Raw genomic sequence first — 144,179 nt, 5'->3', positions numbered from 1 at the left:
GGACCTAAATTTCTCCAAAGAAGACATACAGATGGCCAACGGGCACATGAAAAGATGCTCAACATCACTAATTAGAGAAATGCAAATCAAAACTACAATGAGGTACCACTTCACACTGGTCAGAATGGCCATCATTAAAAAGTCCACAAATAACAAATGCTGAAGAGGGTATGGAGAAAAGGGTACACTCCTACACTGTTGGTGGGAATGTAAATTGGTGCAGCCACTATGGAAAACAGTATTGAGGTTCCCCCTAAAACTAAAAATAGAGTTGCAATATGATCTTGCAATCCCACTCTTGGGCATATATCCAGAGAAAACTATAATTTGAAAAGATACACACACTCCAATGTTCATAGCAGCACTATTTACAATAGCCAAGACATGGAAGCAACCTAAATGTCCATCAACAGATGAATGGATAAAGAAGATGTAGTACATATATATCAATACAATGGAATAATACTCAGCCATAGAAAAGAATGAAATAATGTCATTTGTAGCAATATGGATGGACCTAGAGATTATCATACTAAGTGAAGTAAGTCAGACAGAGAAAGACAAATACCATATGATATCACTTATATGCGGACCCTAAAATATGACACAAATGAACTTATCTACAAAACAGAAACAAACTCATATACATAGAGAAGAGACTTGTGGTCACCAAGGGGGAGGGGGGTGGAGGAGGGCTGAAGTGGAAGTTTGGGATTATCAGATGCAAACTACCATAAATAGAATGGATAAACAACAAGATCCTACTGTATAGCACAGGGAACTATATTCTATATCCTATAATAAACCATAATGGAAAAGAATATGAAAAAGAATGTATATATATAACTGAATCACTTTGCTATACAGTAGAAATTAACACAACATTGTAAATCAACTATACTTCAATAAAATAAATTTAAAAAAACAAAAACCAAAAACAGTTATCCCTCAGTATCTGCAGGGGGAATTGGTTCCGTTCCAGGATCCCCTGCATTTGCTCAAGTCCCTTATATAAAATGACATAGCACAGTTGGCCCTCTGAAACTGTGAACGGACATCTAGACACTTGCCACTTCTCACTGCCTCCCCTACCCCTACCCTGGTACCAGTCTGGATGGCTGGCAGCAGAGGTGGTGCCAAAGGCATCTCTGATCCATCTTCCAAGATGAATAGAGGACAAAACAAAGAGAAACAGTAATACCATCGAACATATACAATTGCTAGGCACTGTTTTACATGCGTTAATCCTTACAAAAGCCAAATGAGGTAAGTACTTTCATAATCCTATTTTACAGATGAGAAAACAAGCACAGGGAATAGGAAGCTTGCTCAAGATCACATATCTAGACTCTGACAAAGCTGTGATTCAGTCCTGGAGAGTCAGGATTTGAGTTCATGATATTAACTACCATGAGAGACTCTTCCCTTCATATGAAAGTTGAAACTGATGGATTAGAAAAAACAAAGTTGAACAAATAAAACCCAAAACTGGCTCTTTGAAAAGAGCAGTAAAGTATAAAACTCCCTGGCAAGATTGATTCAGATATTCAGTAAAAATATGATTGAGAATGAGAAAGGCAACATACCTCACAACATAATTAGAAGAGATGAGATGTATACATGAGAATATTAGGTATAACTCTGTGGCAATAAACTTGAAAGCCTAGAGGAATTTTGCTTAGTGTCCAAAATTGACTCCATGTATTCGGCAGGACAGTCATGTTATATTGTGGTAACAACCTTCAAATTTCAGTGGCTTACCACCATAAATGTTTCTCTCTCAAACCAAACCACCCATCACAAGATGGCTGAGGACTCCAGACTTTGGACCATCATTCTCTGGGACCAGGTAGATGGAGTAGCCATGGGGTGCTGGCAATGTGACAAAGGGAGAGATGCATAAATTGCACACTGGCTCTCAAAACTCCTGCCAAGGAATGACACACATCACTTCTACTAACATGTTACTGGCCAAACAAGTCACATGTTCACACTCAACTCCCAGGGCGGGGTGTGGGTGGAGAGAGCAAACCTACTGTGTGCCCCAGGGGAAAAGCAGAAATAAAGGCATATGCTACAGAATGTTCTCCAAGTCTTCTGGTTTTTAATACCCAAATCCTTATGGAATATTTGTCTCTCTTAATATAATGGGGTTTTTTGGCAGTTCTTTGGGGGAAAACTTATGTTTACATTAAAAAAATATAGTGCAACATTTTTAACAATCCGGAAAGAGCTTGAATAGTATTCCACATACAACTGGTAGAACTCCAGGATCATCAACAAAAGTGATATGCATCTCATATTCTAAGAAAAGCATCACAGGCTTAGGTGAACACAAGGCAACCCTGTTAGTTTTTGGTGATGAAATAGCAACGTTTTAAGCCTTTTATTCCCGACATTACAGTTTACTGTTTATTTCATATAAGCACTTAATGTGTCTTACCTGGATTTTAGGTAACTGTTGGGAAGTTCTGGGTTCTGTGTAACACACTACAATTTTTTCTACTTAAAATTCCAAGTGTTGGTTAGGATATGGAGGAACCGGAACTCTCATATACTGCTGATGAAAATGTAAAATGGTATGACCACTCTAGAAAAATATGTCAGCTTCTTACAAAACGTAAACATACACCTACCCTATGACCCAACCATTCCACTCCTAGGTATAACCCAAGAGAAATGTAAACATATGTCCATAAAGGGATTTGTAAATGAATGTTCATAGTAGTTACTTGTAATAGCCAAGAACTAGGAAACAACCCAAATGTCCATCAGCTGATGAATGGGTAAACAAATTGTGGTACATCCATCCAACAGAGTGTTATTCAGCAATAAAAAAGAACAGACTATTAATAAACACAATGTAAATGAATCTCAAAATAATTATGCCAAGTGAAAGTAGAACAAAAAAGTACATACTGATGACTGCATTTATATAAATCTCTAGAAGACACAAACTCTAGAGACAGAAAGTGGACCGGTGGTTGCTGGGGGGCTTGGGTGGCACCGTGGGAGGAAAGGATTACAACGGGACAGAGAAAACTTTTGAGGACGATGGGGATATTCACTATCCTGACTGTGGTGGATGGTTTCATGGGAACATCTGTGTAAAAACATCAAATTTTGTACTTTAAATATGTGCAGTTGTCATATATAGGCTGTCAACTATACCTCAAGAAAGCTATTATTAAAAATAGGAAATAACTTTCCAGTTAGCATTTTCACACAGAACCTCTGATTTCATGAAACTGATTTTCATTTCTGATGTTAAGTGGGAAATGCCTATATTTGGAGGACAAAACTAATGACTTCCCCACACTGTCCTCACTCGCAGGCCTCAGAGAGGAGGCTGGAAGGCTATTGTGGGTGGGTGCTTCCTTAGCTCCTAAAGGCATTGGGATCGCTGGGTAAACGAAGACTCCAAATTCACTCGCTTCCAGTGCGATGCTAGTTCCCCACCAGGCCCTGGTTCTGAGGGGGGGGCCTTAGAACATACCTAGGGAGGCCCTGGGCTCTGATAGGCAAAACTTCTGGTTCCCAAACACTTCTGGGGGTTACCTCTAACCCGCAGGCAGCAGAGAACAACCAAACACCCACCCGCTGTAGGTTCTGCCAACACAGGGCCCCTGCAGGCCCTAATTCTAAGCTCTGCAACTCCTGCGTTGAGAGGTCTAGGGGATTCTAGACACCCAGGTTCTAAAAAGATTCTGTACCAGCCTCATACCTCCCTGTCAACCCACAGCCCTCTTGGGTGGCCTTCCCCTCCATGCTCCGCATCGACTTAGTTTCTCCGGCTCGCAGAGAGTCCGAGGGACCTCAGCATGAGCCGCTGGCCCCAGGCTTTCCGGAAGAGGCCTCCCAAAGTGGCGCGTGGCCTCTTCACTGCGGACCCTGCCCAGGCCCTAGGACACCGGGCTCTTTCAGAGCAGCGCGCAGGCGGCGGCGGCTGCGATGCGTGCAATCGGCCACCAGGCGGCGCCAGGCCTCCTGCAAATGTCCTCGGGGCGTCGCGCCAGACTCCTCGCCTCTGCCCACCCCAGGGGCCCGCCGCTGGCTGCATCTCTCCAAGCTGCGTGGAGACAAGCGTGAACCATCGGCTTTCGGGAGGCCACCTGTGAGGGGAGCTAAGCCATTCTCTGGGGGTCCTCTGGGCACCGGGAGAATCCGAAGGGGCCAATCTGCAATTTCCTTTCCTATTGTTTACCTCCTGGCCGGCAGGCCTGCATCTGCAGAGCATTGAAGTCTCCGCGGCTCCAGTTCTAGAATTCTAGTTTAGAGATACGTGGTGGAACCAACTCATTCCATCCTTACAGAAGCACTTTTTCAGCTTTGGCTGCACCTTTGAATCACCTGGGGACTTTAAAAAAAAATCTTGATGCCGGGGACATACGGAACTTCCGCTCACTTTCACTGATTAAAGCAAGGCACAAGGCCAGATCTAATTTCCATGTGCCTAGAAGAAACATAAATCTTTGGTGGACGACACAAATATCACAGCCCTAGAGGAATAGAAAACTAGAAGAAACCAGTTACCAAAGATGATGGCCCAATGGTTTTACAGATACATTTTTTGTAATTTAATGATAGTCCCTAAAGAACAAATCCCCCCAAAGCTATTTGAATCATTTTCAGGTGGAAAACTCCCTTATATATTTTATGAAGTTAGCATTATCGTAAAATCGAAATCTGATAAGAATCATTCAATAAAAATACACTATGGATGAATCTCAATTATGGAGATAGATACAAAAATTACAATTATTAGCAAACTGAATCAAGAAATGTATTAAAAGAATAATAACAGCCAACACATTAGATAGTACTTACTGTGTGTCCGGCCCTATTCCAAATGCTTTGCAATATTAACTAATTTAATCTTCACAATAATCTATTATTTAGATACTATGATGATTATTATTCCCCTTTTACAGATAGGGAAGACATAAGTGGATTTGTATTATATTCCTTGCTTTAGAGCTGAGATGAAAAAGTACAGTGAAGGAGTATTGCAAGCAGCAGCTCAGTGGTGGGGAGAAGCTTTCTACATATTTTTTCCTGGCCTTAAAGGAATGTGGAGATGTGGACATAGCTGTCAGTTTGCGGAAGAGGTATAGCAATATATGGATAATACAAGATGATCACTAATGTAGTAATTTCTTTGTTTTTGTTGAGCTGAGACTCATTTATCTACAAGAGTCTGAGTCAAATTAGTGAAACTGATTTGAGGGAACGTAAAACAGTAAAGCACAGGCAAAGGCTGTCTCCTGAGCCTCCCACACACAGTCCCTCCTCTTCTTCTGAACCCTGCAAATCTGCTCTTCCATTTTTATCTGTATATACAGAGACCTCTAGTGCCTTCAGCCCACCCAGGCTCAACTCAGAAGACTGGGTCACATTCCAGAAACATCCATCTCCCTCCATCTGGACAAGTCTTGTACCTACCATGTCAGTAACTTCTTGAATCTCAGCTTTTTTCAAGACCCCCAGGAGGCTGGACAGAAATGGAATGGGAGTAGCACGATGGCCGGGTTGTAGGAGGCGGGGAAGAAGGGTCATGGATTCCCTGCTCTTCTCTCAGAGGTTGACTGCTAAACCTGCTCTTCTTGTGTGTGTGTGTGTGTGTGTGTGTGTGTGTGTGTGTGTGTGTGTGTGTGACAACTAGGCCCCGTTCCCAGAGCCCAGTGTTTTATGAAGAGATTTTCTGAAGCAATCTCCTTAGAGTTCCCATGTCTCCAATTTCACCAATGGGAAAAATGTTACAGGCCCCACATTCTTTGGTGTGAGCTGAGACACACTTGGGAAAATATTAGGACAAGAAAAGGGAGAAAGAGGATGGGTTCTCTAATCCTTCCCATGTAGGTCAGGAAGGCCACTTAGTGAGGCAACAAACATGGCGTGCCTGTGTCACGCTAAGTGCTGTTTCAGCTGTTGGATACTGCAGTGAATAAAAGAAACTCCTTGACTTTGTTGCATTTACATTCTAGAGGGAGTGGTTACAGGAGTGGGTTTAGGCAATAAACAAAGAAATATGAGAGGCCAGTCAGGAAAGGTGGGGAAAGAGTGCTACTTATACTGGGCTTTGGAGGAGTCCTCTGTGTGAGGCGACACAGAGGGGCCAGGAGGCCGTGAGGCAGCAGGTCATTCAGGTATCTGGGGGATGAGTATTTCATACAAAGGAAGCAGGAAGGACCGGGGTCCAGAGATAGGTTTGCTTGTGGGGTGTTTGAGGAAAACTGTGTGCAGAACTAGTTCGGGTTTAACGGAAACACGGGGAAAGGAAGGTAGTTGAGTTAGGTTGTGGGAACGCTGGCAGCTGGATAATCCGCGTCAGCACTGCTGACCAGACCTTGTTTCCGGGGCCAGGCTCTCCTGAACAACCCGGCACTCCATCCTCTGTCTTTCTTTACCAAGTGGTTAGCCAGTGATTGTCTACTATTACCAAAATAGATCCATCATACATATTTGAAACCAACAAAACAATGTTTCTGAAATGCCAAATTTAAAGAGCAATAGCTAGCATCCTGATGGGGCTGCCCCCAGGAGCGGACAATTTCAACTAAATGTCTGTCCTGGGACACGAGAACCGAGCGACAAAGTCCCCTAAGGCAAGAATAGAGAGTTGGAGTCTTCATCATTGTCTCTGAAACCCCCAGAGAACCTCAGGGTGTCCTAGTTTGATATTTACTCTGGAAGTTTATTTGACATTTATCTAAATTCCCTCCATTCAGGTTTAAGTTATTCATAATATTTAAAGGGGAACGGTAACAGAACAACTTAAAAATATCTCCTTAATCCACAACCCTATAATTTCATGCCCATTTAATTGAAGGCATTCTGAGGGGTTCAATTTGATGAACTTGTTTATCTGGGAGAAAATGTAGTACAAATAACTATCATAAATAACAGTCAGGGGAAAGAGCAGGATGTAGAAAAGGGAATCAGCACACTTTTTCTCTAAAGGCCAGAGAGTAAATATTTTAGGCTTTGCATGCCAAGAGGCAGAATTGAAGATATTATGTAGATACTAATAGAGTAATAGAGAAAACACATTTCCAAATTTTCTGATAAAATTCAAAATATAATATTGAGGACAATTAAAGAAAAACACAGGCCTATTAATGAGAAGAATACAATTCTGTTTTAGAATAACATTTTGCTTAATTGGGGTTAAAAATTAGTGTTTCTAATCTCACATCAATTGCAAATGTTCTTGCCTCAGGGTCTATACACAAATAGGCAGGGAGCTGAATTTGGCCTGTGGGCCATAGTTTGCAACCCCTGTTATAGAAAATATGTTTCAATAGTTAACGTATTCCTGGAGGTTCTGGCTGAAGTTATAAGAAGAGAGGAAAAAAAAGAGAAGTGTAAGGATTGGAAGAGATACACTGACATTACTTGCAGATAATATGATCATATATAGGTACCTATAAAGCCAACAGAATCCACAAAGTATTAGGACTCATTTTATTATAACTAATGAAAAATTTCATCAAGGTTGCTAGAGAGATCAACTTACAAAGCTCAATAACATTTCTCTATACCAGCAAAAACTCATGATAATAACTAATAGTCAAAAAAACAAAAAATTAGGGCTTCCCTGGTGGCGCAGTGGTTGAGAGTCCTCCTGCCGATGCAGGGGATACAGGTTCGTGCCCCGGTCTGGGAGGATCCCACATGCCACGGAGCAGCTGGGCCCGTGAGCCATGGCCGCTGAGCCTGCGCATCCGAAGCCTGTGCTCCACAACGGGAGACCACAACAGTGAGAGGCCTGCGTACCACAAAAAACAAAACAACAACAAAAAATAAACAACAAAAAACCTATGAAAGTATATAGGAATTAACAACTGAGAATACACCAGAAGATCACCAAGGAGAGAACTTTAAAACTCTAAGAAAAGACATAGAAGATGATCTGAATACATTTATAGACACTGGGCTCGCTTGGTTTTGGTCCAGGGAGCCCTGTGTCAGATTTCTGACCTCCAAAACTGTAATACAATAAACTTGTGCTGTTTGAAGCCATCAAATTTGTGGTTATTTGTTGCAGGAGAAACTAATATAGGACCCATTTCTCCTGTCCAGCCAGATGCCAAGAATAGAGCTTCCTAACTGTATCTTTGATACAGCGGCAGTTTCCTAACATACATTTTTAACTCTTGGAAGGGAGTGTAGCACATATGATCTTCTGTGCAATCCTAACTCACACTTGCCTGCATTTGGAATAATATTTTGTGGTGCTCTTTGAAGTAGACTTATTTCCCTTCCTTTAATTGACTCCATTTGTTTTCAGGCCCTAAGAATGTGTTCATGGGCAGTGAGGGGGTAGTAGGGTGATAAGGAACTAATAAAAACACAATTTAGGATTTCAATATCATGATGGAAAAATCCCCTATGGCTGCGGCCCCCAACCTTTTTGGTAACAGGGACTGGTTTCGTGGAAGGCAATTTTTCCACGGACAGGGCAGGGGGGATGGTTCAGGCGGTAATGGGAGCGATGGGGAGCGGCAGATGAAGCTTCGCTCACTCGCCTGCCGCTCACCTCCTGCTGTGCAGCCTGGCTCCTAACAGGCCGAGGACTGGTACCAGTCTACGGCCTGGCCAGGGGGTTGAGGACCCCTGCCCTATGGGACTTGGCTGTGAGCTTGGCCCTCTATCCCTAAGCAAAGTGGACAAGGAAGCCGTAGAGCTCCCAATGATGGCTGATTCCAAGATGGGCTGGGACCTGGCACCCTTTGCTGCAGTGCTTGCACCTGGACAAACGTCTCCTCCCACAACAGAATACAAAGAAACGATAAGGGGCTGAAAATAGCTGCACACATGCACAGTCAGGGTAATTATGAACAATAAGATACAAAAAGCCATTTCTGACGTGCTAAGAGCAAAAGCAGGGTACTGCACGTGATCCCTGCACACAGCACCACCACAGGGGTGGGCGGACCACCTAAGCCGCCTCTCCTGCTCAACCTGCAGACCCGCCCCCGTTGTTATCCTATTTAAGGAACGAGCTCGTGCCCTCTCCAGGAGAAAACAGGGCCACCTGTCTCTTGTTTTCACTCCCTCATGCTGCAGCAAGCACGAGACCCAGTAAAGCCATGCTTGAATTCCTCGCCTGGCTTCTTACCAATTTCTATTGATTAAAGAGTCCGAGGACCCAAATCAGTAACAATTCCACCGTAATTTTCATTTGATCCCTGATTTCTGTAGATATTCTAGAAAAATAAAAAAGTTTTGAAAACTCAATGTCTTTCTGTCTTTTGGGTAAAATGATAACTGATTTGGTTTGACATTAGCAAGATGGTGGAATAGGAGATGCCAGCCCTCATAACCCCACAGACACACCTATTTTAACAACCACTCATGGACATGAATACCTTCATGAGTGTCCAGAAGTACAACAGAGAGGTTCTAGCACCCAGATAGAGCAAAATAATTGAAGAAAGTAAGAACAGTTTCACTTTACCTGCATCTCCCCTCTCCCAAGGCGGCATAGCACTGGCATCTCTAGGAGCTTGTTAGGTGGAATTTCAGGCCCCTCCCCAGACCTGCTAAATCAGAGCCTGTTGTTCAACAAGTTCCCCAGGTGATTTGTATGCACATTATAGGAAGCGCTGTGTTATCTTACATATAATAGAAATCCATAAAGAATGTATTGCATTGTTCTGTGTGTTATTTTAAAGTTATATATGGGACTTCCCTGGTGGCACAGTGGTTAAGAATCCGCCTGCCAGTGCAGGGAACACCAGTTTGAGCCCTGGTCCGGGAAGATCCCACATGCTGCGGAGCAACTAAGCCCGTGGGGCACAACTACTGAGCCTGCGCTCTAGAGCCCGCGAGCCACAACTACTGAGCCCACGTGCCGCAACTACTGAAGCCCGAGTGCCTAGACCCCGGGCTCCACAACAAGAGAAGCCACCGCAATGAGAAGCCCATGTACCGCAACAAAGAGTAGCCCCTGCTCTCCGCAACTAGAGAAGGCCCGCGTGCAGCAACAAAGAGCCAATGCAACCAAAAATAAAATAAGTAAATAAATTTTCTAAAATAAGTTATATAAATGGTGTCATACTGCACATATCATTCAACAACTGGCTTTTTTCATCTTACAATTTGTTTTTTAGATCTAACAATGTTAATATAGATCTAGTACATTTCCTTTTAACTTGCTGAAGAAAATTCACATTTATGTTACTGATAATGAATCTATTATTAAGTTTTGAAATTAATTCTATCTTCACCAACCCATACTAAATTATGGTTGGGTCTCTCTTTTTTTTTTTTTTTTTTTTGCGGTACGCGGGCCTCTCACTGCTGTGGCCTCTCCCGTTGCGGAGCACAGGCTCTGGACGCGCAGGCTCAGCGGCCATGGCTCACGGGCCTAGCCGCTCCGCGCCATGTGGGATCTTCCCGGACCGGGGCATGAACCCGTGTCCCCTGCATCAGCAGTCGGACTCTCAACCACTGCACCACCAGGGAAGCCCGGGTCTCTTTTTTTTAATAGTAGCCTAGCTAGATAAACAAATTAAATGTCTGAAACAGAGATTTTTTTATCCTTCCCCACTAAACTGGCTCCTCTAGGTAACTGGAGTAAATGGCAATTCCATCCTTCCAATTGCTCAGGCCAAAAGCCTTGGGGGCATCCTATGTGCTACTTAAGTGCACAGCATTAAACCAGGCCTTGCATTTGTGATTTAGCTTGGTGCTTCCCAGAATTCCGGGCGGCACATGCATGAAGTGGGCCTGGGTTCAAGTCCTAAAAATGTTAATACTCTTCAGCCAAAGACCACCAGGAACATACAAGTAATTGAAAAATTGGGTTTATTACTGCAGCTAGGAAGAACGCTCACCATGGGGAACCATAGGTGTCTCAGTACGAGCATGTTAGGAAGGACCTACTGCGGGTTTGGGGGAGGATCTAAGGAAGCTCTAGATTGGGTGCTGTCAGAAAGCAGGGGCAAGTCTATGAATGCATATCTCAGTAAATCTTATCTATAGGAAGAGAAGCCCAGCAGGAGGATAAAGCTGTAATTAGTAGAAAAGTAGTAGTGACTCATTTTAGCCAAGAGGGGGGCGTGTTTCTGGATTGCACAATGATTTTGTTTAATGATCTCTGAGTGACCTTGTCTGTGTTGATGTTTCAGGAGATTGTTTATGTCCAACAGAATAACTTGGCCTAGCTGTGAGCATCAGGCCAGCTGGTGATAACCTTGAAGCCTCATGATGCGAGTCAGGCCGATTCCAGGAGAGCAGGGACTGCTCTTTTCTTTCTCAAATGAAAGAAAGAGGTGATGGTGCCTCCTTTGCAGTCAGCTTCTCTCTGTGACTCCAGGTGAGGGAGAGGAACTGTCCTAAATTCATTCAGGCTCAGCCCCTGCTTCTCAGAGGTCCACATCTTCAGTCTGCAGCCCCTCATGATTGGCCCCAACCCAGAGGACGATGCTGCTCTGGCCTGTTTATCCACATCATTCCTGTCTGTTTTTTTTCTTTTTGTTCCTCCTGAAAAGAACTGCTCTGTTTCTGATCCACAGAGATCTTCACTCCTTGCTTTTGAGTGTCCTTAACATTTCATGCCTCATTTGCATTAAAATGTTCGGGGTTGAGGTGTAGGTTTCAGTGTGAGCTCATCTGCCAACTTGATCTGGGAACCCCTGAGGGTCTTTTTGTGCCTCCCGATTGGCTGTAGTTTCCTGACACGTGGCACTCTCCAGCCATTTCCCATCATCAACGTGGCCCTCTTGTGCATTGATTACTATTGTTGTGAATGCTCTAAGCATTCTCAAGGATATGCTAGGCCATGCCCTTCTGGGTATCAGCTGCTCTGTCCCTTAAATGCAAACTTTAAAAAATGGGTGATCCTAGCATGACTGGTTGACTTTCTACATAGCCTTTTGTCAAATTTCAGCAAACCAGACTGAGCACTTAAGTCAGGAGCAATAAGTCTGAACTTAACTTACTCTTCTGACCTGTAGGCAGAGTAAGATGTGCGGAGAGTCAGATGCCTAGAAAGCCTTCTCTTGTTAACATAAGCCTTATGTCCATAATGAATGAGTCATTCTTTCTGCATGACAACCCCTACCCACGTCTTGCTCTGCCCCAACAACCATGTGTAACTCTTACACTGTTTTTATTATCAGCTGATGTTGGGAAAGGATTATAACTGGAAGAGGATCTTTAATTTCCCTTTCTCCAAAGCCTGTAAGCTCCCCAAAGAAGAGGTTAATAACACTTAGCCTCCTTGATGCCTCCTGAATGTACCACATATAGATTGCTGCAGATAAGTATCGCTCACATTTCATGGAATCTCATTTAACACGTTCACAGTAGATAAAAGCAGTGGTTGAAGGAAGTTTTCCAAGAGTATGAAAAAACACTGACCAAGAGAAAGATAAATACCATATGATATCACTTATATGTGCAATCCAAAATATGACACAGGGACTTCCCTGGTGGTCCAGGGGTAAGACTCCACGCTCCCCATGCAGGGGGCCGGGGTTCAATCCCTGATCGGGGAACTAGATCCCACATGCATGCCGCAACTAATAAGTCCACATGCCGCAACTAAAGATCCCGCATGCTGCAACGAAGATCCCGCGTGCCTCAATGAAGACCTGGAGCAGATAAAATAAATATTAAATAAATAAATAAATATGACACAAATGAACCTATCTATGAAACGGAAACAGAATCACAGACATAGAGAACAGACCTGTGGTTGCCAAGGGGGATGGGGGCTGGGGGAGGGATGGAATGGGAGTTTGGGATTAGCAGATGTAAGCTGTTACATATAGAATGGATAAACAACAAGGTCCTGCTGTATGGCACAGGGAACTATATTCTATATCCTGTAATAAACCATAATGGAAAAGAATACGAAAAAGAATGTGTATGTGTAAAACTGAATCACTTTGCTGTACAGCAGAAATCAAAACTGTAAATCAACTATACTTCAATAAAATTTTAAAAATGAAGATTTTCAGAAACTAACAGCATCTTATCATGGTAATTTTCAACTTAGATACCATAGATGTGCTTCTACAAAATAAAAGCATTTGCCGTACCAAAAAAAAAAAGAAAAGAAAAGAAAAGAAAGAAAGAAAGAAGGGACACTGACCATCTCATAGGACGGATGGGTTAGAGAAGCTGGGGTATAAGGGCATATTCTGAAACATATCGAGCTGGTATCAGCCCCAGCAGCATCTATCTCTCAGTATCCCCACTGAAAAAGAGAATTCTAGGATGGAGCAATTTATAGCGCAAGTCTTATAGTTTGTCTTACCAGGTCACTAAGAAATGGGCAAATCAAAAGGCAGGTAGCACTCATGGGGACAGAGAATTACTGCAGACAAGGGAGAATCCTGAAACTCAGGGAAGATTCTGAGAAGCTAGAGGAAGATTATGGACACAGGGCCAAGGAAGTCCCCTCATTTGCTTCCTGTCAACCCCACATCTCTTTAACATACACAAAGACAAATCACATGACTGGAAGGTGAATCATTTATTGACCAGGTAGAGGAAGGTCTTATTCATGGTACTGTTGTGCTGAATATGGCAAAGAGAGTTAGAAATTTGCAGGAAACTTTGCTTTGTGGTGAGCTGATGAGTCTTCCTAGATAATTAGGGGAGATCCTGAAGATGCAGAGCTGATGCCTTCACGTGCGATAGTGATGGAAATCGGGTCACAGAACTTGTCGCAAGATGATGTGGGGACCATGGAAGAGAAGATCCTGGAGCCCAAGTGAGGTGGCACTCACCCAGTGCTAAGTAAGCTGACGAGAACAAGAACAACGAGACTCATTAGGTGCTTCTCGGATTGAACTGAGGACAAAGAGAATTTCTATTACAAAAAAAAATGTTGAAGAAATAGTTATCAACCTGCATTCTAACCCATGTTATTTGCCAGATTAGGGGTAGGGAGGGTGTTAAGTAAATGACTTTTTTTTTTTTTCTATTGCTGATCCCATCTTAACCTTCCCCCACTTGAGTCTATGAAAAGAAAAGAAGCAATGAAGGATCTTAGCAATGCCATCCTCAGCATTGGAAGTTTTAAAGAATTTTTGACAAATTGAGGAATCATGGCGAAAGCCATAGCAATCTTTCACTAAGTGCTTCCTTCATGGAAGCCATAGTTGCTAATGAAGCCCCACAATAAATCTGAGGCAGGAGACAGATGAGGAAACTCAAGAGTCCATTTTCCAGGTTGGAAGACAACTGGAAGGTCAGACAACTCTATTCCCAGATTAGAAGTTAAGGATGTGCAGGAAGAAAGGAAGAGATTGAAGGAAGAAAATTTTTCTATAAATTGGAGGGTGAGATGGTCCTCTGGGCTTGGAAGATGGACCACAAACACAGAGATGTATTTGAGTTTCACACTCACACCCTTTTCCCATTTAAAACTTTAAGTCATGATTTTTAGCACATTATCAATTACTGAGCCCTTTTCTCCAGCATTATATCCACACAGTAACTCTATAAGGTAGACATCATTGTTTCCCTTTTAACTGCTACATCATTTGCTCAAAAAGCTCATAGCAGGAGTGGATCCTGAATGCAGGTCCTCCAACTCCAAATTTCAAGCTCTCCCAAAAAGCTTCCTTACCAAATTATTTTTATTGTAATCTTTGGACATAAAACCCTAATGCTTTTGGGAGGCACTGATCCCTGAGCCAGCCCCTCTCCAGCAGAGCTCACCAACCTGGAGGCCTGGGCCACTCCACTCCCTCGGGCCTGGAGACAGTGATCTACAGAGGCAGAGAAGAGCACATTCAAATACCAACCCTGGTTTATTTCCCAGAATGAAACCAGATGATTCTCCAGGTTAGGGCAAAGGGGACTGACTGGGGTATTAACTTCTCTTGGATTTTTTCCTTCAGGAACATTCCCATTCAGTAAAATGGGAATTTAGGCAGAGAAAGCCAGAGAGATCTCAACTTAACGACTTTGGTAATATGGAAACATGTGGAAATATGTTTTCCTTAACAATCCCATATTTTTGGTAAATTTTCACAAACTTTTTCATGATTTTGGGCTCCCGTCTGGTTCTTGGGCATGGGAAGAGTGACAGTAACTGCTTTGTCTTGTTTATTGGTCACTGAGTCTCATCAGAGGGGCGGGGCTCCAGCCAGACGGGAAAATGAATGGTACTGACTGGCTGCTTAGGCAGAAGTCTTGGGGATGAAAAAATAACCTGTCTTGAATTTTTTTTTTTAATGTAATCTCTCTTTATTTTTTACATCTTTATTGGAGTATAATTGCTTTACGATGGTGTGTTAGTTTCTGCTTTATAACAAACTGAATCAGTTATACATATGTTCCCACAACCCGTCTTGAATTTGACATCTTTAGGATATCTTTCTGGCATGATGAGAGATTCTTCATGTTCCCAACACTGAGCCTGAGAAATTTTACCAAAGGTGAGCATCTATCTTCAGAGGAGGAGAGATGTCATCCCAGGATAAGATTGGGAAGACCACTCTGTCTCCAGGCTTCCTTCCTTCCCCAGTCTCCCCACCCCACGATGAGTGTCAGCATGAAAATACTCTACCGTAGAGCTCCAGCAGTTGGAATGATTCATTGTTGTTGACATTCATGAGATAAAAAATAATATATTCAGTATAGTTTGTTTGAAGTATGCGAAATTTATTGTCTTCATCATCTGTGGAGGAAACAGAACACAGCTCAGAACTCCTCTGGTCCATGGGAAGGAAGTGAAACCCTTTCACTTCCTATTCTCTCCCACAAAACAAATTCAAGTGCATATCCTGGAAGAAATAGAGAGTGATATCTACTGCCTTCCATTTGCATCTCTCTGGGATTCATGAGGCAACTTCAAAGGAACGCTGGTAGACTGACCACTAGGGGTAGAAAAATTCATCCACAGCAGCAGCTTTCCCTCTATCATGCTCCCTGAAACTCACCTACCCTCCCTCAGCCGTCTCTGCCAACTGTGTGTCTCTGTCTTCTCTATAAGCCCCATTGCATTATATACCCAGGGCTGCGTCCCGAATAATGTGCTGTGGCAATGGCCCTCAGACATTATCAGAAAGCGGGCAAGGAATGAGAAGCTGTCCTGCCAATTTACTTTTTTTTTTTTCTGCCAATTTTCTTTTGTTGCAGGAGGTACCTGTGACCAAACTGCCTTCTATACCTGATGGTACTGTGTGCCAGGCACTGGCTTTTACACACACATTTCTCCCAAATTCAGGATATCGGCTATTAGATGGCCCCATTGTATTACCTAAACAAGCATATCAGGAACTGACCAAGGTCCTGAAGATACTGGGGGTTAGCAAATTCCTTGCAGTTGGAAGTAGAATTTAGACAGACCTTTCTTTTTTGCACACTTACAGGTAACACTATGTACACCATCCTCTCCTGCTTTGTCAGAAAGCAAAGCCATTTCAGGACATGCTCCACTTACCCTGTAAAACAGAATGAGCCGATGCCCAAGAGATACTGATAGCGCTGGCTCCTTCACACTCTACCTGTAACTTGAGTTTACGATTCCACTGATTAACTGTTGAACATTTTTGGGTATAGTTTCCAAAGAACTTTTATTTACATTATTCACTTTATTTGCTGCTTTGAGAATGAGTCAACTACTTCTATCACTATTACTCTACCACTGCTTCCCACTATTACTATTACGATAGCTACTTGTCCAGAGAATTAGCTGGGTTCTTACCATGTGCCAGCCTCTTAGATATGTGCCTTACGAACATAACCGCACTTGGTCCTCACAAAAAACCATGAGAGACAATTATTATCATCTTCTTTTACTCTAGGGAAAATTGGGGAAGAAACAGATGAATTTTCTTGGTCACACATATAGATTCAAGAACGAGATAGGCTGTTGATTCTGAATCCTGTGCTCTTAACCTATGCTGTCTTGCCACACTACTTATGATTCTGATACCCCTCTACCCCTTACCTCCTCTACTCCCGTTTAAATTCATGCCTGTCACCAATTCTTATCTCTGAATCTAGAAAAGCCACAGTTCACCAAACCCGCAATCAGTACAGGCCCAGAATGTATGTATACGTGTATGTGTGTATGTGTGTGTGTGTGTGTGTGTGTGTGTGTGTGTGTGTGTGTGTGTGTTTAGAGGTCCAAGACCGTATTCAGGCTTCTGTTTTTTCTTTCCCAAGCAAAAAACCCACTTACTTTGTATGAAATTTAAAGAACAAAGAAAATTTTTCCAAGGCATGGACGTGCTCCACAAAAACTCTCATGCTACCATTTTCTTCTATTTTTCTTCTATCTTTTCTTTGGCGTCTGAGGCCAAGAGAATGGAATCTCACTCCCCTGAAATCTGCAATAAATCAATAAAATGATTGGGTGAGAAAAGAGGAAAGAGATACAACATGAACACTTGTCTCCTTGAACTCTGGCCTGTGGGCCAGGACTCATCACAGTGACGTGAAGATGAAATTAGAGCTCAGGTCAATTGGCACCACACACCTAGGACTCTTTCAACTGTCCCTCCAGTGAGAATGGAGGTGCCCAAGTGCTGTCATCTTTTAACATGGCACAACTGCCCTTAGTCTAAGGTCTGAAATCACCCCTTTTGCCTAATATGTCAAGGAACTGCTGCCCTCCAGGAGGGTCACCTTGACTCAGAACCCTCCAAACCACCCCCCAAAATCCAAAGTCACTATTCTCCACTGCCCCTACCTTTGAAATATTGAAGTTGCTTCTCACAACATCAGGGTTTCCTTCCTTGTGGGCACAGACTAGAGTCAGCCCCAGACACAGCAACAGCAGCTTCATCTCGGCAGGGGACAGCGCTGTCTTCTCTGCAGTCACTGGGAGTGAGTCTTTCCCTGACAGCGGCTCCTCTCCCCAGGGCCTCTGTTTTTATGTCTGTTCTGGGTCCAGTTTTTTGTCCACAAGGCACCACCTTTCCTCCAGGAAGTGGGAGAACCCATATCTGAACCCAAGACTATCTGATCCCAGAGCCGCTATAATTATTGACTCCATGACACAGGTTGAGGCTTGATGTCTTTGGCATGAAGGACAGATGGAAGAGGAATAAGTACTGCTTTAGACCCTCAGGTGTGTCTGGCTGGTAGTTATTACTGAAGAAGCTGCATGTAGATTTCCCTAAAATGTGACGCTAAGGATGTAGCTGTGAGTCTGATCAAGGGAAGGGCAAGTAGCAACTCTCTCTTGGTCCAAAAATATTTGATGAATGAATGGATAATCTGAGGAGTATTGCTCTTCTAATAAGGAATTAGGAGATGCTTCCATACCAAAACAGCAAAAACTATGCCCTCCCATTTGTGGCCGCAAGTTAAGTAGCTGGTCACCAACCACATTAAGACTTCCTTGCCCCAAACCAAAATACTGCACAGAGCATTTTATAAGTGACCCACGGGAAGGGTGACAGTCTGCCAGGAGGCTGAGAAACAACTAGCCTAAGTCATGACTCAGCATGGGTCAAGGGTTTATGGAGTCCATATATGACCAGATAACAATCCATTTATAACAGGTACCTTGATTGAAACTAACAGCTGACTGGAAACGGACTTAGTGACCTTGTCTTTAGTCACACTCTTAATTAATTGAACAAATCACTCATTGAGAAAGCCAGTAGGAACCTTCAAGCCATCTTATATAATAGCAGGACATAGTCAGTGCCAAGAAGAATACCAAGGAATAGAGCTTATTTGATTCATGTGCCACAGTGGAAGTACTCCTTGGTCCCTGGCACCCGGGGTGATTATATTCTGCTGGTATTGGCTCAAATCCAGTTCTAAAATATCCATTCTCTTCACTGATGAAAGGTTGCTTGGAGCTAACAGCATCCCATCTGTGTCATCTGGGTCCTTCGGAAAACAGATCCTGAGACAGATTTAGGAGTATAAAAGGCTTACTGGGAGTAACACTTGTGAAAGGAAAAAGGAGGAAATGGGATTAGGGAAGGGGAGTTGCCAGACCATGACATAGATCTGACAGTCGCTGTCAGCCCAGCAGGGATCTCTGAGCGTGTGAGAAGAGTCCTGTGTTAGGCAGAAATGGATGGGACCTTGTACCACAGTCTTGCACAGTCATTGGATGGGGCCACCCCAAGAAGACCACTACCTCAGCTCAGGAGTTGAGGCCGATCTGAACCAGTTAACAGTGGTGGCTGTGAGCCAACCACACTCCTCAAGGCTGCTCAATGAGCCCTTTCATGAAGAGGGGATCTGAGCAATACATGTCTATGTCTGGCACACCATCCTAATATCCAGAAAGAGGCAGTCCTGTCAAAAGGGATCCAGAGTTCTCTTCCCACATGGGTTAGGGGTGGAAGCAGAAACCCTTTCCTTCTTTTCTAGTTTGAAATTTCTACCACAACATGAGGGTTCCCTGTAGGTAAGAAACACAAGGATAACAGTGACTGTCACCTCCAGACTCACTCATCAAAATTGAGCAAATACTTGCATACACATGGGCCCAGGTTACCCAGAGGTCCATCTGGGACTCTCCCGGTAGCACATCAGTTGCTGGTCAGTAGTAGGACCAGTTTATTCCAATGGTACTGACACCACCGGGCTTGGGGAGGCTGGAAGAGAGTTTGGACAGTGGGAAGAATAATCATAAGTCTTGGATTCTGTGCCCTTTGGGAAAGGGTTAAGGAGCCCCAAAGATAAAAATAATTCATGTAACCATTTTGCCATAGGCTGGACCTAATTTGAAAAATAAGAAAATCTGCTTCATATCATCAATGTAAGTGTCTCATGGAATTATTTATGTAAAGAGCTTGGCATATGGACAGCTACATGTAAAAGAATGAAATTAGAACATTCTCTAACACCATACACAAAACTAAACTCAAAATGGATTAAAGACCTAAATGTAAGACCAGACACTGTAAAACTCTTAGAGGAAGACATGGGCAAAATACTCTCTGACATAAACCACAGCAGTATCTTTTTGGATCCACCTCCTAGAGTAATGAAAATAAAAACAAAAATAAACAAATGGGACCAAATTAAACTTAAAAGCTTTTGCACAGCAAAGGAAACCATAACCAAAATGAAAAGACAACTTACAGAATGGGAGAAAATATTTGCAAACTATGCGACCAACAAGGGATTAATCTCCAAAATATACAAACAGCTCATGCAGCTCAATATCAAAAAAAACAAACAACCCAATCAAAAAATGGGCAGAAGATCTAAGTAGACATTTCTCCAAAGAAGACATACAGATGGCCCAAAAGCACATGAAAAGATGTTCAACATCACTAATTATTAGAGAAATGCAAAGCAAAACAGCAATAAGGTATCACCTCACACCAGTCAGAATGGTCATCATCAAAAAGTCTACAAATAAATGGTGGAGGAAATGGAATCCTCCTGCACTGTTGGTGGGAATGTAAATTGGTACAATCACTATGGAGAACAGTGTGAAGGTTCCTTAAAAAACTACATATAGAACTACCATATGACCCAGCAATCCCACTCCTGGGCATATATCTGAAGAAAACCATAATTCAAAAAGATACATGCACCCCAATGTTCACTGTAGCACTATTTACAATAGCCAGGACATGGAAGCAACCTAAATGTCCATCGACAGATAAATGGATAAAGAAGATGTGGTATATTTATACAATGGAATATTACTCAGCCATAAAAAAGAATGAAATAATGCCATTTCCAGCATCATGGATGGACCTAGAGATTATCATACTATGAAGAAGGTCAGACAGAGAAAGACAAATACCATATGATATCACTTATATATGGAATCTAAAAAAATGATACAAATGAACTTATTTACAAAACAGAAGCAGACTCACAGACATTGAAAACAAACTTATGGTTACCAGAGGGGAAAGGTGGGGCAAGGGAGGGATAAATTAGGAGGTTGGGATTAACATAGACACACTACTATATATGAAATAGATAATCAACAAGGACCTACTCTATAGCACAGGGAACTCTACTTAATATTCTGTAATAACCTATATGGGAAAAGAATCTGAAAAAGAATAGATACATGTGTATGTATAACTGAATCACTTTGCTGTACACCTGAAACTAACACAAAATTGTAAATCGACTCTACTCCAATATAAAATAAAAACTTTTTCAAAAGAGCTTAGCATAGTGTCTGGCACATAGTAAGTGGTCAGTTAATGGAAGCTAATCATATTCTTTACTTTTGATCACGTTAGTTATTCAACAAGCAGTCATCGTTGGCTTACTATGTCCAAGCTCTGAGAGTAAACTGTTGACAAAAATAGCTCAAATTCCTGCCCTTACTGAGCTTCTACAGTGGTCCATTTTCTTTTTAATCTTCACATTCTGGATCCTATAAGGTCAGGAGCATGACCTGAGGAAAAAGACCAAACTAGGTGCCTCTCCTTTAATTGTAGCGTCTACAAAAACCCCTGACTTCTTTCTTCTTTTCCTCATGCTGCAACCCCTTCTGGAAAGCCCTCCCTTCTCTGCCTGTTCAAATTTTACCCTTCCTCCAAGGCCCCGCTCAAGAATTCCTTTGACTCCCCAGGGCTCACTCTTCTCATCCTTTGTATGAGCACCTAGAGTTTCACGCTTACTTTATAGCAGTCCGTCACTTATTGGATTGTGCTACTGTCAAAACGTAATTCTCAAAGAGTTAAAGAACATAACTCTCATACAGCTATATAGCGAGCCTGTGTCAAAGATTTAATGTTAAATCTTTTTTTTTTTTTGGCGGTACACGGGCCTCTCAGTGCCGCGGCCTCTCCCGTTGCGGAGCACAGGCTCCGGACGTGCAGGCCCAGCGGCCATGGCTCAGGAGCCCAGCCGCTCCGTGGCATGTGGGATCTTTCCTAGACCGGGGCACGAACCCGTGTCCCCCGCATCGGCAGGTGGACTCCCAACCACTACGCCACCAAGGAAGTCCATGCTAAATCATTTTTGAAGGACCCAAAAGAATGACAGCTGATTCAAAGGAGGATATGAGAAGCTGATGTATGTATAAGTCAGCGAAAGAAAAAACTGCTGGGATAAAATTGCTAAGTTAGACACACGTGGTTAATGTCCTACAGGGCAATAAATGCACAACCTTTGTGGTTATTGTCTCCACTGGACAGAAAGCATTTACATATTTACCAGACAAAAATAATTTGCACCTTCTCAGTTTTTTATCAATTAATCTCTAACTTCACAGAGCCTGGCCCCTAAACAACAGTAAATGGTAAGTTAAACACAGTCACATTTGCCAAGAGTGTGGTGTGCTCCAAGGACAAAGAACAAGATAAACTCAAAGGGCCAACGTCACCGGAACAGAGGCTTACCAGACCCTTATCACTCTGTCACACAGCAACCACTCAACATTTCTGAGCTTTCCCAAGCAGCACACCTTGCCCCTTTCCCATCCCATATACAGAAAGGTATTCATCCCACTGGAAACATGCAGACCCTACCCAAGCAGCAGGCAACTCAGAAGTCCCTTTGTTCCCTGGCTATAAAAACAGACAAGCCGTGCTCATGGTTGACTTTCCCTGGCTACTGGGAAGTCGGCCCGCTGTCCTTGCAGCGAAAACTCTGTCTTCCTTACATTCTGCCTTGTATCTGGAAATTCTTTTCCAACCCACGCTCGGACCACAACAAAGAGAGCCAGGTAGAACGGCTTATTAGGTAGCACTCTTGTATGACTCTGAAAGGAGACATGGTTATCTTTTACCTTTTCTCCATTTGGGGATAACTTTTTAAAACACTGGTTTCTGTGTTTACACACACACTGGAAAGGTAATTGTGAAAAGACAAGCTCTGGAGTCAGAAAAGCCTGAGTTCAAATTCTGCTTCCACACCTAATCTCTGTGCGACTCAAGTTTCCTCAGCATCGTTGCAAAGATAATGTGAAAAGGTTTAGAAAGGGCTAGAATGCAATAGGTCCCCAATAAATAGTAGTTCTTTCACTCTCTCCCCCTCCTCTTTGAGAACACAGGTCACGTTTTGTATTTGCTGTGCCCCCTCCGCCTGTAAGTCTCCCTGTGTAATAGACTTTCAATAAATCTTCTCTGGCTGTTTGCTAAGTGTCTTGTCTGTGACTTAGGCAAGTTCCTTCCCTTCTCTGGGCCTCAGTTGATAAAATGAGAAGATTCAGTGGTTCTTAACTACGGCCAACACTAGTCCAGGGAGAGATTTTGGAAATGGGGGTGGTGGATGTGGCATTTTTGGTTTTTACAGTAACTGGAGAGGATTACCGACATTTGGTGCCCAGGACCCAGGGATGAGAACCTTTGGCAGTGCTTAGGCCAGTCCCCTACTAAGTGGAACTGTTTCATCCAACACACCAGTAGCATCCCCACTGGGAAATACTGAACCATATCTACAGGGCTTTGCAAATGTACACCTTCTGACAACAAATTAATGCTTCTCTGGTGTGTGTGTGTGTGTGTGTGTGTGTGTGTGTGTGTGTGTTTTCAAAGGATGGAGGACGCGTACACTACACAGTCCTGTTTTGCTAAACAAAAAAGTATGTTTCATTTCCAAACATTTTAGCAATTCCCCAGATTATTCCGTGCCTGAAACACAGCCTCATTTTGTCGATGGATCTTGTCTGAAGAATAGGTCTTTGCTTTTTGCGGCTGCCAGCCACAGTGAGCTCATCTATTTTCTGGAGAAAGAGATTGTCCCAGGGCACCCTTATTGGGAACCAACTAGTCTTTGCTGAGTGTCCAGGCCCAGCGCAAATAATAGTAGGGAAGTTGAAGACAAGGAGCTTTCCTACCATCAGGAGGGAAAAAAATAAGCTTATAACATAGGCAATCCCAGCGTTCCAGGAGAAAGCTTGGGGCATCCTAGCTGCATTCTGAGTGAATCCCTTTCAAAAACGCTGCTCTTCTTTTCATTCTTTTGCTTATGGCCTTGCATCAGGCAACTGTCTTGATCTCTTCCCCACCAGAGACTGACTTGAGCTCCAAAGGGAAATAACTGGTCCCCGTTCTTCTGTTTCCTCCTGGGCTTAGTACACAACAGGCACTAAATTTATACTTTTTACACCAAATCTAGTTTGCCTACCAATTCTCCTTTTTGCCTGGCATCTTGAAGAGAAGCAAGTCCTTTAAGCCAAGGAACCAAATACTTTTCTTTTGGAAAAACAAAGTCTTCATAAGACCATTGAGAGTCTTTTATTAAAAACTGGCAAAGCAGGAAAATGAAGTGGCCACAAGGTGGCAGAAGAGGAGAGATTTTATTTTCCTCCAGGAGAAAGAACTAATGAGAAAATAAAGTGTCTTAGCTGTTTTCACTTAGAAAGTTGCTTGTTTGTGATGTATTGATAAGAATCATGATAACACAGGTGAACAGTTAAGATCTGCTTATAAGTTTAAACGTCTTTTTTAAAGGAAATAATTTTTCAATTTTAATTAATTCAATGTGAAGTGGGACAATTTTGTTTGTTGTTAGTTTCTCCAGCTTACTCAGAAACCTATACCAAACTCATTGGATCATATTCAGGGGACAACTGCAGAAAACATGACATGTATCGAGTTGAACCATAAAAATTTTTCTTTTATAGGTGAAAAGACAGTTGATAATTGGCAGTCTCTTATGGTTCAACTGAATAGTAGTGATACTACTGTTGACATTAATGGTTTTCTTTTCCTGACATGTAATTATTATTCTTAAATTATAGGATTTTATCAGAAAGATACATGCACCCCTATGTTCATAGCAGCACTATTTACAATAGCCAAGACATGGAAACAACCTAAATGTTCATCCACAGATGAATGGATAAAGAAGATGTGGTATATATATATAATGGAATACTATGCAGTCATAAAAAGAATGAAATAATGCCATTTGCAGCAACATGGATGGACCTAGAGATCATCATACTTAAGTGAGGTAAGTCAAAGAGAGAAAGACAAATACCATATGATATCACTTATATGTGTAATCTAAAATATGACACAAATGAACTTATCTATGAAACGGAAACAGACTCACAGATATAGGGAACAGACTTGTGGTTGCCAAGGGGGAGGGGGCTGGGGAGGGATGGAGTGGGAGTTTGGTATTAGCAGATGCAAACTATTATATATAGAATGGATAAACAACAAGGTCCTACTGTATAACACAGGGAACTATATTCAATATCCTGTGATAAACCATAATGGAAAAGAATATTAAAAAGAATGTATATATGTGTATACCTGAATCACTTTGCTATACAGTAGAAATTAACACAACATTGTAAATCAACTATACTTCAATATAAAACATAGAATTTTAAAATATATTTTTGTCATTAATGTGAGAAACTTTTAAAAATGCTTAAAGAAATCCTTAAAACTGGACTATTAAGTGTGCCAAGATGAATTTGGAAATGAGTGGTATTTCCTGATTTTTGCCTTACTTAATTCACTTAATAGACATTAATTCAGAACTTGCAGTCTGAGTTTGAGAGTCAATTTTCTGGGATGACCATAGTTTTGATGTTGGCATTTAGGTTTTATTTAGAATGTAAACAATGAAAAAGTTTTTGAATAGTACATATGGAACAGATTTTTTTAAATATATGCTTTAAAAATCTACCAGTTTCTTCAAATACATTATTTACAAGTCTAGTAACATACACTTTGTTTATTATAAAGCAGGTATATAAACAGCTTTGTACAGTGAGAACTGCCAAGTTTTAAAAGAATTTTTATTGGGGTATAATTGATTTACAATGATGTGTTAGCTTCAGGTGTACAGCAAAGTGAATCTGTTAAACAAATGCATATATCCATTCTTTTTTAGATTCTGTAGAAGTGCCGATTTGTGTGATTTTCCATGTTAAACGACTGTAGCGTTCAGTCTAACTGCATGTGATGTAGTCCATCCAATCATGTGTTTTGGAGAGGGTTCTTTATTCAATAAAGTTTTAATTTAGTATATAGAAAAATGAAGGAGGGAAGGGGCAGGTCAAATGCTGTTGAAAAGCCAAGTAAAATGAGGACTGAAAAAAGGTCTGTGTAATTTAGTATTCTGAAGATAACAGGTGGCCTTAGAAAGACCTGTTACTATGAAGCTAGAGGGGCAGCAGCCTCTCCAAGATCTCTGCAACTGTCCATGCTTGGATCTGGCCCAGATCATCCAGAGATGAAAGGGAAAGAATTCATAACCACATTTTCCATCAGCAGCTTGGGACACAGCTGAAGCTGGTTGAAGTCAGAAGAGGAAGACAGCTCAGAGCGGAGCAGAGGCGGAAAGTGCGGCAAGGTGTAGGATTGCCCCCTAGTGGCCAGCCGGAGGGATGACCTGCTCCCCACAGCCACACTGGCTGTTCCTGGGCCCGCAGGCGCAGCCTCTTACGGCTTCCTCTCCTCCTCTGTGCATTGTGAGGTTTCTGAGGTCAGGAGTACTGAATGCTTATTTTTGTCATATACACACATGTAAATATAATTTGCACCTATTAGCTGAAGAGTCTCAGCAGAGTACAGAAGCGTTACCCATTATGGCGACCTTTAAAAACTGGAAAGTCTGGGGGATTCCCTGGTGATGCAGTGGTTGAGAGTCCGCCTGCCAATGCAGGGGACATGGGTTCGAGCTCTGCTCCGGGAAGATCCCACATGCTGCGGAGAAACGAAGCCCATGGGCCACAGCTACTGAGCCTGCGCGCCACAACTACTAAAGCCCATGTGCCTAGAGCCTGTGCTCCACAACAGGAGAAGCCACCGCAGTGAGAAGCCCGTGCACCACAATGAAGAGTAGCCCCCGCTCGCCACAACTAGAGGTAGCCCGCGCACAGCAACAAAGACCCAACGCAGCCATAAATAAATAAATTTATATTTTAAAAATTGGAATGTCTGCTATTTTAACAAATTTGAGAACCACAGCAATGGCTATTGGCTCGAATCTTCATCTGGTTGATTTTCATTCACAAGTGTAACCTATTTTCTACACAATTTCCAGAGAAAACTTATAAAAATGGAAATGAGATCACTTTACTGCTGAAAATCTCGATCTTTCCATCACTCCTAGAAAAACCATCCAAACTGCTTCCAGTGTTGACCTCTCCAAGCCCACCCTCATGTCCTGGCTGGCTCCCTCCTTCACTGGGCTTTTTGCTGTTCCCTGAACATGTCGAGCTTGTTTCCATCCCATGACCTTTGCAATTGCTATTTCCTCTAAAACACATTTCTCCTACCCGGTGGCAAGGCTTTTTCTTCCCAAAGTCACTGCGTAGCCTGCTTAGTACCTCCATAGCACATCGTCCCTGCAATTTTATTATACATTTGTTTCATTTGTTTGCTTATTGTCTGTCTCTCTGAATAGAATATAAACTCCCCAAGTACAGAGATTTTGTTTGCTTGTTCCCTGATGTGTCCTTAATGCCCAAAACAGCACCTGGCACAGAGCAGGAGCTAAATGAACACATGGCAAATAAAGAATAAAGGAATAGTAAGACACTGGCTATGTGGCACTTCAAAAATCCTGCTTGGTATGTTTCGTGCAAAAGTTGGTCTTTTTGTTTGTTTTTTGTTGCATCCTCTCAACTGAACATTTTTCAACTTTTCTGAAAAGAGAAAAACAGCCAATCAAAGACCTCGGAAAATTGCATCTCAGAAATAATCCATAAAAATTATTAATTTACTCTCCCTCAGATAGTTCAAATTGGATAATTTGTGGGTATCCAGTCTTTTTTCTCCTCCCAGGTGCAAATCATCACAGCCATTTTGCCCAATGTGTGTTGGGGGCCAAGAAGCATAACAGGCAGGAAGCCTCTGAATTATCTCATTTCCCTGTTTTACTGGCTGCACTGACGAGCTTTCACAAGCCTCAGCTTCTCGGTGCCCATGTGGGGTGGGATCCCTGAATCACGTCCCTTGCCTTTGCTGCGGGTGGGCCTGAGGCTGTCAGCAGGGCCAGGAGTCGGAAAAAAGAGCCAGACACAGTGGGGCGAGTGTAGGGAGAAAGACTACCAGCTGGAATCTGCTGAGCACCTCTGCATCCATCTGTCCATCACCACATCTGACTACCATGACCTTCAGAGAGCAATAAGCCCTGGGCTGAGCCCTGAGGTTGAGAATGTGCCACAACCACAGGAAGAATCCAGGCAAGAGCTTTCAGACAGAGGGAACAGTATGTGTAAAGGCTTAGCGTACGTGAAGAACAGAAAACAGACCAGGGCAGCTGGATCATAAGAAGCAGGGGAAGAATGGTATGAAACAGAGTTAAGCTATAGCCAGGGAATGGTCAGATTATTGTGGGATTTATAAAGTAACGAGTTTGGACTTTATCCAAAGTGCAAGTAATTGAAGGGTTTTAAGCCGGGAGGGGAACACGGTCAGATCTGAGTTTTCCAAAGATCACACTGGCTGCTGTGAGCTAAGATGCAGGCTTGGTGGGACAAGAGAGGAAGCACTGGTACACATCCTCACACATGTATCTGTGTGCGTGTACTTCTGTAATCTGGATTCCTCGAAGTGGGAGTTCTTGGTCACGAGGTAAGCACCTTTGACCTTTAGATACGTATCCAAATTTGCTTAAACATCACCTCTCTGAAGAGCTTTCTATGACCCTGCCATCTAGGTATGCCGACCCCTGTGCCTGACTTTGTGGCACCCTATTTGTTTTCTTCTTAGCATTGATAATGATATATAAGATCTTGTATTTAATTACTTTTTTATCATTTGTCTCACCCATGAAGGCAGGACTTGTCTTATTCCCCATTATACTCATCGCCTAGGACAGTACTTCACGTAGTAGACAGACAGTAAGTGAGGATTTGTTGAATAGATAATTGCCCTCCAAAGAGCCTGCACAAATTTAAACTTTCAGCAATAATGTGATAAATATCAAAATGTCATTTATGTTTGCTCCCACCGAAGAAAAAAGAGTAGTAATATCGTTTTTGGTTAAGTAATTTGGAGACCAAATTGATATTTTATTGTTTATTTACATTCTTTAATTAAAACTACAATGTGATATTGCTATGTGCTAACCAGAATGGCAAAAAAAAAAAAAAAAAAAAGGCAAAACCCAAAACCTGACATCACATACTGGAGGAATGTGGAACAACCCGGATTCTCATACATTGCTGGTGGAAGGTAAAATGATACAACGACCGATTTACATGCCGATGAATGAAAAAAATCTAAAAGCCAGGACCATCCCACTTAAATTTGAGAAAAACAAAAGAACCTAAGGGTTACAAAGAAAAAAATAAGTCACATACAAAATCAGGATGGCGTTCTGCACAGGACCACTGGAAGTAAGAAAATGGTGGAGAAATGTCTTCAAAATTCTGAGAGAAGATGATTTTTCAACCTAGAGTTCTACATCCAGCCAAGCTATCCATCAAGGGTAAGAGGAGAATAAAGACAGTTTCACAGATGAAGAGTGAATATTTTTACTTCCTTGTATCCTCTATCAGGAAGTTTCTGGAGGAAGATATTCACGAAATGAGGAAGGAAACAAAGAAAAAGAAAGATATGGGAAATGGGATGATACACAAGAGAGAAGCAAGAGGAACTCTTAGGATAATGGGAAAGGATCATCCCAAGACCAAAGCAGCAAAGTTGGCACAAGCGCAAATACCTGACTGGAGAGGGTGAAAAGCTCCAGGAGTCTGTCTCCAGGTTTAAAAGAAGAAGGAGGAGGGGCAGAAGGAAAAAACCGAGAAAGAGGAAGAAGAAAAGAAATAATTAAAAGGCAATTTACACTTCTGCCAGCTACTCGAATAAGGGAAATGTACATGAAGAAACTAAACCTATAAAGAAATAACAACTCCAAGGAAAATGTAAGTTTTTAGAAGAAAATATAATGTAATATTACACTATGACGTTCCAGTGTAAATCGTATTTAAAGGGACCAAATAATGTAGAGTCTGGGTTCAAGCCACCTGTCTTGGCAGCCTGCGTGCCCAGCCTACATTCACGTTCTTCATGTACATGGGTGCGGGGGTCGTAGCCCTGGGCGAGCTGTCGGTTCCGGGGTCCAGCCTCCTGTGAGTGCCCACTGGTGGTGCACAGCCCAAGGTCCCACACTGCACATGGAATTAATTTCTTTATTTTCTCCCATTCTAATTGACATGCCCTCGAGTCTAAATTCTGACTTCCGCATTCACCACCAGGCCAGAAGAAATCTCCATACTGGTCTCAGGTTCCATACTAAAATGAGGCCAAAACTCCTTTATTCATCGGAAGAATCAGCAGTTGCCGGCAGGCAAGGCCCTGGGAAGTTGTAGTTGAGGCTAGTGGCCGCTAGGCAGCAACAAAGGTCTCAGAGTGAGGCCACTTCTGGCGCCACTGGATGCCTGGTCTAATGCCCGCTCCGCCAGACTTCCGCAGCGAGATCAGCCACCCACTCGCTCTTTTCCATCCCCCTCTCCCCACAGGGCCCTCACCAAGCCATGGCAACAGGTCAAGGAGGCCGGTCAAGAAAGCTCTGCAGGAATATTACTCAGCCATAGAAAAGAATGAAATAATGCCTTTTGCAGCAACATGGATGGACCTAGAGATTATCATACGAAGTAAGTCAAAGAAAAAAAACAGATATCATATGATATCAATTATATGTGGAATCTAAAAAATTGATACAAATGAACTTCCGTACGAAACAGAAGCAAACCTACAGACATAGAAGACAAACTCATGGTTATCAAAGGGGAAAGCGGGGAAGGAGGGATAAATTAGATACACACTACTGAATATAAAACAGATAAACAACGAGAACCTACTGTATAGCACAGGGAACTATATCCAATATCTTGTAATAACCTATAATGGAAAAGAACCTGAATTATATATATATATATAGCTGAATCACTTTGCTATACACCTGAAACATTGTAAATCAACTATACTTAAATTTAAAATAAAAAAAAGAAAGAAACCTCAGCAGGTGATGAGAAAAAAATGGAGACCATGAAAAGAAAGTGAAGGGGCAACTGTGCCCAACCAAAGGGAGAGGAAAGGACAAATCTGACTCAAACCTGAGCCGGAGAGCAGATGGCACTGCAGAGGGCCCAGGCCCCACACTTGGCATTTGGAGCATGGTGGTGCAGGGTGTGTGTGTGTGTGTGTGTGTGTGTGTGTGTGTGTGTGTGTGCACGCGCGAGTTGCCTCTAAGGCCAAGTGCACAGGGGCAGGATCACAGGAAGGTGAGATTGGCTTGAATACCTAACGGGCTGAGATGAAGGCATCCAGGGCTTGGCCCAGAAGCCCACTGGAGCTGGGAATGGGCAGCTAGGGCCTGGGCCAAAGAAGAGATCACAAGAAAATTAGAAAATACTTGGGTCAGTTAAATGACAATGAAGATGTGATATATCAAAATTTGTGGGCTGCAGCTAGTGCAGTGTTTAGAAGAAAATTTGTGCTTTTAAATACTTCCTTTTTATGAAAAAAGAAAAGTCTAAAAATCAATGACCCAACGTTTCACTCCATAAGGCTTGTAGAAGGAAAGCAAAGCAAACTGAAAATAGAGGAGGTGGGCACCTCCAGCATGACCTCCACTGCTCCGCTCCTTGGGTCCCCTGGTGCCCCTCCGTGCCAGGGTCCCAGACCTGGCAGATCCTCCCTCTAGGCAGAGGGCACGTGGTGCTTTGACAGCCTCTGTCTGTGTGCAGGCCCGAAGCAGCTAATGGTTAGAGGTGGGAGGTCTGGGTGTGCTGCGGTAGTTCATTTAAAGCCCGAGTCCCACAGGCTGGTGCTTTCTACCAATATGAATCTTCTCATCCGGGACCATTTTCACTCTGAAAAGAGGAGTAAGATGGAGGAAGCACCCACAGCAGGCCCTGAACTCTCCTAGTCTGGCCTTTCTGCACCACTTTCTCTTGCTGCTGTCAAACACTTAGATGATACAGACAAACTTTATTAAACACTTCATGAAGTGGCCAGTCTCTTTTCAGAGAACTGCAAAACGGGGCAGAAAGCATGAAGCTTTTATAGGATAAAGAATAAAGAACAACAGAGAGACAAATCGAAAATATCTAACCGGTTGGGGTCACACAGTTTACCCACCAATATCTCCTTTCTGTACCAGCTGATCTACTGACATGAGGGCCCTAAAGACCAGTGGTAGGTCACAGTTTCACGTTCAGTGGACCTCCTGCCCCGGAAAACAGGACCTCCACTCCAGCACAGCCTAAGTTTGTGGGAAAGGAAGGATAAGTGGGACTCTGGGAGTGATGGTGACAGGAGCTGGTCCTACTTTAACCCTTCGTTCCTGGGCCTGTGTCTAACAGCCACTGGGGGCTGTGAGATAACAGAAAATGTGTATTAGTCTCTGTCTCCGGTCTTGGCACAGAGGTCCCAAAACCCTTGTAATTTCCCAAGTGATAAGTGCACTAAGAGCATCTCTTGTTTTAATGCTTGTCTTTGACCCCATCCCTGACACAGAGCTCCTGAAACTCTCATAAATTCCTAGGTGATAAGAGCACGAAGCGTATCTGTTGTTCTAATGAGGCGACTCTGATTGGCCTCCTGGAGGGTGGCTGGTCACCAGAAAGACCAAGCCATGATTAGAAGCTTGGAATTTTCAGCCCCACCCCAATTTCTCCAGAGAGGGGAGAGGGGCTAGAAATGGAATTAATAATTGATCATGCCTGTGTGAGGAAGCTTCTATAAAGTCCTAATAGTACTGGGTTCAGAGAGCTTCTGGGTCGGTGAACCCATCCACATCGGGAGGGTGACTCACCCCAACTCCACAGGGACAGAAGCCCCTGAGCTCGGGACCCTCCCAGGCCTCACCGTATGTATCTCTTCATCCGGCTGCTCCTCTGTATCCTTTATCATCTCCTTTAATACACTAGTAGACGTAAATAAGTGTTTCCCTGAGTTCCGTGAGCCACTCTAGCAAATTAATTGAAACTGAGGAGGAGGCCGTGTGAACCTCTGATTTGTAGCCAAACCAGACAGAAGTTGTGGGTAACTCAGGGACCTACTACTTGTGACTGGCGTCCGATGAAGGTGGGAGCAGTCTCATGGGACCGAGCCCTCAGCCTGCGGGATCTGATGCCATTGCCAAGTAGATAGTGTTAGAGTTGAGTTAAAGTACAGGACACCAGCTAGTGCTGTGCAGAACTGCTTGTTGTGAGGCAACAAACCCACACATTTGGTGACCAGAAGTGAAGGGTTCTGTGTGAGCGTGGCAGTGGTGTGAACATAAAAGAGTCACCCGGGAGGTGAGGGACTGGGTTTTCCCTACTCAGGAGGGAAAGAACTGAGCTTTTCTGGCTCAGGGATGGAGGACAACTTGGGGGGCACAGCTTCAATGTATGTGCCACAACTTGGACAACAGCACTTGAACTCTGAAGAGTGTCATTCCTAAACTGGTGGCTTAGCTGAGTCTTGAAGAGGCCAGCTGAAAATTCTACTAGAATGGCAGCTGGTAGGTCATACGGCATACGGGAGGACCAGTGGATTCCTTGACCATACACCCATTTTCACACAGCCTTCACCAAAAATGGGTACACTGGTTTAAAGACCTAAATGTAAGACAAGATACGATAAAACTCCTAGAGGAAAACATAGGCAGAGCACTCTTTGACATAAATTGCAGCAATATTTTTTGGGGATCCATCTCCTAAAGTAAAGGAAATAAAAGCAAAAATAAACAAATGGGACCTAATTAGACTTAAAAGTTTTTGCACAGCAAATGAAACTATGGACAAACAAAAAGACAACATACTGAATGGGAGACAGTATTTGCAAATGATATGACCAAAAAGGGATTAATATCCAACATATATAAAAAGCTCATACAACTCAACATCAAAAAACCAAACACCTCGATTAAAAAATGGGCAGAAGAACTTGTGAAATAAAATTTATATTCTATGGCAAGACAAGAAATATTTAAACATAAATTTTTTTCTGCCCTTTAACCTCCTCTCTCACCACACTGTGCATTGTGTATCTGCATTATGCATCAACCACACATCCCCCACTGGCAATAATACTTCCTCAACCATAAAAAGCAACATTCTCCTAGCATCAACAAGACAACTCCTTAAAAGATAACATTCCTTCTTGATCCTGTGAGGGTACACATGACCCACCATAATGACGCTTAGATCTGGATTATGTAAACTGTCAATAATATGTCATTTGATGTACAGCGCTCTGTCTCAAGAGGCTCATATGACTCTGCCTTGATTTCTAACCAGTGGAATAGTTCTAAGAACTTTCTGAGATGCTCTTCCCCGGTTATAACCCTCAGATTTGGCTCAAATAAAATTTTCCATTTATTTCTTAGATTGACTGATTAATTTTTCATCGACAAACTAAATAGACATTTTTCCAAAGAGGAGATGCAGATGGCCAACAGGCACACAAAAAGATACTCCACATTGCTAATCATCAGGAAAATGCAAATCAAAACCACCATGAGATATCACCTCATACCTGTCAGAACGGCTATGATGAAAAAGAACACAAATAACAATGTTGGTTGGTGAGGATGTAAAGAAAAGTGAACACTTGTACACTGTTTGTGGGAATGTAAATTGATGCAGCCACTGTGGAAAACAGTATGGAAGTTTCTCAAAAAATTAAAAATAGAATTATCATATGACCGAGCATTTCCACTCCTGGGTATATATCTGAAACAAACAAACAAACAAGTACAGTAATTCAAAAAGATACATGCACCCCAATGTTCACAGCAGCATTATTTATAATTGCTAAGATATGGAAGCAATCTAAGTGTCCATCAACAGATGAATGGATAAAGAAGATGTGATATATATACATACATATATATATATACATATACACATTTATATACATACAACGGAATACTACTCAGCCATAAAAAAGAACAAAATTTTGCCATTTGCAGCAACCTGGATGGACTTAGAGGGCATTATGCTAAGTGAAATAAGTCAGACAAAGACAAATACTATTGATATATGGTATCACTTATATGTGGAATCTAAAAAAATACAACCAACAAGTGAATATAAGCAAAAAGAAGCAGACTCACAGATAGAGAACAAATTAGTGGTTACCAGTTGAGGCAGGGGGCAACATGGGGAGGTACAGACTACTGGCTATAAGATGGGTTACAAGGATGTATTGTACAACATGGGGAATATAGCTAATATTTTGTAATAACTGTAAATGGAGTGTAACCTTTAAAATTGTATAAAATTTTGGGGGGACTTCCCTGGTGGTGCAGTGGTTAAGAATCCACCTGCCAATGCAGGGGACACGGGTTCAAGCCCTGCTACGGGAAGATTCCACATGCCGTGGAGCAACTAAGCCCATGCACCACAACTACTGAGCCTGTGCTCTGGAGCCCGCAAGCCACAGCTACTGAGCCCAAGTGCCACAACTACTAAAGCCCACGCGCCTAGAGCCCATGCTCCGCAACAGGAGAAGCCACTGCAATGAGAAGCCCACACACCGCAATGAAGAGCAGCCCCCACTCGACGCAACTAGAGAAAGGCCACGTGCAGCAACGAAGACCCAACGCAGCCAAAAATAAATTTAATTAATTTTTAAAAAACTTAAAATAAAATAAAATTGTATAAATTTTTAAAAATAAATTTAAAAAATGGGTACATTGGTCTTAGGCAATGATTTGGAGGATCCCACATCCATAACTTAGGCATTCAGTAAGCTCTCAATTATGCAGCCAGAGTCACTGCACACAGCAAAGGCAAACCCACACCCAGGTTAGTTGTCAACTCCATTAAGAACAAATCACCACCTCTTCCAGGATGGAATGTGCCCATTGTAATCAACTTGCCACCAAGTGGCTGGCTGATCTCTTTAGAGATGTTACCACAGAGGCTTAGAGTCAGTCTCTGCTGCTGAACTTTCAGGTATTCAACAGCAACATTAGCTAGATCAGCTTTGGTGAGAAGGAGACCATACTGTTGAGTCTTTTATGTAACACTTCCATCTCTGCAGTCATGGTTTCTCAATTCATGAGCCCACTGCACAAGCACTGTGGTGGAAAAACACAGAGCCTGGCTGACATTCGCTAGTACATCCAGTTGTTGAGTGCCTCTTCTGTAGGGGGTTGTTTCTGAGACACAAAAGTCTACAGCTGGTGCACAACCCCATGCACATGCCTCTTGCCCAGACTTCCTTGTCCACAATATCCCAATCTTAATCCTTTCAGGCCTCTTGCCAACCAACCAAGCCACTTGCCACTAGTCGGGAATCCTTGTAGGCCCTTATCTCAGACCACCTGTCACTTCCTGTCAAGTGGATGACCAAATATAGTGCCGCAGACCTTTACTACTACCTTTACTACTGTTGTTCAAAGATGCTTTCCTTTCCAGCTAAAAACACTTAGGGATGAAGGTTGAAAACAGGTGAAAATAATTGTTTGTTTAATTACATAAAGAAGGCTGTTTGGGGAATCCCGTGGCAGTCCAGTGGTTAGGACGCCGAGCTTCCATTGCAGTGGACCGGGGGCACAGATTTGATCCCTGGTCAGGGAGCTAAGATCCCGCAAGCTGTGCAGCGTGGCCAACAAAACAAAACAAAACCCCAAACAAACAGAAAAAGGAAGGCTGTTTTCAGCATTAATATTTTTATGTTCTTTTTGTCTTCTCAAGGGACCCTCCCTCAAGAGCGATACACTCTTTGGCAACAGTTGGGGTAATTTTTTAAAAAAGTGAAGTTCTTAAAAATTTAGTTACTCCTCCTCCTACTTCTACTATAATCTCATGTTAGAAATCCTAACATTGGCCAAAGTACATCATTTCTAATCCCATAGTTCACCCTTGACAGAAGGAAGCCATAAGGCTTTATGGTGTCTTCATTTATCACCAGAAAGTGATAACCATTTTGTCTGGTATGCATTAGTGAAGTGTGGGATGAGTGAGGAGTATACTTTTCTTATGTAAACCTAGAGAAGAGTTGTTGTGAATACAGATTTGCTTTCAGATAATAAACTTTAGGAAAGAGAATATGGAAATTTATTATCTCCAAACCATACCTACATGTATTTCCATGTACCTCCAGGAATTCCTGTTTGAAAATCATTGCCCTGGTCTAATTTTACATGCATGTGCTAATTTATAGACAAACACAGTCAGGATTTTTTACCTCAATATCTGCCCCACCTCTTATCCTAAAACTCAGAATGGCTTCATCTGTTTGCTTTCTGCTTCGATTATGATTCATATTTGTCCTCCAGTTTCATGTACTGTTGTGGGTTGAATTGTGGTCCCCCAAAATATATGTCTATGTTCAAACCCCTGAAACCTGAGAATATTACTTTATTTGGAAAAAAGGTCTTTGCAGATACAAGTTAGGGTCTTGGGGTGAAATCACCCTGGACTACCCAGGTGGGCCCTAAATCCAAATGCCCTGATAAGAGACAGAAGAGGAGAAGACAAACACAGAAGAGAAGAGGCAGAAGATAGTCACATGGAGATAGAGGCAGAGATTGGAATGATGCAGCCAAAAGGAATGCTGACAGCCACCAGAAGTTGGAAAGGTGAGGAAGGATTCTCCTGTAGAGGCTCCAAAAGGAATGTGGCCCTGCTGACATCTTGATTTAAGACTTCTGGCCTGCAGAACTGAGAGACAATAAATTTCTGTTGTTTTAAGCCATGCAGTTTCTGGTAATTTGTTACATCAGTCCTAGAAAATGAAAATGCATATCTTTGGCTTCCTATGTCCGTATTCTGCCCAATAATGGGCTCTACCCTATGGCATAGGCCCTTGTGTATGGTGTCATCGCAAAATTCATACAACGTTTGTCATCAGAGCCCTACAGATTTATTTTTGTCTACCTTTTTATTGTGAAAGTTTTTGCATAATTTTAGATGTATTTGTTTTGTAATCCTGGTCCTGCCCTTAAAAGCTGGGTAACCATGGATGAGTTAGATAACCTTAGCACCTTAATTTCTACACTATTTAATTTAGCAACCAACAAATGTTAGTTTTCCTTCCTGTAAATCTAACCTAAAAGCTGCAACTTTTAAAAGGGATCTTCACTGATAAAATGGTTATACCCAATATTACTTGTTCCTTTGTTTTAGGTTTATTCCTTTTCTAGTGTTTTTCCAATTTTTGCAGTGATTTGAAGAGACATGCCATTATAATTCTATCAGTAGTTATAATAAAACTTTTCCAAAACTCTAAAATTTGTGTTTATCCAATAGTGGTTATGATCTTGGATGGCCTCAGACTGCAGCCGCTTGAAGCAGGGCTTCAGTTCCTGGCTAGAGATTGGGCAGCGGCACTGAGAGCACTGAATCCTAGCCACTAGGCCAGTGGCCAGTGACAAGGCCCTGGCTCTTCAGCTCTGCAGGATAGAATTCCCACAAAGATGAAAAGCAATGAAAGGAGTAAAGGGTTATTAGGAGGAAAAGGAATACGGGTGGACAGAAAAACGAGTGGGCTTAGGGAAAGAGTTGCACCCTTGTGATAGTTTGAATCACTTTTATGGGGCATTTCTTCCTGGTTTCCTTTGGCCAGTCATCTTGCTTTGCCTGGTATGAGTCCATATTTGGTATATCTCAGGGTCCTCCCACGTGTGCACACACATCTCTTAGGCAAGATGGATTCTAGCAAAGAGGCCTATGGGTAGGTTGACATCACCTACTATGCTATGGCGCTCACCCCCCTTTTTGACCTTCAAGGAGCCTTTCTGCTCATGTGTAGTCAGGAAGGTCTACTTGACCTTGAGAATGAGAAATATTTTGTCTCTTATCTGGGCAGGGCTTAGCTTCTCCTTCCTTCTGCTATTTTGGAGTATCTGTCCACGGTGGGGGCGAACTCCAAGCTGCTCAGCCTGGGGCCCATCTATCTCCTGCCTCAGTTACGGAAGGATCTGAAGAAAACCTCAGATTTGTGTGCCCAGTTCCTGTCTTCTGGAAAACTACCACAAGACCACATTCAATTATTCCCTTCTGGAATTTAATTTTGTGTATGTTATGAGGTATTTTTCCAAATAAACAGCCAGTTATCCCAATATCACTTAATGAATAGTCCATTCTTTCCCTGTTTTGAGATATTATTATTTCTTTATTGTGGTACGTGGGCCTCTCACTGTTGTGGCCTCTCCTGTTGTGGAGCACAGGCTCCGGACACGCAGGCCCAGCGGCCATGGCTCATGGGCCCAGCCGCTCTGCGGCATGTGGGATCCTCCCAGACCGGGGCACAAACCCATGTCCCCTGCATCGGCAGGCGGACTCTCAACCACTGCGCCACCAGGGAAGCCCTAAATTTCATTTTTAAATCCCACTGAGTGACAAGGATGCCAGGACAATTAAATACCAAGACAATTAAAAGAACAGTCTTTTCAACAAAGGTGCTGAGAATACTGAATATTCACATGCAAAAGAATGATGTTGGACCCATACTTCACACCATATATTAAAAAGTTACCTCAAAATGGATGGATCGGGGCTTCCCTGGTGGCGCAGTAGTTGAGAGTCCGCCTGCCGGTGCAGGGGACACGGGTTCGTGCCCCCGTCCGGGAGGATCCCACATGCCGCGGAGCGGCTGGGCCCGTGAGCCATGGCTGCTGAGCCTGCGTGTCCGGAGCCTGTGCTCCGCAACAGTAGAGGCCGCAGCAGTGAGAGGCCCGTGTACCGCAAAAAAAAAAAAAAAAAAAAAAAAAAAAGGATGGATCATAGACCTAAAAGAGCTAAAACTGTAAAACTCTTAGAAGAAAATATGTAAATCTTCACAACCTTGGGTTATAACAAGAGGAAACACAATAAAAGAAAAATAGGTAAACTGGACTACATCAAAATTGAAACTTTTTGTGCTTCAAAGAACATCATCAAGAAGTGAAAAGACAATCAACAGAATGGGAGAAAATATTTGCAAATTAGATATATAAGGGTCCAGTATCCAGAATATATAAAGAACTCTTAAAATTCAACAATAAAAAGATAAATAACCTAATTTAAAATGCCTGAAGAATCCAAATAGACATTTCCTCAAAGAAAATATACATATATATTTATGTATATGTATATAAATATATATATATATATTGTTATGTATATGTATATATATCTATCTCACAGAAAAAAACAAGTATTGACAATGACAGGGGAAATAAGAACCCTCATATGTTGCTGATGGGACTGAAAACTGGTACAGCTGCTTTAGAAAATAGTCTGGCATTTCCTCAAAAGTTTAAACACAGAGTTAACATAAGACTCAACAATTTCACTTCCTGGTATATATGTGCAAGAGAACTGAAAACATGACATTACAAAAATTTATATGTGGAAGTTCGTAGCAGCATTACTCACAATAACAAAACAGTGGAAACAACCCAAATGTCCATCAATTGATGAACAGGTAACAAAATGTGGTATACCCATACAAGGAAACGTTATTTAGCCATAAAGAGAAATGAAGTAGTGATGTGTGCCACAACATGGACAAACCTTGAAAACATAATGCTAAGTGAAAGCCAGCCACAAAAGACCACATATTCTGTGATTTTATTGAAATAAAAAAGCCAGAAGAGACAAATACTCAGAAAAAGAAAGTAGATGAGTAGTTCCAGGAGCTGGAGGGAGAAGAGCAATGGAGAGTCACTGCTAATAGGTACGGTTTTTTTTGGGGGGTAATGAAAATATTCTGAAATTAGATAGTGGTGGCAGTCACACAACTCTGTGAATATGTTAATATCTGAATTGTACTTTGAAAAATTGGATTATGTGGTATGAGAACTATATCTCAATAAAGCTGTAATTTTTAAAAACTCTACTGAGATTTTGATTTAAGCTTGCAAATCAAAGATAAATTTAAAACAAACTGACATCTTTATACAATTTTTCTAATCATGCCTCTTCATTTATTATAATATTCTATGTCCTTTAGAAACAAATGTATCCTATAATCATCTCTTGGAATTTTTTTTTATTCCTGGCATTTTTAGATTTTTTTTTGGTCAATACTGTGACTGTCAGTTTTTTCCATTACATTTTTAATTTCTTTTATTTAAGAAAGCTTTTTATTTGGGCATTGTTGATAATATATATGTGTCCTACTAGCTGGATTTTCTAGCTACCAAATATATCATCTCATGATGTCAGGATTTTTTCTCTTCCTTTTAAATATTACTGGCTCAGAATTTTGTCTCTTATTGAATTACCTGAGACCTGTAGAACATTGCTAAGAGTGCTGACATTAAGCATCACTTGTCTTGTTCCTGCTTCTGATAAGAACATTCTAGTTATATGCAGTGTTTGGTAGGTTTCTGGTAAATATCTCTTATCAATTTAAGGAAGTTTCCTTCTATTCCTAACTTTAAAACAATGCCAATGACTGTAGAATATTGCCAAATCCTTTTACTGCATCTAGTATAATACAGTCTTTCTTTATTAATGTACGTTTCTCCTTTTGAACTAGTCTGGAAGTGCTATAACAAATATCAGTATTAATTTTACTAAACTGCTAGATTTGACTTGTTAATGATTGAATTAGAAAATTAAACTTCCCTTTTATCTGTATTTATATTCCTTTCTTTACTCCTAGAATTGTGTTTTCTCCTTTCTTTCCCATTATCCTACTTGCTAGAATTTATATATTGACTTATCAAATGTACTTTTTGTACTTAGTTTATTAATGTATTCTTTTATCTTTATTAATGCATTCCTTTTTTATTCTTTGGGCTTATATTATTATTTGGTTGCCTATCTTTTCAATTGAAAATTTATGTTCCAGTTTTATTATTTTCTAATAATTGCATTTTTTCTGTTTGGATTTATTCTTTAACACAAAACTTACTTAGAAAACTTTTTAATTTCTAAATAATTTGTGGTGCTATTTTCAGTTGTTGTTCTTTTCTTTTATCTCACTGTGGTAAAAATATATATATAAACAGGGAAGGTTTGAATATTTCCCTCAGGGAGAATTTGTTGAAATTTTCTTTGTAGCCATATATATAGTCCATTAAAAAAATATATTCCAGGACTTTCCTGGTGGTGCAGTGGTTAAGAATCTACCTGCCAATGCAGGGGACACGGGTTCGAGCCCTGGTCCGGGAAGATACCACATGCTGCGGAACAACTAAGCCCGCAAGCCACAATTACTGAGCCGGCATTCCACAACTACTGAAGCCCATGCACTTACAGCCAGTGCTCCGCAACAAGAGAAGCCACCACAATGAGAAGCCCACACACCACAATGAAGAATAGCCCCCGCTCGCTGCAGCTAGAGAAAGCCTGCGAGTAGCAACAAAGACCCAACGCAGCCAAAAATATAAATTAAAAAAAATTTTTTTTAATTCCATGAATACTGGAAAATAATGCATATTATCTCTGTGGGGGAAAGCATTCTTATCTATGGCTTAATTAAACTTGTCAAAATTTAAAATTCAAACCCTCTATAAAGGTGTTACTTTAATATTTAAAAATAAGATAAGAACTACTAAAAATATTATATATAAACAATTTTTATCATCTATCTAAAACTTCTGTGTATCTGAAAAGGCTTTAATTATAAGCAAATATATACATTGGTAATAAATTATCTCTAAAACTAATTTCCTAAATGTCTTTAAAAGACAAATTTCAGTTTTAGAGATGACTGTTTCCATTATAAATTTTTATATCAATGATAACACATTTTTCAGATGAATTACAAGAACAGTGTTTCTTCTCAGTACAAACACTATAATATTGAGTAAATGAGTATTTTACCTCAAGTTTTTCTTGCATAACAATCTTAAGAGTTTTTTACTACTGTGAGTGCTCAGGGTTAAGGGATGACCTATGGCTGCAGGCTTTCCCACATTCATTACTCTGATAAGGTTTCTCCACTGTATGTGTTCGCTTATGTTTAGTAAGGGCTGAGCTTAAGCTGAAGGTTTTCCCACATTCATTACACTGGTAGGGTTTCTCTTCTGTATGAGTTCTCTGATGTCGAATTAGTGATGTTCTATAGTAAAATAGTTTTTGACATTCATTACATCGATAGGGTTTCACGCCAGAATGTATTTTTAGATGTTCAGTAAGGTGTGCACTTCGACTGAAAGTTTTTCCACATTCCTTACAAACATAAGGTTTCTCTCCAGTGTGAGTTCTCTGGTGTTCACTAAGATGTGCACTCCGATTAAAGGCCTTTCCACATTCATTACACTCATAGGGTTTCTCTCCAGTATGAATTCTCTGATGTTGAATGAAGGCTGGGGTATGGCTGAAGGCTTTTCCACATTCATTACATTTGTAGGGTTTTTCTCCTGTGTGAGTTCTCTGATGTCGGATTAGTGATGAGCTGTGGCAAAAAACTTTCCTACATTCCTTACACTGGTAGGATTTCTCCCCAGAATGAATGCCTTGATGTTCTATAAGATGTGTGCTCCGGCTGAAGGTTTTCCCACATTCAACACATGCATATGGTTTCTTTCCAGTGTGAATTCTGTGATGCTGAGTAAGGGCTGAAATATGGCTGAAAGCCTTCCCACATTCATTACAAGGATAGGGTTTTTCTCCACTATGTATTCTCTCATGATTTCTAAGGGATGACCTATGACTAAAAGCTTTTTCACATTTATTACACTTATAAGGTTTCTCCCCAGTATGGACTCTTTGATGTTGAATAAGGTTAGTGCTCTGACTAAAAGCTTTTCCACATTCATTACATTCATAAGGTTTCTCTCCAGTATGTATTCTTTGATGTTGAATAAGACTAGTGTTTCAGCTGAAGGATTTACCACATAGTTTACATTTACATTTCTTTCTCATACAAATTTTCTCAGATTCCATTAGTACTGAATTATGGGTTTACATTTAAATTGTTTCCAGAATAAGGTTTGAGGTACAAATGCATCCTTTCTTATATTTAAAATTATTTTTCATTTATAAGTTGCCTTTAAAAAAAAATCTATTGAAGCAGAATTATGTTTTAAGCTCCACTTGTGTCATAATTATGAGGTCTTTATCTTCTAGAAACTCTCAGTTGTTTAAAACATTTGAGCTGAGATTTAATATTTCCCTCAAACTGTTATATTCATGATTTTCCTCTTGAATTATTTTTCTCTTATAATTTAATTTTATTTGTGTTTCTCATTGGTTATTGAATTCCAATTCTTCTAGTGTGTAGAACCATCATTTGAAAAATGTTCTAACATCATGCCATGACACTATTTGTTTTTCAGAAGCTTTCTGCTTTGGAATTAATGCTCTGACTTTGGATATAATATTCAGGATTAAGCAGAAGACAACATTTCTTCCCTCTGGAATATAAAGGGGAAAACGAAGCTCACTCATCAGTTACAGAAAAATATATAATAAAAATAAACCACTGCTGATAAAACAAAAGATTATACAGTATTGGTTCTGATTAATATGGAAGTTTAAAGAAGGAAAGGATTAATATAGATAAGTGTGGTAAAAGAAATGATAGCACTGAGACAAAATTCATAGTATAATTAAAAATAAAGATATAAAAAGTACATGACATGACAAAGAGTCAATGATACTAGTTCAAATATATGTCTTTGGAAAGCAGAGGAAAAAATAAGAAAGGAAAAACGAAATGGAGTCATATAATAACAAATTCTGACCAACAGAGAAATGTCATGTAGTAGGAGAGAGAAAAATTGAAGTTTTCTGTCATAGTAGCAACACGATAAATGTGTGATGTTTTAGATGAAGTGCTTGTTAATTTCATATAAAGTGGATAATAGGGGACTTCCCTGGTGGCGCAGTGGTTAAGAATCGATCTGCTAATGCAGGGGACACGGGTTCAATCTCTGGTCTGGGAAGATCCCATGTGCCGCAGACCAACTAAGCCCATGTGTCACAACTTCTGAGCCTGTGTGCCACAACTACTGAAGCCCATGTGCCTAAAGCCCATGCTCCACAACAAGAGAAGCCACTGCAATGAGAAGCCCATGCACCGCAACAAAGAGTAGCTCCCGCTCACCGCAACTAGAGAAAGACCACACACAACAACGAAGACCCAACGTGGCCAAAAATAAATTAAAACAAAAATAAATAAATAAAATGGATAATAGAATAAGGCTATCAAATTCAGCAAGAAAGTATAATATAAATGACATGGGCCTGGATTAGATAATACAAAAGAATTTAGTATAGGAGTAAATCTAAAACATAAAAAGGAAGAAAGAAACAAAAATATACTAACATTGATCATGAGGAATTTTTACAAAATGAGATTCATAAAGATACTTGGTTTCTAGCCAAGAAAGCTGGAAGTAATGGTGGTACTTCGCCTAAGTGGTACTTAGAGGAACTAATAGTACCAATAATACTGGTACAAATTATAGAAATACTGAAGAAGGAAAAAGAGGCTACTTAGAGAAATTTGGTTATTTCACTTTTTACCATATTGAGTTTAAAGTGATTTAAAGTGAAGTGGGACACTCAAGTAGCAATATACTCTAAGCATGGAAACTACGGGGAATTCAAATGAGATATGTGAGCTGAAAAAATAGATCAGGGAATTAATGACATGGAAGGACTATTTTTGAGGATATCAGAATGCAAGGTTCTTTGGGATAAAAAATAAACAAGTAAAATATAAACCTTAAAAGACATGCATTTGTGTTAGGGAGGAAGTGAAACTAATGAAAAAGCACTTGGAAAGAGATTAAAACAGAAAATAATCTAGTGATGTCACACAAGCAAAGACAAAATATCAAATGCAGCTGAAAGTTTGAATATGGAAAGGACTAAGAACAGATCTCTATCAAGAAAGAATTCAGGATTCAGGGGTCTCTTCCAAATAATTTTAGTAGAAAAATAGATGATAAGAGTCTAACTTCAAAGATTAAAGTTGAATAGAATTGAGGCTGTTAGGTATGAGTATGAAAAGTTTGATAATGAAAGCAGAGAATAAAATTAAAAGGTAAATAAAAGAGCATCGTTACAGAAGATGTTCTTTCAAAAGTAAGGAAAACTTTTTTAAAATAAATTTATTTTATTTATTTATTTTTGGCTGTGTTGGGTCTTTGTTGTTGCATGCAGGCTTTCTCTAGTTGTGGTGAGTGGGGGCTACTCTTCTTTCTGGTGTGCGGGCTTCTCGTTGCGGTGGCTTCTCTTGTTGTGAAGTACAGGCTCTAGGCGCAGGCTTCAGTAGTTGTGTCATGCAGGATCAGAAGCTGTGGCTCACGGGCTCTAGAGCACAGGCTTAGTAGTTGCGGTGCATGGGCCTAGTTGCTCCATGGCATGAGGGATCTTCCTGGACCAGGGATCGAACCAGCATCCCCTGCATTGGCAGGCGGATTCTCAACCACTGCACCACCAAGGAAACCCAGAAAAACTTTTGATATCTAAAATTCGAAGAGGGAGACACTGAATTATGAAATAATCATTAAATCAAGGTCCTAAAACAAGTAGAAAATAATGGAGTCTGGGGTACAAATAGAGAGATTCATTAATAAATGAAAGAGGGGGGCTTCCCTGGTGGCACAGTGGTTGAGAGTCCACCTGCTGATGAAGGGGAAACGGGTTCGTGCCCCGGTCCAGGAAAATCCCACATGCTGCGGAGCGGCTGGGCCCGTGAGCCATGGCCGCTGAGCCTGCGCATCCGGAGCCTGTGCTCCGCGACGGGAGAGGCCACAACAGTGAGAGGCCCACGTACCGCAAAAAATAAATAAATAAATAAATAAATAAATAAATAAATGAAAGAGGGTTATCCCTCCCTCTGAGATCACAAAGATATGTGAGAAGATGAATAAAGATATGTAGAAATGAAGTTGAATGTTGCTCCCACTGGGTGAACTCTGTTTTATACACAGATAAGAGGGGGCTCTGCACAGTGGACACTAGCCAGCATTTCCAAATCTACCACCTAGTACCAATATCATTGGTACCACCACCACAATGGACAGATGAACTATTATTTACAAGGATTTCTTGCGACTTGCTTGTTAGTTATCTGATTCTTTCTTGGCTAAGTATCTTGTGACATTTCTCCATTTTTTCCTCTGTTATCTATTAATATGGTTCTTCCTACTTAGAAGATAATATCTGATTTGAAAAGCTGATGCTCAGAATCTTGGTGAAGGATACGGGCTTGGGTGTTTATGATGGCTCTCAAAATTGTATCCTAAATTATCTTCAGGAACTATGAAATATAGGAATGTTGATGCTGCTAAGGCAACGTAATAAAGTTATCTACGTACAATATTTTGAAGAAAAGAGCAATCATCTGTTTAATAATAAAAGAAATATCTTGTCTCCATGCACAAATAAAATTTTAAGATCTCTGGTCCCTAAACTCAAAGCCCAGCTCAGATAAACACTTGTAAATCCCATAATCCCACACATTTTGACGTTTGAGGAAAAAGTCATGGCAGTCTCTAGTAATTACAAAGCTATACTTAACCCATGAGACAAGGCTCCTGCAGTTGTTATCACTTATTGTATCTGACAGTGGTTTGATTCTTTTCATTACCACAAGGTAAAGTCCACTGGCACACCCTTCAATGCCACTGGTTCCCAGAACAGCAAACAAATACCTTCTAAGGGATCATTCATGCAACTACTTATGAAAGAAAGAGTAAAGCTAATAACTCAAAATGACGAAGTAGAGGGCTAGGAAGTTGTTCAAAGAGAGTTCAGGGTTCTAAAGTTCTAGATTCAAGAGTGGCCAAAAGAACTTATTTGGTGCCTACTATGTATCTGTTGAGAGTATACAGAAGCAATTCTGAAGTTTCCCTACAAAAACACTGAAAATAAGAAATTATCTATCTATCAACTATAAAAGATCAATCGAAAGTAAAGTGATGGGGCTTCCCTGGTGGCGCAGTGGTTGAGAGTCCGCCTGCCAATGCAGGGGACATGGGTTCGTGCCCCGGTCTGGGAAGATCCCACATGCCGTGGAGCGGCTGGGCCCGTGAGCCATGGCCGCTGAGCCTGCACGTCCGGAGCCTGTGCTCCACAACAGGAGAGGCCACAGTAGTGAGAGGCCCGTGTACCGCAAAAAACAAACAAACAACAAAAAAAGTAAAGTGATGGTAACAGAACATAGAAAAAAGAGGTGTTAGAGATACAAAAAATGGTAGGCTCCTCCTATTCACACAAAACCTGGAAGAAAAGAGACTAGCACCAAATACTAGCTAGATCTGTTTATCTCAGTAAGCAGGTAGAGTTTATTGTGGGGCTAGAACTAATATGATACCTTTATCTAAGAGCTTTACATATTTGCATCACACCATTAACTCCCTTTGGTATAACTGCACACTTGCCAAGCAAAATTAGGATTAGAATTTTGTTTCCTTTTTTTTTCTTTCTTGCCAGACAACATAAAAATATGAATTCCTTGGTAGTTCTGGATCTCAATGTAATATAAATCCACTTTCCATTTAACTCATCGGTCACTTGTAAACTTACATGGTTAAATCTATCTCTACACTAACTTCAAGTTTCTGAAACTGCAAATATGAGGATCAGACCATAGATGGTAAGTAATTCACCAAGATAAGTGCCACAGTGAGATACCTCAGATGTCAAACAGCTAATCAACTTACCCAGAAAACGCTGATATCACTGTCTGTCATATTTCACACTGCAATATAACTTCCCTTGTGCTACCCTCTTTAGGTAATAGGACAGATAAAACAGATACAAGATTTGATATTAAAAGATATGTCCTCTACTTGGAAAGAAAAGTTTAATGGAGACTTGGGAGGAGCTTGAAAACAAAACAAGCAAAAGAAAGCTCTAGAGGAGTAATAAACTGACGCTGAGGATACACAGCCACTTTTCACCTAGAGGACCTAAATTCTTACCAATTTTGGCTGAGAATCCAAGACTGATGCCTCACAGAAGGCCACTCAAGAAGGGCAAAGGAACCAGTATAGATTTTGGCATTTACAACTGGCTAAAGTAACGTTCAGGATGGAAGGGACCTCAAACACATGACCAAATTCTTCTTCTTCTTCTTTTTTGCCACGGCATGTGGCACGCGAGATCTTAATTCCCCGACCAGGGATCAAACCCACGACCCCTTCAGTGGAAGCACAGAGTCTTAACTACTGGACAGCCAGGGAAGCCCCGACATGACCAGATTCTTCCCAAAGAATCTGAATTTTTAAGCTGTATGGGGTGGGGCTCTGGAGAGCTAGGCTGAAAACCTCTGAATGTCAGAAGTAAATCTCCCACAATTTTTCAGGACTGAGACAAAGAGCTGCCACATTTTCAATTGAGTGCCCAGGAGGGCCACATCCTAGGAAAGGAAGCAACCAAGAGGTAAAATAAATCGTATCAAAACTGCAACCCAGCACTAACTCAGCTTGGCTGAGATGATCCTATCTACTTTAAAAAGAAAAAAAGAGAACTCTTCCTGGTGAAAGATGACATCAGCTTGAACCTCTATGGTGCTTTTATCATGACAACAAGCACATAATCAAAATTTAGTAAACAGGGCTTCCATTGTGGCGCAGTGGTTAAGAATCTGCCTGCCAATGCAAGGGACACGGGTTCAAGCTCTGGCCCAGGAAGATCCCACATGCCGCAGAGCAACTAAGCCTGTGAGCCAAAACTACTGAGCTGGCACTCCACAACTATTGAAGCCCGCATGTCTAGAGCCCACGCTCCGCAACAAGAGAAGCCACCGCAGTGAGAAGCCCGCACACCACAACGAAGAGTAGCCCCCACTCACCGCAACTAGAAAAAGCCCGTGCGCAGCAATGAAGACCCAACACAGCCAAAAATTAATTAATTTTTTGAAAAAGAAAAGGAAACAAAGGTGGATCTATTAAAAAAAAAACAACACTTAGTAAACATACAAAGTGTTAGTACCACTGACCAATATCAAGAGAAAACAAAATAGAAGGATAGACAAAGTAGAAAAAAGAAAGAAAAAGTTTAACAGCAATTTGGAATCAACCAAAAGGAATCAAATAAGCATTTAGAACAGAATACTTGAAATTAAAAACTCAATTGGATGGATAAAACAACAGATTGGGCTAAGGGAAAGATCAATAAAAATAAGCAAATTGAAGAACAGAGGTTTAAAAAAAAAGACTAAGGATAATTTTAAAAAGGATTAGAAAATATCATAGCCAAGAGGAGTCTAAAAAGAAATGATGACTAAATATAACATGGTATCTTGGACAGGATCTTAGAAATAAAAAAAGACATTAGGTTAAAAACTGAGTTAATCTGAATAAAGTGCAGACTTTAGTTAATAATAATGTATCAACCTTCATTCATTAATTGTGACAATGTACCAAACTAATGTGAGATGTTAATTGGGAAAACTGGCTGTGAAATATAGGGAACACTCTGTACCATCTTTGCAACTTTTTTGTAAATCTAAAACTATTGTAAAATAAAAAGTTTATCAAAGAAAACAAAAAGTTATCCCATTGTATTTCAGTTAATCTCCTGTTTCACCACAATTTTCCTATAACTTATGTTTTTCTTTTGACCATTATTTAGTCTTATTTTATGTTTTATTTCCTGATGATGCAGTTTACATAGTTCTTTTCATATATCTTTTCATATAAGCTTATCTCTTTTAAAAAAAGGATTAGAGAGAATTCCCTAGCAGTCTAGTGATTAGGACTCCAGCTTTCACTCATGGGGCCCAGGTTTGATCCCTGGTAGGGGAACTAAGATTTCACAGGCACCAATAAAAAAAAGGATTGGAGCATAAGGGACCTATGAGATTTACTCAAGAGGTTTAACATGCGTATAACAGGAGTCTCAAAACAAGAGGAGAGAATAGAAATAACACAATAATTGAAGGAATAGGATGGAAGATATTCCCAACTGATGAGTTATAGATTCAAGAAGTCCCAAACCATAAGGAAGCTAAATCTAAAGAAAAGCACACCCAAGGATATCATAGCCAAATTCTAAAATCAGAGGCAGAGAACAATCTTAAAAGCAGTTTAAGAAACAGGCATAGTAACTTCAAAGCAGCAACACTGCTGACTGTCAACAGTTGAAGAGAATCAATTGAAAAATCCATGTTTTGGGGTGAAAAGCACTCAATAATTTAAAGATGCCAGTTCTCTCTTGTTATGAGTTAAATGTGTCCCCCACTCCAAAAAATTATATATATATATATATATATATACACACACACACACACACACACACACATATGTACACACATGTACATATATATGTACACACATGTACATATATATATATACACACACACATACATATATATATCTCCTTACCTCTAGTACCTCAGAATGTGACCTTATTTAGAAATGGGGCCACTGCAGATATAAGTTAAGATGAAGTCACACTGTAGTAGGGTAGGCCCCAATCTAATATGACTGGTGTCCTTATAAGAAGATGATCATGCAAAAACACAGAGACACACAGGGAGAGTACCATGTGATGATAAAATTACGCTGCTGTAAGCCAAGTAATGCCAAAGACTGCCTGCAAACCGCCAGAAGCTAGGAAGGATTCCCCTACAGGTTATAGAGGCAGCATGGCCTTGCCAACACCTTGATTTCAGACTTCTAGTCCCCAGAACTGTGAGACAACACATTTCCATTGTTTTAAGCCACCCAGTTTGTGGTACTTTGTTACAGCAGCCCTATGAAACTAATATGCCCCCAACTTAATATATATAACACATATTTTTGAAAAAGAAAAAACATGCGTATGAGGGGAGATTTGTCCGTACTAGGTAACAAAACATACAGCTACGTTAATTAAAACATTGTATTACTGAAACAAGGATAGACTGAAGGAATAATAAAACAGAACAGACTCTAGAAATAGGCCCATTATTTATAGGGACTTAATATATGCTAAACAGGGCATTTTGAATATTTGGGGAAAGAAGGAAATTCAAATGATTTGGGACAACTGGCTTACCAATCTAGGGAAAAAAATAAACGTACCACTGCTACCTTATAAAAATAAATTATAATTGCAACAGACATTAGGAATAAATCTATAAAACAACCAGAAAAATATCAGAATATTTTTATAATCTTGCATGAGAAAGTCCTTAAAAATATATAAAACCTGGAGGTTATATAGGAAAAAGCTCTCAGATTTGACTACACAAACATACAAGGCAATCAACAAAATTAAAAGTGAAAAGTCATACTGGGCGTAAATATTTGCAAATAATAAAACAGAAGAGATCATTAGTTATATAGAGTTCCTACAAGTCAGTTAGGAAAACATAATGCAATACAAATATGGGCAAACGATATGAACAGGAAATTTACAAAAGAAACACCAATGACCAACATATAACAAAATTTTCAACCTCACTTTTAATCATGGAAATGCAAAGTAAATTATGTTTCAAATGTCAAATTGGCAAAAATGTTAAAAGCATATAATATCCAGGCTGTTTAAGCATGTGGGGAAATAGATGCTAAGCCAAAATAGCCTTTGTAAGGGGAGGAGATCTTTCCCAGGAAGGACACTTATTTATATGTATTAAAGTCACATTACAATCATACCAGGTTCATGATAATAATTTATTCTTATTTAAATTATATATATTAATAATAATTATGTTACCTGCAAAACTTAACTCACAGCCCCTTATATTTCCCCAATTACTACAGTCATTATACTTCAATGTTCTACTTCCAATGTCTTGTCTTCCTTCCTTAGACTTTTAAGTTTCTTGAGGACAGTTATATAGGACTAACTTATATACTCTTTTGTCCTCAGGGCCACACACAGAACCTGGCATATATTACATAACTAGTAAGTAGTTCTTGAACTAGTGAATGTATAAAATTTTCTCTTGATTCCCAATCAAGTGGTCTTTGTACTACAGCGTGCTGATAGTTAACCTGCTATCTTAAAGAAGTGGGATTCAAGACTATTTTTTTCTATGTCTCAACATTGTATAAAAGTATCCAGACTGCCTCACGATATTGCTATAAAGTTCAAAACTGGGTAGGCTTTAGGATCCTGAAATATCATTTAATCGGTCCCCATTCCACTATGTAGACCTATCTCCAGCTAAACCACTATTAGTTACATTTTTCGATTCAAGATTTTTGAATGTCTTCTAACTGCAAAGCAAAGTTCGAGTTAATGTTTCCTGTGGTCAGCTCTTACAGTTCTGCGCGAGGACTATGACCAGTTCTTTGCGTTTTTTTTTAATCCCCATGTACTTAGTAGAGTGCCCCCCACACAGTAGCTGTTTTAATGTGTACTCGCTGATGAATAGTCTATAAACTGATATTTACTCCTTTATCAGTTTAGGATCTGGAAGCCTGCCTATCAGAATTCTAAACTGTATTTCTGCTGTTGTTGCTGAATCTGTGGCTTCTGGATCTGAGTTGCCAGGCAGAACCCATGAATACCCACCAAAATGTGATTCTAGACCCTGTCTTTCTTACTTTCTGATATACTGGCGACCTGGCATCTGTTATTAAAAACGCCCTGTGGTTACTATGCTCTCAACTCATAACCACCCCAGCAATCAGTCAGGCAAAGATGGGTGACTGTGCTAATCCTTGTCAATCCTTCAGACCATCCAACTGTGAATTCTTTGCTTTTTCAAGGCTGACTCTGATGCTGTTAGAGCAGTAAAGACAAGAAGATGAACACAAGGACCAGATGCTAGAGGCTCCTGCTTTCTAAACCTCACAACTGATGTCATAATGTCAGAGTATTTGAGCTAGAAAGAGGCTCAGGAAATATTAAGGTTAATTTCCTTAGTTTCTCCAAGATGTGCAATTCAAGGCAACAGTCACAAGAGACTTGTTTAGGTCACACAGTTAGCCACTGGCGGGCTAGGACTACAGCCTCTACCCTATTCTTGAGTTCAATATTATTTCTCTCCACTTAAAAATAATCCAAACACTATTTCTGAAAAGAAAATGAAAAGAATGGCTCAAAGAATAATTTTGAATTATTAACCAAATTCATAGAGGGGAAAAAATGATTTTTAAGTCATTGGTTCAGAATTCTGTAGAGAGATTTTATTAAAAGAACAATGAGCCATTCAAATCACTGAGTCTTTAGAAAGACATGAATACATTATAAAGTAAATGTTTAGGGACTTCCCTTTATTTACTTTAAATAAATTAAAATTTATTTAATAAATAAATTTATTTATTAAAAATAATAAATAAATAAATGTTTCGCTAATGATTATCATGATAATATATTAGCTTTTAATCAAATAGGTAGATAACTATAAACATTTAAAATGGAAAGCCTCGTGGTTGACAGATGCAATTTATTGTCTGTAAAGCAAATTTACATTCACTAATGACACTGGACTATGTTTGCAATTGAAGTGAGATCAAGATACATTTAAATGATCTAAACCCAGGTTGAACATATACATACCAGAGCTTTGAGAATTGGCTAAGATGTCTTTTCTTAACATTCTAAGTTTGAAGTACACTAAACTGAAAATGAGACAGGATCTTGGAAAGCGGTGAGGAACAGAACAATAGGAAGAGATATTTATGAAAAGGAAGGAAATCCTGTGTGTTTAATTCTCTTCCAATGAGGTTATAGTTAAACGTTTAATAGAAGCTCCCTTGTAATGGAATAATGATAAAGGCAAAATATATGTGTAAAGATTTCTTCCAGAGCAAATTAGTGTTGATGGATATTAGGTCATTTATAATTTTTAAAAATCAGCGATTCATATTTGAATTTTTCTATTTTTCTGGAAAAATTAATGCTGTCCATATAAACAAAAAATATATATAAATGACAGACCAGGGATTTTGCCCAATGATTACCCTAGGCACTGTCCTGGGTAGGTGAGAGGAAGTGGAATCTAATGCACAAGTAACATTTAATTGGAAATAAATTAGAGCACAGACCTTTTCTCTATAGTAACAGAAGGGAGGACAGACTCTACGGAAATGTTTCCAGGAAGGCTGGTGGATGTGGTGGTAACTTTGGAAGTTTTTTTCTGCTTGTTCTCTTCTCTCAGTGAAATAGAAATCAGGATCATTACTGAGAGTGAAGGTGGGGGAGGGGTTGAAGGTCTGATGTGAGTGAAGTGTCAGATGGTTCCCTTAAACAGCAGGAGAATGAAGGGAATGAGGAAATCATCTTTCACCTGGATTACTGCCTTAGCTTCCTAACCAGTGTCCCTAGTCTCCTTTTGATCCCCTACAGTCTGTTTTCAACAGAGCATCCAAAATGATTCCTTTAAAATATAAGTCAAATGATGTCACTTCTCTCCTCAAAATCCTCCTGTGAAAATTAGTAAATTGTATGTAAATTACACCTCAGTAGAGCTGACTAAACAATAACAACTACAACCACCTCCCTATGGCTTCCCTTCTCACTCAGAGTAAAAGCCAATCTCCTCCAAGTTGCCTGCACAGCCCTGTGTGATCTGGACCCCTCTTACCTCTATCATCTCAACCTCTACTATGCTATGTCTTCACTCCTCTGTCCACAATGGCCTCTTTGATGCTCTCCACACAGGCTAAGGACATTTGCACCTCAGAGCCTTTGCATTTGCTGTTTCCTCTCTCTGGGAACTTTTCCCCTCCCAGATATCTGCAAGGCTCACATCCTCATTTTCTTCAAGTCTTTATTCAATGTCACACTATTAGAGAAGCCTTCCCTGACCCCATACATGAAAATGCAGCTGTCCCAGGCCCTCCCTAACATCACTACTATAGTGCAGTTGCCTCCAACAGCCACCATCTGACACACTGTATATTGTTTATTGTCTGTGTGCTCATCCTGGACTGTCAGTTCCATGAAGGTGGGGACTTCGCTTTACTCACTGGAGGTATCACCAGTGCCTCAAAAATTACCTGGCTTTTGCCTTTAACTAATATTTATTCAATGAATGAAAAAACCCTTTCCTCCCTCTGGGCACAGAGATATTTCAGGAAAGAAAAAATAAAGCCAAGTTGATTCACTTGTACGTTTTATGGGTACAAATTTGCCAAATAGGCTCAAGAAAATATGCTATCTGGAGTTAAGTGTGAGATGGGAGATTCTGCTGTTTCCTCAGTCTCAATTCTCACAGTGCTCTCATAAATGAGCATTTTGCCAGGGTAAGAGTTATCTTAATGTTTAAAGGATATATTTGGGTACATTTATACATACATTACTGCATGGTTATATACACACAACATGTACATATAAATTATAAGCAATATAAGAGAATTTCAAGGGCTATTTAACTACATGTGATTTTTCAAACTGCAGACGTTAACTTTAGAAATTAAACCCAGCAAGGTAAATACAAAAGGCTTGAAAAGTTTTGCTCACCAAAGACATGTAATCAGGGGCCAATGGTCAGGTCCTCCTTCTTAATTCCATCTTATCCAGTCAAGTAGAGACTTAAGAAAACAGAGCTGCAAAAGAAAAGGGGCCCTCAGAAATCAGGATTGCTTTATGGAACCCCTATCTAACCACCTGGATGTAACCCAAACCCTCCCTAAAAATAAGGTCAGAATGAGCCTAGGAACAAACTTCTTCCCTGCAGAGTACAAAGGGAAAGGCCACTGACATTGCTGTCTGGGGCTCTGACACCGTCACTATATTCTCAGCAGTGTCTAGGGGCATGGCTCCAATCTTGCGATCCAGACACAGGGTTAACTCCAAAGCTCTGGCCCTCTCAAGATGGGTGATACTTACTACATCAGTCCTCTCCCGTTTATTAATAAAAGTAGTAACATTTGCAAATCATTTTAAGTTGTTGAAAGCTCATTCACACACAAATGCCATCTCAATGAACAACAATCAACAGCTCTTCATTGCGCACAGAAAGTAGGGAATCATTCCCACAGCTCTTTACAGAAGAGGCTTCAGGAATTCACCGAAACAAAACAAACAAAAAACAACCTCTAGGCGAGGTGCATTTCATTTAAAAGAGCAAAGAATTGGATGCCCGGAGCCCTAAATTCTAGGGCCACTTAGTTCCTAGACCAGTTTTCCTGCAATTTCCTGCCAAAGTCCAGGATGCCCGCCCCTCCCGTCCGGGTATTTATCTGCCCGATCGATTCCATTACTGCCAAAGCCCCCAAAGCCCCCAGTTCTGTCCTCGAGATTTCCCACCCCCCAGCCCCCCAGCCAGAAGTGAGAGCCCAAATTCTTGGCCCTTAAGGCGGGGAGGCACAGCTAGGGCTCTGCCTCCCTCTAACCCAGAGACAGCCCTAGACCCGCATAACACCGATTCGGAGTACAGGTCACTACTCCGCACTCGACTCCAACGAGAACCAAACACCAACCCCGACGCCCTCATCTCCGCCTTTCACCCCCACCCCACCCCGCCCCAAACCAAGCCCGACCAAAGCATTCTCTCAGGCCCCTCCAGCCCCACCTCATCCCTGGGGTGGGGACGTTATTCCGAAGCTGAGTCCTCCCTAACTCCCACCCGCGTGCACAAGTCGGGTTAAAAACGAGCTCACCAGCTCCACCGAAAAATAAAGGACTCAGTCGGAACCTGCAAACCAACAAATGCGCATGCGCCCTCAGCCGCCTAGAACTACCTTTTCCAGCACCCTCCGCAAAGGCAGGGCGTCTGCGCGCAGTGTCGCTTATTGGGCTCTGGAGTTGCCTTTCCATATCCTTGCAAGTTGTGAATGTGCGTTGCTCCTGCGTTATTTAAATGGAAAAAAGGGGAAAAAAGCTTTTCTTTTCGCTAAAGAAAAAAGGAGTCTAAAGGGATGCAAGTTTTTCGTTAACAAACTTTTTCCCTCTTAAAGTAACGCCTATTCATTATATCAATCGATTATTTATAAATAACCGTTTATTCAACAGGTAGGCAAAAAAGGACAGGAAAAAAACCAAACCCACCCAAACTAGATGGAATTCCATAACAGAGAGATAACCACTATTAACCCTGTGGTGCATATATATCATTCTAAAAATAAATCTCTCTGACAGCCTCATTCTTCCTTATGGAGAGAGAGACAGAGATTGTCTGGAACCAAGAATGAGGCCATTTGTTTATTTTTGGTTTTACTTCCATTTGTCTAGGAGGTAGGCTAATGAAACTTAAAAGTGTTTGCACAGCAAAGGAAACCATAAACAAAACAAAAAGACAACTCTCAGAATGGGAGAAAATATTTGCAAATGAAGCAACTAAGGATTAATCTCCAAAATTTACAAGTAGCTCACGCAACTCAATATCAAAAAAAAAAAAAAAACCAATCCAAAAATGGGCAGAAGTCATAAATAGACATTTCTCCAAAGAAGATATAAAGATTGCCAACAAACACATGAAAGGATGCTCAACATCACTAATGATTAGAGAAATGCAAAGCAAAACTACAAGGAGGTATCACCTCACACCAGTCAGAATGGCCATCATCAAAAAATCTACAAACAATAAATGCTGGAGAGGGTGTGGAGAAAAGGGAACCCTCTGGCACTGTTTGTGGGAATGTAAATTGATACAGCTACTATGGAGAACAGTATGGAGGTTCCTTAAAAAACTACAAATAGAACTACCATACGACCCAGCAATCCCACTACTGGGCATATATCCTGAGAAAACCATAATTCAAAAAGAGTCATGTACCAAAATGTTCATTGCAGCTCTATTTACAATAGCCAGGACATGGAAGCAACCTAAGTGTCCATCAACAGATGAATGGATAAAGAAGATGTGGCACATATATACAATGGAATATTACTCAGCCATAAAAAGAAACGAAACTGAGTTATTTGTAGTGAGGTGGATGGACCTAGAGTCTGTCATACAGAGTGAAGTAAGTCAGAAAAAGAAAAACAAATACCGTATGCTAACACATATACATGAAATCTAAGAAAAAAAAAGGTCATGAAGAACTTAGGGGTAAGACGGGAATAAGGACGCAGACCTGCTAGAGAATGGATTTGAGGATATGGGGAGGAGGAAGGGTAAGCTGTGACAAAGTGAGAGAGTGGCATAGACATATATACACTACCAAACGTAAAATAGATAGCTAGTGGGAAGTAGCCACATAGCACAGGGAGATAAGCTCGGTGGTTTGTGACCACCTAGAGGGGTGGGATGGGGAGGGTGGGAGGGAGGGAGACACAAGAGGGAAGAGATAAGGGAACATATGTATAACTGATTCACTTTGTTGTAAAGCAGAAACTAACAGACCATTGTAAAGCAATTATACTCCAATAAAGATGTTAAAAAAAAATGATGTGGCACATATATACAATGGAATATTACTCAGCCATAAAAAGAAATGAAATTGAATTATTTGTAGTGAGGTGGATGGACCTAGAGTTTGTCATACAGAGTGAAGTAAGTCAGAAAGAGAAAAACAAATACTGTATGCTAACGCATATATGTGGAATCTAAGAAAAAAAATGGTTCTGATGAACCGAGGGGCAGGACAGGAATAAAGGCGCAGATGTAGAGAATGGACTTGAGGACACGGGGAAGAGGAAGGGTAAGCTGGGAGGAAGGGAGAGAGTATCATTGACATATATAGCATTGACATATATACATTACCAAGTGTAAAACAGATAGCTAGTGGGAAGCAACTGCATCTCACAGGGAGATCAGCTCGGTGCTTTGTGACTACCTAGAGGGGTAGGATAGTGGTTAAGAATCCACCTGCCAACGGAGGCGACACAGGTTTGAGCCCTGGTCCGGGAAGATCCCACATGCCATGGAGCAACTAAGCCCATGAGCCACAACTACTGAGCCTGTGCTCTACAGCCCATGAGCCACAACTACTGAGTCCACGTGCCACAACTACTGAAGCCCACGTGCCTAGAGCCCGTACTCCACAAGAGAAGTCCCTGCAATGAGAAGCCCGCACACCACAACGAAGAGTAGCCCCTGCTCTCTGAAACTAGAGAAAGCCCATGCGCGCAACAAAGACCCAACGCAGCCAGAAGGAAAGAAAGAAAGGAAGGAAGGAAGGAAGGAAGGAAGGAAGGAAGGAAGAAAGACACCCTCATTTAAAAAAAAAAGAATGAGGCCATATTTTGTGATAATTTTTTTCTAGCTTTTTTTGTCTTTCTGTTAGGTTATGTTCACTTTAACGCTACTGAAACTGCACTCCTTCTCAGATGGGACTCAAGTCCAGCCAAACCTCAGATTGGGACTTGAACCCACTGATCCCTATACTTAGGAGGGGACTCGAACCCACTGCCTTTTAATTAAAACCACTCACCTGGTGTCAGAATTTACTGAAGCTCAGATTCTTTTGTCTCAATGCAGAAAGGATTCAGCGAGAGACAGACGAAGAGTGAGTTTATTAGCATAGTATGCTTGTGAGAGACAATCGGCCTGTTGAGAGGGCTCTGCCTTGAAAACAAAAAGGGCTACATTTTTATAATCAAAGAAAAGGTGGGGAGGGGAGAAGACCACCTTCTTCCGCATTTTTGGATAGACATCAAGGCTTACATCATTAGTTCTTCTTTGACCCTATATGGTCTAACCAAGACTGTCATAGTGCTATTTAAATCATATGTATATTAGCAAAAGGGTGGTAATATATACTAAAATATGGTAATTCATCTCAAGTTTCAGTATAATGTCCCCTTTCACCTACATTCCTGTCGTGGCTACATGCAGAAATGATACTCTTCAAGAACCATTAACTCCCTGACTTCATGTAACAAGATGTAGATCCGTATCTACTGTCTTACATTTTAATTATCAGGACCTGTGGCTTGAGTGTGCCTGGCACTTGAATGCACCTGGTCTTCCTTCAAGGTAGATTGTTGCTAGGTTACTGGATTTTTCCTTGAGAGGTCATTAGGTTGCAACAGTCTCCCAAACTCCCTTAAAATTCCCTTTCTATCTTTAATCCCCTAGTGGGTTTTTTTAAACTAACTATTTAATTATCCTACTCTAGCCCTATCACTACCAAAAATAGTACTCTTTGGTGAATCCTTGTACATTAATTTGTGCCCTCCTCCACATCTATTTTTGAGAATAAGTCCAATAAATGGATTTAATTTAAAAGGAATGTACATATTTAACTTTTTCATATACAAAGAATATATATAGACTGTAGAAAATAGAGATAAGAAAAAAGAACAAAATTAAAATCAGATAAAATCCCACTCTATATACCCACTATTATATTTTTACATAATAGGCTATTTCTATGCATATATGTGCAAATTATATATAATTACATATGCCTAAATATGCATTATATATGCTTTTAAAATTAAAAATAGAGCAATGTGATATATTGAAAAGTGCTTTTTAAATTTCGTTTTTTGGTATTCCTTCATGTCTTTAAATATTATTCTACAGTATTATTTTAATGGTAATGATATTGATCCAAGTTCTTGGACTCTTTAATCAATAGAAATTGGTAAGAGGCCAGACGAGAAATTCAGGCAAGGCTTTATTGGAACTCGTGCTGCAGCACTAGGGAGTGAAAACAAGTAACAGGTGCCCTTCCTTTCTCCCTGAGGAGGGGTGAGCTTGTTCCTTAAATAGGGTGAGAGTAGGGTGTGATATGTGGGTCAGGCTGCAGGGATGACTTAGGTGATCTGCCCACTCCCTTGGTGGTGCTATATGCAGGGATCATGCACAGTATTCTGATTTTGCTCCAGGCACCTCAGAAGTGGCAATTGGGTTTTGGCCTTTTGTATCTTATTGTTCATAATTTGCCCCAACTAGCATGCATGCAGTTATTTTTAGTCCTTTATAGTTTCTTGCAAGCACTCCAGTAAATGGTACCAGGTCCAGCCTATCTCAGTAACATAGTTTTCCATCAAACTGAGTCTAAATAAAATACTTGAATAGTGTCGACCAAAAAATAATGCAGGAGTCTGCAAATAAGAAGAGTTTATTTGGGGTCTTAAGAATTGCAGCTCGGGAGACACAGATTCGGGTGTCCGTGAAAGAGTATTCCAGCGAAGAGAGTCAGATAAAGACTCTCTGATAAAGATATCTTAAAGATAAAGATAAAAAGCCATGAGGTTGTTAAAAGTTGCCTGGCAAGAACTGTGATTGACTCTGATGTGCCTTTCTTTGTCCTTAAGAAATCACGAGTCATTTTAGGGTAGGTATCTTGAGTATCTAGCAGATGTTCTGGATGACTTCATCAGGACAATAAGTGGTCAAAGGTCATATTCCATCCAGGCTGAGGTGTGCCTGTTACACTTCCTTAATAGCATCCTGGCTCCATTTTAGAGAGCCCTCTTAGCAATACTGACTCCATTTTTATTTTCCTTCCACAATAGTTAGCATATTATTTCCAATTTTTGCTATCATAGACAAATGTGAAATAAATACACTTATAGCCAGATCTTTATCCACACCCTTATTTGGTTAGGACACAATCACAGAGGATTAAATCAATTTTAGATATTGTCTAATTATCTTTCTAAAAGACTGAGATGATTCATACTCTTACCAGCAGTGCATGTCTTAGTCCATTTGGGCTGCTAAAACAGAACACATACCATGGACTGGATGGTTCACAAACAATAGAAATTTTTCACAGTTCTGGAGGCTGCGAAGTCCAAGACCAAGGCTCTGGTAGATTTACAACTCTAATGATGTTTGCTGGTTCATAGACAGCAATCTTATCCTGTGACCTCACTTGGTGGAAGGGGCAAGAGAGCTCTCTGAGGTCTCTTTTATAATGACACTAATCCCATTTATTAGGGCTCCAGTCTCAAGACCTAATTACCCCCAAGGGCCCCACCTCCAAATACTTTTACAATGAGGATTATGGTTCAACATATGAATTTTGGGAGGACACAAATATTCAGTCTCTGGAAGCATGGAAATTCCTATTGGTGCTAAACTTTGGTGTGTCTCACTTTTCCCTTTTTGCATTTTTAAGGCATTCTTACACCTTTGCTACAACTTCCCTGTATTGAAGTCCCTCTATTGAACCATCTAGCATAGGTTCTATTTTCCTGACTGGAACCTAACTCATACATCAATTTTTAAAATTATTTTTGCCTATTTGATTTTTTTTCATTTTTATTTGTGCTTCTTTGATTACTAGTAAAATTAGGTATCATTCATATGTTTCTTTGGACAAGTACCTGTTTTATCATTTGAAACTTTTTATTTCAGATAGGTTACCTTTATCTGTTTTATTTATAGAAACGTTTGCTATATTCTGACTATTAATACCTTTCCTTTGTATGCATTGCAAATATTTCCTCTCAAATCTGTCTCTCGTTTTTCTGACTTCGAATACAGTATTTTGGTTTATTTGTTCAAATCTACCAATCCCACTTTTATGGCTTTGCATTTGAAATGCCAAATATATATCCCTGTAAATAAATAAATATACACTGTTGACCCTTGAACAACGTGGCGGTTAGGGGCACTGACTCTCCACGCAGTCAAAAATCTGAGTATAATTTACGATCAGGGCTTCCCTGGTGGCACAGTGGTTAAGAATCCACCTGCCAATACAGGGGACACGGGTTTGAGCCCTGGCCCTGGAAGATCCCACATGCCGTGGAGCAACTAAACCCATACGCCACAACTACTGAGCCTGCACGCTAGAGTTCATGTGCCACAACTACTGAGCCCACATGCTACAACTACTGAAACCTGCACACCTAGAGCCCGTGCTCCCCAACAAAAGAAGCCACTGCAATGAGGAGCCCGTGCACCGCAACGAAGAGTAGCTCCCGCTCGTCGCAACCAGAGAAAGCCCACGCACAGCAACAAAGACCCCAACGCAGCCAAATAACTAACTAAATAAATAATAAATAAATTTATTTAAAAAAATAACAACTTATAATCAGCCCTCTGTATACAAGGTTGCAGTTCCTCCATATCTGCGGTTTTGCATCCACAGATTTAACAACCACATAACATGTACTATTTACTATTGAAAAAAAAATCCACATATAAGTGGACCCATGCAGTTCAAATCTACATTGTTCAAGCATCAGCTGTTATATATGTAATACATATATATGTATATATATGTGTTATATATGTGATACATATATATATTTGTATATATATGTATTATATATACATATATAATTTTTGGACTCCCCCTTTTTTACTACTGAGCTACTCCTGGGCCAGTACTACACTACTTTAATTATTATTGTTTTCTACATAAGTTTATCAGGTAGAGAAATCCCTCTGTGGGTGTTCTTTACAAAAAATTTAGGGCTATTTTTTGAATTTTAAATTTCAGATGAAGTTGAAAATACATGTGACCATTCCATTCTTAAAAAACTTCTTAGGGGAATGGGGTCGGAGGTAAGAATTTCACTACCATTCATGATGGAATAAAAGAAAGTAGATTTACCCTCTTACCTTAAACAACTAGAAACCTGGACAAACATATAAAACAATGGTTTTCAGACACTGAATAACAGCACAGAACTGTGATACTTAAGAAAAATGAATCCAGTGAGCTCTATGACTGCCCCAGTCTGCATCCCGGAGGAAGTCTCCAGGATAAATTCTCAGGGAGGAATACTTCAAAGAGAGGCCAGGGGTTCACTAACTTGAGGAGAAAAAGATCAGACAACAGGGAGGCCAAGGAGTTTAGAATATTCAAACCAGATTACTTAAGAGGAGTGAGCTGCACAGAAATATATAAAAATAACGTATGAACAAGTAGGGTTTACTTCAGGAATGTAAGGTTGGATTAAAGTTTAAAAGTCAGGAAATAAAACTATTAACAGAACAAAAAGGAAAAACCATATGCTCATCTCTATAGATGCAGAAAAAAGCATTTGATAGAATTCAGTACCCATTCAGGATAAAGGAAAAAAACAAAAACTCTTAGACTAGGAATGAAAAGGACTTTTTCAAATTAATAAGGGACATCTACAAAAAACTTACAGCTAACATTATCTTTTATGGTGAAAACTTAATGCTTTCTTCCTAAGATTGAGAAAAAAGCAATGAAGTCCACTCTTTTCACATTTAGTTAATGTTGTGTTAGAGGTAATAGCCAGTGTGCTAGGACAAGAATAAAAACTTTTTAAAGGCATACACAAATTGGAAAGGAGAAAATAAAACTAGTTTTTATTTGCACATAGAAAATTTACACAGACAAAATCCTAAGAAATCTATTTTAAAAACTACTAAATCCAGTAAATAATTAAACAAGGTAACAGAATAAAAGTAATACAGTAAACAATTATACTTATATTGTGTGGGCCAAAAAGTGCCTTCGGTTTTTAAGTAAAAATAAGACACATTTTTCATTTTCACCAAGAACTTTATTGAACAATGTATTCACCCTTTTGTTCACTACCTTCTGCCATTTTTCAGGCAACTTCATAATTCTATCTTCCCAAAACTTTTTATCTTTTTGAGCAAAGAACTGTTCCAGGTGCCTTTTATAGTCTTCCAGGGAATTGAAATTTTTTCCATTAAGAGAATTTTGTAAAGACCAAAATCAATGGAAAGCCGAAGGTGCAGTGTCTGGTGAATACGGCGGATGAATCAGAACTTCCCAGCCAAGCTGTAACAAGTTTTGCCTGGTCATCAAAAAAACATGTGGTCTTGCATTATCCTGATGGAAGATTATGAGTTTTCTGTTGACTAATTCTGGATGTTTTTTTATCAAGTGCTGCTTTCAGTTGGTCTAACTGGGATCAGTAGTTGTTGGAATTAATTGTTTAGTTTTCCGGAAGGAGCTCATAATAGATGACTCCCTTCCAATCCCACCATATACACAACATCACCTTCTTTGGATGAAGACCAGCCTTTGGTGGTGGTTCATTTCGTTTGCCCTATAGTCTCTTCTGTTCCACATTGTCGTACAGTATCCACTTTTCATCACCTGTCACAATTTGTTTTAAAAACAGAACGTTTTCCTTATGTTTCAGTAGAGAATCACATGCAGAAATATGGTCAAGAAGGTTTTTTCACTTAACGTTTGTGGAACCCAAACATCAAAGCGACTCACATAACCAAGCTGGTGCAAATGATTTTCAATGCTTGATTTGGATATTTTGAGTATGTCAGCTGTCTCCCGCGTGGTCTAATGTTGATTGTTCTCAATTATTGTTTCAATATGATCCCTATCAATTTCAACTTGTCTACCTGACCATGGAGCATCGTGCAGTGAGAAATCTCCAGCACAAAACTTCACAAACCACTTCTGACATGTTCAATCAGTCACAGCACCTTCTCCATACACTGCACAAATCATTTTATGCATTTCAATTGCGTTTTTACCTTTCTTGAAATAATAAAGCATAATATACTGAAAATGTTGCTTTTTTTTCCTCTTCAATATTAAAATGGCTACACAAAAATTCATCAATTTTGATAAGTCTTTCTTTAAATGCACACTGATATGACAGCTGTCACAAATTGTTTTGAATGAAGTTAAAGACAACTAAGTGCTACTAGAGCTGTCTTACGAAAAAACCGAATGAACCCTTTGGTCCACCCAATATATGAACAATGAAAAATTTGAATTAAAATGAAAATAAAATAGCATTTACAATAGTACCCTAAACATATGAAACCTTGGGAGAAAATTTAACAAAATATGTGTAAGGCCTGTACACTGAACACTACAAAACACTGCTGAGAGAAATTAAATAAGACTTAAATAAATTGTTATATCATGCCTTGTGGAAAGGAAAATTCAAATTGCTAAGATGTCAATTATCTCTAAATTGATATATAGGTTCAATCAAATCTCAATCAAATCCTCAGTTTCTTTGTAGAAACCGACATGCTGATTCTTAAATGACATGGAAATGTAACGGAACTAGAATAGTTCCGTTATTATTATTATTATTATTATTATTCTAAAAAAAGAAGAAGAAAGTTGATTTCAAGAATTAAAAGAAAATTACAAAATACAATGTGGTAAGCATAGATGTAAATATAAGTGGAAAAAGGAAGAAAGTAAAATATATATATTTGATTTCTGACATAGGTGTCAAGGTAATTCAGTAGAGGATAATCTTTCTGACAAATGGTGCTGGTCAGTTGTGTATCCATATACAAAAATATATACCTCAACTTTAATTCACAAATATATTAAAATTAACTGAAAAGAGCTCTTAAACATAAGTGTAAGAGCTAAAAATACAAAATCTCTGGAAGAAACCACTGGAAAAAAATCTTTGTGACTTCAATTTAGGCAAAGATTTCTTAACGAGGATACAAAAAACACAAACCATTAAAAGGAAAAATTGATAAATTGGACTTAACAAAATTAAAACTATTCTCCTCTAAAGAAACCGCTTAGAAAATGAAAAGACAAATCATAGACTGGGAGAAAGCATTTGCAAAACATATCTTATAGAGAACTTGAATTCAGAACATAGCACTCCAAAATAAATACTAACAATTTTTTTTTAAATGAGCACAAGATTTGGAAATTTTACCATAATAGATAAACAATTCTAAAAAAAAATAGGCATGGATATACACAAAGATGTATCTGCAAGAATATTTATCACAATGCTGCTTTATCACCTAAAAAGTAGAAACCACTTAGATGTTTGACAATAGGGATTGGTTAAATCAATTACCGAAAAAATAGAATACCACACAGTCATTAAAAATGTCTTATAAAAGTATTTACGTACTGGAAAAAGTTTTTCTTGTTGAATTACAAAGCAAGAAAAATAAGTCATAAAACAATAAACATGTTGAAAAGAAAACAGTGACTAAAATGACATACATCAAAATGTTATGGGGCTTCCCTGGTGGCGCAGTGGTTGAGAATCTGCCTGCCAATGCAGGGGACACGGGTTCGAGCCTTGGTCTGGGAAGATCCCACGTGCCGCGGAGCAACTAGGCCCGTGAGCCACAACTACTGAGCCTGCGCATCTGGAGCCTGTGCCCCGCAACAAGAGAGGCCGCGACAGTGAGAGGCCCGTGCACTGCGATGAAGAGTGGCCCCCGCTCACCACAACTAGAGAAAGGCCTCGCACAGAAACGAAGACCCAACACAGCCAAATAAATTAAAAAAAAAAAAAAAAAGTTATGGTTGTCTTTGGGTGGCAGGATTAGAAGTGATTTCTATTAAGTTGCGTTTAGCATTTTCAGTTTCCAATTTTTCTAGAATAAAGTTTTATTATTTTTGAAACAAAAAATGATAGTTATTTTTAGCAGCTATTGTCCTACTGACCTCTTAATCCAAGATCATATCAAGGAAGTTCTAAAGGGCACAATTCACTAGAGGGAGTTTGCCTGAAAGGAAATAATAAGGATTTCTGGATTTTTATTATACCTATCTGGATGAAGAATGATGTCATTTATAATGATGTAGAATATAGTAGGATGAGTAGGTAAAGTATGAAGAAGGAAGATAACTATTTTGATCATGCTAAGATTGAAGAGTCTGTGAGTAAACCTCACAGAGGTGTGTAGGAGAGAGCTGGCTACTGTGAATCTGGAGCTTGTTAGAAAAGTCTGGGCTGGAGTTATAGATGGTAAAGTCATGAGTTTAAGGGTGGAAACTGATACAATGAGTGTGGTTAAAATTGTCCAGGGACAGCGCATAGATTGAAGGACAGGGAGAAGGCAAAGGAGGTTTGAGAGAGTGTTTCTGAGTAAAGGCTTTGGCTTGAAGTACTTGACTAGTTACAAGATTAGTAGCAGCGAACATAAACTGCCTGAAGTCTGTTTAGGAGATAGATCCAAGGATGGAAACAGAACCTCTGGGGGAAGGATGGGAACTCTCCCCCATCCTCAACATCCTTGCTGGCATAAACCCACACAAGGAAACCCAGCACATAATGATATGTGCAGAGCGCAGCCTGGATGCAAGCTGTTAAAATTTAAGCTGTAGCCCCAATCACTGACCACGAGCCGCCTGCTCCCTAAGCTATCACAGAGGCGCCCCGCAGGTGCACTACAGCCTCCACTCACTGGCCCTAAATAACACTTAGGAAGGGATACCCCCGCTTCAGGGCCCCAACCATTGACTTCTGTCACTTCAACCCATGACCCTGAAAGGCTCTGAATCACTCACACAGGCAGGGCCAATCACTAGCCCCACAAACCCCACAGTAAGCCTCTGACCCTCCTCAGAGTCCACTACCAGCAGCACCACTGGGCGGCAATCACTATCTTAGGCAAGCCACCTTAATGACTAACCACGACAGGACCGGAATACACGGACCGCTACAAACGCTCAATCGCTGGTCAAACATGACGCCCTTACTCCCAACACCGCAGTCAGTGACTGAAACCCTTCCTGAGAACCGGACTCCTCACCTTCCTGCCTCCCCTCCCTGGCCCTTAGCTGAAAGCTACAATCCGCCCCTTCCAACGCCGCGGACACAACCCTCTGCGCTATCGCGGAATGTGGCACGGATCCTGACTTGCCTTTATCGCGAGACTTCCCCGGTTGTTAGTCTCCCTTAGCCAGGGGGTTAACATGGCCGCACCCGTTGAGCGAAAAGTGGGACAGACTGGGAGGCGCCATATTTCGAGTAGGTGTTGGTGCCGTACAGCAGAAAATTCTCAGAGCAAAGTCTGTGAGAACTGGAATACGGGAGCTACGGAAAAGGTGTACGGAAACAATGAAGGAGCAAAGACATAAACTAGGAAAGAATTCCAGGTATAGGAGGATGGAACCTATTCAGCTAAGACGTGTAGAAAATGGAAACACAGCAGGAGGGTGCAAAGCAAAGATGGGGAAGTGGAACAGCAAAGCAGGGTAAGCCCCTCCTGTTAAGGCGATGAGAAGTCTCTGAGGGTTTAAGTTGTTTGATCTACGTAACATTGCCTCACTTTGACAATCTGAGATATGGTAATAATAACAGTAAATGTTTATTGAGCACTTATTTTATGTTTACTGAAGTAGGTTTTAACTGAGTTTTAACTGAGGTGGAGAAGTCAGAGTGGTGCAGTGTTCTCCCCCGGAGACAGCCCTGGGAGAGGGAAAGTCAGGTTGCCTTTCATCTAGCAAACTACTGATAATCATCCTGAAAAATGAAATTCAGATGTCTTCTCCCAGGGGCACTTTCCCTGACTGGGATGGGAAGACTCTGCCCCTGCTAAAGACACATCAGATAGTAGCAGAGGGAAAGTGTTTGGGGTTAAACTCTGAAGGATAATTCAGAACTCCTGGGTTCTCCTCTCAATCTGGTCTTGAACTTTCTCTGTGGCCTTGGGTCAGCCACTTTCCTTTAGTCCTTTCTATGTTGTAAAGTAGCGGAAGGTTGTGAAATACTTATTTGGGTATTTCAATGTTTGCTGACCTAAGGAAGAAAGCTACAGCGTCAGTGTCAGTGAAAAGCACTTTAGAATCTACAGTTTGGTTTTTTTTTAAAGATTTTTTTGATGTGGACCATTTTTAGAGTCTTTATTGAATTTGTTATGATATTGCTTCTGTTTTATGTTTTGGCTTTTTGGCTGCGAGGCATGTGGGATCTTAGCTCCCCGACGAGGGATCGAACCTGCACCCCCTGCACTGGAAGGCGAAGTCTTAACCACTGGTCCTCCAGGAAAGTCCCAGAATCTAGTTTTAAAATAATAAATACCATATAATGTTATTACTGTTAAATTAATTAAACAAGGAGGCCATTAGACTGAGATGATTCTAATGCCTTAGCAGCCTTCATAAGCAAACCAAAACCTATGCCTGTCAAATGCCTCGACGTTAAGAAATCAAAACCTAAGGACAACCAATCACAAACAGCCAACAAGCTTTCCCAAATAAGGGGAACTACAAATAAGGCAACTGCTTAAACTACCAGCAATCAAATAACTTCCTTGCTTTGCTTCTGTCTTCTCTGTAAAAGTCTTACCCCCCAGCTCCTGCCAGTGGAGTACTTCTAACCACCTCTGGTTTGGTGCTGCCCAATTCAAATCACTTTTTGCTCAAACTCTTAAAAATTTTAATATGCCTTAGTTTACCTTTTAACATTACTACAGAATAGCCAGCCCTAACTAATGCTTAAAGACACTGGAGATTAATTCTCAGGGGTCACTCAGCTCTTTAAAATCAGATACAGTGTACTTCATGCTTCTGGAATATCCTTCCCAACCATATGCCAGGAGAACTACTATTCATGCTTCAAAGCTGGGCTCCAACATCCTCTTCTCTCTAGGTTTTTCCAGATCCCCCAGGCATCTGTTCCTTTTTATGGGCACAGCTGAACATGCCTTCCTCTGTCACAGCCATGTTGTTGTCTGGGACTGGGATTTCCAATACTTGTGTCTTTCTCCCCTTTGGTCTGACAGCTACTCAGGGCAAGACTGTGTCAGAATCAGTTTAGCTCCCCTGATTTGTTAGCTATATATTTATGTCTCCCAACTTTTTCTCCGTAATGTAAAGCTCATGCATTCCTTCAGTCACACACATTTATTATTGCCATGCTTGATGATGCAAGGGAGGAGCTCAATCTGATAATGCCAGTGCAGTGTGATCAGTGTTCTGACAGGGGCATGATGTGTGCTGCGGGAGCACAGTAAGAGGGGGCTGACTCTGTCAGGGACTGGGTGGTAGTGATGGAGGTGTGGGAAGGGCTCTCAGGAAGGCTTAGGACATGATTTTAAAAACTGAGTCTTGGAAGAGGAGCAGGAATTTGTCAGGAAAACAGAGTGAAGAAGGGATTTCTCAACAGAATAGCAGGTATAATAAACCACTTTTCACATCCCTGGATCTGACATCCTGATCGTACCTACACATCTTGATTCAGGTGACTCTCTCCGTTGGGAATGGCCACACACTCCTGTTTTGGGGGGAAATTCCTTGCCAAGGATCAGGGAATCTCCTTTGCCTTATGAGGCCCTAAATTAATAGTTCTTTTACATGTATAATCTAATTCCGGGGTCCGCAATCTACAGCCCGTGGGCAAATGTGGCCTGCTGTCTGTTTTAATAAATAAAGTTTTATTGGCCATGCTCACTCATTTACATATTGTCTATGATTGTTTTTGTGTTATAACAGCAGAGTTGAGGAGTCATGACAGAAACGTATGGCCCCCCAAATCTAAAATATTTATCAATATTATCTATCCCTTTAGAGAAGAAATTTGCTGACCTCTGATCTAATTTAATGCTGAGGGGGGAAACCATTATTATCCCTGTTTTACAGAGGAGGAATTTCAGGCACCAAAAGGTCACAGAGCTTGTTAGCAGTGCAGCCAAGATATAATGATATATAGGAGATATACATAGATATATAGATATGTATGGAGAAGTATATCTGAGCAGAGCAAGGGATGGATTATGATAGACATAGAGGTGCATATCCAGATTCTTCTGCAAGGAAGATCTTACTGCTCAGCTGTGGGGAGTACAACTAGAAGACAATTTCTAGCTGTCAGCTACTTAAAGGTGGGCCTCAGCTACAGAGAGCTGCCCCACCCAAGGTCATGCCCTTTGCAGGGAAGCCTGCATCTGGTGAATGAGCAAGGTTGGGGTCAGGGTATGAAGACCCAATACAGGACACTTGGAAGAGAAAAACACTCACCCCAGAGCTCCTCACCAGGTTGACATTTTTGGGCCTATAATGTATTTAAACTTCCTTTGCCTAATCCTGCTTCTCCCCCTTCCTTTCATGGGTATTGATCTTTAAGAAATACCTGAAACTTCAACTCTATCTCAGAATCCGTCTCCAGAGATCCCAATCACAATTGTATTGTGGTCAGAGAACAAACTCTGCATGATTTTAATTGTTTTAAGTGTATCAAGACTGGTGGTGTGGCCCAGCATTTTTCTATCTTGGTGTACATATCCTGTGCACTTGAAAACACTGTATATTTTACAGTTGTAGAGCTAATGTTCTAGAAATATCAAGGTTTTTCACAGTGCTCTTCAGGTAGTCTATATCTTCACTAATTTTTTCTGTCTAGTTTGTTCTATCAATTGCCTAGAGGGGGATGTGAAAATCTTCAATTACGATTGTGGAATATTGATATCTCTGTTTAATTCTTTCAATTTCTGCTACATATACAGGCATACCTCATTTTATTGCGCTTTGCAGAAAAAAATGTCTTTTAAAAATTGAAGGTTTGTGGCAACCTTGCATTAAGCTAGTCTCTCAGTGCCATTTTTCTAACAGCATTTGCTCACTTTGTGTCTCTGTGTCACATTTTGGTAATTCTCACAATATTTCAAACTTTGTCATTATTATTACATTTGTTGTGGTGATCTGTAATCAGTGATCTTCGATGTTATCACTGTAATTGTTTGGGGGTGCCACGAATGTTGCTGTCTTATTTTCGGAAACTGCCGCAGCCATCCCAACCTTCAGCAGCCATCACCCTGATTAGTCAGCAGCCGTCAACATCGAGGCAAGACCCTCCACCAGCAAAAAGATTACAGCTCACTGAAGGACCAGATGATGGTTAGCATTTTTTAGTAATAAAGTATTTTTTAAATGAAGGTATGTACATTTTTTTAGACATAATGCTGTTGCACACCACAGGCTACAGTATGGTGTAAATATGATTTATATATGCACTGGGAAACTACAAAGTTCATGTGACTTGTTTTATTGTGATACTCACTTTATTGTGGTGGTCTGGAACCGAATCTGCAATAACTCTGAAGTGTGCCTGTACTTTGGAACTCTTTTAGGTGCATAGACATTTATGTATGTTATGTATTCCTGATGAATTGATCCTTTCATCTTTTTTAATTGGCCCTCTTTATGTCTGATAACACTCTATCAAGAAGTCTGTTTTGATTAAAAAATGGGCAGAAGACCTGAATAGGCAGAAGATATTTTTCCAAAGAAGACATACAGATGGACAACACACACATGAAAAGATGCTCAACATCGCTAATCAGAGAAATGCAAATCAAAACCACAATGAGATTTCACCTCACACCTGTCAGAACGGCCATCATCAAAAATACCACAAATAACAAATATTGGAGAGGATGTGGAGAAAAGGCAACCCTAGTGCACTGTTTGTGGGAATGTAAATTGGTGCAGCCACTGTGGAAAACAGTATGGAAGTTCCTCAAAAAACTAAAAATAGAGCTACCATATAACCCAGCAATTCCACTCCTGGGTATATATCTGAAGAAAACAGAAACACTAATTTGAAAAGATACACACACCCCAATGTTCACAGCAGCATTATTTACAATAGCCAAGATATGGAAGCAACCTAAGTATCCTTCAACAGATAAATGAATAAAGAAGATGTGGTACATATGTACAATGGAATACTCCTCAGCCATAAAAAAAGAATGAAATTTTGCCACTTGCAACAACATGGATGGACTTGGAAGGTATCATGCTTAGTGAATTCAGTCAGAGACAGGAAGACAAATACTGTATGTTATCATTTACATATAGAATTTAAACAATAAAACTAATAAATATAAAAAAAAGAAACAGATTCACAGATACAGAAAACAAACCACTGGTTACCCATGGGGAGGGGGAAGGAGGAAGGGGGAAGGGGAAAGATAGGGGTAGGAGATTAAGAGGTACAAACTACTATGTATAAAATAAATAAGCTACAAGGATATATTGTACAGTACAGGGAATATAGCCAATATTTTATAATAACTATAAATGGAGTATAATCTTTAAAAATTCGGAATCACTATGCTGTACACGTAATATTTATGTAATATTGTAAATCAACTATACCTCTACTTTATTTTTTATTTTTATTTTTTTGCGGTACGCGGGCCTCTCACTGTTGTGGCCTCTCCCGTTGCGGAGCACAGGCTCCAGACACGCAGGCTCAGCGGCCATGGCTCACGGGCCCAGCCGCTCCGCGGCATGTGGGATCTTCCCAGACCGGGGCACGAACCCGTGTCCCCTGCATCGGCAGGCGGACTCTCAACCACTGCGCCACCAGGGAAGCCCTATTTATTTTTTTAAATTAATTTTATTTATTTATTTTTTTGGCTGTGCCATGCAGCTTATGGGATTTTAGTTCCCCGACCAGGGATCGAACCTGGGCCCTCGGCCATGAGAGCTGGGAGTCCTAACCATTGGACCGTCAGGGAATTCCCTATACCTCAATTTTAAAAAGTTAAAAAGCTAAAAATAAAAAAAAGGAGAGAGAGAAGTCTATTTTGTCTGCTATTAATATAGCCATTCCAGCCTTTGTATGCTTACTATTTGTATGATATATCATTTTCAATCCATTTAATTTTAACTTACCTGTGACTTTTTAAAGTTTGGATCTTGTAGAGAACATAAAACTGGGTCTTGCTTTTTTTCCTCCATTATGTAAAGCTCTGCCTTTTAATTGGAGCTTTTAGTCCATTAACTTTTTTTTTTTAATTTTTATTGGGGTATAATTGATTTACAATGTTGTGTTAGTTTCAGAGGTACAGCAAAATGAATCTGTTATATATATATACACATATCCACTCTTTTTTAGTCTTTTCCCATATAGGCAATTACAGTGTAAGTTCCCTGTGCTATACAGTAGGTCCTTATTAGTTATCTATTTTATATATGGTAGTGTGTATGTGTCAATCCCAATCTTCCAATTTATAGTCCATTAACTTTTTTTTTTTTTTTTCCCGGTACGCGGGCCTCTCACTGTTGTGGCCTCTCCCATTGCAGAGCACACAGGCTCTGGACGCGCAGGCTCAGTGGCTATGGCTCACGGCCCTAGCCGCTCCGTAGCATGTGGGATCTTCCCGGACCGGGGCACGAACCCATGTCCCCTGCATCGGCAGGCGGACTCTCAACCACTGCGCCACCATGGAAGCCCTCCATTAACTTTTAATGTAATTATTGCTATGGTTGGATTTAGATCCACCATATTATTTGTATTGTTTTTCCCCTTTGATTTTTTTCCTCTGTACCTCCTTTCCTGCTTCCATTAGGAATTTTAAATACTTATTAGAGGTTCATTTAAGTTTATCTGTTGTGTTTCTGGCTATACTTCTTTGCTTTACTCTTTAATGGTTTCTCTAGATATTGCTCTATACAACCTTGACTTTCATTCTACTTTCAACTGCTATTATTTATAGCACATAAAATTTAGAAACTCTCTACAATATAGGTCCACTCCCCTTTCTTTATGCTAGAGTTGTTATATGTACTGCATCTAAATACCTTACAATCCACATAAGGCAAGTTATAAGTTTTGTTTTAAACAATCCTAAGTATTTTAAAGAAATTAACAAGTTAGAATAGTCTTTTATATTTACCTATGTATTTACCATTTCTGTTACTCTTTAATGCTTCCTGAAGAGCTGAGTTTCCATCTGGTATTATTTCCCTTCAACCCAAAGAACTTTATGGTCATTGGGAATAAATTCTCTTAATTCATTTATCTAAAATGTCATTATTTCACCTCCATTCTTTTTTTTTTATCAAAATTCATTTTTGTTAATAGAAAATAAACACTTATTCCAGTTGTTATACTTGAAGTTGCTAATAAAAAAAAAGAATTTAAAATCACCACTTAATAATCCTGTTTTAACTAAGACAATGAAACTGTGGCTTAAAAAAAAAAACTATTTAGCACCATTTGCTCCAGCGCCATTCTTTTTTTTTTTTTTTCCCACCGCCATTCTTAAAGGATAGTTTTGCTGGATATAGAATTTGAGGTTGAGGTTGAAGGTTTTTTTCTACAGCATTTTTAAGGATACCAATCCACTGTCTTCTGGCCGCCACAGTTTTTGATAAGTCACCAATCATTAAGATTGTTTTTATCAAATATGTGTCATTTTTTCCCCTGGATTTCAAGATTTTCTTTCTTTCTTTTTTTAAAGATATTGATTTGGAACATGCTCTTCTTTTTTAAAAAATATTTACTTATATATTTATTTTGGCTGTGCTGGGTCTTAGTTGCAGCATGCAGGCTTCTTAGTTGTGGCATGTGGGCTTCTTAGTTGCGGCATGCATGCAGGATCTAGTTCCCTGACCAGAGATCAAATCTGGGCCCCCTGCATTGGGAGCGTGGAGTCTTGGGGCCACCAGGGAAGTCCCAAGATTTTATTTCTATCTTTAAGTTATAGAGCTTGTCTAGGAAGTACCTAATCATGGCTTTCTTAATTTTCATCCTGCTTGGAGTTTGCTGAGATTTTCAAATCAGTACATTTATGTCAATTACCAAACTTGGGGAAATATCAGCCATTATATCTTCAAATATTTTGTATGTCCCATTCTCTCCTCACTCTCCTTTTGGGACTTCATCTACATATATGCAAGACATGTTTTTTTGTCCCCCAAGTCACAGGTTAATGTCTTTTCATCATTTTTCTCTCACTTGTTTGATCATTTCTACTGATCTGTTTCAAGTCCATGACTCTTTCCCCCTGTAATTTACATTTGGCAAACTTATCCTGCGAATTTTAAATTTCAGACATTGTATTTTTCAGTTTGAGAATTTTCTTTTGGTTTTTCTTTGTAGTTTCTATTTCTTCTCTGAGTTAAAAATCTTTACATTCATTTTGAGCATATTTTATTTCATTAAGCATAGTTATAATAGCTACATTAATATCCTCATCAGCTTATTCCAGTTTCTGGGTTGGTTGTCTGTTCTTGAAATGGGGTCACATTTTCCTAATTCTTTGAATGTCAAGTAAGTTTGTCTTGTATCCTGGATATCATGAATGCTAAGTTGTGGCAATTCTGGATTCCATTATATTTCTTGGAGGAGTGTTAATGTTTTTGTTCTATCAAGTAATTAACATCGTTGAACTCAGACTTTAAATTCTGTCCCTGAGGAAGCAGCACAAATGAAAGCTCAGTTCAAAAGACAAAGGGTTAGGAGTTGTGCCATACCTGCATGATTCAGGGGTCAGCCAGAGACTTGTGCAGACTTTATTCACATAATTTGGGTTCCCCCGCTTTCAGTCTCTCTTTTCTGGGATTCTCCCCTCATTTTCCAGTAGCTGTGGTTGCTATGAACTCAGTCTTGTGGTTTTTCATGTTAAAAAAACCTGCATGTTTTCTCTCAAATTATCTCTGTCTACCACACCAACTTCTATCTTATGAGGGTGTCATACTTTATTTAATCAATCAATTGGCAACTTATGTTTTATCCAACTTCTCTGTGTTCTGTGATAATTATAGTACACCCTGACTGTGTTTCATAGAATAGATTCCTGGAAGTAGGAGTGCAAAATATTTTCAGGTTTTGATGTATACTGTCAGATTTACATTTAAATAGATTGTACAAACTTGACTACCAAAAGCAGTGTATGAGCTTTCTACCTCTCCTGCAAATCTGATTATTTTTCAAATCTTGATTTAATAGAAAAACTTCTTACTTTTTCCTCTTCTGTATGTCAGAGGAGTTCAGCATCTTTCTCTCTCTTCCCACTCCCTCAGATTCTAAAAAATGTATGCCTGGAACACTCTTCCATCATATATACATGACTTGTTTTCATATTCGTCAAGATTGTGTCAACACTAAGTAAGCTTGAGCTTGTATCACCACTACCACCATATTTAAAACTGCATTCTCTTACAATTGCATTTCCCTTCCCTGTTTTGTTTTTTGCCATACCACTTGTCACCCTCTGTCATACTCTGTATTTTAATTACAGTTGACTCTTGAACAACACAGGTTGAACTGTGTGGGCCCAATTATACATGGATTTTTTTCAATAAATATATATAGTACTACATCATCCATGGTTGGTTGAATCCTTGGATATGGAACCACAGATTTGGAGGGCCGACTATGGGACGTAAGCATTTGCAGATCTTGGTATCTGTGGCTGGTCCTGGAACCAGTCCCCTGTGGATACCAAGGGACAACTATATTTAGATTTACTGCCTGTCTCCCACTCTAGAATTAAGCTCTCTCAGGACAAGATTTCTTTTCTTCTTGTTTTGTTGACTGCTATATCTCTAAGATTTAGAACAGTGCCCAGCATATAGTAGATGATCAATATTTCTTGAATAAAGAAATGTTTTAAAACTGTTAATAATTAATTTTATGGATATATGCCTGCTCCTCTTCTTTACATTGAAGAAATGTCTCAGGAACATTTAAAAATATTTTTAAATTTTACTTAAACAATTATTCAGATGAGTGATTCTCAAAGTGTTGTCCCCACACCAGTAGCATCAGCATCTTCTGGGAGCTTATTTAAAATTCAAATTCTCAGGCCCCATCACAGACCTACTGAGTCAGAAATTTTGTGGGTGGGGCCCATTTCTAAAGTCCATGTTTTAACAAGCCCTCCAGGCCACTGTGATGCATGCCCAAGCTGGTGTATCATTGATTTAGACTCACATCTGTATGTCTATTTTCTTTCATTGTTTGCTTCTAATTTTTTTTTAAAATAAATTTATTTATTTATTTTTGGCTGTGTTGGGTCTTCGTTGCTGCACGCGGGCTTTCTCTAGTTGCGACGAGTGGCGGCTACTCTTCGTTGCGGTGCACGGGCTTCTCATTGCGGTGGCTTCTCTTGTTGCAGAGCACAGGCTCTAGGAGCACGGGCCTCAGTAGTTGTGGTACGCGGGCTCAGTAGTTGTGGCTCGTGGGTTCTAGAGGGCAGGCTCAGTAGTTGTGGTGCACAGGCTTAATTGCTCCATGGTATGTGGGATCTTCCCGGCTCAGGGCTTGAACCTGTGCCCCTGCATTGGCAGGCAGATTCTTAACAACTGCGCCACCAGGGAAGCCCTGTTTGCTTCTAATTATTTTTAGACATCATTTCCTATTAATTGATACTAAATTTTAATTCATTTTTTACTGCACAGGATGACTTTCAGCATTCATTTTTACTGTTCAGGTATACCTATATTCTTGACTGTCCCAGGTGTGGCACTACCATGGGTTCTCCAAGAAGTGTAGGAAATTTCTAGCCATATGTGCAACTGTTTTATTCTTCTACAAAGTACAGATTTTCTACAGCTCTGGACAGTGATGATTCATTCTGTGCATAGTGCTAGATTTTCACCTGGTAATAAATTACTGATGGAAATGGCTTTCACATTTCATTTTCTTCCCCGACAGTAAATAAGTTACTTGGTAATGAGAGCATAATATCCGTGAGTTAATCTTTCAATACATGTATGTGCACATGTGCACACACACACGCACACGTTTCATTCTAAATATTCATACTTTTTAATTCTCCAAAATGAGTTCAAGAAGGCAGGCATTGGAATAGGAAATATTTGCAAAGATGGCATTTAATCACATATGGTTGAGGGTCCATAATTATGCTAGGCTAGTATCTAGGTGAAATATTTATTGAGAAGTATTGACCATGACTAGACAAGTCTTTCCTACCAACTTATATGTTTATTCTGAGGAATAAATCAGGTAATGCAGTGAATGTGTTCTGAAAAATGTAAAAGGTGACATACATATCAAATATTATTATTACCTTATATTACAAAACCATTTTTGTCCTTATGTTGCTGTTTTTAGTGTAACAACTTAAATTTTAGAACAGTTCAGCTGTATTTTTTAATCTATGACTCATGAGTAAAAATAGGAAAATAGGTTTCCTGTGCAAACCCAAATTGATTAACAGTATCTTCTGGAATGCATGCTTAAGAATGATTCTGAGGCCAAGTCTAGATTCACTCAGAAAGAGTGCAGTGATACATTAACAAGGTCTGCTATTGGGCAAGAACAGGAAGTAGTGCCATTTGCTGCAATATATTTGAAATCCCAGATTGAGGTATTTGTGTATAAGCACTTTGAATATGAGATAAAATGGAGTGATTGTGCAGAAAATCACTTTCACTCAGCTGCAATCACAGTTCATCCTCAGTCTTTAATGTGATGAACAAAAGAAACACAGTGCTGAGTTATAGTTGTAATTCATTATTTTAATGAAAGAACATGTTTGATAGGAAAAGCCTTTGTGAATTCAATATCAAATTTAATACCATATCCTCATTCATGAATAAGCATAGAAACTCTTACTTTGTCAAATAACATCATGGAGTGGGTTCAGTGAAATTTTTCATTAGTACTGATTTATGCATATTAAAAGGATTTTAATTGTGAAAATAATATATGTACATGATTTAAAAATGTAAAGAGTATACAATAAAAAGGAGGTCTCCGTCTCATCCCAGACCCCATTCCTGTAGTCCTGTGCCCAATGGCAACCGCTAAGTTTCTTTTGTATTTTTTCAAACCAATTTACTCACATATAAATATACATATATATACACAAATACATACATACATACACACAGACAGACAGGAAAACACACACACCCTTTTGTACACAAGTGGGAATAAACTATATACACAGTTGAGCAACCTGCTTTTTTCACTCAACAATATATCTTGGATAGTATTCCCTACCAGCACCTATGTGTTCTCAGCTGATTTCTTTCATTTTCTCTTAATTTTGTGTTAACATTTTTTTTAACATAGATAATAACCCTTCTATAAAGTTTTCTGCTGAGGCAGGTACTAGCAAAGACATTAAGAAAGAGCTGCATGATAGCATCAAAGATGAAACTCATACCAATGGTCACACACATTTATACATGGCAATAAACAGATACGCAAATTCAATTCTCACATGTGGTGCTTAAGTACACAACCCTCAAGCAACTCAGGAATTGTCAGAAAATGTAATTTGTTTCTCTAGTGCTCTGATTATTCAATTATTAACAATTTTAAAAGCTTTATATTCAATCTGAATATATAGATCATTTAAAATATTTTTAAAATATTTTATATAAAAGGTTTAAACTCTCCATCCATTTCTTCCATGTGGTGATTCATTTTCAAATTCTCTCATGTGTAACGAGGTGTAACTTCTTGTTAAAAGCTTTCTAACATTCTTTAAAGTTAGACTACTTCTAAGGTTAAATAAAACCTTTAGTTCAGATTTCCCACACTAATTTCACTCATGAGATTTCTCTTCTGAATGAGTTTTCATATGTTTAGTAAGGGATGCATTTTGTTTGAAGGCTTTTCCACATTCATTACATTCATAAGGTTTCTCTCCAGTGTGGGATCTCTGATGTATAACAAGTTGTGACTTTGCATTGAACGCTTTTCCACATTCATTACATTCATAGGGTTTCTCCCCAGTATGAGTTCTCTTATGTACAATGAGGTGTGACTTTTGGGTAAAGGCTTTCCCACATTCATTACACTCATAGGGCTTCTCCCCAGTGTGAACTCTCTGATGTTGAGTAAGACCTTCAATTTGCTTGAAAGCCTTCCCACATTGATTGCATTCAAAAGGACTTTCACCGGTATGAGTTCTCATATGGTAAGTAAGAGATGAGCTATGTCCAAAGGCTTTTCCACATTCATTACATTTATAGGGTTTCTCTTTAGTATGAGTTCTTTGATGTATAATGAGGTGTGACTTCTTGCTGAAAGCTTTCCCACATTCATTACATTGAAAGGGTTTCTCACCTGTATGAATTCTCATATGTTTAGTAAGGGATGAGCTATACTTAAAGGCTTTTCCACATTCATTACATTCGTATGGTATTTCACCTGTATGAGTTCTCACATGTTCTGTAAGAGATGAGTTATACCTAAAGGACTTTCCACATTCCTTACATTCATAGGGCTTCTCGCCTGTATGAGATCTCACATGTTGAATAAGGTTTGAGCTATGTCTGAAGGTTTTCCCACATTCAGTACATTCATAGGGCTTTTCACCAGTATGAACTCTCAGATGGTCAGTGAGGGCATGTTTATGACCATGGGCTTTGCCACACTGAATACACTCATATGGTTTTTCTCCAGTGTGAGTTCTCTGGTGTACAACAAGGTGTGATTTTTGGCTAAAGGCTATCCCACATTCATTACATTCGTATGGTTTCTCACCTGTATGAATTCTCTGATGGTCAACGAGTCCTTGTTTGTGGCTGAGAACCTTCCCACATTCATTACATTCATATGGTTTCACTTTATTCTGAGTTTTGTCACACTTAGTAGGAGATGAGCTATGGCTGGATGATTCCTTATGTTTTTCTCCAGTTTGAATTTTGTCCCATTCAGTATGTTTCTTGCCAGTTTGAGTTTTGTCAGGCCTATTAGATGAGCTATGGTTGGGTAATTTCTCACATTTTTTTCCAGTTTGATTTTTGTCTTTCTTTGTATCAGATAAGCTATGGCTGAATGATTTCGTATGCTCTTTAGCTACATCAGGTTTCTTTTCTACATAATTTCTTACATGACCAGGTAAGTCTAAATTCTTTCCATGTGAATCAAATTTAAGAAGCTTTTTTTTTGAAGGAACATATTTTGTACTCACATTTTTTTTCCCCAATGAACTACATTCATGGCCCTTTTTCTTAGTCAGAGTTGTTTTCTTGAAAGCAACTTCCCCAAGGAGTTTGTTTTGAGATTCCTGGTGGTTCTCTAGCTGGTCATCATCTTGCTGGACTTCTTCTAAAGTGGAATTCAATGAGACATTCTTGTGAATCTTTGCACTCTCATATTTTGGAATACAACTTATAAAGAAATGCCTTGTTGTGGGGCTGAATCTTTATTCAAGCCTAGTATCCTAAAGTGAATGAAATATCAAGTGCAAATGTCTCTGTCTTTTTTGACTGGAGAGGCAAAGTGCTGTAGTAAAAACAGGAAAAGAAAATTGACAATAGTGATTAGAAAAGGCTTTGGCTGTTTATAAATATGACCTTGCAACCTGGGATAAAAGATGAAATAAACACAAGGAGCAGTGAATAAAAAACAGATGAAGTTAAAAGCTTGTAATTGTTGTTGACACTTTTTGAAGTCTCTCCTCAGCCCAAGCTGCCCAGATTTAATAACTGCCAATCCACCAATAGTATTTGGCTCTTACAGCCCATCTATATTCATCCAACTCTCCATAGTCATGGTTGGAGACAGCTGGCTCAAGCCAAGATGTCCAATAAGAGTATGTCTCCTAAAAACTTAGACCCTAGTTAGTCTCCACTGGGTGCTAAATTTAAAAATGATATAAGACAAGCACTACAAAGCCACATTTTCCCTATGTAAACAGAAAGTTCATCAGTACAAAGAATAAGGCATACATCCACAGAAAAGCAGAGATGTAAGATCATGTGTCCTCAAAGAGACCATTTGCATAATCCCAGTTCCTAATGGCTTCCCAGTACTGGTTCTAGTCCCCAGCTGAAGTATCACCCCTTAGGTTACAAGAAGCCTTATAATAAATTCCTCCATTTACTTAGGATAGCTCAAGTAAAATTTTGTTATTGCTCCCCAAAGAGCCAAAATAAGAGAAAATAAGGTAAGTCCATCAAAGAGTACTAAACAGCATATAGATGACTGAGGGATTAAGCAGGAAAGGATGTTCCACTGCTACCACCCATGATGAATATAATAATGCAATTCCTGTAGTAAGAAACATCCCACAGTTTCTATGAGTTACCTGATGTTTTTACCATATTATAAAGTTTGATATTGGCAAATAAACTTTACACCATTTGGATTTACAGTGTACACACACACTTGTTTTCCAGTAGTTTGCTATGGAGCACACCTTCCTGTCAGGTCACTCTAATTGCCAATTATAAATTTTAAGCTAATTCCTAACTCTAAGTGATTGCTCACATTCTTTCCTCCATACATTATACAATTATACATTTTGAGATATCTTCTCAATCTATGCTTCCCTTCTCTGAGACCACCACCCACACTGACAGATGTAGGCAGCCATGTTTGTAGTATATGATCTAACTTCTCCTTGAAAACAATTGATCAGACAGTGGTAAACACCAGGCTCCAGCTATTCAACAATTCTCCTAAGAACTTAGAATTGAAACTTGAAGACTTCTGTTAGCTAGATATGGATGTTACATATGTAAAAACCAAACAATTTAGAAGCTAGGACTACCATTTTGGGGGTGGCCTTTTTCAGCTATGGACATGGAAAAACAGAAAAAGCTTCAGGATAGGAATCAAAGAGACTCAAAGAGAGAAGCAGATATAAGAGTCCCCATGACCTCAGAAAGAAAGAGATAAAAAGTGAATAGTTGTTTTACTAGTAAAAGAACATTACATGGATAAAGTGAAAACTGAGTTCAAACAGAAAAGAGTTATGGTGTTTGAATATACAGCCAGGAAATACTATTACTTTTAGGGAGAACTTGTAAGAGATTAGTTCCCATGGAGTAGATCAATTTTTATAAGTATACATAAAGTAGTGTTATAGTAGGAAGAACTGGAGTTGCCAGCTGCTTTTTCATTTAGGAAAATTTAAGTGATGCAAGCATCCTGAGAGAAAGAGTATAACAAGAACTTTTTTTTTTTTTTTTTTTTGGCGGTACACGGGCCTCTCACTGTTGTGGCCTCTCCCGTTGCGGAGCACAGGCTCCGGACGCGCAGGCTCAGCGGCCATGGCTCACGGGCCCAGCCGCTCCACGGCATGTGGGATCTTCCCGGACCGGGGCACGAACCCGCGTCCCCTGCATCGGCAGGCGGACTCTCAACCACTGCACCACCAGGGAAGCCCAACAAGAACTTTTATGTAGCATGACAAGGCTGCATCTTCCAATGTCCAAGGATGCTGGGGAGGATGGAGGCAAATCTCCTTCTGGGAAGAAAGGGATCAAAACTCAAACCTTTCCCCTTGAGGTGTAACATTATAAGAACCTCTTATTATGATGATTTGGGCTGGTCCCAACTGACATTGGCCAGCTGGAAAAGATATAAAGCACCACAAGAGAAATTTACCATGAGGGAGGGGAGGAGGCTCTGAACTAGTGAACTGGTATAATAATAGGGTAATACTAGGGGTGAGCTGGGTCTGGCAGAGCATGTAATTAAGGCTATAAGCTTGTCCTGAATCTGAGACAGTAACTAAGACATGAATTTTAAGCTAAAATGACTGTAACTTCAGAAACTGAAGCATGGAGCTCATTAGACCCAGCAAATCATTGGAGGTAACAGAATAGTCCTTCCTTGAAGAAACTTCAAGGATGATAGAAGAACCTGAGCCAAGAATAGAGTCACTGTAGCAATGACAAAAATGTATGTATTAAGTGACTCAGGATTATTTTTTAGTTGTAACACCAAGTATCAGCGAGAAAAGTGAAGACAGCCAAAACTGGAGCCACTAATGCATGGATCAAAAATTCTATGAAGGACTTCTCTGGTGGCTCAGTGGTTGAGAATCCGCCTGCCAATGCAGGGGACACGGGTTTGAGCCCTGGTCCGGGAAGATCCCACATGCCGTGGAACAACTAAGCCCGTGCACCACAACTACTGAGTCTGCGCTCTAGAGCCCGTGAGCCACAACTATTGAGCCATCATGCCACAGCTACTGAAGCCCGGGAGCCTAGAGCCTGTGCTCTGCAACAAGAGAAGCCACTGCAATGAGAAACCTGCACACAGCAATGAAGAGTAGCCCCTGCTCACCGCAACTAGAGAAAGCCTGCGCGCAGCAACGAAGACACAACACAGCCAAAAATAAATAAATAGAATAAAATAAACAAAAACAAACAAACAAAGAAAACTCTATGAAGTCTCTTCATTTGTCATTTGAAGGACTGGTCCCTCTGGTCTTGGGAAATTCATGGAGTCTTGAAAAATTCAATGTTAGAAGAAACTTAAAAAGATATTGTGGACATTCTGCTAATTTGGGGACTGTAGTGATATATAATAACTGAATATTTTAATGTTTGGTAGCAACATCTAAGATGAATTTTTTAAGGGGGGGATTTAATAAGCTACCTAAGAATTGGAGCAATTTAGGTATGGGACAATATGAATATAATTTGGGTGATGTCAGTCAGAACTGAGGGGGGAAAAAGAATCAGGAACTGAGGAAAGAATAGTAAGAGGGAATGCAGAGAGCAAGGATTCATGGGAACTCCATGGCAGACAGGCCTAAAATCTGACCCTGATAAAAACAAGGAAGGTGGAAGGAAGCTCTAATTTAGAAAGAAAGATAAAGCTTTCAATTTCTGACCATCTGAGAATAAGCTATCCAGTAAGGAGGTAAAATATAAGACAAAGGAATTGAAGATTTATCTGGACAAGATAAATTTATCTTGGAAGTCACCAGTATAGGATAAATAGCTTGTATTTACACAATAGATTATTCCTTTGAGGAAAACAGAATTTAAAAAAAGAATAGATAGTAGAAGACAAAACCTTAGGGACACTTCAAAGTGAGAAAGAAGAGAATCTGGTGAAAAAACTGGTAAAGGAACACTTAAACGATAAAATCAGATTCAAGTGGTATAATTCAAGCTAGGTGGGCAAGAATTTCAGGCTGATCAAAACTATTAAAATATGCACTGGAAGGTTACCACTGCTGACTTTAAAGTCAGAAATTGTTAGAGGCATGGATCCTATGGAATTTGACTGCAAGGGTTAGGGAGAAAATGGAAATAATGCTGGTGGTATAGACCACAGATCTAGAGCATTTCACAGTGAAAGGGGGGAAATGGAAAGTAATGAGGGGCAGGAGGATTACACCAAGAGATCTGGATAGAGGACAGATTTAAGAATGCCTGAATCTCTAAGGAGAGGAATTTGATACTATGGGGTCTAAGAGGGTGGGTGGATGAAGGGAGAAAAGCTGAGGATATTAGGAAAAGGGAGGATAATTTTAAAAAGCATTGCTTTAGAGAGGTAAGTAGGAATGGGATTACTTAAGAAAACAGCTAAAAGGGTTCATTGCTCTTTCTCAAAACTGAGCAACAGAGAGCATGGATGAGGAAAGATGGCTATATGGAAGGGTCAGTTAGGCATCTGATGGTCTGGTATCCAAGGTTTAGAGCCCTGCTTTTCACCTTTTTTCCTACCACAACCCGAGTGGTATGGCAGACTGTATTATTGTTCCCTGTGGATTACACCTCCCAGCCCCACTGTATGGCCATTTGAATCCTCCCTGTGAAAGGAGTATACGTTCCTACCCAGTTGAACTCGGGAGTGGCCAGGTGATCTGCTCTGACTAATGAACCAATAAAATGTAAGCAGAAAGAGATATCTACCACATCCAATCAGTGATTTTAAGTCATCATATGGTTCCACTCCCTCTTCATTGCCTCTGTAATGAGACCAGAATTGGCCAAATAGGGACTGCTCTTTCAGTGTAGGTCACAAGATAATGTGGAAAAGGGCTGCAGCTTGAGTAAGAAACAAATCTTTCTTTTTTTGTTGTTTTTTGTTTGTTTGTTTGTTTTGCGGCACGCGGGCCTCTCACCGCTGTGGCCTCTCCCGCCGTGGAGCACAGGCTCCGGACGCACAGGCTCAGCGGCCATGGCTCACGAGCCCAGCAGCTCTGCGGCACGTGGGATCTTCCCGGACCGGGGCACGAACCCGCATCCCCTGCATCAGCAGGCGGACCCCCAACCACTGCGCCACCAGGGAAGCCCCAAATCTTTCTTTTTGTAGGCCACTAAGATTTTGGGGTCTTTCTTTAATGGGACGTAACTTAGACTAAGCTGACTGATACAAATGGTATAAGCAAATCCCCATAAGTCACATTGGCGCCCAACTACAGTGAATCTCCTATGAGAACCTCTCATGTGGACAGGTTCACAGAAGGAAGAGATATTAGAATCTCCAAGGTTGGAGAATTTTTGTAGTTTGAACTCTTTTTCCCCAGGAGATTTTGATATTTTTCTACTGCTACTTCCTAGGATCTATAAGACGAATTTAAGAATAAATTATTCGAAGAATTCCAAACCCATGCACCTACGGTCAATTAATCTATGACAAAGGAGGCAAGAATATACAATGGAGAAAAGACAGTTCTCTTTAATAAGTGGTACTGGGAAAACTAGACAGCTACATGTAAAAGAATGAAATTAGAACATTCTCTAACACCATACACAAAAATAAACTCAAAATGGATTAAAGACCTAAATATAAGATCAGATACTATAAAACTCCTAGAGGAAAACACAGGCAGAACAATCTTTGACATAAACTGCAGCAATATCTTTTGGGACCTTCTCCTAGAGTAATGGAAATAAAAGCAAAAATAAACAAATGGGACCAAATTAAACTTAAAAGCTTTTGCACAGCACAGGAAACCATAAACAAAATGAAAAGACAATCTACAGAATGGGAGAAAATATTTGCAAACTATGCAACCAACAAGGGATTAATCTCCAAAATATAAAAACAGTTCATACAGCTCAATATCAAAAAAAAAAAAAAGCAAAAAACAACCCAATCAAAAAATGGGCCGAAGATCTAAACAGACATTTCTCCAAAGAATACATACAGATGGCCAACAGGCACATAAAAAGATGCTCAACACCGCTAATTATTAGAGAAATTCAAATCAAAACCACAATGAGGTATCACCTCACACCAGTCAGAATGGCCATCAAAAAGTCTACAAATAATAAATGCTGGAGAGAATGTGGAGAAAAAGGAACCCTCCAATACTGTTAGTGGGAATGTAAATTGGTACAGCCACTATGGAAGACAGTATGGAGGTTTCTTAAAAAACTAAGAATAGAGCTACCACATGATCCTGCAATCCCACTCCTGGGCATATATCTAGAGAAAACCATAATTTGAAAATATACACGCACCCCAATATTTATTGCAGCACTATTTACAAGAGCCAAGACATGGAAGCAACCTAAATGTCCATCAACAGATAAATGGATAAAGAAGATGTGATATATTTATACAATGGAATATTACTCAGCCATAAAAAAGAATGAAATAATGCCATTTGCAGCAACATGGATGGACCTACAGATTATCATACTAAGTGAAGTAAACCAGACAGAGAAAGACAAATATCATACGATATCGCTTATATGTGGAATCTAAAAAAAAATGATACAAATGAACTGTACAAAACAGAAGCAGACCTACAGACATAGAAAACAAACTTATGGTTACCAAAGGGGAAAGATGGGAGGAAGGGATAATTTAGGAATTTGGGATTAACATATACACACTACTGTATATAAAACAGAAAACCAACAAGGACCCATTGTATAGCACAGGGAAGTATAGTCAATGTTTTGCAATAGCCTATAAGGGAAAAGAATCTTAAAAAATATATGTATGTATAACTGAATCACTTTGCTGTACGCCTCAAGCTAGCACAATATTGTATATCAACTATACTTCAATAAAAAGAAAAAAATATATTTTTAAATTAATAAATAATAAAAATGTGAAAAAAAAAGAATTCCAAAGTTACCACCAAGAAACTAGGAACTTACTTCCATTGGCTCCTATTCCCTTGGGTCTTGCTATTTCACTCAGACCACCTTGTCTGGGTCTTTTCCCCTTCCCCAGCCATGGCTCTTCTCCTTTTCCCAACTTGGATATCATGTCTGGTTTGAGAGCTTGATACCCTATTCATGAGAAAAGATAGAAATTGAGTGTTAGAACAACAAACATTCCAGAAATCAAGCCCTACCATTTAAGCTTCAGAGCTTTTAAAGGATAAAAGAACACATGGCTTCTGAAATTTCACAGTGCAGATGTCCATGTACCCCATCTGAGTAGATCCTCCATTTTCAAGGCAGAGGAGCACAAGTATTCTGGTTAGTACCCAAAAGGGATTAAAACTCTTTGATTCATAAAAATTAAGGATAAACTTATCCAAGGACTTCAGAGAGAAGGCATCACAGTAGGCACACTTTGAATTACTTTGTCCTTACCCATTGAGGCTAGGTTGCTGTAATTCTCCAGCATCACATCCTTGTACAGGCTCTTTTGAGCAGGATCTAGTTGCTCCCATTCCTTCTTGGTAAAGGCCATAGTCACATCTTTGAATGTTACCGATCCCTGTAATAGCACATTCCTAGTTCAGTCCAATGTTATCCACATCAGTGAAAGATGCAGACAAGATAATAATGACTTTCTCTTACCTTGACCATTCACTGATGATCATAATGTTATACACGGGGCTTATTTTTTTACCCAATTTTGCATTTTTGTTTTTGAGAGACAAAAATCATATTAAGAAATGTCCCTATAATGGACTCAATGTTTGTGTCCCCCCAATTCGTTGTTGAAACCTTGCCCTCCAATGTGATGATATTAGGAGATAGGGCCTTTGGGAGATAATTAGGATTCAATGAGATCATGAGAGGGGAGACTTCATGAATGGGATCAGTGCCCTTATAAGAGTCATGAGAGAGCTTGCTTCCTGTCTCTGCTCTTTCTGCCAAGTAAGGATCCAACAAGAAGTCTGAAACCTGGAAGAGGGCTGTCGCCAGATCCCGACCCGATGTCGGACTTCTAGCCTCCAGAATTGTCAGAAACAAACTTCTGTTGTTTATAAGCCACTTAGTCTACGGTACTTGGAAAAAAATCCTATGATTATCAGAGAGAAAGACAATTACAACAAACAAACAAACCAGAATCAGTCTTCATCTTTTCTTCTGTAACTAAAGACTATGGAGGAGTGTTATAGAGTTCTGAGGCAGAAGAATCGAGACCCTTGATTTTTATGACCAGTCAAAAAATCATTTATGTTTGGAAGAAAAAGTAAGGTATTTTAGGCATGTAAGGATGCAGAAAGTATATTACCTATGTACTTTAGAAATAAAGAGAAGGAGGGAGGGAGAAACTGGGAATGTGGTAGGAAGAGGAGAGACAGGAGGAGAAGAAGAAGAGGAATGATTTTTAAAAGAAGGAAAATTGGATCAGAATAAAGATTTCAAGATTGGGAAAGACTTAAGCATATACAAGAGAGAACTATGAATAATAAAACCAGTAAAATGTCTAGTTACATCCAAGTAACTTGATAACGTTCTTGTGCAATTGTTATAAAAGTAACCTTAAAATCAAGAGGCATGATGTAAGAAAAATAAGCAGGCATATAACTGGTTGGGGACAGGGGAGAAATTAAAGCATGTTAAACTTCTCCTCTTATTAGGCAGCTACTGGAGAATTCTGAAACTGATAAGTATACATTCAAACATGTCTGTTTAACATTTAAAGATCACCCCTGACCGCCATAAGCCACCAATAAATTAGCTGCATGTGTTACCAATCTCTGACCTCACAAACGTCGTCACTGATTCCTATAACTCCCATCATTAATTGTCACTGGCCTCCCAATCACTGAGCCAGCATGGCCCTTCCTAATCACTAAGCCTATAATTCCAAAATTACTGATCCCAACAAACTCCCAATCACTAACAGCAACAGATCTCCCCAGTCACTTGCCGCACAAACACTCTGATTACATATTCCCACAGGTTCCTCAACTATTGATACCAGTGGAACATATCAATCTCCATCTCTGATATCACCCCAAATCCTATCAATCTCCAGTCACTGATGCCAACAGAACTCTCAAACAGTGCCTTTTACAGAAACTCTAATCACTGCCAGTAAACTTCCCTACAGCTCACCCTCTTTAGCCATTCCCTTTGCCTGCTTGCTTTAACCAAAACCTACCTGTCTCCTGAGGACTCTGTTCCCTTACAGTGATCCCCGTGGAGGTTGTTTGCCCACCTCCACCCCAACCCATGTACCTCAGGGCCTGAAAATGAAGTAAATTATACTTTCAACAGTTTTTCACTCATCCTTCAAAATCCCTAACTCGTTTAGAGTATCACCAGACTTTAACCCATTAATAGTCTGGTTCGATGATTCACTAGAAGGACTCACAGCGTTCAGCATATAGCTGTACTCATAGCTATGATTTAGCACAGCAAAAGAATTCAGTGCAAAATCAGCTGGAAAAAGCTGCTTGTTTCCAAGAGTCCTCTCCCAGTAGAGTCACACAGTACATACTTAATTCTTTCAGAAATGAGTTGTGCTAACACATGTGAAATGTTGTTTACCAAACGATGCTACTAACAAGGGTTTAATTTCCAAAATATACAAACAGCTCATAGAACTCAATTAAAAAAAAACCCAATAAAAAAATAGGCAGAAGACCTAAATGGACATTTCTCCAAAGAAGACATAAAGATGGCCAATAGGCACATGAAAAAATGTTCAACGTTGCTAATTATTAGAGAAATGCAAATCAAAACTACAATGAGGTATTACCTCATACTGGTCAGACGACCATCATTAAAAAGTCTACAAATAATAAATTCTGGAGAGGCTGTGGAGAAAAGGGAACCCTCCTACACTGTTGGTAGGAATGTAAATTGGTGCAGCCACTATGGAGAACAGTATGGAGGCTCCTTAAGAAACTAAAAATAGAGTTGTCATAGGATCCAGCAATCCCACTACTCTTGGGCATATATTCAGAAAAGATGAAAACTCTAATTCGAAAAGATACATGCACCCCTATGTTCACTGCAGCACTATTTACAATGGCCAAGACATGGAAACAGCCTAAATGTCTGTTGACAGATGAATGCATAAAGAAGATGTGGTGTATATATATATATATACACACACACATACAATGGAATACCACTCAACCATATAAAAGAATGAAATAATGCCATTTGCAGCAACATGGATGGACCTAGAGATTATCATACTAAGTGAAGTAAGTCAGACAAACACCATATGATATCACTTATACGTGGAATCTAAAATATGACACAAATGAACTTATTTACAAAACAGAAACAGACTCACAGACATTGAAAACAAACTTAGATTACCAAAGGGGAAAGGGGGTGGGGGAGGGATAAATTAGGAGTTTGGGATTCGCAGATACAAACTACTATGTATAAAAGAGATAAACAACAAGGTCCTACTGTAGAGCACAGCGAATTATATTCAATGTCTTGTAATAAACCATAATGGAAAAGAACATGAAAAAGAATATATGTATATATATATATATTTTTTCACTTTGCTGTACACCAGAAACTAACACAACATCGTAAATCAACTATACTTCAATTTAAAAAAATGTTGTTTACCAATGCTTGGTAAACAACATTTTTAGGAGTTGGTCAAATAGGCACTCTCTGCCTAGCATATACAAAAGTCCCAGATACCCAGAAGGAAATCAGACATTCAGCATAAACCACATTGTTTACATAGTTTAGGCACAGTTAGCCACTTTTAAAATTCCTGGGAATAGCGGGAACTCTCCTGAAATCTAAGTTCTCGGATGTTGGCCAAAGGTTAACCTTGCAATCAGACCTTTCTAAGGACAGCTGTTTCAGGTCTTTCATGTCAACTTTTCTGCACAGTCATCCTCCCTCATTCACTGAAAACTTTAACACCAGATCCCTTTTCACCACAGCCCTGCACTATCTCTATATCGATGCAGAATAGCCTTTCAACATCCTGGCCTATTGTAAACCATCATCATCATCTCTTCGCTTTAACTACTGCAATAAGCTACTAACTGACCTCCCTGCACCTCTGCACGCAGCCCGGGACAATCCAGTCTAACTACCAAAGGCACCGTAATCGCTGGCTCCCCTAGACATTCCCATTTGCGACCCCCACAGACTCCCCAATCTTTGATACACCCCAAAGCCCCCATTTCTGATCCCCATGGCCTCCCAAACTCTGACTTTCCAGGGACCGCCACAGACCCCTCCCCTCCAACCACTGTCACCGTATATCCCTCAAACACTGATTTCCTCAAACTGCAGCAGTCACGGACTCCACAGACACCTCCCAAGCACTACTCCATCGATCCCTGAGTGTGGTAACACCATCCCCCCACCCCTGCAAGAGGCCCTCCAGTACCGACTCCAACTCCCGAATCACCTATCTTCACAGACTACAGTAACCCTCCAGTCACTGACGCCCGATTCGACCGCAGCTGACCACCAGACCACCCCTCCCCATCATCGCGCTCACCGCGGCGCTGCCCCCGGGCTCCGACACAGCCATCTCCGGGGGACACCCGGCCTGTCCCGCCGTCCCTACACTCCTCCTCCGGTCCGCGGTGTCTGGCTTTGTCAGGATCAGGGGGCAGGCGGAGGCCGGCATGGCGGCCCCCCAGAGCGCGGCCTCTGCCAATTCGGCAGCTGCGATGGCGCCGCCCCTGGGTATCCGCCCGGGCGCGGCCATCTTGACCGAGTCGCCGCCGTACAGTGGGGACCTGGCGCTCTCGGCGGGCTCAGAGGTGGGTGGCCCGGCTAGCTGAGATGGTCTCGCGGTGGTGAGGTGCAAGCGGGCAAAACCTGGCTCGCAGACTGCTCCCTGCAGAGTGCTTCACTGTGCCTGACAACCCACCCCCGGCGCTCAAAGATTTCAACACTTGAGGACAGAATTTGGAGTTGCTTTTCCCAGTCAGTGCAGCCAGCTGCGGGGAAACCGGGAATCGCACTGCCTACCGCAGACTCCAGAAAGCTGGGATAATGAGAGAAGTTGGAGGGGAAAAGCCCAATAGGGCAGATGCCATTGCTTTATAGAGAGAGAACGCTAATCTTTGAAATATATGTGTTTTCATTTATGGTATAAGAACAATGAGAAAACATGAAGCATCAGATTAAGTGAATACATCAATCCTCAGTGAGAACCAGTTTGATGGTGATGTTTCAGCCAAATAATCAAGCCCAAATAATCAAGCAATTGGAGTAGAAATAGTTTCTCAGTGGGCCAGTTCATGTACAAACTTCGTTCATTTAACAGTTATTTGTTGAGCTTTTATACTATATGCAGACTAGGTTGCTTGGGTTTGCTAGGTAATGAGAAAACTGGAGATTCAGACACAGCCTTTGTTCACCCTTGTGGAATTTACAATGAGGCAGAGGGCTGGTAAAGTTATCACAAATATATTGTTCTTTTTTCCAGAGCCAAACATACCCTGTTTTGCACCTTCAACTTATATGTGCTAAAAAAAACCCAAAATACAACGGAGTAAATTAGAAGATCTAATTGGCTTTACTAAACGATTCATCAATGGGGCAGCATCCTATCTAGCAAACAGAAAGGCCATCTGAGGAGTTGTACAAAATGGGGAGCTTTTAAAGGCAGAAAGGGGCTGGGACAGGGGAGTCAAAAACAAAACAAAGGATTATTTCAAGCAAGGTCACTTTCCTTTGAGGAAAAGGGGGGGGTGTGTCCCCAGGCCCAGCAATGCTTTCCTAGTCTTCTGACATCAACTCTAGGGCTTAGCAAAGTATGTTGTAAATATTATGATGCATAGAATCCTAATATGGCCCCCATTAACTCGGCTCCCTAGCGTAATACCTTTGTGAGATCTCCTAACTTTCAATGCAAGAGGAACCTGTGGTTTGATGGAATATTACTTCCACGATTAGATCCCAAATCAGTTGACTTTGAGTTGATAAAAATGGAGATAATCTTGGTGGGGCTGATTTAATTCGGTGAGCCCTTAAAAGTGGCTAGACCCTTCCAGAAGTCAGAAACTCCAAAATTCCAAATGTGAGAAGGCCTGTGGAAGGAGCCACATGGCACGGACCTGAGAGCAGCGGCTGAGGACTGAGAGTGCTTTTTGGTCTACCACTGGCAAGACAACATGGACCTCAGTTCCACGACTGCAGAGCAAATGTTTCTGACAAAAACCTGAGGGAGCTTGGAAGGATATCTTTCTCTAGTGGAGCCCGAGATGAGGACACAATCACCCAACACCTTGATTTCAATTTTGTGTGCCCTTGAACAGAGCCCAGCCATACAATGCCCAGACTTCTGATGTCCTGAAACACTGATATAATAAATCTGTGTTGTTTTAATCCAGTAATTAGTGATAATTTGCTCTGCAGCAATAGAAAACTAAGGACTCAGCGAAAATTGAAGGATAATTGTGATTGAGATTCCTCTTCATCTACTGGAGACACAGCACCTCCCCTGTGTCCCTGACAGAGCATCTTTGAGCCTCACCTTCTGGGTGTGAGCAGTTGACGCCCATCCTCCTCAGATAAAGTCCTGACTTTGTCCTTACAGTACAGTCCAAAGAGGTCCATTACTTACATTAAAAAAAAAATAGGGGCTTCCCTGGTGGTGCAGTGGTTGAGAGTCCGCCTGCCGATGCAGGGGACACGGGTTCGTGCCCCGGTCCGGGAAGATCCCACATGCCGCGGAGCGGCTGGGCCCGTGAGCCATGGCCGCTGAGCCTGCGTGTCCGGAGCCTGTGCTCCGCAACGGGAGAGGCCACAACAGTGAGAGGCCCGTGTACCGCGAAAAAAAAACCCCAAAATTCTACTTTCTATCTGATCCCAGCTAGTTGTGAGAGAAGAGAGGCAGTCCAGTTTCTCCAGACTTTGCTTTAACAATATCAGTGTTTCCTCACCAATCCAAACAAGTTCCAACCTATCTATAAACAAAATGCTGTCTCTATTGTAACAGCTCTCCAAGCCCTTGATTCTAGTAATTAACTAATCATCTTCACATGGCCCTTAGGGGGCGGTATTCAGAAACAGAAGTGGGTGGAAAAGCATAGGAAAGGCAGGGTATGGATATTCCCTGCACTGAAGAGGAGGAAGGGAAGCAAGGAAGAGGGGAGAGAAATGAAGAAGATGAACGAGGTTGGTGAAAATAGGTCATGGAATGGTGACGAGGAACTTTCAATCTACCAGAGGAGTTCCATCATTTCTTGGCATGGCAGAGTCCGTCAGTTTCCAGGCTCAGGATAAATAGTGAAAGAGTGAATCTTCTTTTTCTTTTCCTTTTGGCCACACTGCGCTACATGCTAGATCTTAGTTCCCTGACCAGGGATGGAAGCTGCGTCTCCTGCAGTGGAAGCGTGGAGTCTTAACCACTGGACCGCCACAGAAGTCCCCAAAGAGTGAATCTAACATTTGAATCCATTTTGTCAAGACGGTAAGGATCAGTGTGTGGGTTGTACACTTACATGTGAGTTTTTGTGTATGTGCAGACATTTTCAACTGAGTAAAACAATTGTCATATCAAAGAAAGCCCAGGAAATTGTCTCTGCTTTCCATGATCTCTACTACCTCTTCTGGTCTCATGAGATTCTACCATCTGCACAATTTTAGGTACCTGACTTAGAAACTCTGTTCCCTCCATTAGCCTGTAGTCTGGCTCTTGACTATAAAGACTTTCTTACAATAGTCTCTAGGAAATGTCCTACCAAAGGACCTTGTGTGAGACTTGTCCAGAAAAGTTAAGAGAACTGTGTGATCCCACCTATCAATGTTTTCTCATGCATGCATTCAATAATTCATTTTCCACCTGTAGATATCTATTGAACATCTATAATGTGCCAGGTACTAGGCCAGGTATTGTGGATACAATAATGGGAAAAATCTTGAAACGTGGGTCCCATTCAGAGAGCTTAGGATGCAGGGGAGGAGACGAGTATTATTCAAATGAGCACACACAAAATTAGGACTATGATAAGTGCTTCAAAAAAGATACATGGTGCCATGAGAGTATGGATTATAGACTTAGATTTATGTAAATTACCAGGAAGAAAGGACATTTCAGCTGACATTTGAAGGATGAACAAGAATTAACTATGACAGCATTACAGATTGAATAATTGCATGTGCAAAGCCTAGTGCCATCTCCCAACTCTAATCTTCACAAAGAAGAATCTGTAACCTTCCTTATCTCCCCTAGAGCCCTCCTGGGTGTCAAGAACCTCCTTTGCTCCATCCATTATTGGGTCCTCATTCTTCTCCTTTCTCTTTAAGGGACAGGTTCCCTTGGAGAAAAAGCCTATTTTCTATGTAAAGGACGTTGACTCTCATGGTTCGCGTTGCCAGGGCTCTTGCCTGTCAGCCCATCCCACGTCATCCATGTATATCGTTCTATATTATTCAGAGACTGCAGAAGGGCCATGCCGTGCAAGTGCACAACTTTAGGGATAGGCACAATACGTCAAGGCACAATATGTCAAATCAGTGAGACACAAAGCTCCATATAATGTCCAAGGAATTGCTTTTCAGAAAGACATGAGTTCACACTTTTAGGTTGGTTGGTATAAAGATTGCACATGATGGAAATATTCTGTGTCTTGTGGGTGAAGTGGTGGTAACATGGGTTCCAATACATTTGTGAACATTTGCTTGATGTATGCACTTACATGCTGTGGAATCACGTTTAAAGTGAATACAGTGGAGAAAGGAAACAGGAAAATGAAGAGTAAAGGAAGGATTCAGGACACTACCAGAACACTTGTAAGCACATTCACAAAGTCACACTGACAAAGGACTGCCAGAGTAAAAAATTTATTGCAGTACATGGAAAACACAATGGTCCATAATAAGTAAAAATGTAATTTTACTTTCAACACCAAAAATCTACAAAGTCCCTCCTAGAACCCAGATTGCTCATCTGATATAAAGGTTTGTTCAAGGTAGGTTTCTAAGCATAACCTCGAAGAAACCCAATCTCTGGTAAAACGCAAAGACAGACGTCTAATTGTTCTTTGCAGTGGAACATACCCCGGAATCGATCTATCTCTACCTCTATCATCTAATCTATCTATCGATCTATCGACCCATCTATCTATCCGTCTGTCTCGTCCTCCTCCTCCTTCTCCTCATCCTCCTTTCCCCATCTCTCTCCCTCCTTTCATTTTCCACATGAAACAGGAAAATATGGAGGGATGAAAACGCACAAATCACAACACTAAGGTTCGCAGTCTGAACCGCAGAACAGAAGTGTTTTCCTCTGAACGCACATCCTGGCAGCCTGTCTTCTGGACACGGGGACACATCTCCCTGAGCTGGGATGCGGCAGGAGCTGATGTCTGGTGCGTGCTGAACACCGTTCCCGGAACAAGTGGATTTCTGTCCGCTGTGGGGGAAACTCGTCGCCTCCGTTTACACGATGCTGCCGCGGAGCCTTGCACGGCGAGGTGGCGGCGCGGAGTCCGGCTGGCTCTTGGGCGGAAGGGACCGGCCCTAGGAGGGGCGGCTGCTCCCTAAGGCGATGGCGCCCAGGGCGGGGAGGGCTGCGGGCCGGTGGGCCCGGAGCGCGCGGCGAGCAGGGAGTCGAGCGCCGCCAGCGCCCAGTGCAGGGCAGCGCCCGCGTGCGCCAGCTGCCAGGCGAGCCAGGCGCGCTGCGCGGCCGTGGGCTCCGTGCGGCCGGTGGACAGCGGCAGGAAGGCGCCCCCCGGGGCCCGCAGCTCGCCCAGGACCACCTCCAGGGCGCCCATCTGGTTGTAGAGATTGGACGTGAGCGCCGCCAGGGGCGCGCGGGCTTCGGGCCCCAGGGTTCCGCGACGGCGTTTGCGGGAGGGGGGCCCGGCCTCCGCCTGGCTGTGCTGGCAGCGTCCCCAGCTCCTGACCCACGCTGGCGATCGGGACCGGGTCCTCCTGCCGTGGAGCCGCCAGGGAGTGTGGGCGGAACCTGCGCGGGAGACAGAACGGGAGGGATTCAGGTGATGAGCGCGCCCCGTGGGTCAAGGTCACCATCGCCCTTCCCTGTCTCCACTCCCCAACCCTACGCCCCACACCCCACCACGCCTGACTGTGGTGGCCTCTTCCAGGATCTGCTGGCAACCGGGACCAGGTCCTGGATGCCTCGCTCTCAGCCCTTCTGCCTTCAGGGGCATCTCACCGGGGTCAGGGTCTTTCTCGAAACCCTGGGGGCTTGGCTTGCCACTCAGGTCCTTCCCTCACATCCCCACCTCTGCCGAGGCCCAGCGCAGACACCTACCTCCTCTGCGGTGAAGTCCCGCTCTGAAGGAGTCGGGCTGCTCCTTAGCTCTCCGGTGGGCTGGGGGTGGTCGTGCCCTCACCTTCTCTTCTCCAGGTCCGTTTCCTTGGTGGCGACTGTCAGGGGAGCCATCGGGGCTTCTCCCCCGCTTGTGCCTGGTGACCGCTGTGGGTGGAGAGGAGGAGAGGAGTGAGTGCTCCCTGACCTACCTCTGGAACGTGGGGGAAGTGGATTAGAGAAGATTCCAAGTCCCACGGCTCCGCCCACCTCCATTCCAGCCCGTCCCCCAAGCTCTGGTTTCCTCCTGCTCCCCACAGCCTCCATGGGCAGCTCCCTAGGGCCGGGCCTTTCCTGTCGCTGTGGCAGCTCCTGAGCTGCCTGGCAGGCATGCCCCTCCCTCAAGTGCAGCCCCCAAGGATGGCACAGCTGGTAGAGAGCCCCAGGTCACAGGGAATCGGGCCTTCACCTTGGGTTTCTCTCACCGCTTGCAGTGGTGTGAATGTCACATCTGGCACCCGTTCCTTTGCTCCTTAGCCCAATATCTTGTGTCTCCCAAAGCCTCTCAAGCATCACTCAAAACAAATGTCTGCAAAAAAGAACCTAGAATTTTACCTCCTTTGCTCTGACAGCCCTCTCGGGTCTCAATGCTTCCTATTGCTCTCCGTCTTTCTGAGGGATGTGCATCTCCTCCCTTCTGTTTTAGAGACAGGTTCTCCTTGGAGCAAAGCCTTCCATTTTCCCTGTGGGAAAGACCTTTTCTCTGCTGGCCAGGCCGCCTGCCACTTGCTGCCCCTGCCATTTCATCCAAGCCGCCCGGCTGAGCCACAGGTCTGGAGGCCTGGGGAGTGGGAATGACTAGGCCAGCAGAGGCCCTGGCCTTTTATGGCTTCCCAGCAGCCCACTGCCGGGTCTCAGATTGGTGCGCCGGAGACCACACCCACCAAAGAGAATTGCAATGATGAGGTTAGGGGCTGTTTGGGCTATCCCACTGCCTTCCTTGGTCCTCAGGACGTTGTAGCTGTACATTTCGGAGCATTTCAGCTCTCTGCTGTATGTTAACTTCACAAAAGGGCACTTGTTTTCTGGTTCATTTCACGGTGCTTTTTATCTGTTTGTTTCACCAGTTCTGTGTGTGTCTGCGTGTGTTAGCATGGGTCACTCTTATGCCAGGGGTCAACAACAAGGTGCTGGTATAAAGGACGAGAAAACCTTTTGGTCCGTTTTACTTGCATTCCCTTTGGCCCCTACTCAGGTCTGCCATCCTGACAGGAATGCCACCATAGACACTACAGGATGAAAGACTGTGGTTAGGCCCCAAGATAATGTTTTTACCAAACTTGGGGAAATATCAGCCATCATATCTTCAAATATTTTGTATGTCCCATTTTCTCCTCACTCTCCTTTGGAACTTCATCTACATATATGTAAGACATTTTTTTTTTTTTGTCCCACAGGTCACAGGTTAATGTCTTTTCATCATTTTTCTCTCACTTGTTTGATCATATCTACTGATCTATTTCAAGTCAATGACTCTTTCCCCTCTAATTTACATTTGTCAAATTTATCCTGTGAATTTCAAATTTCAGACATTATATTTTTCAGTTCGAGAGTTTTCTTTTGGTTTTTCATTGACAAGGATGATTGAGCATTCTTCAGTTCCGTCCCTTGTGTTTAATTTTTGAATTTACACCTTAGGGAAGATAAGCTTAGGATACAACTTGTACCAACAAGAAAATTGGCTTTTATTTCCCTAAAACCTATACTGGCATAAACACACAAAAATTACTGTATGTTGCCCTTATAAGAAAAAAAGAGTAAAATGACCCGATCCAGACGGCTCCCTTAGGATCCTGATGACTGGCTGTAAGTGAATGACGTTCCTCCCCCATCTCTATCTGAATATCCTCCTTCAGTGCTTCTCAAACTGGAACCTGCATCAGAATCTCTTGGAGGGCCTTGGAACACAGATCACATGGCCCCGCCCCCAGTGCTCTGACCCTCTAGGTCTGGATCGAAGCCTGATATTTACATCTGTAACAAGTTCCCAAGTGATGGTGATACTGCTGGTCCTGGGATCACACTTTGTGAACCACTCACCTACTTGGTAGAATTTAAAAGATAAAGGCACATTCTCCTTGAGGTTACTTATCTCACATGGTCCTGTGAGATATGGACTGAAGTGAGCCTTCCAGAACGGGGATGGGGGGCAAGGTGAGTCCTTTCCTCTCTTCACATTAGCATAGATTAGATGGTCATTTTTCTACTTAGAAATGCCGTGAGTAGAGACTATTAAAACCAACCAACCAACCAGCCAATGCCAGATGCTCCGATATAACTGCCTTAGGGAAAGTGATCAAAAAACAATTTTTTTTTTTTTTTTCTGGAAGGGCTTCTGTGCTCATGGCGTGTGGCTGAGGGAAAGCAACAGATCTCCCTTAGTAACGGCGATGTGGCCCAATGTTGTGGACACGAAGTAAATCAGACCTCTGAAGACAGGAGAGTCCAGAGTGAATGATGGGAAAACAATCCAATTTATACTTGCTATGGGAAGTATAAATACATGGTAAATGAAGAGAAGTCAGCCTCACACGAGCTATGCCTGCTACTGTTTTGGTTTCCCTGAAGCCTACAGGACCTCCCCGGCTTGGCTGCTCTGAACCCAGAGGGGTCCTACAAATGCAGGGGCCCGCAGGTGCAGCTGGCGGTAACAGTAGCCTGGTAAGGGTGGGAAGATTCTACTACAAGTTCCAATGTGTCTGTGCGTTTTCCCTACACCGCCAGGGAATTTCTGAGACCAGTCTGGTGTCTTACAATCCTGACACTATCTACTCAGGGACAGCTTCTGATTCCACACGCTCAGGGCTCAGTCTTACAAGACAACCCTTGCCCCACTTCACGTGCAATCGCAAGTCCAGGTTGTCAGCTGTGCTTCTGGGGAATTCCACTATAGCTCAGAGGTTCCAACAACCACTCTTGGGTTCAATTAATTTGCTTACAGAACTCAGAGAAACATTTTACTTATTAGAGTATCAGTGTATTATAAAAGGCTGTCACGGGCTTCCCTGGTGGCGCAGTGGTTGAGAGTCCGCCTGCCGATGCAGGGGACGCGGGTTCGTGCCCCGGTCCGGGAAGATCCCACATGCATCCGGAGCCTGTGCTCCGCAACGGGAGAGGCCACAGCAGTGAGATGCCCGTGTACCACAAAAAAAAAAAAAAAAAAGGCTCTCACTCAGGAACAGCCAGATGGAAGACATGCATAGAGCAAGGCATGGGGAAGGGGCATGCCTTTCAAAAAGGTATCTCCCCAGATCATGTGTTCACCAACCTGGAAGCTGTCTGAACCCCAGCGTTTTCGTTTTTTTCAAGGAGGCTTCGTTACAGGGACGTGATTAACTCATTACACATTGGTGATGGGTTCAACCTCCAGATTGTCTCCCCTTCCGGGAATCTGGGGGTTCCGATACAAAGCGCTAATCCCCTAATCACCACGTGGGGTCTTCTGGAAAGCAGCCCCCCCACCCTTTGGTGACCTGGGTGCTTTCTAAAGGTCGCCTCATTAACATAACAAAACCCATTTATCACTCTCATCACTTAGGAAATTCCAGTGGGTTTAGGGGCTGAGCCAGAAACCCTGGCAAACACCAAATATATATTTCTTATTATGAATCACAACATCCAGGCCAGGAGGACAGCACCTTCCCTGAGTGCACGTGTAGCCCTTTATCATCCACTTTATACTGGTTTTATCTGCGATCTCTTCGGATCTAAATTCTGTGCCCATTAAAGGCAAACCTCTGGGATATATGAAATTTGGATATTTTGAGCAAAATTATAAAGAATACTGACTCCCCCATGGGAACCTGCTCGGGGAGCCACATTGGATTTTAACACTTCAAGAAGCCTACATTCACGTGGCCAGTCGCCATGATTACAGCTGAAGGATTTCCAGACATGACATACAAACCATCCCAATGGTGACCCCGGAATGAGGGGAGAGCAGGGACTTCCAGACACATGAGCACTTGGAATTAATTGCCACTCTCGTAACTCATACACTTTCTAGCAAGATGTTACACCCTATATCAATACGTGGTCCAAGATAACTGGTGAAAAAATACTATGATACGTCTCCGAATCCAAGTAACAGTTCATGAAGCCTCAGAACAGGTAAGGACTCCATAAGCCCCAGCAACCACAGGACACTCCTTTTTTCTTTTTTTTTTTTAACTTTTTATTTTCTATTAGAGTATAGTTAAGAATGTTGTTAGTTTCAGGTGTACCGCAGAGTGAACCTTCTCATTAATGGGACTGAGCTCCTTACTCTGAGGTCTGGGTACCTTGAATCTAACAAGAATAGATTCTGTTTGGCTTTTGCTGGTTTTATCAGCCATAGGCAGCAACAACCTGACCTACAGGCCCCACTGATGTGGTGGAGGCTGTTTTTATAGAAGAGTAGCTGTGCAAAAGACAAATCAGTCTCCATACCCTCCCTCCTGCTCACTCACAGAAATTATTCCATCTACAACTACACTCTTTGCCATTAGAGCCAGCAAATATATCCATCAGGTGCTTCAAAGAAATCATGGACCATTGCTTTCACTGGCTGAGTCCTAGGTTATTTTTGACACTCTCCTAATATGTCTTTTTGTACCCTTTGGACCAAGTTGAAGAAAAAAAAGTCTATATCCAGTACAAAAGAAGAAAGAGGAGTGAAAAAATAATTAAACTCAGGGTTTCCCTGGTGGTGCAGTGGTTGAGAGTCCGCCTGCCGACGCAGGGGACACAGGTTCGTGCCCCGGTCCAGGAGGATCCCACATGCTGCGGAGCGGCTGGGCCCGTGAGCCATGGCCGCTGAGCCTGGGCGTCCAGAGCCTGTGCTCCACAACGAGAGAGGCCACAACAGTGAGAGGCCCGCATACCGAAAAAAAAAAAAAAAAATTAAATTCAAAATTTGATATGTTGTGGAGGGCAGAGGTCTTAAGGCTGGGTGTATGCAGCTGCCTATTTTGTAAAAAACATTATTTTGGGGCCTAACCACAGTCTTTCATCCTGTACTGTCTATGGTGGCATTCCTGTCAGGATGGCAGACCTGAGTAGGGGCCAAAGGGAATGCAAGTAAAACAGACCAAAAGGTTTTCTCGTCCTTTATACCAGCACCTTGTTGTTGACCCCTGGCATAAGAGTCACCCATGCTAACACATGCAGACACACACAGAACTGGTGAAACAAACAGATAAAAAGCACCGTGAAACGAACCAGAAAACAAGTGCCCTTTTGTGAAGTTAACATACAGCAGAGAGCCGAAATGCTCCGAAATGTACAGCTACAACGTCCTGAGGACCAAGGAAGGCAGTGGGATAGCCCAAACAGCCCTTAACCTCATCATTGCAATTCTCTTTGGTGGGTGTGGTCTCCGGCGCACCAATCTGAGACCCGGCAGTGGGCTGCTGGGAAGCCATAAAAGGCCAGGGCCTCTGCTGGCCTAGTCATTCCCACTCCCCAGGCCTCCAGACCTGTGGCTCAGCCGGGCGGCTTGGATGAAATGGCAGGGGCAGCAAGTGGCAGGCGGCCTGGCCAGCAGAGAAAAGGTCTTTCCCACAGGGAAAATGGAAGGCTTTGCTCCAAGGAGAACCTGTCTCTAAAACAGAAGGGAGGAGATGCACATCCCTCAGAAAGACGGAGAGCAATAGGAAGCATTGAGACCCGAGAGGGCTGTCAGAGCAAAGGAGGTAAAATTCTAGGTTCTTTTTTGCAGACATTTGTTTTGAGTGATGCTTGAGAGGCTTTGGGAGACACAAGATATTGGGCTAAGGAGCAAAGGAACGGGTGCCAGACGTGACAGTCACACCACTGCAAGTGGTGAGAGAAACCCAAGGTGAAGGCCCGATTCCCTGTGACCTGGGGCTCTCTACCAGCTGTGCCATCCTCGGGGGCTGCACTTGAGGGAGGGGCATGCCTGCCAGGCAGCTCAGGAGCTGCCACAGCGACAGGAAAGGCCTGGCCCTAGGGAGCTGCCATGGAGGCTGTGGGGAGCAGGAGGAAACCAGAGCTTGGGGGACGGGCTGGAATGGAGGTGGGCGGAGCCGTGGGACTTGGAATCTCCTCTAATCCACTCCCCCCACTTTCCAGAGGTAGGTCAGGGAGCACTCACTCCTCTCCTCCTCTCCACCCACAGCGGTCACCAGACACAAGCGGGGGAGAAGCCCCTATGGCTCCCCTGACAGTCGCCACCAAGGAAACGGACCTGGAGAAGAGAAGGTGAGGGCACGACCACCCCCAGCCCACCGGAGAGCTAAGGAGCAGCCCGACTCCTCCAGAGCGGGACTTCACCACAGAGGAGGTAGGTGTCTGAGCTGGGCCTCGGCAGAGGTGGGGATGTGAGGGAAGGACCTGAGTGGCAAGCCAAGCCCCCAGGGTGCCGAGAAAGACCCTGACCCCGGTGAGATGCCCCTGAAGGCAGAAGGGCTGAGAGCAAGGCATCCAGGACCTGGTCCCGGTTGCCAGCAGATCCTGGAAGAGGCCACCACAGTCAGGCGTGGTGGGGTGTGGGGCGTAGGGTGGGGGAGTGGAGAGAGGGAAGGGCGATGGTGACCTTGACCCACGGGGCGGCGCGCATCACCCGAATCCCTCCCGTTTTGTCTCCCGCGCAGGTTCCGCCCACACTCCCTGGCGGCTCCACGGCAGGAGCACCCGGTCCCGATCGCCAGCGTGGGTCAGGAGCTGGGGACGCTGCCAGCACAGCCAGGCGGAGGCCGGGCCCCCCTCCCGCAAACGCCGTCGCGGAACCCTGGGGCCCGAAGCCCGCGCGCCCCTGGCGGCGCTCACGTCCAATCTCTACAACCAGATGGGCGCCCTGGAGGTGGTCCTGGGCGAGCTGCGGGCCCCGGGGGGCGCCTTCCTGCCGCTGTCCGCCGGCCACACGGAGCCCACGGCCGCGCAGCGCGCCTGGCTCGTCTGGCAGCTGGCGCACGCGGGTGCAGCCCTGCACTGGGCGCTGGCGGCGCTCGACTCCCTGCTCGCCGCGCGCTCCGGGCCCGCCGGCCCGCAGCCCTCCCCGCCCTGGGCGCCATCGCCTTAGGGGCGCACCCAGCTGCTCCCCGCCCCTCCTAGGGCCGGTCCCTTCCGCCCAAGAGCCAGCCGGACTCCGCGCCGCCACCTCGCCGTGCAAGGCTCCGCGGCAGCATCGTGAAACCGGAGGCGACGAGCTTCCCCCACAGCGGACAGAAATCCACTTGTCCCGGGAACGGTGTTCAGCACGCACCAGACATCAGCTCCTGCCGCATCCCAGCTCAGGGAGATGTGTCCCCGTGTCCAGAAGACAGGCTGCCAGGATGTGCGTTCAGAGGAAAACACTTCTGTTCTTCTGCGGTTCAGACTGCGAACCTTAGTGATGCGATTTGTGCCTTTTCATCCCTCCATATTTTCCTGTTTCATGTGGAAAATGAAAGGAGAGAGAGAGACGGGGAAAAGAGGATGAGGAGAAGGAGGAGGAGGACGAGACAGACGGATAGATAGATGGGTCGATAGATAGATAGATAGATTAGATGATAGAGGTAGAGATAGATCGATTCCGGGGTATGTTCCACTGCAAAGAACAATTAGACGTCTGTCTTTGCGTTTTACCAGAGATTGGGTTTCTTCGAGGTTATGCTTAGAAACCTACCTTGAACAAACCTTTATATCAGATGAGCAATCTGGGTTCTAGGAGGGACTTTGTAGATTTTTGGTGTTGAAAGTAAAATTACATTTTTACTTACTATGGACCGTTGTGTTTTCCATGTACTGCAATAAATTTTTTACTCTGGCAGTCCTTTGTCAGTGTGACTTTGTGAATGTGCTTACAAGTGTTCTGGTAGTGTCCTGAATCCTTCCTTTACTCTTCATTTTCCTGTTTCCTTTCTCCACTGTATTCACTTTAAACGTGATTCCACAGCATGTAAGTGCATACATCAAGCAAATGTTCACAAATGTATTGGAATCCATGTTACCACCACTTCACCCACAAGACCCAGAATATTTCCATCATGTGCAATCTTTATACCAACCAACCTAAAAATGTGAACTCATGTCTTTCTGAAAAGCAATTCCTTGGACATTATGTGGAGCTTTGTGTCTCACTGATTTGACGTATTGTGCCTTGACGTATTGTGCCTATCCATAAAGTTGTCCACTTGCACGGCATGGCCCTTCTGCAGTCTCACTTCATCAGTTACTCTTAATAATACAGAACGATGCGCATGGATGACGTGGGATGGGCTGCAAGGCTGGAGCCCTGGCAATGTCCTGTGATCAATGTCATTGGTTGGGAGAGAGTTAGTAGAATTTGTCTACATGTAGTAAACGTTGCTTCTAGGGATCCATGCCTGGATGGATGGGAGGGAGGGTGATTTCTGATTGATGATGGAAAACCTCCCAAACTCATGAGGCAAAGTTGGGGTGGCCAGGGACCTGGTGGCTGAGGTCCATTGCTCACAGAGGCAGCTCTGATTTCTCGGGGTCTGGGCTCTGCACACAGCCTGACATGTCTTGTTTGGACCATGGCTCTTTTTGATTTTCCCTCTTTTCAGTAAATGAAGACCCTGAAAAAAACACCTCATTTCTTTTTAATTTTACCCTTGGACAGAACCTGTGGTTCTCCCCAGGAGTCTCTGCTTATTCTGGGTCTGGTCCCATAGCCTCTTCTCTCAGAGACAGGAGACCTCTGGGGAGCAGGACGTGGTTCCCTCAGACACAGGTGCTGATCCTGAAGCCTCACAGTTCCTGGCATCATGACTCTGACTTTGACCTTCCTGTTGCTTGTTAAGAGCATTGTGACCTCAAGACCACTCCAGTCTGCGGATGTGGATTTGATGTCCTTGCCTGTATAGGGAAAGAGGGAGCCTTGTAATCTTAAGGGCTTTGCTTATCTGGTCCCCTCCTGGGCTGTGAGTACATCTTTGGGAGGACTTTTCTCATTGCATTAGCTCCACAAGCTACCCCTGCTTTGTAATTTAGGAACTGGTCCATGACTGACTTGTTCTTCAGAGTTTTAACATCCACCTTGTCCTGGAAACACCTCTGGTTTCTGGTGGGCCTGGGCTCTCTCTGCACAGAGCCGAACACCCTTGCCTCTGTGACATGAATCTTCTGGGCCCTCCCCTGCTTTCCAGTGGTGAAGCCCCTGAACAAATGCCTCATTGTATTTGGAAAGTGCCCTTCAGGGGAGCAGGTGACAGGCATGGGGATGCCTGGGGTGTATTTTGATATTTTGATTATTTACTATTATCTTGTGTATTTTTGTGACATTTAGGAGGTTTTGACATATAGCAATGATAATCCATCTTACCCTTCCCCTACATTCTGTTTTTAAAAAAATAAATGTAATTATTTATCTATCTATTTATTTATTTACTATTTATCTATTTATTTTCGGCTGCGTTGGGTCTTCATTGCTGGGCAGGTTTTCTCTAGTTGCAGTGAGCGGAGGCTACTGTTCGTTGTGGTGGCGGGCTTGTCATTGCGGTGGCTTCTCTTTGTTGCAGAGCCCAGGCTCTAGGTGCGTGGGATTCAGTAGTTGTGGCATGCAGGCCCTAGAGCGCAGGCTCAGTACTTCTGGCGCTTGGGCTTAGTTGCTCCGTGGCATGTGGGATCTTCCCGGACCAGGGCTCAAACTGGTGTTCCCTGTGCTGGTGGGCAGATTCTTAACCACTGCATCGCCAGAGAAGTCCCACCCTTCCCCTACAACCTTAAAGATTCTTTTTAATATTTGCTTTTTTGGGTTTTAAAATGATATCTCATTTTGATTTGCATTTATTTAGATTCCAAATATACTAAAACATTTATTAGGCATTTATGTATCTGCTATTGTGTATTATATTATTTCTTCATATATTTCCACATCTATTCACATTACATTTATCCTACATCACAGTAGATATGCCTTATTGAGCTGGAAAACTATAGGTTACACACTGAGCCTTATGACCCATGCACTATTATTATCCATATATCAGCAACATGAGGTATAGAGAGATTAAATAACTTGTAGTTTTTCTCTGCTACCTGACGCTGAAAACAAATTTCTTTGTAACAGAGATAAGAGAAGTCCTGACTAGAAAGAGTTCTTTTCAGCTTTGCTAGGAAAGCCAGAGGAGCTCTACTTAGGTCACACATGTGCTTGTCTGCCTTCTGCCCACAGGGATGAATGGTCTTTGTCTCTGGTGGCCAGTAGAGGGCGTGAATTCCCTCCTGTGATTTCCACCTCCCTACAAAGTCACTAGAGCCTGGATTTTGTTTCTTAGTAGATGCTGCTTTACTTTGGGCAGCCCTGGACTGCCCTCATGTCCAAGTTGGCTTTTCTTTTTCTTTTTTAAAATTTTCTTAGATATAATTGACATAATATACGCTGGGCATATTTAAACAATACAATGTGATAAGCATTGACAAGTGTATACACCTATGAAACCATCACCACAATCAAGGTAATGAAGATATCTATCATCTCCAAAAGTTTTCCTGTTATAGTCCCTTCCTTCTGCTACCTGCCTGTCTCTTACTCTCTCCCCACCAGACAACTACTGAGCTACTTTTTATCCCTATAGATTAGTTTACATTTCCTAGAATTTTATGTAAATGGAATCATGCAGTATAAATGATTTTGGGGGGGTCTGGCTTTTTTCATTCAGCTTCATTATTTGAGATGCACCCCTGTTTGGTTCCTTTTCGTGGGTGAACAGTACTCCACTGCGTGGATGTGCACATTACTTGTTCACCTAATGATAGGCATTTGGGTTGTTTCCAGTTTCTGGCAATACAAATAAAGCTGCTACGGGTTTTCCTGTATAAGTCCTGTGAGGACATATACTCTCATTTCTCTAAGCAAATATCTAAGAGTGGAATAGATGACTCATACTGAAGAGATAAATTTCACTTTTTTTATTTTTGCGGTGCACGGGCCTCTCACTGTTGTGGCCTCTCCCATTGCGGAGCACAGGCTCCGGACGCGCAGGCTCAGCGGCCATGGCTCATGGGCCCAGCCGCTCCGCGGCATGTGGGATCTTCCCGGACCGGGGCACGAACCCGTGTCCCCTGCATCGGCAGGCGGACTCTCAACCACTGCGCCACCAGGGAAGCCCGATAAATTTCACTTTTTAAGAAACTACCAAAGTCTCTTTCAAAGTGGCCATGCCCCCACTGTACATTCCCACCAGCAGCGAAGGAGAGTTCCATTCACTCCACAACCTCTAACACTTACTAGAGTCAGATTTTAAAATTGTACCCATTTCATAGTTATGTAGTAGTATTCAATTGTGGGGTTTTTTTGTTTTTTTTTTTTTTTGCGGTACGCGGACCTCACTGTTGTGGCCTCTCCCGTTGCGGAGCACAGGCTCCGGACGCGCAGGCTCAGCGGCCATGGCTCACGGGCCCAGCCGCTCCACGGCATGTGGGATCTTCCCGGACCGGGGCACGAACCCGTGTCCCCTACATCGGCAGGCGGACTCTCAACCACTGCGCCACCAGGGAAGCCCTCAACTGTGGTTTTAATCTATACTTCCCTAATGACTAAGATACTAAGCATCTTGTCATGTTTTTATGTGCCATCCACACATCTTTATTGGTGAAGTGTCTCCAAACAAATCAAATCTGTCAAAAATATTTAAAGGAAAAAGTTTTTCAATTGAAGGAACATCCATTTTCCAGCCCCATCTTTTTTATGGGTTGTGATCTGGCTCAGGCCATTACCTGGGCAAAGGGGACATCTTCATGTTCCTCTACCAAAAAGTGAGTGTTTTATGTCTGCCAATCTGGGAGGACAGACCTGACTTCAGGCTCCCCAAGATGCAGGGACCAGCTCTGGGAGCCAGCTCCAGGGAGCCCTCACCATGGCTGCCTCCCCTGAGATGTCTCCGTGGAGTCAGTCAGTCCTCAAAACGTGTGGATGAGGAATAAAGGTGTACTGGGGAAGAGGCTGGGATTGGGTCTCACTCATCCTCAACTGTGTTTCGTGTTCAAGGACATTAAAGAGTGGGCCCCACCCTGGTGCACCACAAACTGCATAATAAGGGCTTCTAGAAACTGTCAAGGACCTGAATAAAGAAAGAATAACTCCTGAGATGTTCACTTAACTGATCACATGTGAACTGAAGGACAGTAAAATGAAAGCACATGAAAGAGTGAGTCCCATTGCCAACCTCTCTGTATGCTGAGTGAAAGACCACATACATCATCCTGGACATGGGAGTATCTGTCATAGTCACTGACTGATGGCCCCAGTGTCAATCTCTATCTAAGTATTACTAAGTATATTAACTACCTTCTTTCTTATTTTGAGAAAACAATAGTCTAGGCTCTTTTTCAACTTTAATCTATGCTCTTGAAACAGTGTGAATCTCCCTTTTTAAAAAGAGCCGATGATTCTGTGAACCTTATGATTGACATCCCTGAGTGTATTTCCTGGGTTTAATATATGGAATTAGATTGTGAGTCACAGTTTTATTGGGTAAATTGTGTTCAAGCAAGAAAAGTGGATGTTAATTCTAAAAACCGAATTAGTGTTTATAATGTAAAAATCAACAGTGCACTTATTCACCAATCTCGTCTCTCAGTTACAGAGTCCAAGCTCACACTGCTCGCCCCATGCCTGGCCAATAAATCAAGAGACAAGTTTCTGGGGCAAGGAATAGCAAATTTATTCAGAGAGCCGGCAGACCAAGAAGATGGTGGACTCGTGTCCCAAAGAACCATCTTGCCTGAGTTAGAATTCAGGCTTCCTTTATACTAAAAGGGGAGGGAGTAAAGTCAAACATTTCCTGGTTCTGGTCAGCCTCCAGAGGGGATGTGTTAATTTCTTCCTTCCTACAGTCATTCACAGGTGGACGTGGTCAGGATGTCTCTGGTGAGCTAAACTAAGGTGTTTTGGCTTAATGCTCATTACCCGTGAGGCAGAGTTCCCAAAGATGGGCCATAATGTAAAATTTAAGTTTACAGGCAACACCCCTTTAGTAATTAACTTGTAATAAAATACAAAGGTTCTTCCCTATTACATCCCCTTCTCCTCAGTCACAAAATTAAGACTGTCTCACAGCCTCTTTATTGTGAGGTGCGGCCATGAGACTGAGTCCTGGCCAAGTTTACATGGCTAGAAGTGATATTTGGCCCACACAGGCCTGACCTATGAAAACACTCCCCCAAGAGAGGTAACACGCTCAATCACCCTCTACAATGAGTGGGGTAGACCCAAGCACTGGAGCCAGATTTGAAGCCACATGTTGACAATGGCAAATTCATAAAAAAGATGGTCCTGGGGTCCTGGATCATTGTTGGGAGAAAAGCCATAAGCAAAGTCCCTTGATTTGAAAGCCTATATTTAGGTGTTATATGAAGCAAAGATAAGCTTGTATGGTGTTCAAACAATATTCACGTGTTTTTCTGTTGCAGAAGCTAACCTCACCTTAACTGACAGAAGTCTGTACACCAAAGAAAGTTTTCCATGAATATATATATATATATATATATATATATATATATATTTCAAATTGGGGAAATATCAAAGACTCCCTGAAAATTTGCAGAACTAAATGATAAATCATAAAGGTAATTATTTAAGGAATATAGATCATGTTCTTCTCTCTAAACTTTTTTTTTGTGGAAATTGAAGATGTACAAGCATGATTTTGGTTTCTGGTATTTTAATCTGATACAGAAATACAAGGGTAGATTGCCTTCTTGTACTTAGCAAACAATAATAAAATTAAGAGTGTTCCAATTTCACTTTTTTCTTTATTTTCTGATTTTTCGTAGGGATTTGTTAAATGGGGGGAAAATCTCACTTCAGTCTTCCCTCTAATAAGCTCCAAGGCACACTGGCTGAATGACCCCTGCTTCAGAGAGCTACTGAGTTCTTGGAAGTTCTTCTGAACAATTCCAAAACAGGTACAAGCCTGGAGAGATTCTACCTTTATCTTCTGCTCCAATTGTTCCTGATTGTGATCAAAGTTAGAGAGAGATTTATCAAGGGGGCTCTTATCTCAGGCTTCACTGTAGTCCTCTGTCAAGCAGGTTGAAAAGCGGCGGATGGTCAAAACAGGTGCTTCAGTGCCTTTGGGGTTTTGATATCCCCTGTTCTCCTGAAACTTGAAGTCGGTCCTGACATTATGGCATGACTTAGAAGAGATCCTTTCCAGATATCTTAAAGCCATGAATATTTCCTTGCTCTCCAAGCTATGGCACGAAGGCTTGTCCCAGGAAAGAGAACAGGTATGGCTAGAGCAGAGCATCTCCAGGGCCATTAACGAAAAGCAGGGCCTCGAAAATTTCCGTGATTCTCCGAGATGGCCGCGAGGAGGAGCTTGGCTTTGTTCGCCACTCATCAACGGCCTGCAGAGGGCGTCCGACTCACCCCGGGACCGATAGGCTCCTTAGTGGGTGCGGGATCCACGTCCTGGGTCCGGGATCCACGTCCTGAGTCCGAGAGATGTGGCGCCTTTTCCCGGACGAGAAACCCACTTACATTTATCACAGGTCCGCCTGCGTGACCCCTGGGGGCTTCGGAAATACTGAATAAATAGTTGCTTTTCCCAGGCCCTGACTGACTGCCAGGAGGAGCTTGGCCACGGAGATCTCTCGAGACTATTTTCTGAAAAAATGAGCACAGACCCACCTGTTTTCCGCGCTCTCCCCATCTCTTTACTCTCAACTTTCTCGTATAACATTTTAGCGAGACTTATTTTACAAAAGTATCCATTTATTGAGGCATTTGGAGTATCCATTTGTTGAGGCATTTAGAGGCTGGAAATCATCACGTGCTGTACTAATTTTTCCATATTCAGGGTTCTTTCTTAGGAGAGATCCCGACACAAATCCAGAGAAAGGGAAAACATATCCATGATAGGGGCAAAATATACAAATACTGGGGCTTCCAGTTGAAAAAGCTGGGGCCAGTGCCCACAGAGTCACGTGACATAATCACTTTTTTGGTGGAAATAATGGATTTTAGAACCTTGTGTGTACCTGTCACCACTGTTCCTTATATAGCTGACCACTAGCATTATGTCAATGTCATCTTTTTCCGTAGTATCAATAATTTCCTAAGGTAAATAATATCTAACTTTCTCTTTCATTTCAATAAAGTTAATAAATCTTTCTTCTCTTGTTATGACGGTATTCTTAATGTGAACATGCCTTATAATCTGACATTTCTGCAGCAAGGAGTGCATTTGTCATACAATTAAAAAGTTAAGTATAATATTTTGCGTCTTACTTTCTCCATGGTATTTCAGATCAAATGTGATTTCTTAGCATTATAATTTCGTTTGGAATTTTATTATACAAATAAGGTGGGGGAAAGAAAGCAATACTAATGGAGAAACACATGTAATGGTCATCGCCTCCCAAAACAGGCTCATTCTAAGACTGAGATTTAATCAAAGGATTATAGAATGCTCCCCCTCCCCCACAGTTTACCACCACACTAAAAGGAATTCAGTATAACGAGAGTGGATAACAGCTGAAAGAGCTACGAGACACAAACTCTCTCTGAGGAGGAGAATTTATGGAAGCCCAGAGTCCCAAGGGAATGAAAACAAGGACACTAGAGGTGTTTGAAGGCTCTAGAACCTAGAGTTACAGCAAACATTAAGAACAGCTCAACTCCTAGCCCAGTTAACATAAATCTTCACACAAAAGGCCTATTTACCTCAGTTCATATGATTCAATACAACATGTCTGGCTTTCAACAAAAAAATTACAAGGCATGCCAAAGGGATATATATATTTTTTAAAAAGTCAATATCAGTAAGAACAGTGAGCTTTGTGGCATTTTAAATTGCCCTCTTCCATCCTTCTCTTCCCAGTTCCATGGCAGCTTGAAAATCAGCAGATTCACAATCAAGGTAGCTGTAAAAAGCAGCAGCCTACCAGCCACAGGAAGGGACAACTGGTTCAGGAGCTCCCCAGAGCCCCATCTCCAGAGAACTGTCACTATCTGAACTATTTTTCAGCTCCCCGAAAGGGCCTCATTCACAGGCTTGTCTTTATTTGACCCAACTTGGAACTCACTCCATGGGAGAAACCCCTGTCCCCAGAGAGAGGATCTAAAACAGTCAGTGGCAGTTAACACCACAGCTGCCTGAAGCACTGATACTGCTTGGGGCAAACAGAGGCCAGCCAAAAACATAAGGAAAACCTAAGGAAGGAGATGCCCATAGGAGGGTTGAAAGGCTCTCACATACTCTTGGGGATCTAAAAGGTTACGTGTGCGTGCGGGACTGTGCACACACCCAGGAAAGACCTAGGAAGGCCTAATCACTCACCTCTGGCTAACCTTAAGACTGTGCACAAAAAGCAAAGGCTAAGAGAGAATTATAAATTGCTGGAGTATTGAAGACGCGCCCAGAAACACACAACAGACCCTCAGCAAAGACTATGAGACCTATTGGTTCAGTTAATTTAAGGAAATCTCTATGTAATCTTTGGCAGACTACTAGGCTAACTGAGTACACACTTCAATAGCCAACATGATATAAAATACGAATGTTCAGCAGTAGTCCCAGAAAGTCACAAATCAAACAACAACAGCATCAATAACAAACCCTAAGGAGATCAAGTTCTGATTTCGAGACTTGTCACATTTTATTGTTTAAAATGCCCAGTTTTCAACAGAATAGCAAAAGACATGCAAAGAACCAGGAAAGTATGACCCATACAGAAGAAAAAAGCAGTCAATGGACTTCCCTGGTGGTCCAGTGGTTAAGAATCCACCTTCCAATGCAGGGGATACGGGTTCGATCCCTGGTCGGGGAACTAAGATCCCACATGCCGCGGGGCAACTAAGCCCGCATGCCACAACTACTGAGCATGCGAGCCACAACTAGAGAGCCCACATGCTGCCCACACACTCTGGAGCCCGCATGCCACAGCTACTGAGCCCACACGCTCTGGAGCCTGTGCACCAGAACTAGAGAGAAGCCCACGCCCCACAATGAAAGATCCCACATGCTGCAATGAAGATCCCTCATGCCGCAACTAAGACCCAACACAGCCAAAAATAAATAAATAGGGCTTCCCTGGTGGCGCAGTGGTCGACAGTCCGCCTGCCGATGCAGGGGACACGGGTTCGTGCCCCGGCCTGGGAAGATCCCACATGCCGCGGAGGGGCTAGGCCCGTGAGCCATGGCTGCTGAGCCTGCGCATCCGGAGCCTGTGCTCTGCAACGGGAGAGGCCACAACAGTGAGAGGCCCGCGTACCGCAAAAAAAAAAAAATAAATAAATAAATAAATAAATAAATAAATACTAAAAAAAGAAAAGAAAAGAAAAAAAAAGCAGTTGAAGAACTAGCCCTAAGGAAGCCCACACATTGGACTTATTAGACAAAGACTTTAAATCAGCTATTTTATATGATTAAGAACTCAGGAAAACCGTGAATAACTAACTAAAGGAAAGTATGAGAATACTATCTCATAAAATAGAAAATATCAAGAAAGAGATAGAAATTACATTTTTTTTTTTTTTGCGGTAAGCGGGCCTCTCACTGCTGTGGCCTCTCCCGTTGCGGAGCACAGGCTCCGACGCGCAGGCTCAGTGGCCATGGCTCATGGGGCCAGCCGCTCCACGGCATGTGGGATCTTCCCGGACTGGGGCACGAACCCGTGTCCCCTGCATCGGCGGCGGACTCTCAACCACTGCGCCACCAGGGAAGCCCAGAAATTACATTTTTAAAAAAGATCCAAATAGAAATTCTAGATCAGCCACACTGGGGATCATTCATGTTTACATGACTGATCTCCAATAAAAACCTTTGACACCAAGGTTTAGGTGAGCTTTCCTAGTTGGAAATATTCCATGCATATTGCCAGACCCTATTGCTGGGAGAGGTAAGCACAATCCACACAATCCCACTGGGAATGGACAACTGGAAGCTCATACCTGGAACTCTCCTGGGCCATTCCCCATGCTTCTCTTCCTTTTGCTGATTTTAGTCTGTATCCTTTCACTGTAATAAACCATAACAGTGAGTATAACAACTTTTCATCAGGGTTCTCAGTAATTGCTCTTAATTCTTTTTAAAAATTAACAATATATTTTTCCTAATTTAAACATAATGCTTGTTATACTAGATGTTCACTGTAGTGTTATTTAAGGTCTTGACAAACTGGAACCAACCTAACTATCCAACAACACAGAAATGGTGTCTCTCATAGATACAGAAAAAACATGGGTAGTTGCCAGAGGAAAGGGGGTGGGAGGAGCTGAAATAGGTGAAGGGCATTGAGAGGTACAAACCTCCAGTTAAAAAATAAATTAGCCATGGGGATGTAATCTACAGCATAAGGACTATGGTCAATAATATTGTAGTAACTTTGTATGGGGACAGACAGTTACTAGACTTTTTTTTTTCTCCAGTTTTAAAGATCTTTCTCTATCTCTCTTTTCAAGAATAGAATAACGGTATAACATATTCAAGAACAGAAGAATAATATAGCAAATATTCATGCTGCTTCCACTGAGAATTGTCACCTCTTCCCTTCCGTGGGAGTAGGGAGATCAACCATCATTAATTATCCATGTCAGGTTCTCTGTTAAACAGTTTACATCAGTTACTCATTGAAGAGTATATGTATATGAGATGCAAGAGGGAGGAGATACGGGGATATATGTTTATGTATAGCTGATTCACTTTGTTATACAGCAGAAACTAACACACCATGGTAAAGCAATTATACTCCAATAAAGATGTTAAAAAAATAAATAAAGTAAAACTACAGATTAAAAAAAAAAGAGTATATGTATATGTAGTGGATAGTATTATCCCCATTTTCAAGATGATGTGAAAGACACAGACCCAAAGAAACTTCCAGGATCATAGAGATAGTAAGTGGCAGAACCAAGACTGGAATGCAGCTCTCTCTGACCCTGCCACTGCACCATGCTGTCTCCTAGATCTGTGTCCAATTTACAATCCTATCATCACTGATTTCCCTCAGTGATGATAGGATTATAAATCCTACTGTTGACAGTGAGACTTTTTTTTTTAACTCCTGATGTAAGAAGCAGAACATAAAGCCTTTTGTTTTGAATGACATATCTTTAAGTTACCCGGAATGATTTTATCCGTGTGTGTTAACTAGTTTTTAGTGTGTTTTTTCCTTTGTAAATTATATAGCCCATTTATTTTAAATCTTAGTGTTTATTTTCATCAACTATATGAAGCCTTGCCTTTCGATGTCTTATAAAAATTTTTAAAAATACAACAGTTGGGCTTCCCTGGTGGCACAGTGGTTAAGAATCCGCCTGCCAATGCAGGGGACACGGGTTAGAGCCCTGGTCCAGGAAGATCCCACGTGCCGTGGAGCAACTAAGCCCGTGAGCCACAACTACTGAGCCTGCACTCTAGAGCTTGCGAGCCACAACTACTAAGCCCGCGCACCTAGAGCCCGTGCTCCGCAACGAGAGAAGCCACTGCAACGAGAAGCCCGTGCACTGCACCAAAGAGTAGCCCTTGCTCGCCACAACTAGAGAAAGCCCGCGTGCAACAACGAAGACCCAACACAGCCAAAAATAAATAAATTTATATATATAAAAAAAATAAAAGTTATGTGTGCCTTTTGGATAAAAGTTGTAATTACTCAAAAGTGTTTAACTGGAAGTCCAATACCCTCAGGCACTCTCAGGGTTTAAACTGTTTCTTCCATCCCTCCCTGTCCCCAGTGCTTGACTCTCAGAAATGCCAAGTCCAAGTAGCAGGAAGATCTCTGGGTCTGATAGTAAGTAAAGACTCACCAAAGCGAAGGGCCTTCTAGCCTTAGGAGTGATCGCTAATGATAGGGAGTCTCTTTCCACTAGGAATGGTGGAGGGTCGTCCAAAGACTACAGAGTCTGAGCAGGGCCCTTAGCTTGCCTTCATGTGGCTTAGAAATAGATGCTTCCCTGGGGAAGACCCAGATTTTGGGGGGTGGCACATCTGAACACAACCTTACATTGAGCCAAGAATCTGGTGATAAATGAGATCAATTCCTCAGTCAACCAAGAGAGCTTGTTCTCCTTAGACTGGAGTGATGCTTGACAGGTCTTGGAGAGCAGTGTCCAACCCCAAAGACTGATCAGACCCTTTCCAAAGTTTGAACTTTTTGCCTTATAAAGATGCTCAGGGACAAAGTCTGCTGTTTATTTCTTTCCTCCTTAAGGATTTTCTTCTCTAATCTTGAAAACATTGAAAATTCAATAACCTGAATCTGTTAACATTGTCTAGTAACTTTCATTTTTTCTTTTTCATTTGTTGTTCTAACAGCAGTGTGACCAACTTGGAAAATAATGAGTCAGTAATCTTTGTTTTCCACGTTTGCCAGAATCATCACTTTGGTTTCATTCTTTAAGACTATAGAAAAGAGTTCAGAATCAGGAATTAGAGAACTCTCTTCTTGCTGATCTGCCTATAATGGATTTGATCATGGGAGAATGTCCCCATAACTGATTCATGTAGCTCCTCTGAATCTATTTATTCAACGACATTTATTAAGTGTCTACTGTGTGTCAGGCAACACCATGTTATTAACTGGGGATATTCGACCTGGTCTTAAGGAAGTCTACAGTATAGCAGGGGAAGATGTAGAGACAAGTGCAACAAAGTATTATAGAGGCTGTGAAGTGTTTACAAGGTATGGTGTCAGGGGGTGGGGGGCAGAGGAGGAAGTGGTCAATTCCATTGGGAACAGAGTTTCTGGAAGTTCTTCATGGAAGATGTGATGCTTAAGCTTTGCTTGGAGGAGGCATCTGGTAAAGAGCAGACTTTGAAGCCAGTATCCTCAGTCCAACTGTGAAGCCTGAGATTTTCTAGCTGTGTAACACTGAGCAAGGGAAACTCTGAGCCTGCTTTCAGTCTCTGTAACATTAGGATCATAGTAGCAATCTCATAGTGCAGTGGTGAAGGTTACCTTAAACATATATTTTGAACATTGTTAGTGGAGGAGATCAGCAGGGAAAGGGTATTCAGATCCAAACTACCAGGGCTGGAAGGAACTCCTCTGGGTCAATCTAGTGCCTGAAAACTGTCTGCCCTGGGAGCTGTCTCTGGTGCTGATTTCCCGGGGCTTCACACTCATTACCTTGGGAAGACCTGCTCAGCACTCTGCCTGTGTCATTCTTCAGCGGTCTGAACTGCTGTCTCCATCTCAGTAGAAGCCTGGGCTCCAACAAGTGTGCAGACCCCACCTCCTCCCTGCCCATTCCCAGCCTGCCAGTTCAGCCCTTCTGTGAGCCTTGTGGAAGAAGGGCTGACTCAGAACTATATGATGGGATAGAGGTTCTCAGTATCCATACTCCTGGCTCTGTAGAGGTAGAATGGGGCAACTATATGGGTTTGTCCACATCCTCCACCTGTCTGAGAAGAGTGCCAGGCTCCAACTCTAAACTTATGCAGAGGAAACTCACCACTCCCCCTCAAAGCCTAGGAAGTGTTTACCTCTTGCAACTGGGGAAAATTTTGTATCCCGGGGGACACTTGGCAATGTCTAGAGATATTTTCAGATGTCACTACTCAGGGGTGGGGGCATTCATTACTGGCTTCTAGAGGATAGAAGCCAGGGATGCTGCTAAACATTCTACAATGCACAGGACAGTCCCCTACAACCAAGAATTATCTGGCCAATTAGGCCCGAAAACTAGTGCTGAGGTTGAGAAACCCTGCTCTAGGGTTTGAGGCAATTTGGTGTGGTGTCCAGAACCTTACCGGACATCAAGGTCTAGCTCAATATTCTTTATTTACCAGCTATGACCTTAGATAAATCATTGAACTGCTCTGAGCCTCACCTTCTACATATGTATGTTTAGGTTCCTGGACTAGAAAGCCTCAAAGCCCATTCAAGTTCAAACTCAACATGTCTGCATAAATATTTGCTGAGTACACCACTAGGAACCAACATTCTATGGTACTATGTACATAAAATATCAGGAAATGCATAAGATATCAAAAGGAAAGGAACATAATGGGGGGAAGGTGAGAGCTGATAACAGGTTACTACCCAAATATACACAGAATTTATGCAAATATAAGTGTTCAGATAAAATACAGGCTCTTAAACTTCAGGTAGTGACAAAAAATGACATCTTCACTAGCAATTAAAGAGATACAAAATAAAATAACTATGCCATGTTTGCTAATCTTTCGAAAGAAACAACTCAAAGTGCTTAGGAATGCAAGGTAGTATATGTACTTAGATATTCCTCTGTTTCCCTCTGAACAAACACTCAGCCTGGGACTATGAAATAGCAGCTACAGAACTGGTTATGCCGCACAATCAAATCATTCCATCATAAAGAGGATATTTAAAGTTTCTTTCTATATCTCTAAAAATTTGTGCCAGCCTTTGGACAGTAACTGAAACATCAGGTCTCCTGGAGTTCAGACCTTGAGGCTCAGACTGGAACTACACCATCAGCCCTCCTGGGTCTCCAGCTTGCGGACTCACCTGCAGATCTTGGGACCTGTCAGTCTCCAAAATCGCGCGAGCCAGTTCCGTATAATAAATATCTTTCTGTATATATAAAAAATTAATGAGGGACTTCCCTGGCAGTCCAGTGGTTAAGACTCTGCGCTTCCACTGCAGGGGACATGGGTTCCATCCCTGGTCGGGGGAACTAAGATCCTGCACATCACACGGCGTGGCTAAAAAAAGTAAAAATTAATTAATAGGAACTTAGCATTCTAAAGTAAAGAACAAGGTACTAGATGACCCTCCCCCCTCCTTATTCACCAAACAATAAGGCACTGGATTTAAAGAATTAATTTTCAGAATTAGGAATAAACCACCTTATCACACCTTCCTTTCACCTCTTAATTATCTTGAATACCACCTTCAGGGTTAATGGGAGCCGCAAAGGGTGTAGAGATCCCAGAAGGAAAGGACTGTGAGTGTACTCCTTAGGAGAGGAAGATGTAAAGCTGCTGGTGTATCTCTTTCCATGTGGAAGTCCCTGTCTGAGGCAGTCAATGTGGATCTTCCTCATTTGTTCCCATACAAGAGGCTCTTTTATAAGAAAGACCAGAAGGAGGTCGCTTCTAGAAATGACACTTTCAAGCTGATGTAATTTGGAGATGGAGACCTCCATCACACTGGTTTCAGTCATTTGACAAGGATGGGCCACCCTAGCTGTGCCAAGAGAGACAGGGCACACAGCACAGGAAACAACTTTAATTACCCTTCTTAAAACCATCTTTTCATGATCCTCCAGTGCATCACTCTGAGTGTGAGGAAACAGACCTTTTCACTCTGCCTGTAGGTCAAGGAGAGAGAAGTAGCCGACACCCCCGAGGAAAAGGTACTACCAGAGGAATGAGCCTAGGAAGTACTCCTCTGCTGGATACAGAGTGAAGGTGCAAAAGGTACACATATTTGGGCCTCAGAGAGAGAATACAGGCACTGTTGCTCACTGAGCAGTCCTTTATGTGGTACCGAGGACACCGCGTGACTTGGGAAGTGTCAGCTGGGAAGAGGCAGAAAAGCCTTACCAGCCAGCAAGGTGATGTGGCTTCCCAGTAAACTGTCAAAACCTGCCAGGGCTTAGGGCTTCACACTCTGCCAGGCTGTGAATTCATGTAGACAGGGAGCCATGAATGACTTGTTCACCACTGCCTCCTAAGCACAGCTCTGTGCTTGGCACATAGGTACACTCCACAGGTGCTTTAAAAAAAAAAAAAAGGTTAAATATTTAATGGAATCTTTTAGGTGAACATTCACATGACACTGGAAAGCATGAATAGGAAGAGGAAATTCTGTTTCTGGAATAGCTATGGTATGATAATGGAATTTGGCCCTTTTAAAATCAACAAATGTGTCTTAAAATTGGGTGAAACTCTCTTATTAGGAAATTCAACCACTTTCTGCAGGAGCACAATTGTTGCACTTCTCATCAAAGTGCTTTCTTTGGTCCCTTACTTCAGTTATTTGATTTTTTTTTTAATGATGTAATAGTTTGAAGGTTGACCAAAAAAAAAAGGCTGAGTAAAACCTGGGACCTGGATACAATGTCATAATTAAACTGAGAAGTAAAATGTAGTAAAGGAATATGCTTTTATCACTTCACCTAATAGTCCAAAGAATAACTCTTAAGAATAAGGGAACTCTACTTAAACCACACATAGTCTAGCTCAATTTACCAACCACCACCAAGCAACATAGGTAAGTACTGTAAAGGACTCACCCAACTCAACAAATCCACCTGCCAGTTTCTACTACATAATTCACTTAGGCTTTATACCCCTTAAATGCAAATGTTTCAGCAAGATGAAATACTAAAAACGCAATAATTAAAATCAAGCCCCATGGACTTCCCTGGTGGTGCAGTGGTTAAGAATCTGCCTGCCAATGCAGGGGACACAGGTTCGAGCCCTGGTCCAGGAAGATCCCACATGCCGCGGAGCAACTAAGCCCATGCATCACAACTACTGAGCCTGTGCTCTAGAGCCCGTGAGCCACAACTACTGAGCCCGTGAGCCACAACTACTGAGCCCGCGTTCTACAACTAGTGAAGCTTGCAAGCCTAGAGCCCCTGCTCCACAACAGGAGAAGCCACCGCAGTGAGAAGCCCGCACACCACAACGAAGAGTAGCCCCCACTCGCTGCAAGTAGAGAAAGCCCGCGCGCAGCAACAAAGACCCAACACAGCCAAAAATAAATAAATAAAATTACTAAAAAAAAAAAAAAAAACCAAGCCCCATGATGTTCCCTCGCCTTTTCTTAGCTCCTTGATATTGTCCCCACCAGGAGCCTGTGATTTACTGGTAACTCCAACATTCTGGAAAACTATTAGATAATAAACACTGTGCAAGTCAATACTTAAAGGATGTCAAATTCATAAATCATCATGTGGCAGTCTCAGAATGAAGTTCACAAACAGAAATTCCTAAAATGCAAGAGTCTACAGGACAGGAGTAAAACAGACGATGCACCAATACCCCAGCTGACTTCGGGCACTGACCTTCACCCTCTGATTCCAAGATCAGTACAGAATCTTAATGCACACTGCAGACAGAAAAACACAGTCATGGCTTTACCTATCCCTCCCCTGAGAATCTGGAGAAATGTTTCTCTTCAGAAAAACAAAAACCAACCAACCAAACAAACCACCCCCCTACATTTCCAAATTCAATCAACCGGATAACCTGGCAGCACCCCCAGGCTAATCGCAGAGCTTCAAAACAACCCTCTCTCTGACGACTGTCAACTTCACTGGGCAAAGGGAATCGGCAAACCCTGACTCTCCGGCTAGGTCGGGCCCCATCCAGGGAGGCTAAGCGCAGGGGGAGCTTCATACCAACCCATCGGTGATAGTAGACTGTGTGCCATTCACTGGGGCCTTTGGCGAGAGGTCCTCCTTTCATCCAATTTGCATCTTACAGCTGACGCCACCCCACTCCCAGCGCTCCAGGACCAGGCTCAACTCTGTAAGGCACACAAGAGTCCAACTCAAAACTCCATTCAGTCACCTAGAACGTCCGACTGGAAGTGGTCAAGGAAAGGAGATGTGGGTGGGAGCGAAGCAAGTTACCTCCCAAAGCAAACCAAGCAAGTCCGCCAGAAGGCGAGTCCTAGAGCTAGAGAGCGATCCTCCTCGGGAAGGCACAGGAGAAAACTTCGTCACGGAGGGAAGTTGGCGAGCCGCGGGGAAGGGCGCCCGGGAGTCCCTCCGGGGCCGGGGCGGGATTGGCTCAGGGCTGGGTGTCGGCTCCTGCGCCGGGTCTCGGGGGCCTGCAAGTCCCCGCCGCCGGGCCGGGCCAGCTAGGCTCCGCTCTCCATCTGGGGCTGCCGGCCGGTCGTGGCCGCAGCCTCGGCCGCGTCTCGGGCCGGACTCCTCGCCGTCCCCGCCAGGTTCCGGGCGCCGGAACTAGAGCGGCTGTGGGGGACGGGGTTCCGACAGGCGGAAGTGACCGGAACCTGTTCTCGCAGCGCGGCGGTATGTTTCCCATGTCTCGGGGCCCCGGACTTTTCCGCGGTCTGCACCAGCGGCGGCGGCGGCGGCTCCTCCCACACACGCGGGTAGGCGGCGGTTGCCTCGAGGGGCGGGAGGTGCCCGTCCAGCCCGGCCTGGAAGCGCCGGCCCCGGAGACCGGCAGCGACGGCGGCGACTCGGAACGCACGGCCAGCTCGCCGGGTTCCCGGGCCCTCGCGGGAGCGCGCTCGGCGGGCGGAGGAGGCCGCCGGCGATGGGGGCCGCGCGACAATCCCATAGATGCTTTTCAAATATATGAACCTATCATGTGAACGCTAAAGTAGTGTTGTAGAAATGAAAGACATTTTTACGCATAAAACTGAAAGTAGGTTCAGCTTAAACTATGATCTTACTGTGTCTTTTTATTTTCATAGGTGATATTCTAGAACCTCAGAGGTTCCTCAATAATAAATCCACCCAAGGTAGCGCGGTTGGACAGAAGATGAGCACCGTGGTTATCCTTCCAATCACTGGGCTTGCTCAACTGGTTTGGGGAAGATGCACCAGAGGGGTGGTTTAGTGGGAGGGAAAATTAGGTGGCCTGGGAGTTAGGAAACCTGTTTTCCAGGTGGCACCAGGAGCTGTGTGTGCTGTAGCAGGCCCAACCCCAGGACACAGAATCCCTTTCCACCTTTCCCTCCCCACAGTGCCCATCCCCCTCCAGGAGCTCACACGCAATGACATCCCTGTACCAGGGCCACTTGCAACGCCTCTCCATGTACATGGGAGAGAATTGATCAAAAAGAAAGCTGCCATGCTGGGCACTTTCAGGATCTGGCCCAGTGTGTTTCTGAACTCAAGGGTTCCAGATTTGTCAGCAGCAAGACTGGCCCAGGCAAGTCACTTCTTGGTATCTCTCCGTGGAAAGAAGAGCTGATTCAGCTCCAGAGTCTGGACAGAGAGGGCCAGCCACAGCACCAGGTAGGTCGGGGAGCCTGGGTCTCGGAGTTGGAGTTGAAAGAGCACTGAGCAGGCGTCGGGAGACCCGGAGACTGGTCGGTAAAAGCTGTGAGACCCGGACAAGCTGTTTAGTATCTCTGGACTGTCAGCTTTGGGAAAGTCGGTGAGATGATGTATATAAAAAGCACGTTCCTGCACAACAAGGAAACAATCACCAAAATGAAAAGGCAGCCTATAGAATAGGAGAAAATATCTGCAAACCCTATATCTTATAAAGGATTAATATCCAAAATATATAAGGAACTCCTACAACTCAATAGCAAAAAATCCAAATAACCTGATTTTTTAAATGGGCAAAGGATCTGAGGAGACGTTTCTACAAAGAAGTCATACAAATGGCCAACAGGTATTTGAAAAGGTGCTCACCATCACTAATCATCAGGGAAATGCAAATCAAAACCACACTGAGCTATCATCTCACACCTGTTAGGATGGTTATTGTTTAAAAAAAGGGGGGGTGTTGGTGAAGGTCTGGAGAAAAGGGAACCCTTGTACACTGTTGATGAGAATGTAAATTGGTACAGCCATTATGGAAAGGAGTATGGAAGTTTCTCAAAAAATTAAAGTTAGAACTACCATATGATCCAGCAATCCTACTCCTGGGTATATATCCAAAGGAACTGAAATCATGATCTTGAAGAGATATCTGCATTCTCATGTTCATTGCAGCATTATTCACAATTATTATAGCCAAGATATAAAAAGAACTTAAGTGTCCATTAGTGGGTGAATCAATAAAGAAAATGTGGTATCTACATACAACGGAATATTATTCAGCCTTAAAAGAGAAGGAAATCCTGCCGTTTGCAACATCATGGATGAACCTGGAGGACATTATGTTAAGTAATATAAATCAGGCACAGAAGGACAAATACTACATGATACGAGGAATCTAAAATAATCAAATATACAGAAATGGAGTAGAATGGCGGTTGCCAGGGGCTATGGGGAGAGGGAAACAGGAAGATGTTGGTTAGAGGATACAAAGTTTCAGTTATACACCATGAATGTGTCCTAGAGATCTGCTGTACATCTTAGTGTCCATAGTTAACAATACTGTATTGTACACTTAATATTTTGCTAAGAGGGTAGATCTTAAGTTATATTCATATCACAAAAAGTAATAACAAAGAGGACAGGAGGAAACTTTTGGAGGTGATGGATGTGTTTACGGCATAGATTGTGGTGTTGGTTTAATGGCTGTATACTTATCCCCAAACTCACCAAGTTGTATACATTAAATATGGTCAGCCTTTTGTATATCAATCATACCTGAATATGGTATTGGTTGTTTTTTTAAAAGCATGTTCCTTTACTAAACAGTTGTCAGATCTTAAATATGCGTTGTCTTGCCATGAAGCCTATTCTTCCAATAAGTTCTAACAAGAACTTTATTCTTCCAAAGTTATTCTTTTCACAACCCCCTGAGTTCATTTATCCCTTTTGCACAGAGAACTTTAGTACAGGAATTGTTACCATTTTCTTTTTTGTGAGTCTGATGGACTATGGCTTGTCTCTCCATAGAAATGCCCTGTGTGCTTGCATGCACACACACACACACACAGTTTTGCATATAATTCCTGTGGCTTTTTGACACCCAGAAGTCCATGGATCTGGGTTTTAAAAATCCAGAAAAGGAATGTTTGAGTCCTAAAGTATCTCAGAATCCAGGATTATGATTCTTTTTTCATACTGGCCAAGCCAGTCTAGATAGTGTCAATATCTTGCTCTGCTTCTCAATCCTGCTCCATCTCCAGGGAATGTTCACTTCAGACCTACTGAAGTTGACTGTCCTGCCAGAGATCATACCTTCAAATATCTCTTCCCTCACCCTCCTTGTTCCTCAAACGTCCTCAGCTGGCCTTGGCTCATTGCACTGGTGTGCAATGGAGAAGCACCTGGGGGCAGGTGGAAGCCTTCTCATGGTAAATCAGGGCTGGGCTACAGCTCATTTCTGCCTCCAGTGCTCCTGGGTCGTTGACAAGCCTGCTTCCTAGATCCCTGGCCAGCACTTCTCCCTTCCTCTGTTCCACTCCTGCCCTGGGTCCACCTGCAGGGCCACACCTAGAGAGTCACACTTGAGGAAATAGACTGCCTCCTAACAGTGAACTCAACTTGATCAGGGGTTCCCAGCAAACACAAGAAGCTCAGAGAAGGGTCACAGTGCAAATGGTAGGAACTCACACTGAGCTTTCTTTCACAGATGGTGGCAGGTGTTCTAAATGACCCGTAAGTGGGAGAGGAATGGAAGTGATTCCCCCCTCAGCCTTCCAAAAATTGGGATCCAGAGTATTGCCCCTACTGTGGTGTCTTTTTGGTGTTTCAGATCTCATGCTAGATCAGTGAAAGGTAAGAAACTTAGAAGGACAGTGTTCCCAATAGATCAGAATGCAGACGCAGTACCGAGGCTGTGTGTGTTTCAGCCCTTCAATTCACACTTTTCATGCTGCCTCTAAAATGGGTAGGGATACCCAGATTCATGACCCATTCACTGGACTGTCTCAGCCTGAGAATAATGTAATTCCCATGGACTACTCTGTCTTAGGGTGAAACTAGGCAAACTCTGTTTGTAGGCTTAGTCTTCTTAGATGCAAAGTACATTTGTAATGAGTTTCTGTACTCCTCACCAGAGAGCAAAGAAAATATTAAAGCTTCTTTGCAAAGTTTGCACAAGAAAGAGCCTAGAGGCTAAAATTCCAAAGACCTCGTGGTTAGCTAGAATTTCCTATCAGATTATTTAGCTTCTTTCCAGATGGTTTTTCTTAAGAAATGGGTCACAGGTGTATATTCTGCCTTTTCCTAATAAAGCTTTGATAACATCGACTTGGCTATCCAAACTCCTTTGTAAAATTCTGCACAAGTTTCCTGTAAGACAGCACCTCTCCTTGTGTAACCTGGAAGCCTGACAGGACTCGAGGGCATTTGGCTCCAGCTGGCATCCCTACCCATCACCTGGCTCTGCTGAACTGCCCCGATGCCCCAGCCGCGTGTAAGAACTCACCTACTGCTCTCTGGGAAGTCTGTGCCTAGGCTAGGCAGCAGTTCTTTGTAAGTGGGCCTTCTGAAGGAGGGGGAGGGGCAGGGGAAGGCAAGGACAGGGTAATAAATACCTTGCTTTGGCCTTACTCCTGTGTCTGAGTCTTTTCTCAAGTGCGGATCAAAATGGATAACAGCGCCACCCAGTGGCCAATCCTCAGTAAAACAGCATCACGTCTCTCTCAAGCTGCAATTATCTAGTACGACAGCCACTAGCCACACGTGACTATTAATTACTTGAAATGTGGCTAGACAGGAAGCAAACCCAGGCAGAGAGTGGGGCCCAGGGAGTGATGCAGCATTCTCTTCTGCAGGTGAGCATCTTGATGCTCCAGGAAGAACTGACCCAGCATCAGCCAGCCAGGACTGCAAATTCCAGCTCTTCCTTTGCTCTCTTAAGTGTCCTTGGAGAAAGCACTACCCTTGCTGGCATCAGTTTTCTCTTCTATCAAATGGAAAGTATTTAACAAGCTGATCTCAAAATCCTGTCAGGGCAAAATGTCCCATAATCTCTGTTGTTTCTTCTATCCACTCCTGACCAAGTGAACGGGGAACCTGTAAGGAAGTGCCTGGTTTCTGGCTCATCACGGGTTCCCACCATTTCCTAGGGGCTCAGGGGCCCTGAGGAGACACACACGCAGTATCTCAGCACAGTTCCCTCTTCACAGGACGCTGTCACAGCAGCACCTAGCCAGGTGATGATAGTTCTGCCCATTCTACAGATGAGAAAACAGTTTCAGAGGGGCTATTTGACTCATCCAGAGTCAGACACGGACTCACAGGATGTTGATGCTGGAAAAGATGTCTAAAATTAAAGGGAGGTAGTCCTCACTGTCATCTTACTGGTAGGGAGACTGAGGCTCAAGATCATGTGACCTGGCAGCAGCCTTGGTAGTGACAACAATGGAATCCTCAGTTTCTAAGACTCCTAGTCCTACCTCATGCTCCTTATCTGTAAACTAAGGGTAATAATAGTGCCCAACTCATAAAATGTTATGAGCACTTAGCACTCAGAGGTGAGTTCTCAATAAATACAGCTGGTATGTGACGTTGCCTGTGTTCACCTTTTTATCTCCAGTTAAGATCCCTTCCTGAGGTCTTTGGCTAGAACTACCCCAGACAGACTTTCCATAAAATAGTCACCTTAGGTCATCTGCAGTGGTGGACCGAGAATAAGTTGGGTGATAAAGATCAGCGAGGGACAAAATTGTTGAAGACATACTGTGTGGAGGGTGGGGAGGTGGCTGCGATTTGGGGAACGATTTTCCTGCAGGTGTAAAGGAATGAAGAGCCTGACAGTCCCCCATTGCAGAGATGAACACAATGGAGAGAGGTATCCGGGTCCAGCTGGCAACTCACAAAGAGTTACTGTCACCGTGTGTCTGACCTTGCCCGCAGTCTCCTGAAAGAAGGGCAGCTGAGTCCTCCTGGCAATAAGTGCCAGTCATCGGAGCACAAAGCGAGCTCTGTGTGTGTTCCCGCGTCTCCCCACATGGTGCCATCTCACATTGCACAGCACTTTACAGTTTATCAAGGTGAGACAGGTAGATTTTATCTTAGCTCATCCTTACAGCATTCCTGTGCAAGGGGGAAAGAATGTCTGTCTTTGTTTCACAAGGTTTTCCTCTCATTTTACAAGCTAGAAACTGAGATGTAGAGGTAGTTGTGCAACTTTGTATAAGGTCACACAGGCAGGACATGACTTAGCCAATACCCAACATGTGGTCTGAGTCCCTCTTAATCCTGTTGAAGTCTTTACTCCAAAGGTCTGCCACGGCCAAGTGATTTTAGCATCTTCCATTGCTCTGCTCAAACCATAAGTGCTCTGAGAAACTTCATACAGTTCTGTGAACAGGTCATACGCTTTCTTTGTTCTCTTTTTTCTGTGCCTACTCGGAGCCCTGAATATACTGCCTCGTGTGCCAATTAAAGGAACACGAAGCATTCGTGCTCCAGGAAATCTCCACCCTTATGATGATGATGTGCCATGTTAAGTGGTCACATTTCTGAAAAATAATTTGTTTCTAACCATTACAAAGGACTCTGGGTACCTAAGAAAATAGCCTGACACAGCAATTCCACTTCTGGGTATTTACCCAAGAAAAATGAAATCATAAGCCTACAAAATCACTTGTACATGATAGTTCATGTACAACCCAAATTTATATTGACAGGAAATAATATATCCACACAGTGAATACTATTCAGCAATGAAAAGAATGAACTACAGACAACATCATGGATGAACTCAGAGACATTAGGTTTACGAAAAGAGCCACATACAGAATAGTATACACTGTATGATTCATTTAGATGATGTTCTAGGACAGACAAACTAAACTATAGTGATAAAAATCAGAACAATTTTTGTAGAGGGCAAGGGGTGGGAAGCATTATCTAGAAAGGGACACAAAGTAACTTTTCAGGATGTTGGAAAAGTTTATATCTTCTTTGGGGTGATGGTTTTACAGGTGTATATATTTGTCAAAACTCATCAAAGTGTACATTATACCTCACTGAGTAAATTAATAATACCTTATTAAATTATGCATTATTTCTGAAAGTCAAAATTGAGGAAAGACTGAGAGTTGCTTTAGGAAAAATGTGTTTTCCCCATAACTCTACTTACACATTTTGTTCTGCATGTATGATTCCATAGGTCAGTGGTTTTATATATGTTAATTATGTGGTCACTTTGGGGAAATTTTCAGAAATCATCCTTGGCTTTTTGCTAGTCAGTCAACCCAGTATCAACTGAGCACCTACCATATGCCTAGAAACATCTAGGTAGTGGATTGGGAATAGAGAAGTAGGTAAGACACAGGTCCATCCTGGAGGAGCCCACAAAGGCATATAGAAACTAAGTCAGAGATCACTAAGGTAAGAATAAGGAAAAAGCACCAAAAATTGTTTCAAAAAAGGTATCCACAAGACAGTACTGTGTCCTTATTATGAGTCAGGGAAACTGAGCCCTGAAAAGGGACTTGGCAGACTGGGAAGGGGAGGGCATTCAACTGCAGGGAACAGCTTCTTTCACTCAAACAATATATATATTTTTTCTTTTGCGGTACGCGGGCCTTTCACTGTTGTGGCCTCTCCCGTTGCGGAGCACAGGCTCCAGACGCACAGGCTCAGCGGCCATGGCTCACGGGCCCAGTCGCTCCGCGGCATGTGGGATCTTTCCCGGACCGGGGCACGAACCCGCGTCCCCTGCATCGGCAGGCGGACTCTCAACCACTGCACCACCAGGGAAGCCCAACTCAAACAATATTTAATCCTCATTTATTGAGCACTGTGATATGCCTCCTAAGGAAGGTGATTTTGTTTATGCCTAAGAAGGGGGCCTCTGGAATCAGACTGCTTGGGGTCTTCCCTTTACCAGCTGGGTGCCCTGAGCAAGCTATTTGGCCTCTCTGAAAAGATGGGGATCATCATGGCATCCACATCATCAGTTATTGTGCTGATTAGAAAAGATAATCTGTGTGAAGTGGTCAGCATAGAACCAGGTACAGGAAATGTACAATAACTCTAGATTCCATTATTGCTATTGCCATCCTTAAATATATGCCAGAAACTCAGGCAAGCCCTGGAAATACTGAAGAAAACTCCACATTTGCGTTAGTCAGCTTGGGCTGCTATAACAGAGTACCATAGACTGGGTAACTTAACAACAGACTTTTATTTCTCGCAGTTCTGGAGACTGGGAAGTCCAAGATCAAGCCAGCAGAGTTGGTTCCTGGTGAGAATCCTCTTCCTGGTTTGCAGACACCTGCCTTCTAGCTGTGTCCTCACATGGCAGAGAGAGAGAGAGAGACAGAGAGAGAGAGTCAGAGAGAGCGCGTGCAAGAGAGCTCCGGTTTCTCTTCTTATAATTACACTAATTCCATCATAGGGGCCTTACCCCATGACTTCATCTAAACGTAATTATCTCCTAAGGGCCCCATCTCCAAATACCATCACGTTGGGGGCTAAGGCTTCAACGTATGAATGGGGGTCAGGGGGACAGGAACAGTCTGTTAGGTTCTAGTGGGGGAGACAGATAAGTTTACAGATCATTAAAATACCATGTGCTAACTACTTGGAAAAGAAGAAAATTTAGAGATTCTGTGTTGTAGATTATCTTTATTCCTACAGACACCCAGAGGAGGGAAATGACTTTCCTGAGTTACTAGGGCAATAGCACAGTGTGGAGTCAGGCCTCCTGAGTCTCAGTTCAGGGGGGACATCCCTTACTGTTTACCCCTCTGAAAGAAAAAGACGTATCCTTGCTCCTTCAAATTCCCTGGAGCTCTGATTATAGTTTTCTAGAACCAGGTATCTCTCTGTGACTGGAGAGACAGGCCAGGTGACCTCTTTGCCTGGTTCTTGTGCTCAACCCACTTATACAGAAGCAACTCTAGGCTGCTTTCTGGAAGGTGACAACCCCATCTCCCCCTCTGCAAACGAGGCAGGGGCCTGCAGATGGAGACAGTCTATCGAGGAGGGTTCTCAGGGCACAAAAAAATAAGAGGAGGCTTTCAAATGCGGGTCTGAGAGTAGGAACCTGGATAGACTGGGCTTGGATCTAGAGAGGTACATTGTAATCAACCCTGGCTCCAACAGGAAGCAGTGCCAGCCCTGGGGCTTTCCAGGTCAGGGACCAGAGAGGTGGTTTCCCGTCAACCCTGCAGCATTCGTGTCCCAGGTTTACTTCCTGCGGGCTTTCTCATGGCCAACAGTGAGCACCCAGCCCTTCCTCCTTTCCCCCATCATTTGAAGTGCCTACATGTTCACACACACACACACACACACACACACACACACACACATCAGTCCAACATTTCCCCACATTCTCAACTCACACATTAGCTCACACAGAGACTTTCCACTCACACTGACTCACAAGTACAGAATCATAAATCTACCCAATGCACGTGCAGTTACACACGTGCTCAATCATGCGTACTCAATCATGCGTACTCTGACATATACACACACTCACCATACGCACATCCACGTCCTGATCCACGTACAGGTGGCCCCTCATCCACAATGCTCTGCTGCCCTCTCCCTGCCAGTCACTTGTGAGTTCTCAGAAGGGGACATTCAGGCATGTTTGGGAAAGCTGCCTGGATGTCTGTGTACTCACAGCAAAAAATCTCCCTGAACTGTAAACTTCTATGTGGTTCTTTGTTTTGCAATACCAAACCAACCAGTACAAGATGTCTGAGCAAACAAATAAAGTACCAACTGCGTATTATCTCATTTTGAGATTTGCCTCTGAGTCAGTGTTGGGACATGACATCATGGGCTAACTTCAACTTGATGGAAAGTCTTCAGGGCCCCTCAGTCTTCCTGCAGGAGGCAGGTGTACAGGGCCTGGGAGCCCTTGGCAGTTGGAGTGGACAACCAACTGTCATAGAGGTGTCAAAGGAGCCCATCAAGACAAGTCCAGGGTCCCTGTGAAGTTGGGCAGAGAGCCTGTGCCTAAGCATTCTTAGAGGTGTTACCTCCTCAACCGTGGCTTCAAGAATGAACACATTGGGACTTCCCTGCTGGCGCAGTGGTTAAGAATCCGCCTGCCAATGCAGGGGACACGGGTTCGAGCCCTGGTCCGGGAGGATCCCACACGCCGCGGAGCAACTAAGCCTGTGCGCTACAACAACTGAGCCTGCGCTCTAGAGCCTGTGAGCCACAACTACTGAGCCCGTGTGCCACAACTACTGAAGCCCGTGCACCTAGACCCCATGCTCCGCAACAAAAAGCCACCACAATGAGAAGCCTGTGCACCACAACGAAGAGTAGCCCCCGCTCGTTGCAACTAGAGAAAACCTGCACACAGCAAAGAAGACCCAATGCAGCGAAAAGAAAAGAAATACCACACAGTGAATGGTCACAACTGTGGAGAAAGGAAAGCCCTATCTAAGCAAGAGATGGCTAGTGCTTCATCCAACCAAAGAGGTTGAAGTGATTCTGGAAACTTTGGTGGTGGTCACAGAAGTGGGTTCATAGGTCGAGGTGGCTTTGGTGGCAGCCGCCGTGGTGGTGGCTATGGTGGCAGTGGGGACGGCTATAATGGATTCGGTAATGATGGAAGCAATTTTGGAGGTGGCGGAAGCTACAATCATTCTGGCAATTACAGCAATCAATCTTCAAATTTTGGACCCATGAAAGGAGGAAACTTTGGAGGCCGAAGCTCTGGCCCCTATGGTGGTGGAGGCCAATACTTTGTCAAACCACGAAACCAAGGTGGCTATGGTGGTTCCAGCAGCAGCAATAGCTACGGCAATGGCAGAAGGTTTTAACTGCAAAGCTTAGCAGGAGAGGAGAGCCAGACAAGTGACAGGGAAGCTACAGGTTTGTGAACACAGATTTGTGAACTCAGCCAAGCACAGTGGTGGCAGGGCCTGGCTGCTACAAAGAAGACATGTTTTAGACCATACTCATGTGTACGGACAAAAAAAACCCTCAAAGACTGTATTTGTGACTAACTGTATAACAGGTTATTTTAGTTTCTGTTCTGTGGAAAGAGCCAAGCATTCCAACGAAGGGTTTTAATGTAGATTTTTTTTTTTTTTGCACCCATGCTGTTGATTGCCCAGTGTAATAGTCTGATCATGACACTGAATAAATGTGTCTTTTTTTTTAACGTGCTGCGTAAAGTTAGTCTACTCTGAGGCCATTTTGGTAAACTACCCCAACAGTGTGAACTAAGAATTCCTTCAGGGTGATGCCAGGTTCTATAACAACCTGCTTGGATGGAGAAGCCATTGTCTTCAGAAACCTTGGTGTAGTTGAACTGAGATTTACTGTGCTGTAACCCGGAGTCCACCATTAAAAGGGTCACCCAAGCAAAGTCATGGAATTTTTTTGTTATTCATATGATTGTTGGCACATCCCATGCAAACTATCTAAATTGAATTATGGTACCAGATAAAGTTACAGATGGGAATGAAGCTTGTGTATCATCCATTATCATGTGTAATCAATAAACGATTCAGTACCCTCAAAAAACAAAACCAACAAACAGAAAGACACCGTGCAAGTAAAGCATGGGATCTCGAGGCCCTGTTTGGGGTTATCTTGGGAAGCATCTCAGGTACATTTGGGAAAAGGGGCCCCTTTTCCCACTGTAGTTGCGGGGAGGTCTCATCCCCCATCCTGCACATGCTAGTCTGAGGTTGTAACAGCTGCTCACAGCCTTCCACGGTGGGACACAGTGCTGGGCCAGGTGCAAGTTGGGGGGGCTTTTGTCTGCCACCGACTCACTGTAGACCCTGGGAAGTCCTATCCCCTCTCTGGGTGGCCACGTCTGGCCTTTTGGCCCCTGGATTGCTGCAAGAATCCAGGTTAACAGCGACAGCCTTTGCAAACAGAGAGAAAGTGATTGCAGGGGGACTTGCTCCATGTTTACCCAGGAGGAATCAGGCTGATCTAAATGCCTGAGGTGATCGGTGAAAGGGAGTCACAGCCCAGACATGAGCAAAGGAGAGGGCTGAAAGGTAGGGTGCCCTCCAGGGATCTGTCTCCCACCTGCCTGTCCTCTGTTTAAGCTTTCCTAAGACTTCACAACTCAAGACCAGGGCTTCCTAAAGAAGCGCTCATCTTTTTTTAACCCCCTCTAAACAGGTTGTATGTTTATTTGTATGATTGGTGGTCTCTCTACCCCTGGTCCATGATTTTAGGAGGCAGGGCCACACTGGGGTCTGCTATCATTGTTCCGACTGCAAGGTCTCTTGACCTCTCAGTTGCTCCTTCCCCAAGCTGGGGCATGGCCCTCTGTCCTGTCTGTCGCCATTCCCTCCAGGGCCTTCCCCTGGTGATCCAGAGGCCCCTTGCTTCAGGCTCCCTCTTCTAGGCTGAGGTATTCTGTGGGTTGGGGAAGGGAACCCCGCTTTACCTCATGCTGCTCCACAAATTACTTTCTAACTTCTCCCACAAACCACCCCAAACCTGCCACACTCTCATGGAGGCTGCCTCTGTTTCTGCAACTTCCTTCCTCTGAAGCAATGAAGCACAGAACGTGTGCCTGCTGGGGTTCATTCACTCATTCAATGATTGTTAATGGACAGTCTGTGTTGTGACATGAACTATTTACGGGACTGGGAGTGCCTTCTTGAATAAAAACACAGAAATCTCTGTTTTCCTTGAACTTGCATATGAGTGCAGAGAAAGGAAGAATAAATAACAAAATTAAACAGGATGCTACACAGTGATGCATACCATGGAAAAAAAACAAAGGAGAGTAAGCAGGGTGAAGGATACAAGAAGGATTGTAGTTTTAAATCAGGTGGTCAGGGTAGACTTCACTAAGAGTGACATTTGGGAAAGAAAAGGGAAACTGCAGGGAGAAAAACATACATTAAAAACACTTTGGTGGGCTTCCCTGGTGGCGCAGTGGTTGAGAGTCTGCCTGCTAATGCAGGGGACACGGGTTCGAGCCCTGGTCTGGGAGGATCTCACATGCCGCAGAACAACTAGGCCCGTGAGCCACAACTACTGAGCCTGCGCGCCAGGAGCCTGTGCTCCGCAACAAGAGAGGCCGCGATAGTGAGAGGCCCGCGCACCGCGATGAAGAGTGGCCCCCACTCGCCGCAACTAGAGAAAGCCCTCACACAGAAACGAAGACCCAACACAGCCAAAACTTAATTAATTAATTAATAAACTCCTACCCCCAACATCTTCTAAAAAAACAAACATTTTGGTGATTCTCTGTCCCAGAATAAGTTCCTCACTTTACACATGGCCTTCAGGTTGTCAGTGGCCTGGCTCCTGCTTTTCCCAACCTCACAAAGTCCATGCCACACACACACACACACACACACACACACACACACACACACACTCTGTCTCTACACTCTGATCAACCTCTGATGTGCATACTCTCCCTGTGCCGCACACACCAGATGCATAATGCTGTGTTACGTATTATGTATGTATTATACATTATGCTACTCAGAGCATAAATATAAAACAGTAGGTTTGGAACTTCCCTGGTGGTCCAGTGGTTAGGGCTCCGTGCTTCCAATGTAGGGGGTGCGGGTTCGATCCCTGGTCGGGGAGCTAGGGATGCCACACGGCACAGCCACCCCGCAAAAAAATTAATAAAATAAAATAAAACAAAGTAAAATAAAATACTAGAGGTTTGTGGAAGAACAGGGGAGGTTAGCTGAATGGAGCTACATGGAAAACATGCTAAAATCCTAGCCATAGAGTGTTCAACCCCAAACTCAAGCTCACTTATAACTGCAGATCATCAGCATGTGAAGGGGCAGTTAGAGGTCATCCATTCCAGAGAGGCCCAGAGAGGGAGAGCGGTGCCCATGGGGTCACACAGCCTTATCTGTGCATCAAGGTCAGATATTCTGCAGAAGTAATATTTTGTGCATGTAGGCTTTTCATGAGAACTCAAGTTCCTCTACTGAGCCTCAAAAGGAGAAATGACTAGTTGGATTTCCCCTCCACCAACTGACACGCATGAGCTGAGCACCCAATTTAAAGGGCCCCTGGCTGATCTCTGTGGCACCCGAGGCAGCACCATCTTTTCTGGCTGAGGATTCTGTTCTGTCCCAGGGCTCTGGGTGTGCACTGGAAAGACAAGGGCAGACTCTGTTGCTCCTCGGGAGGAGGGGAGTCTACAGGTTGTCAAGTACGGAATATGGAAAGAATCTCTTGCCATGGACCAAGGCTTGGCCATCTGTGGTATTATCTTATGAGCTGGGATTCTGTTCCCTGCCTGGGAGGCAGAGGAGGGGAGTCTCTGGTGGCTCAGAAAGAAAAGGGGCACTTCAGAACTTTAGGACTGCTAGAATCGTAACACACCCGAGGAAGTGAGAACGAAGTGTGAAGGTCATCAGATTGTAACAAAGCCAACAAAAATAGTAAATGAATAAAGCTGTGTTGAAAATCCTTTGATGGGGTTTGGGGGAGTGGGGGAGTGCATGGGTGCCTGCCAGTGTGAAGGTCAAGTCTTCTTATTTCTGTTGCCCAGGTAAGACCCAGAGAGGTGAGAAATTACACCCAAATCACCAAGCCCTTGGAGTCCAGATGCTTCAAGAATACCTCTTCTCCCCATTGCTTTCTCCATGGCGCCACAGCAGCGGCCCTCCCTCCCAGACCTCCTCACAGTGCTGGCCCTGTACTCTTTCCCCGAGGCTGCCCCAATCCCCGATTTCCCTCAACCCTCACTGTCTTTCAGATTGAGGCCCTTAGAAGCTGTGTGACCTTGAGCAAGTGGCTTGACCTTTGAAGTGGCTTCCTCTCTTAGTGTTGTTGAACCCAAGTTCGTGTGCCTGACGCACAGTGAGGCCAAAGAAACCAAAACGTCGGCGTTTGGAGCAGACATAAGTTTATTGCAGGGCCGAGCAAGAAGAACAGGGCAACTCACGCTCAAAAGACCCAAAATCCCCGATGGGCTTCAGGGAAGCATTTTTAAAGGCAGGGTGAGGGAGGGGCATCGCAGGGTGTGTGATCAGCTGGTGCACAATTCTCTGATTGGTTGATGGTGAGGTAACAGGTTGGTGTCACAGGGGTCAACGTTATTAATCCTCAGGCTCCAGTGGGTCTGGGGGTTCCACGCTCATGATCATCTAGTAGTCAACTTCTTCTGTTAGTTGGGGTAAAACAGCTCAGGAAATTTGCAGAAGATACTGTTATCTAGGTACTTCAGGGAGGAATTAAAAAGATTCTGTGACTGCCACATGGCTGATTTACTGTTTAAATTCTTGCCTGTTTCTCCTGGCCCAACTGCTATTTTTGTCACTACATGTTCACCCTTTCAATCACTAATTCTTGAGTCAGGGGAGGCTTAGGAGACTAAAGCTTTTCTACCAAGAAGAGGCAGACAGAGGACATGCTGGGAGGGGTATGTCCCTGGAAGGCCCCATAGGGTCCTACTCAGTTACAACAGAACAGAAATATTTGCTGCTAACGATGACAATGGCTATCATTTTTTGAGCGAGCTCCCACTGCCAGGTTCTATGCTGATAATTTAACACACAAGACTTCATTTAAGCCTTACAATACCTCTGTGACATAGATTCTACTATTCTTTCCATTTTACTGACTGACCAGGAAACTAAGGCTCAAAATATAAAGCCATTTGCTGGAGGTCCCATAGCCAGTTCTTGCTGGCTCAGGATTTGAACTGAGGTCACACTCCAGGTTCAAGGTCTGCTAGTAAGGTTCAAGGTCTCTGGAAAGGTTTCTCTAAGAAGCCACTTTCCTCACAGAAGGACTGGCAAAGAGTTCTTCTAAATATATTTAGGATACTAAATATATTTTAAATTAAATACTGTTAAAAGTCCCTCATCCCCTATAAAACTTCCCCAAAAAACTGAATGGGTGAAATGGACAAACAATACAGAAAAGTAGAAATGCCAATAAGAAAAAAGTTTCCCATCCTAGTAATCAAAGCAATACAAATTAAATTTACAACTGTGTATTGCTTTTCACTTATCAGATTGGAAAAGAAAAAAAAAGAAGAATGGCTACATTAAAAGCCTAGGGCATAATTTCTTTAATTTACTTCTAATTTGTTTCTATTAAGTCCATAGGATGGACTCTTCAATATATAACTCAACATGTGTTAAGCTTCGTACGGTTTATTATAACAAGCAATAAATCTTTTTATGATAATTGCGAAGTCAAGTGCAGAACAGAAAGGGGCCAAACAGAAGGCAGGAGGGAGTCCGCTGTGCTGGCGGCTCTGGCCCAGCGACCCGCTTGGCTTGGGACCTGGGGCTCGGCAGGGGGTCCGGCACGTGGGTGCGCCCGAGGACGCGCTGAGTGGGGCGCGCCGTGGGGACCACAACTCCCAGGCGCCCGCGCGCGCCTCGCCCCGACCACGTGACTGCGCGGCCTCTGCTGCGATCCCGGCGGCTGCAGGCGGGACTTGGAGCCCGGAGACCCGAGCGAGCAGACGCGGCCCCGGGGCCTGGCGGCCCAGCCTGCTTACCATGGCGGTGAGTCCGGGCGCCGCCGAGAGGAGCGGACGCGGGGTGGGCGCTGGGGCGGGGTCCCAGGAGCAGCCGACCTCTGGCATCCCGAGGTGCCCGCCGCCCCTGGCCGAGGGCCGGTGAGGGGGTGTGTTGGCAGCCTTGTCAACCGCGGGAACAGGGCTGGGGGCACGCGAGAGGCAGCGCCGGCCGCGTCTTTGGGGTTTCCTTTTTATTTGTCCCTCCTACTGGGAGTCAGTCTGGCTCGACGAGCAGTCATTACGCGCAGCTATGGGGCAGCTGAGGGTCGGGGCGCGGTGGGTGAAGACGGAGTTGAGGGTCCCCAGCTCTGGGCGCAGTGACTTGGGAGAGATTCTGGGAAGGCTCCCACGAAGAGGGAATGCCCGAAGCATTTCAGCCTGAGGCCGGGCGCGCACACACCCCCGGGCAGGTTCCCTGTCTTGGCAAGTTCGTGGTCTGATTCTTTTGGGGAAAAAAAAACCAGAGCCAGCTACTTTCCATCTTCCCTACACTTGGGTTAGAAATAGCGTTTCAGATAAACTAGTTTTCTTGGTAGAGTTCACCTGGGCTGGAGAGAATGACAGCTTGCAAACCTCTTTGGTCTTTGAATAAATCATATACGAAATTTTCTTCATCCCATGAAGAATGTCGAAGAATTGAAGATTCAGGAAGCCAATGCACGTCATTTAGTCAAACGCACACACCCACCTCCTGCCGGTCCTCTAAAAGGGGAGACGGATGGGAAGAGCTTATGTGAAAAGTTACCCAGGGACTTCCCTGGTGGTCCAGTGGTTGAGACTCTGCGCTTCCAATGCGGAGGACGTGGGTTCCGTCCCTGGCCGAGGAACTTAGATCCCACATGCCACTCTGCGAGGCCAAATAATTAAAAAAAAAAAAATCCCCAGTCAGAGGCAGGACAGCGACCTTAATCTTCCTCTAAACTCTTCGGGTTATAACTGAGGGCAAAAGTGTAAGTAACCCCAAATGAGAAAATAAAGAAGAAAGCAAGTCCCATGATTGCTCTCTTCTTCACCACAGCCCCTCCCTAGCAGGGTGGGGCCCTGAACAAGGAGCAGATAACTCAGCTACTGGAGGCCCGGATTTATCCTAAGCAGTGAAACAGAATGAGAGGCCCGCCCCTTGCATATCTGACCACGGGACTATTTAACTGAAAACTGCAGCTCCAAGTCAGGGTGTGCTGATTTGAATCTTTGTCTGCTGTGAAAAGGCAAGAGAGGTGAGTCTTTGTCCCTCCCTGGCTCCTTACTCCCCAGTGGGGTGGACACTCTGTATGGACACTTTCAGCTTGGAAATACTGGACTGTCCATCTTCCCCTAGCTGCCTCCTGCTTCAGAAGATGTCCTAGCCACCTGCCTCACTGGATGGGTTAGGTGTCCCCCAGGGGTCTTCATCTCCAGTACCCCAGCTGGCTCCCCTGTGCCTCTCCCCCTTGCTGAATACATACACCCCGTTGTAATATCTGTTCACTCCCTCTCCCCTAACAGATGCTAGCTCCTTGGGGGCCAAGGACTTGTCTCATTTATCTCTCTATCTCCAGCACCTGCATCCCCAGCACAGCAATGCTTACTGATTGAATTAATTGTACTGTTTGGTGGGTGTTCAGGTCTATTGCAAAAACTGTTTGGGGCCCCAGAGATAGCTGGCTCAGGCCCAAGGATGACAGAAGGAACCCAGTTATGGAACCTCGCTGATTAATTAGCCACAGGGGACATTCCAGTCATGCCAACTGCTTTATCCCATGAACTCAGAGAAGGGGTAGGCGCCTTTAGGCGCCACACCTCCCTCCACCCCACCTGCAGAGATGGTGCCAGAGGCTGCTGAAATTGAATGAGCGCGCCTCCAGTATAAATGGAATTTCACAGGATTATTCACACCCGTTTGTTTCTGCATATTAATCTTCTGTGAACATCTTGCCACCTCAACTGATATTCTCTTGGAACTCTTAACACGGCATGTCCCTGGGTAGTAGGACTCAAAATGAGTCTTACTTTCTTTTTGGTATTGTTTCAGCTTTCTACATTGAGCCAGTATCACTTTCATACTAGGGAGATAAAAAGCTACTTTTATTTTAAAATTATTCAACATGATTTTTAAAAGACTGCCTAGGTTTCCATTTTCGTCTTCTGAGGTCTCGGACAAATCCATTCCCCTATTGGGACTCCTTTTCCCCATCTGCAAATGAGAAGGGGTTAGAAAGGGACTAGAATTGGACTAGATCAATGTTTTCCACACTGAATTTCAGCAGAGCTCCCATGTCTCTCCCCTCTTCACCCAGAGCCCTGCGTTTTATATAGTGGAGTTACAAGGAAGATTTTATTTGCTGGTGTCCCGTGGAAAAAAAGTGAAAACCAGGGGA

The 144,179-nt window shown here is 42.5% G+C and overlaps 2 protein-coding genes across 3 annotated transcripts in view; one reads left to right on the top strand and one right to left on the bottom strand.

The window, feature by feature from the left end:
• Nucleotides 1–81,205: 81,205 nt before the first annotated feature.
• Nucleotides 81,206–125,249, bottom strand: ZFP37 (ZFP37 zinc finger protein). The gene is made up of 4 exons (XM_082842319.1): nucleotides 125,196–125,249; nucleotides 90,091–90,217; nucleotides 89,647–89,781; nucleotides 81,206–82,888 (listed from the first exon to the last, which is right to left on the bottom strand). Exons 2-4 carry the CDS (start codon nucleotides 90,188–90,190, stop codon nucleotides 81,378–81,380), a joined length of 1,746 nt encoding a protein of 581 aa, XP_082698445.1. The 5' UTR covers nucleotides 90,191–90,217; nucleotides 125,196–125,249; the 3' UTR covers nucleotides 81,206–81,377.
• A 16,494-nt stretch (nucleotides 125,250–141,743) lies between these two features.
• Nucleotides 141,744–144,179, top strand: part of SLC31A2 (solute carrier family 31 member 2) — a 9,146-nt gene continuing 6,710 nt past the window's right edge. Inside the window, exons 1-2 of one of the 2 annotated variants that reach the window (XM_082842443.1) lie at nucleotides 141,744–141,808; nucleotides 142,841–143,039. Coding sequence is in view for 1 of the 2 variants with exons in the window: in XM_082842442.1 (XP_082698568.1) it covers nucleotides 141,803–141,808 (6 nt within the window). In the remaining variant the exon portion in view is untranslated. The remainder of the gene's footprint in view (nucleotides 141,809–142,840; nucleotides 143,040–144,179) is intronic. The other variant, XM_082842442.1, reaches the window with a different exon arrangement.

Source organism: Leucopleurus acutus (genome assembly GCF_964270905.1).
Source record: "Leucopleurus acutus genome assembly, chromosome: 7".
NCBI classification, from domain to species: domain Eukaryota; kingdom Metazoa; phylum Chordata; class Mammalia; order Artiodactyla; family Delphinidae; genus Leucopleurus; species Leucopleurus acutus.
Note: the sequence above shows the minus strand (reverse complement) of the source record. Positions and strands in the feature narration are given on the sequence as shown.

Bases quoted from the DNA above. Each gene is read 5' to 3' on its own strand.
- ZFP37 (XM_082842319.1), bottom strand. From the start codon at position 90,190: ATGGCCTTTACCAAGAAGGAATGGGAGCAACTAGATCCTGCTCAAAAG. The intron at 89,782-90,090 runs GTAAGGACAAAG...TCTCATGAATAG, and splicing joins CAGCAACCTAGCCTCAATGG to GGTATCAAGCTCTCAAACCA. The intron at 82,889-89,646 runs GTAAGTTCCTAG...ATTCCACTTTAG, and splicing joins GGGAATAGGAGCCAATGGAA to AAGAAGTCCAGCAAGATGAT.